This window comes from Podarcis cretensis (assembly GCF_951804945.1).
Source record: "Podarcis cretensis genome assembly, chromosome: 14".
In the NCBI taxonomy this organism is placed as follows: Eukaryota; Metazoa; Chordata; class Lepidosauria; order Squamata; family Lacertidae; genus Podarcis; species Podarcis cretensis.
In genome coordinates this window covers 43247562-43370716 of record NC_137183.1, presented here as the reverse complement: position 1 = coordinate 43370716, position 123155 = coordinate 43247562, and the positions used below count along the sequence as shown (strand labels likewise).

Here is a 123155-nt window from a genome sequence, read left to right as displayed (position 1 = left end):
CCTCTCCAAGCTTGTCTGCCTTAAACCAACCTCCACATGGCTTCCTTCTCACTTGCAGCCTATCCAGCGCATGGCACTGCCTGTCTGCTTCCTCTTCCGAAGAAGAAGAAGAAGAAGAAGAAGAAGAAGAAGAGGAGTTTGGATTTGATATCCTGCTTTATCACTACCCTAAGGAGTCTCAAAGGGGACGCAGGTGGCGCTGTGGGTTAAAGCCTCAGTGCCTAGGGCTTGCCGATCGAAAGGTCGGCGGTTCGAATCCCTGCGGCGGGGTGCGCTCCCGCTGCTCGGTCCCAGCGCCTGCCAACCTAGTAGTTCGAAAGCACCTCCGGGTGCAAGTAGATAAATAGGGACCGCTTACCAGCGGGAAGGTAAACGGCGTTTCCGTGTGCGGCTCTGGCTCGCCAGAGCAGTGATGTCACGCTGGCCACGTGACCCGGAAGTGTCTCCGGACAGCGCTGGCCCTAGGCCTCTTAAGTGAGATGGGCGCACAACCCCAGAGTCTGTCAAGACTGGCCCGTACGGGCAGGGGTACCTTTACCTTTAAGGAGTCTCAAAGCAGCTAACAATCTCCTTTCCCTTCCTCCCCCACAACAAACACTCTGTGAGGTGAGTGGGGCTGAGAGACTTCAGAGAAGTGTGACTATCCCAAGGTCACCCAGCAGCTGCATGTGGAGGAGCAGGGAATCGAACCCGGTTCACCAGATTACGAGTCCACTGCTCTTAACCACTATACCACGCTGGCTCTCTAAGTCTCGATGTTGCTCTTATCACAGCAGGGGCAGGGGCAAAAGCATTCAAGAAGCATTTGCGTTGGAATAAGAAGAAGAAGGGATATCAAATCCAAACTCTTCTTCTCTTCTTCTTCTCTTCAGAGAAGTGTGACTATCCCAAGGTCACCCAGCAGCTGCATGTGGAGGAGCGGGGAATCGAACCCAGTTCCCCAGATTACAAGACTACCGCTCTTAACCACTACACCACACTGGCTCTCACTACACCATACTGGCCGGAGGTGCTACATACATCCCCCCATGAATTTCCCTTTTTCTCCCCCAGGCTGGTGTAGAAGACCATTATATAGATTCACTGGTGGGAAAACAGTCCTGGGACATTTTGTTTTAAAAGCCCAGATGGGAGGGACCTCTTTTAGAGGTGGGAAGCCAGTGGGCCTACCCCCAGAGTGAACCTAAAAAGTCATTTCCAGCCCTTTGACTTTATGATAGAAACTCAAAATATGAGGAGAAACACCTCCTGGCATCCAGATAACCGCTGTGATTGATGGTAAGTTCCTTCTCAAAGAGTAAACCTAAGTACACATTTCACTTTGGCTAACAGGAACTGTCTGTTGAAGCTTTTCAAGTTCCAAAGAGTTACACTCTTTTACCTGTGCAAACACCCCACAACCTTCCATTTCAGTGGGGTGGGGTGGGTGTCCAAACATTAGTAAGTTTAAAATCAGGACCATCCCAAGAGGCTCCAGATGCAGAAAATGTGTCCCTACTATAGACAAAAGAATAGCAAACAAACCCATAGTCATTTGCTTTCTTTTTATGGTGTCCAGAATCATTTGCATGGCAGAAAGTGTAAGGAGCTCAACCTACACTCAAGTAGGACCCTGACAGAGACACATGCCCTCTCCCTCCTGGTCGATCGTTCAGGAGCTTCATAAACTTCCTTCAGCCCGAACATCACAGCGACCGATGCCAACCGACACCGGCACACTTAGGGATCCGCAGAGTTTGCGCATCATGCGTGACAGACCTCAGCAACTCAGCATTTTGGCTAATCTACTTAATATACATATAAACACACACGGAGCATTGCAACATGGCTCCCTCTCTCTCTAGCATCAGACAGCAAAGAGAAAAAGAACAAAGGACAATAGTCCCACTTCACGGAACACAGTAACACAAACATCCCGTCTCCATCACTTCCCACTCTGTGGAGTCAAAACATATATCGTCATGTGATAGGTAAAAATCCTATGACTGCAATCACAGAGCCAGGAATTCTAACAGAAAGATCTTCATCTTCCTCATGACAAGTTGAAGGGAGCACCCAGGCCCCATCTGAACTAGACATTTGAAGAAGCATCATGCTGCTTTAGACAGTCATGGTTGCGTGGCAATACCCTCCCCCTCCCACAGATGGACAAATAAAGACACGGACAACTGAATTTAGGTTAATGGGCGAAAATTGGCCACAACTTTATTGATTACAGGTAAGAGCGGTATTGGCCTTAGGCATTGGCCCTAACAGACTATCCGGTACTAACCGGGAAGGGTTAATCACCGACAGGGGGAGCCACCCAAGATGCACATCCCTAGGCGCTCCCCGAGGGGTTACTGCTCGGGAGCGCGCTTTAGGCCCTAGCCTCCGTAGGTTTCGGACGAGGCGACGCTCCTCGGAGTCCTTTAACGAACCACCCTTCAAGAATTGGGGGAGGTGATGGCGTTCCTCCCCCCCCGACCTCATTTGCATAACAGTACCCCGGCCAATGTCTAACCGCCAAAACCAAGGAGTTGTGACGATTTGCTACGAGGTAGGCGAAAAAACCAAGTGGCTTGAATATCAGCCAATTAGCCAAATGGAAAAACTCCTACCAGGCCCCTTGCGGCGACCAGCCGAAGCCCATAGCAAAGTCCAAAATGCGCGCCTAAAGGGAGGGTGGGTGGGAAACCGCGGCTGCTGCAAAGAGGGAAAAGGGGCAAGCCCAGGCTATCCTGGCCTTAAGTGCCCTCAAGAGGAACCGCCCCCTACGCCAGTGCATTGGCTGATGCAGCCGATGCTGAATAATAATGAGCTAATGGTCCCGCGGGGCTAGCCATAGCCCCGCGAGAATGTGGGCGGGGTCGTGAGCCCTGCAACTCCCCCCCCCCTGAGATCGGGAGTGGCTTTACCCCAAAGAATCTTGGGTACTGTAGTTTGCTGGGAGTTGCTTGGCTTTCAGAGATGGAATTGATGTTGGGGGGGGGAGGATTTCTGAAAGGCATCACTTTGTCCTAGATCTTAGGCAAGTCTAATTTTTTTAAATTGTGAGTTTTGGGCATTTTTGTAAAGAAAAGCTCAACAACGTTGAGGTTTTCCTTTAAAAAGCTCAACAATGTTGGGGTCCTCCTAAAAACAGCTGAACAGCTTTCGGGGTGTCCTGGTTTTTACTTTTTTAAAGATGGCAACCCTACGTTAGAATACCCCTACGTTAGAATACCCCTATTCCCCTCACAGAGTTACAATTCCAGAGCGGTTTAGCAATCTACCCTCTGGGAAACAACAACTGACGATTATAAGCAATGTGTTGGGAATGTAGAAAGAGCAGTGAGATCTTCTGACCACAGAGTCATAGATGGTGGGCGTTTGTCCTTCCAGACAAGTCTCTCAGCCACCATGAGTGCTCACAAGATCCACTTCTGTGGCCCATGTGTTAGTCTCCACATGACAAGAATATAATTTAAGTGTGCATGAACATCCACAACTATCAACAGTTTTCCCCAGAACAACGTTAATAACGTTAACATGGACAATAATTTCTAACCAGAAAGAAGACACCACAGTACATCCATCCCTCTGGAAAGTCCTCTTCTTGTGATGCCACAACTTCTCCCCTCAAATGCCTGTCCCCTATACAAACACATATACACACAATAGACACATTTCAAGTCACTTATCCCTTTGTGTCTTGTCTCCCTGGTATCTCCTAGTCACCCTGCCTTCTCCTATGACTTCTTCTCTTGCCGTAGGTGCCCAGAAGTAGGTACAGATATGTCTACAAACTACTTGGAGCTGGCCCCTAGCCAAGCCATTCCAACTGGGTCCTTGCTCAGTGAAAGAAGGCAGGGATTTCTTTTGCCAGGATGACTCAGAGTGCCACTGAACAGTACTTAATGGGAGCAGGGGAGGAAGGAAGTTCAAATGACTCACACTTCCTGTTCGAATGCTTCTTTGGGCCAATGTCAACTTGAAGAATCAGTGACTCACATATCCTTGCTGCTCTTTACACTTCCGGATCACACCTAGGTGACAATGTGTGACTTGGCTGTGAGTCTTGGAAGACCAGCTCCCTGCCTCACAGGCCTTTTCCCACCCGGCCTAGGATGGTGGGGCACGGACTGACTCCAACTACAAAAGCTGAGGCTGCTAAACAGATGCTTGGGTTGGGCTGTTGTTTGCAGGGCTTTGTTGAAAAAGAAAGCCAATAGACAAATCCCATTTCTGCAAAGGGATGAGAGAAAAAGAGGCAAAGAAGTGTGGCTTTGTTGCCAAGCGTGGCTTCTACTCACATGAATTGGACACCCCTGGGACACAGCTCCCTATATTTCCCCTGGCTTAATGGCTGGCGTGTGATTTGCTTGGTTCGTTTCTTTCCCCCACTCCTTCCAAGTTATCCCTAATCTTAATTTAATTTGTCATGAAAGTGTGGAACTTTTGGAAACTGAACATTAATCTCCAAAGATTAAGAAACTTTCTATGGGGAAAACTTTCAAGGGCCAAAGAAAAAGAGGGGAGGGGAATCCATCTAACCCCTGTAATTACACACTAGCGTGTTTTTCAAAGGCTTATTGGAAAGGAGGTTTAAAAGGAGATAAATTCAGACTTAAAAAATAAATACATGAAAAATGACTTTAGGAATATGTCAATGTGATTTAAAGAACGTTTTTAATGTGGGCTGCGGAGTTCCCAATCAGGGGGTGGGGGTGGGGTTCCTTTGCCATTTCCACTGAAGTTGCTGGAAACTGGGGGGGGGGGGGGGGAGGAGGTTAAGTAGAGAGATATCTGAGCCAATCCTTTATTCCTTATCCTAAGGGCACAAAATGCCTTTCATGTGGCTATTGGCCCAGTGAAGCTTCTATCTGCTCATATGAAACCACCAAGCTGGCAGTTCCACGAAAACCCCGAGCAAATAACACTTCTTCATGTTTTCGCTACTGATGTCCAAAAGTGACATATGAAAGGACTTCAGCGCATGGCTTGAGGGTCACGGAGGAAGAGATGAAGCGAGGAGCGGAGGAGCAGAAGCCACAGAGGCCAGGATAGTTATCCAAAGTTCAAATAGTTTCAGGCCGGGCTCTCTGAGGCCACATCCCCATGATACATTTAAAGAACTCATTGTACCACTTAAACAGTCATGGCTTCCCCCAAAGCATCATGGGAACCTGTAAGGTGCTGAGAGTGGTTAAGAGACTTCTATTCCCCTAACAGAGCTATGATTTCCAGTACCCTTAACAAACTACAGTTCCCAGGATTCTCAGGGGGAAGCAATGTGCTCTAAATGTATGGCGACATGTTTGTCTATGCACACATCACTCTCTGTCCTCCATCCAAGCAAGAAAGCAGCTTTGCCAGAGTTCAAGGACATACTCCTGCCAGACAAAAACATGCAAGGAGGACATATGGCAAGGTCAGTGAGGGGTGAACTCCACAGACAATCAGAGCATGTGCTGCCTCAGTAGATGATCATGCCACTCTACCTGGTTGCTAAGCAACACTTCTACCCACCCACCCTTTTGGCTGGTTGAGTTACTGATAACAGAATTAACCCTTGGAGTGCAAACTGAATGCTCCCTGCTGTTGCATTTCCAATGGCAACAAGAGAACACATTGGATGGTCACGGGATTGTCCTCTAGTTGCTTCCCCCAGGACAAAGTTAAGTACAACATTTTCCCCTGAAGATATGTGTCTTCAGCTATTAAATAATCACATCCTTGTTGTGTGCGGTTGCCTTAAATAAGTAGCTGTTGCAGGAGGAGGGTTTTATACATTTGGTCCCCTGGCTAAAATCCAGACTTATTTGCAACTATGCCAGAAAACGTTTCCATGGGCTTGATTCATCTCTGTTATATGTCACGCTTTAAAAACAAACAAAAAGCAAACTACAAAATTCAAATGCACCCATAGCTCAATCACACAAAAATCATGCATGCTTGAATATCTAATAATTTAAATACTTGCACAGTGTTAAAATGAATGCTTAACAAGTGGTCAGCTTTCACCATATGGCTGCTGTCAGCAAAGGGCTTCCCACATCCCTTTTCTCCTTATTGAAATGAAATGACAAGTGTAGTCTATTTTTACATCACATATATCTATATCTATATATACAACCATCTGCATCTCAAAATAGAAACATCAAGCCAGAGTGATCAATTTACATTTAGAACAAATATTTCTTTAACTTGCATTTGAGTGAGCAGCTATAAACATCGCAGCAGTCCTCTCTCACCTCTAGAAAAATCGGAGAATTGTAAGGCTGCAAGTCAGGGCTATGGGGACTAAAACCTCTGACATCCCTGGTCACTGGCTAGTCTGGCTGGGCTGATGTGGGTTTGGAAGCCCAGCAAGATCTAGATGAGGCATAGGCAACCTCGGCCCTCTAGATGTTTTTGGCCTGCAACTCCCATGATCCCTAGCTAACAGGACCAGTGGTCAGGGATGATGGGAATTGTAGTATCAAAACAGCTGGAGGGCCGAGGTTGCCTATGCCTGATCTAGAGGGTCACAAATACCCAAATACCCCTGCTTACTACGGTAAGCAGGGGAGGTGCTCCTAGTGAACACACACAACCCTGCAGGAATATTCCATACACAAGTAAAGCAAGCCTCCTGTTCCATTATGACTCCTCCTCCTCTATCTACTGTTACCTCCTTGGGCAGAAACATTTCTCGTTGAAAATGCTGCTCTGCAAAGCACCAGCTATTCAATAATAATAATAATAATAATAATAATAATAATAATAATAATAATTTATTATGTATACCCCGCCCATCTGACTAGGTTTCCCCAGCCACTCTGGGCGGCTTCCAACAAAAACCAAAAATACACTCAAATGTCACACATTAAAAACTTCCCTGAACAGGGCTGCCTTCAGATGTCTTCTGAATGTCAAGTAGTTGTTTATCTCTTTGACATCTGATGGGAGGGCGTTCCACAGGGTGGGCGCCACTACCGAGAAGGCCCTCTGCCTGGTTCCCTGTAGCTTTGCTTCTTGCAATGAGGGAACCTCCAGAAGACCCTCAGCGCTGGACCTCAGTGTCTGGGCAGAACGATGGGGGTGGAGATGCTCCTTCAGGTATACTGGGCCGAGGCTGTTTAGTGCTTTAAAATCAACACCAACACTTTGAATTGTGCTTGGAAACGTACTGGGAGCCAGTGTATACAATAGTTGTATACATTGGGCTGTAGCCTGTTATTATGATTATTATTTATTACATTTATATTCTGCCTTTCTTCCAAGGAGCTCAAGGGGGCATGCACACATCTCCTTCCCCCAAATTTTATCCTCACAACAACCCTGTGAGGTAGGTCAGGCCCAAAGTCACCCAGTGGACCTTCATGTGGTCCAAGGGAAAGCAGAGCAAGGTGTTTGGCTCCAGCTGGGCCGAAGAAGTTGCCAGAAGGAGGCATACAAGGCATCATCCAACCGTCTTAGAGACACCACTCTGGGTTTGTGAAGGGTTCACTCCTGAGCCTTTTCTTCTCCTGAAGATATCCCACAAGGCAGTGGAGATTTGGGATCAGATATTTCCTTTTCCTTGATGGGCTACCTCCCCAGGTGGACATGCCCCATCTGCCCCTCAGTTCCATCTACAACATATGCAGAAACTGCCTTCTTGATCATTGGACCCACTTTTGGCCCCGTTCACTCAATCCGCCAGGGCTTGTTTCTCCATGTAGGGGAACACCCTAACTCACTAAGCGTTTGAGACCCATCAGCTGACCTCACCTGGTTTAGCCGGCCACTCGAAGCCGTTCCCTGGGATGTGGCTGTTTCACATACTGGCAGCTTCCAGGAGCCACAAATGAGAGCTGAGTGCAGGATAGGGACCAAAGGTGGACAAACTACCCCAGAAGGGGCATGACATGTCCCCCAGCAGAGATACTACCCCTCCCCTAACAACCCATACACCCTGGTAGACTTAATAGACTTAGGCATTCAGATCTGTCTGCATTATAGCAGGGATATCCAGTTTACAAGAGACTGTGATCTACTCCCACTATAAAAAAAAACTGCCAGTGATCTACCCCCATTGGATTGACAAAAGAAGTTGTTGAGCTTTTTTTTAGGGACCCAAAGTTGTTGAGCTTTCTTGGGGGGGGGTATCGCAATTGACCGTGATCTACCACGGACCCACTGTGATCGACCAGTAGATCGTGATCCACCTGTTGGACATCCCTGCATTATAGCAATGATCAAGCAAAAAACCATCATAAATAGAGTTTTTGCTTCTCTCTCTTTTTTTGTCATTTGCAGCAGGGTACGTGGGGCTTCTGAGGAATTCCTGAAGGGATGAGTCATTGAGCAGACATATAAATTAAGCAGCAAAAATCACGACAGATTAGAATTAATAGCACCGTTAAAGGATTTAAACACTCAGGCAGGCTGATACAAAACTTTTCCAGAAAGCCCATCAGCCCTTAACAGGATCATACGCCGCAGAACACAGGGGGTGAGATGCCTGCTACTGTAAATTGTTTAATTGGGAAATCAGAAAGACTGCTTAGATGTCTTCTTTTGGTGTGGGGAGGGGGGTGTAACAAAGCAACCACTGTTTGGACTACTGACAACAAAGGCATGAAGATGAATGATAAGTAACGTCTATGTGATTTCTTTTATGGGGAGCTTTGCTTAAAAGGCAGCATTCTTGAAGCAATAGCTTTCCCGAAGTCTCTATAAACATAGAGAGAAAGAGGGAAGGCTTGGAACTTGGTGAAGCCATGGCTGTAATCCAGCCCTCCATGTAGATCAGGGATGAGGAACATCAAGCCTGAGAGCTAAATGCAGCCTCCCTTCAGGCTCTCTGTCTGGTCCACAGGGGCAACCCTAGGCCATAGCCCTCCCTGGTCCTGATCTGCATCCTTCTTGAGTGTTTTTTCCCAGGCTGGAATGCGTCCTTGAACTCTGATTGTGCTTCTTGTTTGTCTGGAATACTTTGTCCAATTCTGGGCACCACAATTTCAAAAGGATGTTGACAAGCTGAAAGGTGTGCAGAGGAAGGAGACCAAGATGATTAAGGGTCTGGAAACCAAGCCTGATGAAGAAGAAGAGAAGAAGAGTTTGGATTTGATATCCTGCTTTATCACTACCCGAAGGAGTCTCAAAGCGGCTAACAATCTCCTTTCCCTTCCTCCCCGACAACAAACACTCTGTGAGGTGAGTGAGGCTGAGAGACTTCAGAGAAGTGTGACTGGCCCAAGGTCACCCAGCAGCTGCATGTGGAGGAGCAGAGGCGCAAATCCGGTTCACCAGATTATGAGTCTACCGCTCTTAACCACTACACCACACAGGTTCTGGATGAGGAACGGTTGAAGGATCTGGGTATGCTTAGCCTGAAAAAGAGGATGCTGACAGGAGATACGATAGCCATCTTCAAATATCTAAAGGGCTGTCAAATGGAAAACAGAGCAAGCTTGTTTTCTCCTGCTCCAGAGGGTAGGACTCGAACCAATGGATTCAAGTTACAAGAGAAGAGATTCCGACTAAACATACAGAAAAGGCTTTCTGACAATAAGAGCTGTTTGACAGCGGTACACTCTCCCTCGGAAGGTTGGGGACTCTCCTTCCTTGGAGGTTTCTAAGCAAAGGCTGAAATGCCACCTGTCATGTATGATCAAGTTGAGATTCCTGTGTTGCAGGGGGTTGGACTAGATGACCCTTGGTGTACCTTCCAATTCTACAATTCTAGGATTCGTGGGTTCAGCCTCAAGTTGGGCAAAAGATTCTTCCATTGCAAATATCCCTGCATTGCAGAGAATTGGACAAGATGGCCCTCAGGGCCCCTTCCAACTCTACGATTCTAAGAGAGCTCAGTGTTATTATCTATAATCAAGTAAATGATCATAATTACATTTAAATCTGCATCTCTCTATATAAAGTAGCATATGCAGATTGCATGCAAATCTGCATCCTCTTCTGCCTTTGCTGTGTGTGCATGAGGGGTGCATTTCGCATACCGTCCAACCATCCCTATTTGAGTGGGACATCCTGAAATTACAAAAGCCGTCCCGGATTGAATCCCAGAATGTCCCAGTTTTTGGTCCAGTGCTTTGATGCAAGTTAGCTGGTTTTCGCCAAAGTGCCTGGTCAAAAGACACTCGTTTTTTAGTCTTGCTACCTCCCACAAGAGCTCGGGACCAAAAAAATAATAATAAATGAGCATTTTGATCAGCAAGATGTTACAAGGTTGGGTTTCCTCTCTTTTGGCAATACCTAAATGGCCCTCCTACACAGGACTGGACTCTTCCAGCTGCATTTGATAGGTGCTTCTAGGTAAATAAAAGAGCTAAACTTGTGCCAGGTAAGATGATATTGGTGGCTGAGCAGGAATTCCTGGCAACCCTATAGATGGAGCCTTGTTCTTTGTGGCTTCAGAAGGTTGGACAAGACCCCTCCTCCTCCTCCTCCTCATGCCCTAATACCCCTTTTGCCTGTCAGAGCAGCTGTGACGTGGAAGAAACACTGACCAGAGCCATGCTTAGTTAGGGAGCCTTGCAGAGATACAGGCCCCATCTGCACTTTGCACATTAAAGCAGTATCATACCATTTCAAACAGCCATGGTTTCCTGCAAAGAACCCTGGAAAGAAGGATTGGTTGCTAAACCACTCTGGGAATTGTAGTTCTGGGGACTGGGGACAGGGACAGGGAATCTCCCAACAACCCTCAGCACCCTTAAGAAACCACACGTCCCAGGATTGGGGCCTCAATGCGCAAACTTAAAGTTCTGCTTTGCGCTTGTCTCCCTCCTGTAGAATATGGACAGTCCGGAAGCACCTTTAGAAGCCTGCAAATTAGCACAGGTTGTTCCTCTTGAGGTACGCACTTAATTTGATTCCTGGAGCTGAACCAGACCCCTTTCCTCCATTTCCTTTAGCTCCCCTTACATCTGTCCGTGTTACAGTCTGTGGAACGCTGAAACGGCATGCCGTGAGCAGGGAGTGTCCAAGATGACTTAATAGGTCAGCCCTATCTTTAAGCTTTGCTCTTCAAAATAGAAACAAGCCTCTCGTCAAAGCCTTTTGAAGGTTGCAAAAAAAAAAAAAGAAGAAGATGGAGAGTTCGCTAACCTTTCCTATTCTTGTGGGGTTCCTCTTCTGCCACCATCAGAGTATTTCAAGAAATCCAATGTGACAGATCCAGGCACTTAAGTTGTCAGGAAAGGTCATAATCTCCCCAAAACGGAGAATATGGCACTTCCAAAAACTCTTATTGAATCCCTTGCAGCATATTTCGATTTTATAAAAAAACCTCTTTGCTCTCAAGGGCCACCAACCAAGCCAACAATATCTGTGGAGATCTTTTTTGAGGGGGGCATGGGAGAAAGAACCATTATTGCATGCAGATAAATGAGACCCTAGTAATATGTTAGACCCTCCAAGTGTCCCTATTTTCCAGGGACAGTCTCAGATTTACAGAAGCCGTCCTGGTTTCTGATTTGATTCCGGAATGTCCCACTTTTCCTTAGGATGCCCGTATTTTCTTCAGAGAAATGTTGGAGGGTATGGAATAGGCTGCCCCTATTTTCATGGAAGAAATGTTGGAGGGTATGATATGTTCGAAGCACAATTCCTATGCATGTCTACTCAGAACTAAGGTCCACTAAGTTTTATGGGGCTGATTCCCAGGAGAGTCTAGGATTGCAGCCTTACAATGATTAAGTGAGACAGTTTTCAGATCTGCTTCACATAAGACAGCAAGCCAAACGACGGCTCACTGAGACCACACAACTGTGAGAGCTCCCACAGAGGAGCTGGCACTCATTTGGGTCCTCCTCGGACCTTTGTAAGATCCTGCCATGCTGAGCTGAGCCAGATTTTGCCTTAGCGTGTCATCTGAACTAGAACTCTAGTTAGCTTCTCTGCTCACCAGCTTGCTTTGTTCTTAACTAGAACTGGAGAGCTTAACTACAGCTTAACCTTTGGCCTAGCTCAGCACATTACTGCTGAGAAGAGGAAGGAACAAAGCAGTCATGAGTCCACATATCGACACAGGCCACATTCATGCCATACACTGAAAGCATTATGATACGATTTTAAACATTATTATTATTATTATTATTATTATTATTATTATTAATAATAATTTTATACCTCCTTTCATCACAAGATATTGGGGAGGTTCACAGGATAAAAATACAATGTAAAAACACAAGTAAATAGTTAAAAGAAAAACAATAAAGCCATAATCTCCCCACCTTCAAACACATTTAAAAGGCTGTAGAATATTAATCAGTCAAAGGCCTGGTTAAAGAGGAGGAGGAGGAGGAGGAGGAGGAGGAGGAGGAGGAGGAGGAGGAGAAGAAGAAGAAGAAGAAGAAGAAGAAGAAGAAGAAGAAGAAGAAGAAGAAGAAGAAGAAGAAGCAGCAGCAGCAGCAGCAGCAGCAGCAGCGTTTGGATTTGATATCCCGCTTTATCACTACCCTAAGGAGTCTCAAAGCGGCTAACATTCTCCTTTCCCTTCCTCCCCCAATACAAACACTCTGTGAGGTGAGTGGGGCTGAGAGACTTCAGAGAAGTGTGACTTGCCCAAGATCACCCAGCAGCTGCATGTGGAGGAGTGGAGACGCGAACCCGGTTCCCCAGATTACGAGACTACCGCTCTTAACCACTATACCACACTGGCTCTCAGGAACGTTTTTGCCCAGTGTCTAAAGATATATACTGAATGTGCCAGGCGAACCTACCCAGTTTCACATTCCACAAACGAGGAGCCACTGCAGAAAAGGCCTGGTTTTTGGTGGCCATCCTTCAGACCTCACGTGAAGGGGCCACATGAAGAAGGGCCTCAGAGGATGGACGTAGAGTCCAGGTCAGTTTATATGGGGACAGATAGTCCATGAGGTACTGCAGTCCTGGCTTCCACCCAGATAACTAATGGTTTCCCCCAGGAGATGTAGTTAAAGGTGATAGAGAATTAATAGGAGGAGGCCCCTGTTCCCCTCCCAAAGCTACAATTCCCAGAGTTCCCTATAAAGAGGGATTTATGGTTAAAGCACTCTGAGAACTGAAGCTGTGTGAGGGGAATAGGGGTCTCCTAAGAACTCTTAGCATCTTTAACAAGCTATAGCCCCCAGATTTCTTTGGGGGAAGCTATGACTGTTTAAAGTGGTCCCATAGCAGTGTTTCTCAAACTTGGGTCCCCAGCTGTTGTAGAACTACAATGCTAATCATCCGTGACCACTGGTCCTGCTAGCTAGGGATGATGGGAGTTGTAGTCCAACAACAGCTTGGGACCCAAGTTTGAGAAACGCTGCAAAGTGCAAATGTGACCACAGTATTGATATGTCAAAGTTTGGCTTACCAGGTTGTCCTAACCAGGCCTAGGTCCAGCAACTATATCTCCAGCTGATCTCCATGGGCTCATTTCTGCCTTTGCTGGTGATGAAACTTGAGGTGAAGAAGAGAATTTAGGAGTCATAGGCCAGCCAACAGGCTCTCTTCCTTCCTCCTCTTCTGAGGGAGGCTCTCTCACCCCACCAACTGTCTCTGGCTTTCATTCCTCGCCTCTCCTTTTTTGGAGGAGAAGCCTCTTCAGGCTTCTAACCACAACCTGTTTGAGCAGTTTTCCACCTGACCTGTGTGCCGTGTTTTCCTTTTCCGTTTTTAGCACCTAAAGCCTATTCAGATACAAGTGAAGAGGGAAAGTCCATCCTAGACCTGGCAACTCTTGTGCCCATGTGAGGGAGACCTTGTCAATGGAAACCTTCAAGTGAGGTCTAGTGCAGGGTCCCCCTGGAGGATCACCTCAGGCTGGTTCTTCTACAACAGCCTCCTGAAAAACTGTAAACAAAGCAAATGTGCCAAATACACCAGTGGACTCCAGTGGACTCTCATCCAAAGCAAGCTAACCGCCCCATGACACTGTCCCTAGAATTTCTCACCACTTGGAAGAGGGGAACATGCATATAGTCCTGGGAAAAGCCTTGCTGGGTCAGCTAGTCTTGTCCAGCATCCTGTTCTCACAGTGGCCAGCTAAATAACAACAACAACAACAACAACAACAACAACAACAACAACAATTTATTTGTACCCCACCCATCTGGCTGGGTTTCCCCAGCCACTCTGGGTGGCTTCCAACAAAGATTAAAAATACATCAAAATGTCACACATTAAAAACTTCCCTGAACAGGGCTGCCTTCAGATGTTTTCTAAATGTCAGGTACAGTGGTACCTCGGGTTAAGAACTTAATTTGTTCTGGAGGTCCGTTCTTAACCTGAAACTGTTCTTAACCTGAAGCACCACTTTAGCTAATGGGGCTTCCCGCTGCCACCGCGCCACCGCTGCGCAATTTCTGTTCTCATCCTGAAGCAAAGTTCTTAACCCAAGGTACTATTTCTGGGTTAGCAGAGTCTGTAACCTAAAGTGTATGTAACCTGAAGTGGCTTTAACCCGAGGTACCACTGTAGTTGTTTATCTCTTTGACATCTGATGGGAGGGCGTTCCACAGGGCGGGTGCCACTACCGAGAAGGCCCTCTGCCTGGTTCCCTGTAGCTTTGCTTCTCGCAGTGAGGGAACCGCCAGAAAGCCTTCAGCACTGGACCTCAGCATCTGAGCAGAATGATGGGGGTGGAGGAAGCAGGATTCAGGCAAAAGAGCATGCTCCCTTCCAGTGGTTTCCAGCAACTGGTACCCAGAAGTATTACTGGCACCAACTGTGGTGGCCGAGTTTAGCCATCGGGGCAGATCCTCCAGGTGTCCCTATTTTCCAGTGACATTCCTGGAGCACCACCTCTGGCAGCAGAGAAAGAACACAGCCAACATAGCTAGTAGCCTTGGCCTCCATGGATTTGTTTACCCCCCTTTTAAATGCCACCCAAGTTGGTGGCCATCACAGCCTCCCGTGAAAGCAAATCCCATAGTTTAACTATAAAACGTTGTCTGTCCTGAATCTTCCAAGGTTTAGCTTTTCTGGATGCAACAATACTCAACATTACATTGGTCCCTCTACTGTAGCTCAGGGTTGTCTGCAACAGAGATGGGGAAATTGTGACCCTTCCGTTGTTGCTAGACTACAACACCCATCGATCCTAGTCAGCATGACCAATGATAAGGGGTTATAGGAGCTGTAGTTCAACAACACAGGCCCCTTAGTCTATGTTGAATTGCGGTAGTTCTATGGGGCTTCAGTCAAGGGTTTTTCCCATCCCTACATGGAGATGCCAGTAACTGAACTTATGACCTTCTGAATGCAAAGTATGTGCTCTACGACTAATCCCTAGCTTTTCCCTTAAGCATTTGATAGCATTTCTATATTATAGGTAATGTCTCAGTCGTGCTGGAGAAGTAAAACTCTGATTCTAAACCTCTGCTGCCTTGAGGCTATACTCATTTGCAAGAAAGGTTTTAGGAGTAAACCCTGATAAAAAACCTGTACCTGCTGCCTTGCGGGACACCTTTGGGAGAAGAAAAGGCTAAGGAGTAAACGCTACAGAAATCTAGACTGGAGTCACTAAGGTGGTTGGATAGCATCTTGTATAACTCCTTCCAGCCATTGCTGCAGTCAAGCTGGTGCCAAATGTTTATTAAAATGGTATAGAACTCCAGCACAAATGGCATATATAGTGAAAGGGTTTAGCCCCAAATGCTGGCATTGTGGTTAGGAAAAAGGACTATATTCACACATGTGATGGGAATGTAATTTGGTTAAGGAATATTGGCAAAAGATTATAAAGGTAATTTCTGGTTTATTTCAAATAAACATAGAAGTGAATAGGGATTTGTTATTTTCGGGAATACTGGGAAATAACAAAGTAAAAAGTAATAAGCAAGAGTTGTACAAGATTATGATTCTAGCTGGAATGGCAGTTATTGCTTTGGGATGGAAAGAAAAGGCCAAATGGAATATGGAAAAATGGAATGCTTATGTTTTTGAATACGTACAATCAGAAATATTCGCACAGATAGTGGCAGAGGATAGATGGGAAAATAAATGTCAAAGAATCACAAATACAGGAACTGGATAGAAAGAGGGGAAGCCAACCCTAACATACAAACTCGAATGAAAAGACTGTGTACATGGATAAAGATATGAAGAAGGAAGGCCTGACGGGGGGGGAGGGCTGGAGTGGAGGGGGGGATTATTTTTTTAAAAGCTGGTGCCAAATGTACAGGCAACAACCGATTTTTATGCACGTCCATTTGACATACGACCATGCAAACACGCATTGCGGCGACCCAGAAGTGGCCGGGAAAGAGGGCAGGGAAGGGATGTAATGGGGTGCAAAGGGACAGGCCAGGCTTATGTGCACTCTGCTGTCGCATATAATGACCCAAAATGCAACCTCCGCACAAATCGAGGGTTGCCTGTATTGCTCTCCTTTCCTTTGGGCCACATCAGTGAGGTCATAATGTGAACAGCCCAGGACCTCCATACACACTGCCTTGCCTTGCGTCCCAGAGAGGTTTCTTTGGTTTGCTAACACAGCAAAAACATGGGAGGCAGCAGTTACGAGTTACTGGTCTCTGCAGCCACAGCAGGCACTGTGATTCTCCAGTGGTTTGACTTCACACCATGAGACACACTCCAGTGTCTCTCAAGACAGACAGATGCCAACAACAGAATTTCAGTCATCCTTACAATGGCCTTGCCTAACAGCTGTAAAGGTAAAGGTAAAGGGACCTCTGACCATTAGGGCCAGTCGTGACCGACTTTGGGGTTGCGGCGCTCATCTCGCTTTATTGGCCAAGGGAGCTGGCGTACAGCTTCTGGGTCATGTGGCCAGCATGACTAAGCCACTTCTGGCAAACCAGAGCAGCGCACAGAAACACCGTTTACCTTCCCGCCGGAGCGGTACCTATTTATCTACTTGCACTTTGACGTGCTTTCAAACTGCTAGGTGGGCAGGAGCAGGGACCGAGCAACGGGAGCTCACCCCATCATGAGGATTCGAACCGCCGACCTTCTGATCAGCAAGCCCTAGGCTCTGTGGTTTAACCCACAGCGCCACCCACGTCCCTTCCTAACAGCTGTAAGGCAACTGAAAAAATTATTATCTAGGGAAGTTGTGGAATCTCCTTCCTGTGAGCTTTTCAGACATACACACACAAAATTTTGGACAGATATATGCTGGCGGTTGGTGGTGCTTTAAGGTTCCAGACACTTTGTTTCGTGATCGAATCCTTTCCAGTTTTATACAGCCAAAATCTAAGATGAAGGCAGAAGAACCAATTTGAAACCCGAACTGCATTATCCAGAGTGTTGGGGTTATCTTCCAGCCAGCTGAAGTAGCCCCACCAGAAGGTCCATAGTCAATCTATATTGTAGCTTGACAGACAACCACATCTTCCTCTGGACCAAGTCCAGACCCACAAAAGGGGCGGGGTGGGAAGATGAGTGTAGGGGTTTGCCAACTGGCACCCAGCTCATGTGAGCGGTGGGCAGAGAGATACGGCTGGCAAAGAAGAATATGTGCTGGCAGAGAGCCTTCCTTTCACATCTCAGACAACGAGTGAGGAGGCACATTTCCCACTGAGGTCGCCGTTCGGTCAGGGGGATACCAGTTTCTATAAACATGCTCACAAATAGCTACGCAGCGACTAAATTAGCCTGCTCATCAGTCAGCAGGCCCAACGGCAGCATATCTGCTTACTGAGGGAGAAGGGAGAGGGAGGGATTGCTTAAATTCTTCCAGGGAGGTTCCCTTGACAGAATTGCTGTTTTATAGGGTGGGAGGATTCCTCCCCCCCCCCAATCTTGAGGGTGCATTCCTTTGTTATGTACTAAGCTTGGATCCTAGAACAATAGGCAAGTAGGATCCTAGAATGCAACAACTGATTGGCTTGCAGGAAAAGACCAATCAGGCTCCAGGAGGGAAGCAGAATCAGCCAGTCAGACAACACTCATTGTGTAAATAATTTATATAAGAGCCTGAGATTTGGGGGGCAATTCAATCACTGTTTTACAAGCTGCAATAAAGAGCATGAAGTCACTACAGGACTCTGAGTATATTTTACATAATCTGTTTCAGAGTGCTTGGTGGCTGTGAGTGGGGCTGAAGTCAGTGGTGGGCAGAGCCAGAGCCAAAAGTAGGCGGGGCTACTCATTTTCTCTCCCTTTTTCTGCCTCCTCTCCTCTCTCTCTGAAATATACTCAGAGTTGAGAGTGGATTTCATGCGCTTTATTCAGCTCATAGTGGTGAGGAGGAATGGAAGTTCCCCCAGAATGTCTGCTTTATATACATTATTTACACAATGGGCCCCATGTGATTGGCTAATTCCGGGATTCTCCTGTAGGTCAATCAGGTCACGGATTCACTTTCACCTGGAGCTGGATTCGGTGGCTCCTGCAGACCAATCAGACTGCTGCATTCTGAATCCTATTGTTCTAGGACCAATCAGACTGCTGCATTCTAATCCTATTGTTCTAGGACCAATCAGACTGCTGCCTTTTGGATCCTATTCAACTCAATACATAACTCTCTCTCTCTCTCTCTCTCTCTCTCTCTCTCTCTCTCTCTCTCTCTCTCCAACATAACATTTCCATCTCCTTCTCTCTGACACCAACCACCTACTCTGTCTCCCTCTTTTCTCCCCACACATCAGGATGCCATAGGAAGGAATGCGGGTTTGTAAACAGACCCTAAACCGGGAGTGATCAGCAGCACCACACCTCGCTCCATCGCTCTCTCTTTTTGCTCCCTAATGTGGGAGAAGACCAGATTAAAATGCAAGAAGAGCACTGCTCTCCATCCTGTTTCCCACAGCATCCAATCAGATGCCTTTGGAGAGCCCACAGGCAGGGCTGGACCACCCTTTCCTGCTGCCACTGTTATTCTTCTTACATAAGAGCCCTTGGCCAGCCTGTTGGGTTGGGTCATTGGCCCGCATCCTGTTTTCATAGGGGCCAACCAGATGCCTGTGGAAAACCCACAAGACAGATGGGATTGCAGCAGTCCTCGCCACACATAACGTCTCTGACAGTGGAGACAGAACATAACCATAGTGGCTAGTAGCCACAGAGAGCCTTGCCCTCTCTGAATTTGTCCAATCCCCTTTCAAAGCCATCCAAGTTGGTGGCCATCACTGCCTCCTGTGAGAAACTATGGAACTTCTGCTCATGGTCCACAGTTTGACTATGTGTGGCTTGCCGAAGTATTTTCTTTTATCTTCCAACATTCAGCTTCATTGGAGGCCCACAAATTCTAGAGAGAGGACTTGTCACTATCCACTGTCTTGCCAACATGCATAATTTTACAAACCTATATGATGTCACCCCTTCCTCACTTTTTCTCTAAACCGAAAAGTCCCCAACGTTGTAACCTTTCCTCATACAGGAGTTGCTTCAGCCTCTTGATCATTTTGGCTGCTCTGCTCAATCTGGCCCTGGCATATAGTTGTCATGGGCAATACCCACAGTTAGATTTCTCCAATCCCATCTGAAGGCATCTAAGCCCAAAAACATCTTGTGGCAGCCAATTCCATCAATTGATTGCTTTGTTGTCATCATCAATAAGTGCTTTCTTTTGGTCCAGCCTGAATCTACCGCCTAGGAAACTGCCTTGTATCAGAAGAGACTATTTGTCCACCTGGCCCAGTATTGTCTACTCCGACTAACAGTGGCTCTCCAAGGTAGCAGGTGGAGAGGTCTTTCGTGTAAACCAGTGATGGGAAACTTAGGACCCTCCAGACATTGCTGGGCTCCAGTTCCCACGAGCCCCAATCAACATGGCCATTTATCAGGGATGATGGGAGTTGTAGTTCAACGATATCTGGAAGGATACAGTTTCTCCATCCCTGATATAGTCTGTCCCCTGATCATTACTGTTAGCTGGCAATTATCATTAACTATTGTATTTTAATAGGGACGTGGGTGGCACTGTGGGTTAAACCACAGAGCCTAGGACTTGCCAATCAGAAAGTCGGCGGTTTGAATCCCCGCAACGGAGTGAGCTCCCATTGCTCAGTCCCTGCTCCTGCCAACCTAGCAGTTCAAAAACACGTCAAAGTGCAAGTAGATAAATAGGTACCGCTCTGGCGGGAAGGTAAACGGCGTTTCCGTGCGCTGCTCTGGTTCTCCAGAAGTGGCTTAGTCATGCTGGCCACATGACCAAGAAGCTGTACGCCGGCTCCCTCGGCCAATAAAGCAAGATGAGCACCGCAACCCCAGAGTCGGCCACGACTGGACCTAATGGTCAGGGGTCCCTTTACCTATTATTGTATTTTAATATTTCGTTGGAAGCCGCCCAGAGTGGCTGGGAAAACCCAGCCAGATGGGTGTGGTATACGTAATAAATTATTATTATTATTATTATTATTATTATTATTATTATTATTATTATATAACTTTATTGTTTTAACTGGAGGTATCAGGGATTGAACCTGAGACCTTTTACATGCAAAGCATACAGTACTCTAATCACTGAGCTATTGCTCCTGCTGAGCCTAATTTGTTGGTTCTATATCAAGCTCAGCCCCATACCAGGAGGCCAATAAAGTTACTCTGGGACTGATGGTGACCCATCTATCTGAAGAACACAGGGAGTTCCTTATACTCACTCAGACTATTGGACCATCTAGCTCAGAATTGTCTACAATGACTGGCAGAGGCTCTCCAGGATTTCAGACAAGGTTCTCCCCCAGTCCTACCTGGGATTGAACCTGGGACCTTCTGTCTGCAAAGAACACTTACTTTATGAGTAACTGATGGTTTCTTCATAGAGTTGGAAGGGACAATAGGGGTCGTCTAGCCCAACCCCCTGCAATGCAGGAAACTTTTGCCCAACAGGACCTGAGATTAAGAGTTTCATTCTCTACCAACTGAGCTATCAAGGGTTGCTCTCAAGCCCAAGAGAATGGGGTCCAATATGCACAAGATCTAAGCCTCCATTTTCACCGTCTCCAAAAGTTAAACGCTATGGCACGAAAGTCAATCAGGTGGATTTAACTATTCTATAATTGGCAAATGTTTCAAGCACGCTGGAATGGATTCTGAGACGGAAGAAGATGTGCTGTTATGAAAAGAGCGAGAGGAATAAATTCAGCCATCTCCAACACTGATATTTCATTTAATAGCTTTTCCGCAAACTGGTCTTTCTTGCCTATAGGAGATAATTTCCACAAAGCCATCTCGATTTACCCCACACCCCGAAGAACCGAGCAAACGGGAGACGAATTGTTCAAGCTATCTTTTTCAAAATGTATTAGAAGTCATCTAGGTTGCTGAGCCGTGAGAGATGTGTGATAAAATTTAATAGTATGAAAATGGATCACATCTGTACCTCATTTTCCACTGCGGTAAATATTATATCTGCAGGTAGCAATTTAATGGCAATGGACATCTTATTTTTGTGCTCAAGGAAAGTGGGGGAAAGAACATCAAAAACTAGCTGGCACCTGCTGTGGTTAAGATAGCAGAAAGGGGGAGGGTGTGAAATTCTCCCATGAATATTATTTACCAGGGCTGCAGGCTTTTAAGTGCTAGCCAATGCATATTTATTCAGAAATGAGTCTTGCTGTGTTCAATTGGACTTGCTCCCAGGTATGTGAGCACAGAGCTGCAACCATGGTTAGTTAATAGTTAGATTAAAATTAAAAACCTTTTGGCTAGGGGGGAGGAAGTGCCCCCTGATTAAAATATTAGAATTACAGGGCTGGAAAAGGACTTCAGGGATCATCAGATCCTACTCCCTGCAAATGCAGAAATTCCTCTGCTACAACTTCCTTGATAAGTGGCCATCCAGCTTCCACTGATACACCTCTAACAAAGATAAATGTTTTGCTCACCTCATGAGAAGAGAAGACTCCCTGGAGGAGAAGAGAAGACTCCCTGGAGAAGACCCTGATGTTGGGAAAGATGGAGGGCACAAGGAGAAGGGGGCGACAGAGGACGAGATGGTTGGATAGTGTTTTCGAGGTTACCAGCATGAGTCTGACCAAGCTGCGGGGGGCAGTGGAGGACAGGAGTGCCTGGCGTTCTCTGGTCCATGGGGTCACGAAGAGTCGGACACGACTGAATGACTAAACAACAACAAACACAAAAGTAAGGCTCAAAGGCAAGGTGGGACTGGTTCCTGGGAAGGTGATCCAGTAAGAACAAGCTGGACAAGTGGGGAGTGCCCAGCTCTGCCTGGGTATTTTTTAGAAACCCTAAAATATTGTCATTTTTAAATAGATATTGTGATTCGCCCCACCCAGAGCACCCAGCCGAGGGGGCACAAAGTAATAATAAGAGCCATAATGAAGCCTATATTTAAAGGGGTACCTACTGTGAAGGATGGGACGTGGGTGGCGCTGTGGGTTAAACCACAGTGCCTAGGACTTGCCGATCAGAAGGTCGGCGGTTCGAATCCTCGTGACGGGGTGAGCCCCCGTTGCTCAGTCCCAGCTCCTGCCAACCTAGCAATTCGAAAGCACGTCAAAGTGCAAGTAGATAAATAGGTACCTCTCCAGCGGGAAGGTAAACGGCATTTTCATGTGCTGCTCTGGTTCGCCAGAAGCGGCTTAGTCATGCTGGCCACATGACCCAGAAGCTGTACGCCGGCTCCCTCGGCCAATAAAGCGAGATGAGCGCCACAACCCCAGAGTCAGTCACAACTAGACCTAATGGTCAGGGGTCCCTTTACCTTTTACCTTTACTGCGAAGGGTCAGATAGGACTTATCAACCTAGGAAGGTAGCCCATCTACGAGAAGGAAAATTCTGATCCTAAACCTCCGCTGGAAAAGGCTAAGGAGTAACCCACACACAAATCCCTTGTTGTCCCTAAGACGGTTGTATGGCACCTTCCTTCTGGCAACTCCTGCAGCCAAGCTGGTGCCAAACATATTGCTCTGCTTTCCATTGGACCACATCAGCGAAGCTGAGAGGGGGGTCTTGTTGTCTGGGCAGCTCAGGACCTTCATACACACTGCTCAAGCCCACATCCCAGAGAGGTCACTCTGGTGATACTAACACAGTAGTTTCACTTCACACCCAGAGAGCCTCTCAAGAGACACAGATGCCAACAACGCGTGTGATTTGTGAGTTTGGGCTCGTCACGCCAAAAATTGGGCGGTCACACCAATGTCATGTTTTGAACCACCATCTTGATTCAAAATGGTACCTGGTGTCCAAACCTCAACCGGAGTTTGGCTATGGTATCTCGATGGTGGCTGAACTGATGCCCCCCAAAATGGGTGTCATCCCACCAAAGTCACATCTTGGTCTTCCATCTTGATTCAAGTGCCCAGTGCATTCTGGGAATGTGCCAACACCCTCCCATGGGTTGTGCACAGATCTCACAGGTATATCTCAGAGCGCATGCCCTCCCCCTTCTGATTCAAAGTCCTCACACTCACCACCTGAAGATAAAGAATTCAACTCCAGGGTCATGTCAATGAGTCCACCATGTTCCAAAGCAATTTGTTCCACAGTTAATGTCATCACTGTTTTAAAAGGATATTGTCAAGTTAGAATGTGTGCAGAGGAGGGCAACCAAGATGATAAAGGGTCTGGAAACCAAGCCTTATGAGGAACAGTTGAGGGAGCTGGGTATATTTAGCTTGGAAAAGAGAAGACTTGAGTGATGATATGATAGTCATCTTCAAATATCTGAAGGGCTGTTACGTGGAAAATGGAGCAAGCCTGTTTTCTGCTGCTCCAGAGGGTAGAATCCATACCAACAGGTTCAAATTACAAGAAATGAGATTCTGAATAACGATTAGGAAGATTTTTCTGATGGTAAGAGCTGTTTGACAGAGGGATGGACTCCCTCAGAATGTGGTAGACTCTCCTTAACTGGAAGTTTTTAAATGGAGGTTCAGTGGCTATCTGTCAGGGATTCTTTACCTGCGAATCTTGCATTTCAGTAGATGTGGACTAGGTAACCCATGAAGGTCTATTCCAGGCATAGGCAAACTCAGCCTTCCAGATGTTTTGGGACTACAACTCCCATCATCCCTGACCACTGGTCCTGTTAGCTAGGGATGATGGGAGTTGTAGTCCCAAAACATCTGGAGGGCCGAGTTTGCCTACAGCTGGTCTATTCCAATCCTACAATTCTACGATCTTGGTTTTCAAATAGATCAAATCCGTCTTCTCACACACTGCACAGCATTCCATCAATTACACAACAGCGGCAACTTAAGAAAAATCAGGTTTCATTGTTTCTCAACTGAGGTGGAGGGAGGTCAGGCACACAGCAGCTGCAGAAAGTGTGGAGTGATTCGTTAAGCATTTGGTTGGTAGCAATAGCCATAGAAAAGGCCGTGAAATTAGTGGGGTTTCCATGGCTCCATAGCCAAGCATCAGAGAAGGTAAAGAGCTTGCCATGTGGCTCAGAACAGCATTTCTCGTGTTTACAGGAAGAATGAACCCTCATCTTGAATGGCATTAATGGTCGTAATCCTTGCAGGCTCTGTGGAACATATGAGAGCTGGTGTAGCATAGCAGCTAAGAGAGTGAGATGCAAATTCAGTGGTTAAGTTCAGCCATGTTTTACATGTAGAAGGTCTCCAGGTTCAATCCCTGGCATGTTCAGGTTTAGCTGAAAGAGACCCCGTCTGAAATCCTGAAGAGCTGCTGCCCCTCAATGTGGATTAGCTAGTTGCACCAATAATCTCATCCAATACAAGGTAGCTACCAAAAATCGCAATGTAAAAACAAAATGTCTTACAGCAGGGGTCAGCAAACTTTTTCAGCAGGGGGCCGGTCCACTTTACCTCAGACCTTGTGGGGGGACAGACTATGTTTGGGGGGGGGGGAATGAATGAATTCCTATGCCCCACAAATAACCCAGAGACACATTTTAAATAAAAGGACACAATCTACTCATGTAAAAACATGCTGATTCCCGGACCATCCGCGGGCCGGATTGAGAAGGCGATTGGGCTGGATACAGCCCCCCAGGCCTTAGTTTGCCTACCCATGTCTTACAGCTTCCTAGATTGCTATACTACCTACCTGCGCTTCTTGACAGGCTAATTAGCTGTCAATATTATAGCTAATTGGTCTGCCACATTTTCCATTATATAGTAGCTCAGCATCTGTGTGTGGTAATTAGCACATGTGGCTTTGATCGAACACACCCATTTCTTGGTCCTGAATGAAACTTACCTGTCCAGAGCAGCTAGATTAAAGCAGCATCCTCTGTCATTAAGTTCTGCCCATTGATTTTGAGATTACCAGCAAGTTGAATTGTCAAGGGACTCTGGTTCTGCAGCAGCATACGTATTTCTGCAGCCTGCAAATTTCCCCAGCCTTCTTTTCACAACTGCCTGGCAACAGCCCCCTCTGCCAGGGAAGTTAAAGGCTTGGATCTAACAATGAAGTAAAAATGGTGATTGTGTCATTTAAAAACTTAAGTCCTTTAATTCTTTGGGCCACTGAAAAAGTTCATGGAAAAGCTGCCTTTCTTCCAGACCACTAAGATGTGTTCCTTCTTATACGCATTTTTCACTGCATTATATATCCAGCTATGGATGGAGGAGAAATTTGATTCAGTTCGGGTTTTAACATGAGTCGTCCTAATTTGCACCATCTGAAACAGTACAAGAACTGAAATGCAGCCCTGCTTTGTGTGGGGTAACCAGCCTCGTATAGCCAGCATGCTTAAGTCTAATTAATGCATGAAGGGGTTAAGACCATAGAGTAAGCTGTCCAGCCAGGCTTAGCTCACCTTGGGAGCAACTAAGTAACCAAGCCTTTGTCCCCCACGCCAGTCTACCTGAGAAGCTCAGTGTGTGAAGAAACTAAGCTAGTTGGTCCAGCTTAGCCACTTGGCTCTCACAAGCCACTCTTGAGTTCCTATACCAATAATTTAGGAGTTTTCACCACTTTGCAATGAAGCCAAGTTTTACTGCCTGTGAAACTTTTCTGACTGATGTATGGAAGAGCACATGAAGCTGACCTTTGAAGGGTGTGTAAGTAAACCAATTTTAAACTTACCAAATGTGTGGTAAGTTTTCCTATGCTGGGGGAAGAGGATGGTTTGGGAACTCTGAAGGGCATATTTTAAAGGTCTAATAACCTATGTTTCTATACTTTGTTACATGTTTTGTGATTTTAGATCTCTGCTGGGGTTTTCTCACCAAAGACCATTTGTCCCAGCCTAGATCTTGGCATCCAGGGACTTCTCCTTTTCATACCTATTTTTTCCTTAAACCAATATTTTAAAATCATATTTCTACAAATGTTACAATGCAGTTCTCCAACCCAGTAATGTATAAAAAAATGCAAGTATTAGGGGAATGCATGAATATATTACTGAAAATAATGCAGAAAGATGCATTGCATTACAGAGCACTTCCTTGCAAAAAAATCTCCATGTTAAGCAAAATCACATTAAAAATGTGTATATTAGAAGGAATTTGCATAAAATGTTGCTTACAATCCCTACATATCACCCAGTAGTGGCTAGGAATGGAGGAGGCATTTTATTCTGTTCCCATTTAAGGGCAAACCTACCTAAATGGCAGGCAGAGCAGAGCCGTCCATTCAAATCTTCACTTTTCTGGATTTTGCAGTGAAGTTCTTCATCTAAGCAACGTGTATGAAAACACATTAGTGAAACATATTAGTGAAAAAAATGCATAGATGCATTGTCTTTGGGGTATTTGCTTTGCAAAAATGTGCGTACTGGGGGAAATTGCCTACAAAAATGTGCATGATCAGGGGAAAAAACATTAAAATGCTGTTTCCCATCTTTTCACCTGCCTCCCTCATTAGCAACTTTCAAAGAAATTAATAATAATTTCCTGTTTATTCAGGCATTTACTGCCCATGGCAACCATGAAATAAACACCTGTGGGGATGTGTGGTTTCTTTTAACTGTTTTTAGATGTTCTAAAAATGTTTTTAGACAGTTTAAAAAATGTTTTAAAATGTATTTTTTCAATGATTTTAAATTGCACTGTTTTAATAGTTTGCCGTTTGTCACCCTGCACTCCTGGGATGTGGGGAGGAAGAGTGGGATACAAATTTAACTAATAAAGGTTACCAAGCATTTGAAAACACAAAACTCAAAAGTGCAGCTCAGGAGCTACGTTTACCATCTTTGGCAGAAAAGGAAAACACAGAGGAGAACAATAGTGAGAGCTTTAAAGGCCAGTAAGTGTTGGTCAGATTTCCCACACACAAACACACACACAAACACCTTGGCCCATTGTGTTTAAACCAGAGTTTTGAAAGCAGGATGCTGAGTAAATTACACAGGCCTCCAGAAGGCAGGTCAGATTTGGAAATAAATGGCGCCTTTGGCTCCAGTGCCAGGTGACTCTGCTCATTTGGCAAATAGGAGCGGTTGCATAACACTTCCTAGAAGACTCCGCATTCAGATTTGGCCTGGGAATTATTATTATTTAAATCAGAAGCTAAAATGAGCTGGGAATAAACAATATCAGTACAATAGAGTTGGGCAAGCGGGAGATCGGGATCTACTGGCAGTTCATACGGTTTGCAGTAGATCAACAAGGGCCTCCTCTGACTCCCAATTGTTTAGCAAGAGCCGCAACAAGAGCAAAGTCACTTTCACCCCCAGCCGTCCTAGTTTGTCAGAATCTCTTCTCTGTAGTAGCTCCAGTGTATATTTCCGATTGTATATGGAAGTGGGCTCAGATAGGACTCCTGTAATGATAGTCCATTAGAAAGAGTGGGGTCAGGAAGAGGAAAGGGAGGGGGGCACTGCCTAGCCAACCACAGCCTGTCTGTCCTGCGCCAGTCCCCACCTGCCTGCCTTCCTCCTTCCAACCAGATCAAGGCATGCCACTGCCTGCCAGCTTCCTCCTCTGTTGCCTTAAAATCATAGAATTGTAGAGTTGGAAGGGACATTGAGGGTCATCTAGTCCAACTCCCTGCAGTGCAGGAATATGCAGGTGGTTCATGTGGGGATCAAACCTGTGACCTTGATGCTATCAACACCATGCTTTAAGGTCCATGAATAATCATAGTTTAGGGGTCCCGGGCCCTAAGGAAGTCAGATTATCCTCCACCAGGGCCAGGGCCTTCTCAGTGATGGCTCCGACCTGGTGGAATGCATTGTCCCGTGAGACCAGGGCCCTGCAGGATTTAATTTCCTTCTGCAGGGTCTGGAAGACAGAGCTATTCTGCCTGGCTTTCAATTTGAACTTAGCCTGATCTTTTATTCCCCTTCCTTCCCTCCCCCTCTCCTTTTTATGAAGATTACTCACTCTGGGATCCCATAGCTAATTCTCCCCTGGCCTCTTTGCTTGCCCAAATAGGACTAATTTAGCCAGCTAGCCCTGGTGATCATCTAATGTTTATTGGATGGATTTCCCCCTAAACTGATTTTTGAATTCTGAATTTATTGTTATTCATGTTTCATACTGTATTTTATGCTGTTTTTTTGTTGCATCAATTAAGTGTTTTAAATTTGTTGTTAGCCGCCCTGAGCCCAGTTTTCTGAACCGGGAAGGGTGGGGTATAAATAAAAAATTATTATTATTATTATTATTATTATTATTATTATTATTATTAACCAACTGAGCTAACGGAGTCCTTTGTAGAACTGAACAGGGAGCAGGAGGAGGACAAAACCATCCTGGCTCCCATCCCAACGTTTCCACAGAGGCTGTGTGTAAGTAAGCTGCATCCAGGTCAGACTACACATCTAGATTAATAAGGCATAACTGTAGAGTTCAAGAATGACATCAGGGGCCTGAGACAGGCCAAAAGCTTCCAAGATGTGATAACAACTAGTCACAACCACACCCGCCAGCTTTTAAAGGTGAGACTGGTGTACTCATTTGCAATACCCTCTCTTCCTTCAAGACCAGTGTGCTTGGAGACATGCGAGTTCCCAAGGGACTTGAGTCTGTTGCCAGCAGTGAAGTTTCCCAGTTTGTGGCTGTTTGCATGGGTTTTGCTTTCCACCTTGCTAGCATACTGCTGTTGCTGTTCTGTAGATGCCCATTATAATTCATATACAGCACCAGTCTTCCAGTCCACGGATACATTTGCCCTCAAGGGGAAATTGCACTTGAAACCATTGGCTGCAGATGCCATTGTACCGAGAATATTTTATCAATGGATAGAATGAAGCTCGGTGCTCATCTGATTTGAACTCCGGAGGCAAACAGAGCTTTTTTCCAATTCTCCCGATTCCTTATATGGCAAAATGTTAGAAAATGGGGAGTTATTTATATCACACTTTTTTGGGTTTTGGAGGGGAGGCTGGAATGTTTGCAGTTCAACCGAAGTATCACGAATGACATGGAAATCTTCAAACAACAGTCGCTTTAGTCCCATAACGTGGTGAATTGCCATCTCCGTGGTAATTAAAATGTTTGTGGTCATGGCTCTGAATACTTTAAAAGTACAAATCATAGGCTATATAGATAGGCAGGGAATATGATTTATTTGCATGCTTTTCGAATTTTATGCTTTCTTCTTTTCTCGTAAGAGACCCTAGAAGGAACATGTTTTGCAAAGGGTTCTTGGTTCCTTATGGACGTAATACTGGCTCCCTGTAAACCATGGTTTGCAAATCAGGAGGGGACTCTCAAACATGCTTTAGCAACACATCTGCTCTGGTGCAAACCATGGTTAGGGGAAGGACCATAGCTCAGCAGTAGAACATCTGCTTTGCATCCACAAAGTCCCAGTCCAAAATCCTGGAGAGCCACTAGCAGTCAGAGTAGACACTATTGAACGAAACGAACCATTGGTCTCATTCAGTATAAGGCAGCTTCTTATCTTCTTATGTTCCAAATGCCAACCAGGGTTTCCTGCCTAACCTGAATTTGGAAAAAGGGGTTTTTAATGTGTTTTCAGAGTCCCCAACCTCAGTTTCAAAGGAGCTTAAAATAATTCAGCTGTCTGCTAGTGCTGAACCCCTGCTCCTGTTTATTACAGCCTTTTTGTGAAATCAGTTTCAGAAACAAACTTTATTTTCAGGGGGTGGGGGAATCTTGTGGGGTTTATATTTTATATATTTTTTAAAAAAAACCTCATCATATTTACTTGAATAGAAACCAGTGACCTTTTCTTTAATAGCAAGAGATTTATCGAAGCCGACTTCGAGGGCATGGTCTCAGAAGGTTCCAGAAACCGCTGCCCAGTTACCCTTTCCAAATGTCAGCGACTTTCTGCTTCATGAGAAAATAGTTCTGTAGGGCGAGGGAAATGTATTCTCCATAGAGTTTCTACTCAGCCTAGATTTTTCATTGTTAGAAAGGGCAAGGTGGAACTACATCTATGCAATGTTAAGTTGCGCCCATTGTCTGTTGCGCACAATTCAAGGTGTTTGGGGCTTCCAGATGTTCTCGGGCTCCCAATTCCCACCAGCCCCAACTCCCATAGGCAATGATCAGGCATGATGGGACTTGGAGTTCGGCCACATCTGGAGGGCCACAAGGAATGCCAGCATGCTGGCCTCCAGATGTAGTTGACTCCCATCAGCCCTAATTGATATATAGCTTGTTTTGAGAGTCCAGAGTGCTTTGAATTCATTATCCCAGTAAGTAGGAAACTCTGAGATGTTTATACCACCTGGGTGCCAGCTGTATCCAGGTTCAGTCCCTGACATCTCTCAACAGAGCTGGGAAAGCAGTTCCCCTGAAAACAATGCATTTCTTGTATGTTATTTTCACCACTGTTTGCCCTTTAGAATCATAGAATCATAGAATCATAGAATCATAGAGTTGGAAGAGACCACAAGGGCCATCGAGTCCAACCCCCTGCCAAGCAGGAAACACCATCAGAGCACTCCTGACATATGGTTGTCAAGCCTCTGCTTAAAGACCTCCAAAGAAGGAGACTCCACCACACTCCTTGGCAGCAAATTCCACTGTCGAACAGCTCTCACTGTCAGGAAGTTCCTTCTAATGTTTAGGTGGAATCTTCTTTCTTGTAGTTTGGAACCATTGCTCCATGTCCGCTTCTCTGGAGCAGCAGAAAACAACCTTTCTCCCTCCTCTATGTGACATCCTTTTATATATTTGAACATGGCTATCATATCACCCCTTAACCTCCTCTTCTCCAGGCTAAACATGCCCAGCTCCCTTAGCCGTTCCTCATAAGGCATCGTTTCCAGGCCTTTGACCATTTTGGTTGCCCTCCTCTGGACACGTTCCAGTTTGTCAGTGTCCTTTTATGGGCACTACCCCCAATATAAACATTTTTGTACTGGGGAATTGTACTGCAAAGTTCAGAGAATTGATGGTTTTGAATGATGGCTGTGTTTTGGTTCATGCATTGTCTTGGGAAAGGTGGATTCTGTAGGTTCACTTTTAAATGTGGAATGAGTCAGGATATGCCCCCCACCCACACTAAACAGCTTTTATTGGAAGGGCTGTGAACAAGCAAGAAGCCAAGGTGCAGAGTCTCCCCAGTCCCAAAGTGAGCTCTGGGCACTGCAATATATGGCAACATCCTTGTCATTCCTGATTTACACTCAGTTCCTCTTGGCATTACGATTCCTGCATCCTGTTTTCCTTTCCCCACCGCAGCTGTGTGTTAAGGTGAGAGCCCAGTGATTATTTTTCAACCCAAGAATAACTCATGGAAGCATTTTTGGTGTCCGTGTGTTGCAGTCTCTCTCTCTCTCTCTTTCTCTCTCTCTATATAAAGCACATATTTCCAGCTGGATTAACAGACAGGAAAGGGGACATAGCCTCACCAATGACCCAGTAGACATAAAATTCACTGGACCTCTTCAAAACAGGCTAGGGCATTGGCCTTTTAACTGGTGGGTGGGAACACAACTGGCTCATGATCTGATCTAAGTTGGGTCATAATAGCAGCATCATACAAATGGATGGGGGGGCAATGGGTCCCCCAATGGATGTTTGTGTAAACAGTCCTGCTAGATCTGAAACAGTGGAACCCAGCGCATGGGAATCCAGGGGGCAAGGGGACAGGGGCTCCCCCACACCCAAATTAAGCATAACCCTCAGATTTCCAGCTTGCTTTTGGTTTAAGTACATTTCCAACATTTGTAAAAAAAAAAATGAGAAGGTAAAATGTGCAGGCATTTTTATTCTCATTTTTGGTGAGAAATTAGCCAAGGTGACATATGGGGGAATAATGTGGGATAAGAACATAAGCAGTCAAATACAACATTTCCTGTTTGCCTAGAGTGGACATGCAGGGGGGTGTTGGTCCAGCCAGTTGAACTTCCTGTTACACCTGGTCTGGAGCATCTTTCCTTTGCATGTGACCAGGTAGGTGGGCGTGACACTTGCAGACCCCATAAAATGGGCCAGTCACGCAGCCATATCCCTCTCTTGACTCATGCTTTAGCTTTGCCTTTCACCCTCCATGCCCCGCATCCTTCTGGTGCAAGTGCCTGCCCATTGGTGGCAAGGGCTGGAGGAGTGCAAAAGGTAAAGGGCACCCTCTGCACTCTCCCAGCCCTCGCCACCAATGGGCAGGCACTTGTGGGCACAGAGAGTGCTACACACACACACACACACACACACACTCACCCCAACCCTCACTGCCAGAGCCAAGCAAGGCACAATGAGGATCTCTGTGGGGAGCACCTGGTTCATGCCTCCCCCCAATTTTGCACCTGGGGACACGGCCCCCTGCCCCCCCCACTATACCCCTGATCTGACACGTTAATTAAGGTGTTTCTGTCATATGCTGAAGATGTAGCTTTTTACCCTGGCTTTTGATTTTTTTTTTTACAACTTTAATATTTTTGGACCCACCTGGTTCTTCTGAAGGTGATTTACTTTAAATCAGCTTTAAGGTTTTATTTTAAATTGTTGGGACCTACCCTGGGACCTCAGAGTTGCAGGACAGGTAAATCATCGTTTCATACAGGACTCGGCAAAGGCTGCGTTCCTCACACATTGCTACACACACAGAATCTTGCCATCCGTTGATCCATCTTTGAGATGGTGGGATCTTTTCATAAAACGGCACACACTGTTAGTGCATTAGGCATATTGACGTAGTTCCATGTTCAGAAGGCCCTGAACAAAACTTCTATATCTGATTCAAATCAAACTGAGAAATTCATGGGCCTTCCCTGCCCCTTGGAGCTCCCCTCAAACAACAGTAATAAATAAAGTATGTTGCCAGCTACTCCTCAGGGATGTCTCCGTTTTTCCATGAACATAACCTTTGCCATGTTGGGATATACACTGTTTGCCTTGGCAGCCTGAGAAGTCCGCAATTTCACCATGGTAACCATTATTTTATTTTATTTTTAGTTTGGGTCTGGAGATTTGGATTGTTTTGTTTTGGCTGTCTCGTGGCATTGGGACCAATCCAAGTGCACCTCTTCATCTGCATGGACCAATCGATTCGGAAGAATTGAACTCTGGCCTCAGTCTGTAACCTGAGCTGTGTACACCCCATGCAGTAGTACCTCTGGTTACAAACTTAATTCGTTCCAGAGGTCCGTTCTTAAGCTGAAACCGTTCTTATCCTGAGGCACACTTTCACTAATGGGGCCTCCTGCAGCGTGCGATTTCCATTTGCATCCTGGGGCAAAGTTCACAACCAGGAGCAACTGCTTCCGGGTTAGCGGAGTTCATAACCCAAAACGTTTGTAACCAGAAGCATTCGTAACCAGAGGTACCACTGTACATTTAAATGTTGTTACTCCCCCCCCCTAAAAAAATTATTTCCAGATTTTGGTGAAGGGCAACCTCCACAAAAAATGCTCAACAACTCAGGGCAATCTCCCCCCTCTTAATTTTGGGTTCAAAACAATAGGCGTTATACATGTGGGTGTCTTATACACAGAGAAATACATGTCTAGCACACACGCACACATCCATCTCTCCAGCCCACATGGTTGTGGAACTTCAAGAGTTATACCAATACATTTGATTGAACCAATAGCAAAGTGATTTCCACTCTAGTGCTATAAAGCAGGGGTTTCAAGCTTGGTGACCTCCAATGATTTTAACACAGCCCTTAAGATCCAACGACCATAGCCTGGGACAAAAGATACACATGTGTCAGAGCTGCCCCTAGGTCCCAGCTCACAGAGGACCAATGCCCGATTGTCGTTATGTACAAAAGTCTTTATTGAAGTTCAACTTCCATTCCAAAGCCGCAGTGCACAGCCCTACGTCTTAAACCCTAGACCGGCGAAGTCCCGTCTGAATCTCCTCCCCTCTGACACCAGTTTAAGATCCTAGCCCTGCTCCACCTTTTCCGTTGTTCTCTCCTCCTCTGGGTCCTCCTGCCCGCCGGGGCTTTCCCCTTTCTGGACTCTTCCGACGCTGAGTTGGCTGACTCCTCCCCCTGTCTCCGGCGGGCTTTAGGACCCGGTTCCCAATCCTCATTCTCTGCTGTCCCACGCTCCTGTACATTTGAACTTGCCTCTCGCGCCAACCCAGTGACCTTCCTCCTGACCGTCACACTGCTTCTGTCACTGCTTCCCTCTTCCGGGATACTGCCCGGATCTGACCTCCCCTCCGTTGTCTGGCTCTCCGACGGAGGCGTGGCCAGCCCTGACTTATCTTCACTCCCTGGTGTGGAATCCTCTGCCCTCGATACCTGGGACTCTTCCCCCCCACTATGCTCTGGTGGGGAAGCTGGTCCTGATTTCCAACTGCTACTCTGGGAGTCCCTGCTGGCCCCTTGCTCCTGGAGTGTCCCCCTTGGGAATCCCCTTGCCCTGGCCACTGGCGCCCCCTTCTGTGAATCTTCCGATTCGCTGGAGAGGCTCATGGAATCTCTCGGGCCACTGTCATCTTCTTCTACGCTGCCCTCAGATTCTTCCCCTTCGCTCTCCATCTCCCCTCTTCCCTGTGCTTCTGCTCCTGAGCCCCTGACAACATGTAAGATTAAAGCATCTAGGGATTTGTTCTGAGCACCAGAACTGATTGGAGCTCACAGTCTTTCCACAACACAAACGTAAGCACATACAAAACTCCTAGTAAACACCACCACCACCCCTTCCATTGGGGAGGGGGGACTATTTTGCTGGTCTTCTTAAACTATTGCAAATCAGAAATCTTTCCTGAGCAACTTCAGGTCACTCAGAGATCTATCAGTAGCTCTCAATCTCCTTCCTACTGCAGAGGATACCTTTGCCTTAAAGTGCACAGAACGGTTTTGATAAACAACATTCTACTCCATCGAAGTTGCCTGCTTTGCTGCTAATTAAGTGCACAGCAAAAAAAGCAATTTTGTGAAGTGGCATTGGGAGCACCATGAAATGAGCACATCTTTCCGCCGCATTGGGTGGACTTATTTAACCACTTGTATTTTTAGAACCACTGGCATGCTCGGTCAGGTTGTGCTTGTGTGTTTTAATTGCCTCGGATCTACCATCACGAGCACATGATTTCTCTGAGCTGATCTATCTTCCTTTCGTTTCAGATTTGCTGCTCGCCGATAAGCAAATAAATAAACACAGCTAATAAACGGCAAATGCTCCACGTTGCTGTCTATGCTCCCTTTTGTTTGAGGAACTGCAATCCCCAATCTGCAGGCTTCAAAACATGTTGCCATGGGAATGATGATTGTGCTGGTGTAACTTAAAAAAAAAAGTATTGCAGGATCATTGGGACTGAAGAGTAAACAAGGAGAGAGATTCGGTGTTGGCAGCAGGATGTGGGTATGATACATGGAAATCTTGGAACAGCCAGGATATGCTGAAAGATAAACCCAATGTGTGTTTGTGTATGTGTTTTTATAAGTTATCATCAAGGTCCACTGGAAATAAAGGGAGCATTGGTGCTGGGTGCAGAGCAAAAAACCCTCTTTTTTAAAAAATGCGAACACATTTCTAGAAAGTATTTCCTCTTAGCAACAATGAGATGGTTTACAAGAAATGATGCCCTGTCTGCGCTAACAACAATATCATTGTTTCAGATACTTAAGCCAGAGTAGTTGAATATAAGCCACTGTAGCCTACGGACAGGCAAATCTGTCGATTTCAGTTTCTCTCAGTTTCTGATTGTTCCAATCTTGAATTCAGTGTTCCACATTTCCAATCAGCTTTTTAAATTTTTTTTTAAAAAGTCTTCATGAAAATGAAGGAGGCCAGCACAATTTGCCCAGACAGCCTCCCAGAGGCTGGTTTGGACTAGTCGCTGCTTTGGACTTTAGCATCCCTGACGCACTTCCAGTGCCTGTCTGCTTTTGAGGTAAGGGCAGGTACATTCATGTTTCCCACCCTGCTGTCCGGAGTGTCAGTTGGTGTCAATCAATCAATCTCTTTAGTGATCAGTAGTTCAAAGAAACTTTGTACAAATACATAAAATAATACACAATAGATCAAAAGAGAGAACCTTACCAGTAAAAATTGCAGATAACTTTATTGTACCGTATAATGCCAGGCACAAAAAACAAAATGATAACTTTACTAAAATTAGACTGTGGAGAATTGACCCTCGTGGTCCCTTCCCACTCTACAATTCTATGATTCTAATTTTACATGCAGCTGCACGGTACTTTCCTTCCTTGGAAGATATGGGTGTTTTCTGATCTGAAAGGAGTAAAAAATTATAAAATGAACCTAATCATCTTGGGAACTCCTATATTTCACAATAAAAAGAGCAATACAAAAGAACACAAGTTATCAATTTTACCTTTCCAGATTCACATGGGCATTTCTGTTGAATGTGGAGGGTTTTTTGAAACCTCTTGTCCAGAACTGCTCATGGGATAATATTTAAATGTGCCAGAGTAAAGTCTCTGCAATGTTTTTGAACAGAGAGCATGTAAAGATAGTTTATAGTGCGGTTGGGTCAGTTGGTGCCATCACCTCGGTGCCTTGATTGTGCGCGAAAGGATGGAAAAACAAAGCTTCAAAGGTTATCCTAACCAAAATGATAGATGTTGTGGGACATTTCCTGACTTCCTTCCTGGGCCAGTGGCAGAGTTAGGCGGAGATGGACAAGGGAAGCCACAAGCTTACAGCCCGTTGCCAAAAATACTTAGTATATAAATCATCCCAATCAATACCAAACAAATGTTGTTTAGGAAGCTGCCTCTCCTGCAACCCATTAGCTGGTCGGATGCTGAAGCAACTGCCCTGACAAACGGGCATCTCACATCACCCTGATTCTGCTCCCCTTCAGACCTTCTCTAGCTGGTGCTATAAATGGACCCTTAACATTAGGAAGCTTCTCACTCCTGGTCTGTCATTGCAGCAGGTCAAAGTTCTCAAGAGCAGGGTTTTCGATTCTCATTCACGAGAAAGGTGTATGTGACTACAAGATGCCATTTGAGAAGCCGTGAATGAGAAATGAATCAGATGCTCAGATGTGTTTACAAAAGCACCCTCATGCATGAGAAGGGGGAGAAAGGGAAGGGAAGGGGGAAAGGGTGTTGTGCAACTATTGAGAAGAAGGAATTGCTGAGATTTGGTGCTTGGAAGGGCAAACAGACCTCTGTGGGTTTAAACAACCTATGCAAGGATTTTAGCCTGTTGCTAAGGAACCGAAGGCATCTTACATTTAGGTGAACACTCCCCTGCCTTTACCAAAGCTGACCAATACGAAAGAGGCAGAGAGAGAAGACAGCATCGCTGTGAACAGAGGAGCCCCTGCATTGATTTATGTTTGCATTTTTTAAATGGGAGGCATTTCTACTAAAGTTTCTTGATGTAGGTGACCCCCCAAAGCAGTGCTAATACTATAATGGCATGATAGCAATTACGAATAATGGTTTAAAATCAATTTAAAAGCATTTCTTTTGGGGGGTGTAGAAAAGCAGCAGCATGTAAAATAATAAGAGGGAAAGAGCCTAACTTTTCCACAGATCAAGAGGAAGACCTTGACAGAGCTGCAAGAAGCCATCAGTGAAGGAACAAGGTGGTCCTCTTTCAAGACAGAGATCCCAAACCTGGGTGCAGCCACACATAAGGCCCTGTCCTGTATTTTGGCTCAATTATCACCCAACGGTGGCAGGGCATGGTGAAGCTGGTTCATCTGGGAAGAGATGGTCCTTCAACTTTGTCTGGACAGGATCATCTGGGAAGAAATGGCTGCCAACCTGGATGGCTTTAAAAGAGGACTAGGCAAATTCATGGACAATCAGTGACTGCTAACACAAATGACTGTGGTCTCTCTCCACTGCCAAAGGCAATATGCTACTGAATACCACTTGCTGCAAAGAGTGCTATTGGGCAATCAGCCCTGAGTGCTCACTGGAAGGACAGATCCTGAAGCTGAGGCTCCAGTACTTTGGCCACCTCATGAGAAGAGAAGACTCCCTGGAAAAGACCCTGATGTTGGGAAAGATGGAGGGCACAAGGAGAAGGGGACGACAGAGGACGAGATGGTTGGACAGTGTTCTCGAAGCTACCAGCATGAGTTTGACCAAACTGTGGGAGGCAGTGGAAGACAGGAGTGCCTGGCGTGCTCTGGTCCATGGGGTCACAAAGAGTCGGACACGACTAAACAACAACAACAATTGGTAGAGTGCATGCTTTGTATTCAGAAGTTCCCCTGTTCTGGGGAGTGGGGAATCTGTGGCCTCTGGATATTGCTGGACTCCAGCTCCCATCAGCCCATGAAGAAAGCTGCTAATGGCTTCTAGCTACATGGCAGTCAGAGGCATTGTGCTTCTGAAACCCACTTGAAGAAAACTATAGGAGCGGGTCCTGCATGTGGGCATCCCATAGACATCTGGTTGGCCACTGTGAGAACAGACTGCTGGACTAGATGGAGCACTGGTCAGATCCAGCAGAATTCTCTTACATTCTTACGTTCCTAAGCCTTTTAGGGTTTTCATATCCAGCACTTTGAATCGGGATGAGAAGCAGATCAGAAGTCAATTACATGTGTATATTAGGAAGAACTGTATGTAAAATTGTGTGTACTGGAATGCTGATAAAGTCTTAAGAGGACTTTTATTTAAGGAAAAGAAATGGGAAGTGTAAAGAACTGACCTTTCGACAAAAAACCTGAAACGGATAGATTTGCTTGTCGCTTATTTGCACAGGGGACTGGAGCCAGTTTGGACCTTTGATCAGTTTGGACCTTTGATAAAAGGGACTTGTCTGTCCTCCTTCAGGGAAAAAGGGTGGGAGGGTGGGAGAGAGAAGAGGGGGAGAAGGAGGAAATTCCTTTGGCTCTGGCCTCACCAATCACTGACTTATTTCCCATCCTTTGATATCACATGGCCTATGACATCAAATCACCACACCCACTTCGGCTTCTCCCCATTCACAGAAAAAGGTGGGCTATCCCAGGATAAAAATTTTGAATTAATTTCTCAAAGCATCAAGGCACTGTATCGCCCCCCCCCCCCTTGCAGACTATTATACCTATGCTACAATTATCCAGCACTAAGCGTTTCCTGCCACGGTGCATTTGAAATGCTCTCCTTGTATGTATTAATAACTGCTCTCTGCTTCAACATCCTCTCCTGCCAACTCTGCTGCCATAAGATTCATGTTTGTTTGACAATCATGTAAATGAATCCCTTTCACTCAAATGAAGCAATTAATATCGTTTGGTACTTGAAAGGGAGGCCTTTTTTGCATTAAAAAGAAAAAAAAAGTCTGCAGATGAGTTCATTATTCTGACAAGATGAGGTGGCAGCTTTGTGAAAGCAATCTTTACTTAGCTCATAGTTCTTTCTCCCCCCCCCCCCGACAGCGAGCAAACATGAAAGATTAAAAACATTTCATGGATTATAATAATAGAACATTGGTTTGCAGCAGAACTGCTTTTGCCCTTCAAAACATTTAATAAACATTACAGAGCAAATTGAGAATCCGGATTATTGACCTCCTAAGAACTGCCCAGTTTTCTCCAGCTCGAGGAGCAGCTGGAGGAGGAGGAGGAGGAGAGGACTGAGGAGGAAGAAATAGCTGTGAGAGGAGAGGGGCCCTTTCCCCATCCTCTGGACCCTCCAGGAAACTCAACAAACATGCTGCACCTGCAACTGGGCCTGGAAAGTATACCTGAATGAGACATTGCTGTGGGCTACCTGAGGCAGTGGGGACGTGGGTGGCGCTGTGGTCTAAACCACAGAGCCTTGGGCTTGCCGATCAGAAGGTCGGCAGTTCAAATCCCCTCCCCACGACAGGATGAGCTCCCATTGCTCGGTCCCTGCTCCTGCCAACCTAGCAGTTCGAAAGCACAAAAGTGCAAGTAGATAAATAGGTACCACTCCGGCGGGAAGGTAATCAGCATTTCCGTGCGTTGCTCTGGTTCGCCAGAAGCGGCTTAGTCATGCTGGCCACATGACCCGGAAGCTGTCTGCAGACAAACGCCAGCTCCCTCGGCCTGTAAAGCAAAATGAGCGCCACAACCCCCCGAGTCGTTCACAACTGGACTTAAATGTCAGGGGTACCTTTACCTTTACCTGAGGAAGTACCAAACATCTTGCGCCTGCCCGTAAAATGCAAGTCAAGAGTGAGAGACTAGAGTGAGGTCCACTGTCTCCAGGAACACTTCTCATTGTGAAATATTTGTAGGTGAGCTGAGAATTCTTTTGAACCCTAGACATGTAGAAAGGTAAAAGAATATTGGGAAATGATTCATAATGAGTTGGAGGGGAAATGTTTAAATTTACCTTCCCAAAAAACCGGGGGGGGGGGGAGGGAATTTGTTTGAACTCTGGGTGAGAACCTAGAGACTGAGAGGGAGGGTGTGTCAGAAGAAAAATGAATTGAATAATTGATAAACTTTTTGTAATAGATAAAGATATAATGCAGTAGAAAACCCTGTGGGAAGTCCATTTATGAAACAATGTAACTATTTGATAGGAAGATTATTGTGAAATTGTTTGGAAAATTTAATAAAAAGTATTATACAGAGAAAGAAAACAAATTGGTCTTAGTAACTTTTGTACCCGTGTATCCACATTTTTATATGTAACTGTACTTTTGTTATATTTTGTTTAAGTTGTCTGTTGTTGCTTCAGTTTTTTGTACACTGCTTAGATACATTTTTAATATATTAAGCAGTATAGAAATTCAATAATCAATCAATACCTTGAGAATGTCCACCAATCTTGCAAGATGGTTCATATCAGCCCTAGTATTGAGAAGAAGAAAAGCTGAAAGCTTCTTAAAATGAGCTGCTTAAATTATTACTGCTGACTGTGATCAAGAAGAATATGAACTAAGTTTCTCCAGCTCAATTCCTAGGAGTTCTGCCAATTGGCAGCAAACTGTTTGATTTTTCCATCCATACATAAACATTTTTGCCATAAAAGGATATAATAAAGATAATGAGATGTGTTTAAAGCACGCTATTAGCTCTCTTTTCCCCCACCATGCTAATTGCAGTTCCTATCAATCCACTAGTAAAGAATTGTCTACCAGTATCACACACTCACAAAACAGTCGACTCTCATTTGAACTTGCCCAAATGTTAAGTGTGGCCTTTTTTGGTCCTTGTCCCGACCCCTCACCCTCTGAGACTAGACTAGTTCTCCCCAGCCTGGTGCGTTCCAACAGCCAGCCAAGTTATAGGAAGGGCCATGGGAGTACTTGCTTTGCATCCTGAAGATCCTAGGTTAAATCCTCAGCATCTCCAGATAGGGCTAAGACTATCCACAGTCCAAAACCCTCCAGAGCTGCTGCCAGTCTGTGTAGACAATACTGAGTCAGTTGGACTGGTCATGTTATGCGGATGCCTGATGATCATCTTCCAAAGCAACTACTCTATTCTGAACTTAAAAATGGAAAGCGTAATGCTGGTGGTCAACAAAAGAGGTTCAAAGACTGTCTCAAGGCAAATCTTTAAAAATGTAGTATAAACACTGGCAATTGGCAAACAATGGTCTGTGAGCGCTCCAGTTGGAGAACAGCCTTTACCAAAGGTGTCATGGGCTTTGAAAACACTCAAACTCAGAACGAAAGGGAGAAACGTGCTAAGAGGAAGGCACGTTTCGCAAATCCTCACTGTGATCAACTCCTGCCCGGAAACCAATGTCCCCACTGTGGAAGGACGTGTGGATCCAGAATTGGCCTCCACAGCCACTTACAGACTTATTGTTAAAATTGTGTTTATGGAAGACAATCTTACTTGGCTATGAGTGATAGAAGAAGACGAAGAAGAAGAAGAAGAAGAAGAAGAAGAAGAAGAAGAAGAAGAAGAAGAAGAAGAAGAAGAAGAAGAAGAGATGGACCAATGGTCTGACTTGATACATGGCAGTTTCCTATGTTCCTGACTGGGACTGAAGGGAGTTGTGGTCCAAAAAGATATAGATTGGGTTGAATGACTGGTGACTGGGAAGATAGATTTTTCACTGATGCCTCATTTCACTGAATCTTGTGTCATTCTGGCTTCAGTTGAATATATTTTTGTTTAACCAGTCTTTTTATAATAGGGGGGATATGGAGTCATGACAGCTAGATCTGCTCTCTGGTGACAACATGCCCATGAAATGTTACACTGCCTTTGGGACTTCCAAATCACATGGGGTTGTGGTGTGGATAAGAAATAGTTTGAAATCTGTGGAGAAAGAGGTTAAGAAAGACTCCGATGGAAATAGACATTTTTAAAAGGGGTGGTTGGAGAAAAAGTAATTGTGTTGGGGAATACATTTTGTCCACATGTAGATCTATTGCCATTTGTAGAAAAGACGTTAATGGTTTTTGGAAGACTTTCACGTTGGTGAAATAATTTTGGATGCCATCCTAAACCTAATAATAGATTCCAATCTTGACAGGACAGAGCCTGTACCAAAATGTATGCAATGACAAGGGAAGAGACTAAAAATTATGCCCCAGTGGTTTGGTTATAACTGATGTGTGGTATGCAGTTCTTCCTGGTCAGCGAGTAGGAGAAATCATGTATACACTAGAATTGATTTATGTCTTAACATTTGATTCTAAGGTTTCCCATCTTAAAACACTTAGAGATAGATTCCATAATAATTCCTTTTTTTCAAAAAAAACCAACCACTTTATTAAACTTTTTGAAAAATCAAAACAAGAGAAAACAAGTGCAGAAGGGTGAGTTCTTGTCGTTGCTACAGATGGGTGAAACTGTCATTTTTATTTCTTTCACTTTTTCATTTTCCCAGTCTTCAGTTCTCCACGTTAAGTTTGCAACTGAAAGGAGAAAAATCTCATGAGATTTCGCCAACATTTTAGTGTGAATTTATCCTAACATGCATATTTTGGCATGCAATTTTGCCTAAACATTGTGCAAAGCAATTTCCCCTCATATAATGCATTTTGGTAGGCTATTTTCACCAATATATGCATTCTTATGCTCACTTTACCTCGTTGTACATGTAGCTTGGCTGGAGAATGGCATTACAAAATTCAAATGATTGCGAATTTTAAAGGATAGCTGTGTTTTGGTTCATGCGTTGTTTAAGAAAGTGAGAACTGGGTAGGTTCACCTTTAAATAGAAACTGAATTGAAATTCACCACCACCACCACATCTGTATTTCCTTCCCCATCCCCTGCTTGCCTCGGTGTGTCCCAGTCCCAGCCACACCCCTCACCAGGATCCTCTTCTTACTCCCTGTCATCCTACCAGTTTATGACACCCATGTGGTATAAGGGTCAAAGTGCTGGACTATGACCTGGGAGACTGGGGTTCGAATCCCCACATAGTGACAAAGCTTACTGGGTGACCTTGAGCCAGTCAATGCATCTCAGCTGAATCAATCTCAGAGGGTTGTTGGGAAGATAAAATAGGGAGAGGTGAACCACGCACACCAGCTTGAGCTGCTTTGGCAAAAAGGGTGGTATATAAATCTCATTAATAAACAAACAAAATAATTGCCATTCTACTGTGTGATCTGGATTGGGTGGTGGTGCAAGGCGAACAAAACTCCATTCCACCTGCCCCCGTACTGTGGGTGTTGTGGGTGGCGCTGTGGTCTAAACCACTGAGCCTCTTGGGCTTGCCGATCAGAAGGTCGGCGGTTCGAATTCCTGCGACGGGGTGAGTTCCCATTGCTCTGTCCCAGCTCCTGCCAACCTAGCAGTTCAAAAGCACGCCAGTGCAAGTAGATAAATAGGTACCACTGTGGCACGAAGGTAAACGGTGTTTCCATGCGCTCTGGCTGTCTGGGGACAAACGCCGGCTCCCTTGGCCTGAAAGCAAGATGAGCGCCGCAACCCCTTAGTCGTCTTTGACTGGACTAAACCATCCAGGGGTCCCTTACCTATACTGTGGCCCAGATATGCCCCAATCAGGACTGTCCAAAGCTGCTTTTACAGAAATAAAAGATTACTCTGGGCTGCTCTGAACACGGAGGTCCGATGGAACAAATCATTTGGCTCTTTTGTTGAGACCTCTGGCTTCTGTGTGCATTCAGAATGGTGGCTGAGGGGAAAAGGAGGCAACGCACACTTTTATTTCCCAAGTGATTTTTTGTTTTGTTTCCAGAGACAAAACCATAGCATACTAATGGAACATAGTCAACACCAAAGGCATGAAATTCTGATTACATAAAGAGCAGACAGCTGCATGTTCTGATAAAACAGGCCTTTATGGGGATTTCCTCCTCCCCATTTGCTTTCATGTTGCCTCTGTGCGCAAAAGAATATAATTTCTTTTATTGGCAGCAAGCACAACAATAATTTGGCAAGTCACATTAGACAAAAGAAAAACTGTCACAGAAGAATAACTTGGAGTAAATTAACTCAGTTTTCATAAGTGCTGGATTCCGTGCCATAGGCTAGCTTTGGAACACAGGAACCTGCCTTATACTAAGTCAGACCTTTGATTCCTCTGGCTCAGTGTTGTCTGCACTGATTGGCAGCTGCTGTCTAGGATTTCAGGCAAGGAACATTCCTGGTCCTACCCAGCTTTAGCTTGCTCACTTGCCTGACAGTCTCTTGTTATGCTGGAGTTGGTGTGGCCACCTATAGGTGGTTGTGGGAACTGCAAGCTGACAGCCTTACATTTTTATGTATATAGGAAGAAAGAGCAAATCATTTGCTGTCCATTCATAAAATCTGGGGAGGGGAGGGAATGTTCCTGTGGCAGCTGCCTCTCTTTGCCTAATAGTATTTATTTGTTTACTTGTCTATCCAGTCACATAGCTTCTCCTCAAGTCACACTTCTCCAGAATGTTTTTTGCCTAGCTGAAATATGTCCTTGAACTCTGATAATGCATCTTGCTTGCCTGTATGAACGCTAGAGAAGGCTGTGTGAATGTGTGTAGAAACTACAATTTACTTATCTATTCAGAAATGGGTGGGGAAGAAATGAAATACAATTGTTGCCTGAAGTAAGGGTGAACACAACCCCTTTCACAAAACACCTTCAATGCCCATTCTTTCCCTCAAAGTATATTGACCCTGTAGTTTACCCTTAAGGCCCCAACAACTCTTAACTAACTACAACGCCCAGAATTCTCTGAGGGGGGGGGGATAAACTGTGAATGTGCTTTAAGTGTGCTATAATCCCAAAACTATTAATTTGAGGAAAGGATGAAAAGGCCATTCTGTCTGTGGCTGTCAAAGGTCTCAGGCGGCCAATTCACTCAGCCGTTTCTCTCTGTTTTCCACAAGGGAGTTTTGGCAATCAGCTTGAGGAGAGTTTCTCATTTGTCATGTGGACAAATAAAGACATGAGTAACGAGGGTAGAGAAAAGCCTGACAGCTTGGAAATTGGAAATGCTCTTCTCGGTGGAAGGGGCAACCCAGCGATCCCTCCTTGCTCCGCAAATGTCACATCAGTTCCACAATTCTTGATCCCTCCCCTCCACCACCCACATCATCTAAGGCAGCGGTTCTCAACCTGTGGGTCCCCAGATGTTGTTGGACTACAACTCCCATCATCTCTGAGCTCTGGCCTTGCTAGCTAGGGGTGATGGGAGTTGTAGTTCAACAACATCTGGGGACCCACAGGTTGAGAAGGGCTGATTTAAGGGATCGTATTCTGTCACTGGAAGGACAGATCCTGAAGCTGAGACTCCAATACTTTGGCCAGCTCATGAGAAGAAAAGACTCCCTGGAAAAGACCCTGATGTTGGGAAAGATGGAGGGCACAAGGAGAAGGAGTCGACAGAGAACGAGATGGTTGAACAGTGTTCTCAAAGTGACCAACATGAGTTTGACCAAACTGTGGAAGACAGGAGTGCCTGGCGTGCTCTGGTCCAGGGGGTCACGAAGAGTCAGACACGACTAAACAACATTATCACAAAGTATCCACCTTATATTTAAAGCATACTACAAAGAATCCTGGGGTAAATTGGAAATGGCTCTGGATTAGTTAGCATCTCAGGATCCTTTAAGGTAAAGGAAAAGGACCCCCGACAGTTAAGTCCAGCCGCGAATGACTCTGGGGCTGTGGCACTCATCTCGCTTTACTGGCCGAGGGAGCTGGCGTTTGTCCGTAGAGTTTTTCTGTGTCATAACTAAGCCGCTTCTGGCGAAACCAGAACAGCGCACCGAAACGCCGTTTACCTTCCCACCGGAGCGGTACCTATTTATCTACTTGCACTGGTGTGCTTTTGAACTGCTAGGTTGGCAGGGGCTGGGACCGAGCAACGGGAGCTCACCCCGTCATGGGGATTCAAACCACCGACCTTCCTATCGGCAAGCCCAAGAGGCTCAGTGGTTTAGACCACAGCGCCACCTGCGTCCCCCAGGGTCCCTTTAACACGGCATAAAAACCAAGATATGAGCTCACTGGCGATGCCAATACTGTGCAATGCTGCTGCTCAATTAAGCGAGCTCCACCTTGCAAAGTTTGCAAGTGTCTGCTATGACCCTGTGAATTTTGCCCGTAGCATCAGCAAATGCTTAACGCCACATTTAAATAGATCGTTCCATGAAAGGCAAACAAATACTGGAGGAAACAGGAATCAGAGGTATTCCCCCCCCCCCCCCCCAGTTATTAGGCAAAGGTCAGGAAAAGTTCACAAGTGTAAAATGCTTCTATGAGATATGAAATTACACCAAGTGGGTAGTCTTCACGTTGTAGCCCTGAAAGCAGATGGCGATTGCAGCGGCAGTGACACGGCAACAAGTTTTTGTTTGTTTTTTTAATAATATTTATTAAAAATTTTCCAGAATAAAAAGGAAAGATAGCAAGAAAGAAAGAAAAAACAAATATGATTTACACTTGGTTTCAGTGGCATCTTTCCCGGACTTCCCCCCCCTCCCCCTCTTGTATTCCATTTCCCTTAAATTGATTCCACAGATTCTTACCCCAAATTTTAAAACCTTATTTGTAATTTTAAATAACCCATTTATTCCAAATTAATTTATCTTATTTATCTTAATGAACCATTTCTCCTTATATTTTATATAATTCCCTAAGAGCGACCCCATTTCCCTTCCACGAATTCCCCTATTTTCAAGCAACAAACATGAAAAAAGAAAAGAAAGAAATAATATATAATTTTACAGCCTTTGGATTCCAAATCTCCCCCCCCCCCATTCCCCGGTTCCAATCCCCAAAGTTCATCCATTGTCTACTGCCAGCCTGGTGTATCCATGTCTATATCTCAACTCCACTTTGCCGTCTTTTGATAGCTTTTAATTTCAGAAAGTCCAATCTCGAAAAAACTCTCAGAAAAAGTCATTGTTCTTCCATCCAGACCTCTATGTTTAAGAGTCTAACTTAAATTCTATTTCTTGGTCCTTTTAAAGTCTGGATGTTCCAAATACTCCGGCTTCAAATTTGGTCCAGCTCTTATTCCTCAGGTTGCTTTTTCCTGTTCTGCTGCAGAAACCTTCTAATTCAGAAACTTCTTGTTCTCCACAGAGGCTTTTGTTATTCAGGAACATAACTTGCGTCAAGTCCCTTCCTTTCTTCAATAGATAAATCCATTGTCTCCTTTAGTATAGAAACCTCTGTAGACAAAATAATGCTTCGTTTTTGCAGCTTTCCCAAGAGATAACAGATCCTGCTCAAATTCATAGTATTTTTCCACTTGCTGCTACTGTTGCAATGTCCCAGCCTCCCTCTAGAGGGAATATGGTAACTTAATTTCTTTCAAAATCAGACCCAAAAGTCAAATAACTTGTTGCCTTTATTTCCAATAATTTATGTCCAAATTGTAACAAATCTAACCAGCAAAGCCATCGTAACAAAGTTCTCTTTTATTTTCCTGCTTTGACAGCTACTTTGACAGCTGTCAAAGTTTCTGTGTCTCTTCACCAGTCTCTCATAGCGGATCGTTCCCGGTTCCCGGGGGGGTTGCATTTTAGTTCCCACAAATCAGTCTTCTCCTCCAGCACAATTATTGTAATTTCCCTTCGTGAAGTTAAAATTTTTTTTCAGGTAAACAAGTTCATCTCTCGATCTTAGTTGTCAAATCCTTGCGTTGAGCCATCTACAACAGGGGGGGCAGACTTCCTTTTTGCACTCCCCCCGCTCGCTCCAAATTCAAAGATCAAATTTCCCTTTTAAGTCCAATCAATTTACTCACGGGTTGTTCCTTTTAGTCCAAATCCGAAATTTTCAAAGAAGAAGTCGTTGCTCTCCGCCGAATGGCATGCGGCTTCGCTGGGCAGGGGAAGCATTGAACTCACAGCACCACACCCCCCCGTCACCCGCTCTGCAGCCTTTAAAAAGGCTCCTTCGTGGGTCGGGGGGCGCAAACGGTGCCCGCCAAGTCACCAAGTCCATGGGCATCTCCGCCCATGGTTTTTGAGGGTCCCTGCGTCGCCGGCACGGCAGGACCCGACCCCTACCCAGCCGACTCCCTCCAGAGCTCGGAGGGAGTCCGCCATTCGGCGATGGCGCCGACCCGGAAGTCTTGACACGGCAACAAGTTACGGCAAGCCTCTCCCTCTCTGGGACCTTCAGATTTTTCGCTCTACAAGAAGTCGATGATCATTGCAATCCTCTGGGGGCGGCTTCACACACTATTCTTTTCCTACACTGGAAGAAGTAGGAAGTAATGTGAAACTAATTAGTAGACTGACTCATCTGACAATCCCTGGTGGATTTCTCTGGTTTCCCAGATATTGTTGGACTACAACTCCCATTATCCCTGGACAGTGACTATGCAGCCCGAGTCCAACAACGCTGACAAGGAGCTATGTCTTGCCCACCTCTGTGCTTCCCTTATGCTACCCCAATTGGCCACAGTTTCCCTGTGTTTAGGGAAGGCAGAAAAATTCAATTCAGTTCATATCTGAAGCCGAATCTTTCAAATTCTCACTTTCCAATACGAGAGCCGAAAAAACACAGTCATTCTTTGAAATTTGCACTTTTACGAATTTTGCAGTGTGGTTATCCCACCCCACTGTGTCTACTAAAATTTATACATTAGCCACAATTTTCAGAGTGGTTTAACAATCAATCCCTCTTCACAGGGAACTCTGAGAACTGAAGCGGTAAGGGCTTTTGGAGGACTCTGAGCACCCTTAATGAACTACAGTTCCCATAATTATTTTGGAGGTGGTTGAGTGATATTTGGCAGCCCCCCCAAAAAAAGCTCAAATACTGTGGGCAATCCCCTCCAAAAAAGCTCAAGAACTCTGGGCCATCTTCCCCATTTTATTAAATCAGAGTTCCCAAAAATAGGGGGCGTCTTATACATGGGGGTGTCTTATAGACAAAAAAATACAGTATTTACACTGCTGAATTTATCTTAATGCTACCAGCGTTTTTCAAACTTACACAATTTTCACTGATATATTCAGTAAACATTTTCCAGTCTTCTTTAAACGTGCATTCTTCTTGTTCTCTTATTCTATAAGTCTGCAAGCTGTGTGTATTCCATCAGTTGCCGTTCTTTGGTTGCGACCTCACTTATTTTCCATTTTTGGGCTAACAAAACATGGGCTGTGGTACTAGCGTACATAAATAGCCTTTTTTGACACCTGGGAATTTCCCTCTGAATTATCCTCAACAAAAAGGACTCTGTTTTTTTGGAAATGTACTTTTAAACATTTTCCCCCAATTCATTATATATCACATCCCAATACTCTTTTACCCTTTTACAAGTCCACCACATATGATAAAACGTACCCTCAACCTCTCTACATCTCCAACATATATCTGATTCAGACTTACACATTTTAGCAAGTCTAGGTAAAGGTAAAGGTACCCCTGACTGTTAGGTCCAGTCGCGGACGACTCTGGGGTTGTGGCGCTCATCTCGCTTTACTGGCCAAGGGAGCCAGCATACAGCTTTCGGGTCATGTGGCCAGCATGACTAAGCCACTTCTGGCGAACCAGAGCAGTGCACGGAAACGCTGTTTACCTTCCTGCTGGAGCAGTACCTATTTATCTACTTGCACTTTGTTGTGCTTTTGAACTGCTAGATTGGCAGGAGCAGGGACCAAGCAACGGGAGCTCACCCCGTCGCGGGGATTCGAACCACCGACCTTCTGATCGGCAAGCCCTAGGCTCTGTGGTTTAAACCACAGCGCCACCCATGTCTACTTGGAGTTAAATACCATCTGCAAATCATTTTCAGGTAGTTCTCCTTCAAAGAAGAGCATGCTGTGAACTTCAAATCACTCTTCCAGTTTTTCCCAGAGGTTCAAATCTATATTATGTCCTATATCTATTGCACTCTTGTGGGTTTTCTGGTTTGCTTTTTTTATTTTAGGCTGACAGTGGTGGTTAACTAGCATTGCTCGAAAGGCATGCCTCTTTGCACATGGAAGGTGCACAAGGTGAAGCTTTCTGAGCTGCAGGCGAGCTCCTTGCTACCTCATTAACATCTGCTGATACTTCAGGGGAACCAATGTCACACAGAGAAACTGCTCACTGGTGGCTGGTGTTAATGAGCCCTGCTGAAGGCAACTGGCCAGGATCTGAACAAACTTCCCTTAAACTGCTGCTTGCAACCATCTGCCTTTTAGACAGCTATACATCCATCTGAGCTGTGAGCTGCATGGATATTCAATTGGTAAAGGTAAAGGGACCCCTGGCCGTTAAGTCCAGTCACAGACGAGCACTGAAGGGGGGAGCTTCAGTGCTCTATAGGGTAGACTCTTTCTCATCAGTAGGGATGGACAGATCTGTCAATTTTGCAACTCTGTGTCTCAATGTTCCAGTCTTAAATTCTCCGCATTCCTGCAGAAACTTGTGATTTAAAAATAAAATAAATCCATCATAAAAATTCTTCAGCATTTTACTGCGAATTTCTTCTAATAAACACATTTATGTGCAGTTTTGGCTAACATACACATTTTTGCAAGCAACTTCTCGTAAAGTAATACTCTTTTCTATTATTTTCACCGATATATTCATTTTTATGCACAATTTATGCATTTAGGCAAACCTGGGCTGGAGAACTGCCAAATGTGAAGTAAATGCAGATTTCAAAGGGTGACTATGTTTCGGTTTTCATATTGTTGTGGAAAGTGTGCGTTTCATAGTTTCGGCCTTAAATGTGAACTGAATCAGAACTCTTCCCCCATCCTTACCCATCACCCAAAAAGAGGACAGAAAAATCACCTGTGCAAATTTAGAAAGAATTAAGGTAATTTCAGTAGAGATGCATCTCACCATAGTAGGGTGACCTGCTGTGCTGTGTGCCTTGATCGCTCTACTGTCCTCGTCCTAATGGCTGGTAGACAACTTCAAAGTGCCTGCTTTCTTCTCCTGAGGCTTCTTTATCTTTAAACTGTACATGGGTTGGAGAGCCCTTTGGACAGAGGACTCCTTCAAACAGAGGACATGAGAAGGGCCTGTTGGATCAGGCCAATGGCCCATCAAGCCCATCATCCTGTCCTCACATTGGCCAACCAGTTGTCTGTGGGAAACCCACAAGCAGGACCAGAGAGTAAGAGACCTCTCCTCTTCTGTTTTTTCATTCCAAGCAACTAGTTTTCAGAAGCGTGGCTGGCTCCAACTTTGAAGCAGAGCAGAGACATCATGGCCAGCAGCCATCGACAACCCTCTCCTCCATGAATTTGTCCCATCATCCTTTAAAGCCATATAGTAAAGGTAAAGGGACCCCTGACCATTAGGTCCAGTCGTGACCAACTCTGGGGTTGCAGCACTAATCTCACTTTATTGGCCGAGGGAGCCGGCGTACAGCTTCCAGGTCATGTGGCCAGCATGACTAAGCCGCTTCTGGTGAAACAGAGCAGTGCACGGAAACACCGTTTACCTTCCTGCTGGAGCGGTCCCTATTTATCTACTTGCACTTTGACGTGCTTTTGAACTGCTAGGTTGGCAGGAGCAGGGACCGAGCAATGGGAGCTCACCCCGTCGCGGGGATTCAAACCACCAACCTTCTGATCGGCAAGTCCTCGGCTCTGTGGTTTAACCCACAGCGCCACCCGTGCCCCTCTAAAGCCATATAGGTTGGTGGAAATCACTGCCTCCTGTGGGTGACAGTTCCACACGGGTGCCAAGGCACCACGCCACTGAAGGCAGCAAACAGAGGGACACTGGAAGCTGTCTTATACTGATTCAGTTGGTCCACCATTAATCTACACCGTTTGGCTCACCGGGGTCTCGGACAGGGAAGGTCTCCCAGCCCTGCTGGGAGATTCCTGGGATTGAACCTGGAGCCTTCTGCATGTGAGGCAGTGTGTATTTTGTTCTGTTGACAGCAGACTGCAGCACAGTTACACAGTTGTTGTTTTTCCAAACATTAAGGTAAAGGGACCCCTGACCATTAGGTCCAGTCGTGGCTGGCTCTGGGGTTGTGGCGCTCATCTCACTCTATATGCCAAGGGAGCCGGTGTACAGCTTCCGGGTCATGTGGCCAGCATGACTAAGCCGCTTCTGGAGAACCAGAGCAGCACACGGAAACGCTGTTTACCTTCCCACTGGAGCAGTACCTATTTATCCACTTGCACTTTGACGTGCTTTCAAACTGCTAGGTTGGCAGGAGCTGGGACCGAGCAACGGGAGCTCACCCCGTCACGGGGATTTGAACCTTCTGATCGGCAAGTCCTAGGCTCTGTGGCTTAACCCACAGTGCCACCCGCGTCCCTTTTTCCAAACGTTATCTTTAACCAAATTAAGTTGGCTTTTAAATCCACAGAGGAGAGGGCAGATCAATGCACCATATAGCAGTCAACGTAGATCCTGGGGAGAGATCCTTGGTGTGGGAATTGTGAGTGTTAAAAGCACATTCCTGCTTTCATCTGTGAAACGTGGGAGGTTGTGCGTGAATCTGTAGCTCCTCAGTGGATGATTTGGGGCTGTGAAGGAGAATTCAGCTGACCAGCCTGAATATTGAGGGGACGTAACAGGGAGCCCTGTAACTTGAGCTCCACAGGCCCGGCCTGTCTCTGTGGAAATAAATGCTTATTTCACACGGGATACGCGGGATGTATTTATATTCATTCCGCCCTTGGAAGCAAAACAAACCCATTTTCACAAGTTATTCTACTCGCTAATTGGGACAAATGTCTGATAAGAAATACTTAACATATTTTACAAAGCAAAATACGTCCTGACCCAAAGTAGATGAGCTTTTCATGTTTTGTTTAATTTGTTGAGTAAAAAAGCCACAATTTCCCCCTCCATGTTGGTCTCATGCCATTATATTTACCAGGGCAATTCAGCTTCAAGAAAGCCTTTGTGGGAAGCTGTCTTTCTGGAAGAATTACGCATTGCTGTTTGAACAAGTCCAGGAAATAAATCTATTTTTATAGCACTAATAATATCACAATAATAAAAAGAGGGGGTTGTTTTTAAGCAGATGCCGAAAAAGAATTAAAGGCTTGAGGTTTTATGGTCCAGACTGCATTCCTAAAGAAATGTGATATTTGCGTTCTATCCTTCCTGTAAAAGGATTAAGGAGGTATATATAGGGGGATATCCCATTTTCTTCTCACAACAACCCTGTGAGGCTGGTTAGGGTGAATGATAATAAATGGCCCAAGGCCAGCAAGTAGACTACGTGGGAAAGCAGGGACCTGAACAATGTTCTCCACATCTGGGGGAGTCAACCTGGAGTTTTCCAGATGTTGTTGAACTCCATCAGCCCTGGTCAGCATGGCCAATGGGAGATGCAGTTCAGCAAATGTCCAGAGAGCCACAGCTTCCTCATTCTTGCACTACATAAAAAAGCAAAGTTGTGTTTTTTTAAGCCATTTCCCACACTGACTTCAAATGGTACAGATCAGGTCAGCTTTGGAACCTAAAAAATAATTAAATTAGTTGTGAGAAGAGAGTTGTTAGGAGACCCCCTTAATCCCCTCACAGACCTACAATTTACAGAATTGTTCAACAATCAATTTCTCTTCAAGGGGAATTCTGAAAACAGTAGCTCTGGGAAGGGAATGGGGGTCTCCTAACAACTTCTCAGTGCCCTTAACAAACTACAGCTCCCAGAATTCTTTGGGGGTTTTTTTGCACAATCATCTGGGTGGCCACTGTGAGAATGGGATGCGGCACAAGATGGGCCATGGGCCTGATCTAGCAGGCTTTTTCTTATGTCTTTAAATCCCTTCTAACAGGCAACACCTTCAGAGAGAAGGCAGTCTATATACAGTGGTATCATAGTATTTTCATTTATATATATATATATATAAAATATTTATTAAAGTTTTTCATAACAAATCAAAATCAGAAAAAAATACACCAAAAACAACAATCAAAACAGGAATCAAAAAAGAAAAACAGAGTCAAAGAACAACAGAACATAAAAGAAGAAAAAATTATTACTTGCATTTACTATCTCTATTACCCTCTTTCCTGACTTCCTCACATCTCCCTTTTCTGTGTTCTCCTTTACACAATCGATTTTAGCAATTTCCTACCCTCTTTCCAATCTTATTCAATATTGTACATTTCAATCTATTATGCATTTACTTTCCTTCTCTTTTAAGCACTATTGTCACATGTTCATTATAACTCAAGGTATCATAGTATTTTCAATGTGTGTTGTGACTGTGGCCTATGAGACTCTGTTTTAGAGGCGTTCAGTAGTTTATTGCTGGAGTTGTATTATGTATAATTTGACATTGCTGCTTCATATGTCTTAATTGGGCCCACGATGGATTGACAACACAGAACATAATAAACAGTGCATGTCAATACATCACATCTCCCTACAATACAAAGAATCAAAACAGTTATGTAGAAAAGATTCATAGTACCACTATGCCACCCTGCTCCTTGTGGCTACGCTGACTGGGGCTCATGGGAATTATAGTTCAAAAGACCAAGGTACACATCAGTTTGAGGAAGGTTGGCATAAAGTGCCCAGTGATGGGCTCTTTGCAAGGGAAACCCGTTTGGATGAACCACGCAAAGATTAATTTCTTGCCAATCCAAATATCACCGCTTTCTTTGCGTTCCGTTTCTCAAGCATGAAGTTGACAGGAGGCAATGAAGAATTGCTCAGGGGGCGTGTGTGTCTCTCTCTCTCTGTGTGTGTGTGTGTTCAGTACTGTCTCTGATGAATTGCTGGCAATTCCCATGAGAAGCGTGAGACTGAATCTGCTGAATCGGTGCTGCCTCTGCATACTCCACTGCCATGGGAGTCACGGGAGACTGGATATTTTGATGTGCAGGAAATGACTATCTGATGATAGCATAACAGACTTGTTTCTCCCCGGCGCTATTTATTTGTTATGAGAAATGGGGCAAACTCTGGATTTTCACCAAGACCATCAGGATGATTCGTAGGAATGTTGAGATACCAGTTGGTTTCTGTGGTGGATATGTGCTGGTTTTATGCATGTTCTTGTGGCTGCTTAGAACAGTTTATTGTTTCAATCTATGCAAAATTGTTTTTAATATCTGTTAAGATACCTGTTTTTATATCTGCTAAGTCCATTGCACATATTTCTACATTTAGGCACCAGGCAAAAATGTTTATTTTTAACAGGTTTCGGAGTGTTTCAATATTTGTGGCCTCTTTGCAGAAGAGGGATGTGTTAGACCTGCTTTTCATAGGTATGGAGGGGTTACTTTTCTGTTTTAGCTTTAAACAGGTTTCAAACTTTGTACTGCTTCATAAGTCTATTTGAGTTACGATTGGTAAAAAGGGAGGCCGGGAGCAACTAATAAATCCAATACAGTGGTACCTTGGTTCTCAAATGCCTTGGAACTCAAACATTGCAAACCCAGAAGTGTTCCGGTTTGCAAACTTTTTTCAGAAGCTGAACATGCTCCTTTTTGAGTGTTACGCTTCCGTTTTGAGTGTTACGCTTCCGATTTGAGTGCCACAGTTCCAACTTGAGTGTTTCGCTGAGGTCTGTCTGTTTTTGCTATTTATTTTGCATTTGTTTTTGCGGCTCTTTTTTGTTTTGTTTTTTGTGACTGTGTGGAACCCAGTTCAGCTACAAATTGACTGTGTGACTGCAGTACATTGTTTATTACTTTCATTTAATGGATCAATGGTCTCGTTAGATAGTAAAATTCATGTTAAATTGCTGTTTTAGGGGTTGTTTTTTAAAATCTGGAACGGATCAATCCATTTTGCATTACTTTCTATGGGAAAGCGCACCTTGGTTTTGGAACCGACTTCCGGAATGGATTAAGTTTGAGAACCAAGGTACCACTGTAAATACATCACTTCTAGAAGCCCTGCAGGAAGTGATTCATAAAGAAAATAATAATAATCAGTGGCAGGTGATTTGCAGAATCAGAGGAAAAGAGGAGAGCTTGCAGGATCAGGGGAGGTGGAAGAGATGAAGTCTAGCATGCTAGGCCCTGCAATGGCCCAACCAGTTGCCTCCAGGAAGCTTGCAAGTTTGAGGCATGAAGGCAATATCCCTTCTCTGTTGACTTCCCCCAAATAGCTGGGATTCACTGACATTCTGCCCACAAATCTGAGCAGTCCCCATCTCCAAGCCAGCCTCTCTTCACAGAGGCACCCAAAGGTTTTCAGTTTTTGAAGAGGTGCATCAAAGTTGTGCTTTTTCCAGCTCGTGCTGCAGGGTTAGAAGCCACAGCTGTTGCTAAGGTTCCTTCCAATATAAAGCACTCTGGAGTACAACCATTGATGCACACACCTAAGCCCCTGGACTTTGGTTGGCTCCACGCAGGCAGTGGGATGTTGCGGTATAATGGACTAGGTCACTTCAAACTACAGCGGGGGGTGCCGCTGCTGAATGGTCCCAAATATCTAAAACACAAAACAAAACCTAACAGAACAACAGATTTAATGCAATTCTGTATACAAACCATAGTATGCAACTAGACAGCAATGCCAAAAGGCTTCAACTTCTCCTTTTCTTTGGATGGTGGCCTCAAAAGGACAAATTAGGCCATTCTGGGATGTTGCCCAGGCACAACAATTGCCCTCAAGGTCAAGGGGCCACATTAGGGGCCGCCACACAGCGATGGTTTGAGTAAGCTCCATGGATGACCAGCCTGCAATATTTCTGGGTTGAGACAGTTGCTTTGCTTATCGGCAAACCAGCGATTGACTTGAAAGGAACCTGCTGGAAGCTTTGCTGTGGACTTCCAAGCGCTCCAGAGGGCTTTAGGCTTCTCTTTAAGATATGGTGGTACTGAAATTGCCTTCAGGCTGCAAGTCTCAGACGCATAATTACTGAAAAGCTCTTCATCCAGTCTTCAATTTCCCATCCTTTGAAGGCAAAAAATTTGGGCTAGTGCTGATAAAATGCATGTCTCCACTTGCTTGTGTGTGCTTGGAAGGAAGGGGGATCTTCTTCTGCTTAAGGCTGCAGTCCTACATCCACTTTCCTAGGGGTAAGTCCTACTGAACTCAATGGGATTTACTTTTGAGTAGACATGTATGGGATTGTGCTGCAAATCCGCTAGCATCCACAGCTCTCAGTGGCTGAGGACACATTTTGGGAACTTCTTCAACTGGAATATATCCTACTGAACTCCGACAGGAATTCCAGATACTTCTGCTATCTGCTGTTGAGTACTGTTACCACACAGTTTATCTCCCCCAAATCAAGGTGTGTGGGTTGGTCCAGTTAACACTGGTTTTCCCAGAGATCAACAGTGCTGACAAACACCAGCAATATTCACTCTGACTGGTTAAAAGGAAGGTGTCTTCCTTTCCGGTTCGGTTTCTATCTTGCCCACATAATGCAACGGAATCATGGACAATCTCAGAAATCTGCAAGTCCACAAGCGGCAACGGAATCTTTTCATACCAGTGAAATCTACAATTGTCACCAGTATATGAAATCTATTAAAATATAGTGGCACCTCAGTTTTCGAATGTAATCCGTTCCGGAAGACTGTTTGACTTCTGAAACATTTGAACACTGAGGTGCAAATTTAATGGAGAAACACTCAGCGGAAGCTGTTTGACTTCTGAGGCACGTTCGAAAACAGAAGCATTTACTTCCAGGTTTTCGGCGTTTGAAAACTGAAATGTTTGACTTTGTTTGAAAACCGAGGTACCACTGTATTTTCTTTTTTAGATGGGAGGGGTGAAAGGGAATCAAAATTGAAGCAATATTACTGCCACATCTCACTCAGACATAAATATATAAATTACACTTTATACATTTCTTTTTTCAGTACACACATACATTCATGTGCATAACACTGTGAGACTGTTATACTCAGTGGTAGACAAGCACAGACACTTTAAAGTACAATTCTTCCTATCCACACCACTGGGGTAGATGCTTTTCAGCCAACAGGACTGTGGCTTTAAAGTCTGAACTCACCAAAGCCAGGAATACCTCTCCCAATTTTTTTCATTCAAATGCTTTGGCTTAGGTCAAGTTGCACAAGAGGGATGGAGCAAAAGGAGGAAAAACAAATAAGTGCCGGAAAGCATAAGCAGGAACCGTAAGCAGATTCTGGCTACAATGAAATCAAGAGCAAATCACCCTTATTGACATCAATGAGAAATGTCCTTCCTTTCCCTTTTCTTAGATGTAGTTTTTACTTCTGAAAATGAGACAGATCAGTCAACACTGCACACACAAAAGCATATCCACATTTGAACGCACAGATTAAAGACAGTGACATTATCTTCGCTGTACCTCGTGGTCCGTACCTATGAGATGTGAGGAAAAGGCTATTTCTTTGGAAACTTGTTTTGTAAATAATTCCAGTTTTATTTTACACGATCGGTATAACAAAAAAAAAAAGTGGGGCGCAGGAGGGAGGGAAATAATCATTTTGGGGAGAACTGTACTTCTCCCAGGCTCCTTGTTATCCAGATTCATTGTGGACCACTTACCACATCGTCAATTTATGTAGTCCACTTGCCACACTTTATGTACTCCCAAGTGCTCCTACGTAAGGCCATGAGTATTCTGCAAGTGTGAAGCTGCAGAACTTGGGAGTCTTGACACACATGCTGCCAAAATGAAAAAACCTCAACTCTTCTTCTTTGAAGCAAGTTTGCAATTCTTACGAGAAGGGAGACAACCAGAAAAACAGACAAGTTAAGCAAGAGCTTCTTGTGTTCAGGGTATAGCTCTAAGTGCTTGACATAGCAAATGCTGTTCCTCCACATTCAGCAGGAACAGACTAAAAATGATGTCAAACAAGAATATGTTTTCTAAAAGAAGCAAGGTTTTATTCCCATTTCAGAATGTGGTCTGTCCTGATGTAGGGTTTGGGTAATCCTAGTCCAGAATTGGCATTTTGGGTTGAATGTGCACGAAACCCTAGTTGCCTGGAAACGTAACAGGGGAAGTATGAATACAATGTGCTTTCAGTTTAAATTCCAACACACCTCACAGTGCCCAAATCCATAACTAGGAGTCCCTTATGTATTGAGGGTCCCCATGACCAGTGCTTGGAAAGAATGATCTACATGGACATTGAGCTGTTTGCTCTTCCACAGCAAACAGTCTGATCCAAACTGATGGTTCACAGCCTAGGAAGACAAGGTGAGGAGCAGTGTGTAGTATTTCTCCTTTGATATAAATTCATAATGTGTGAAAGGAACCTCTGGGTCCTCATAGAGTCAGTGTAAGCAGCACTTAGTTTGACCTGACAACAAACACTTGAACTTGAACGGCCTGGGGAAGAGAAGGTGCCACACCATAAGCTAAGGCATGAAAGGGAACTTAGTAAGGCAAGTTGGCCAACTGGGCTACCATAAAACAGCTTGCATAGTCCTATATTCTCAAAGGGTCAAATCAGGTGGTCTGAGGCACCATTGAAGGTGGTCCTTAGACATGGGCCAATCCTGTTCCCATCAAGGCAGGAAGGAACTCTGTGCATTTCACAGAAATGAGTACATGGGCATAAGCCCTAGAATGGCAGCAGTTACTGCCTGTGTCCTACGGCAAGGGTGGGTAGAGAGTAGATCAGATTACCGGTGGATCTCTGGGGGATTTGGAGTAGATTTCTGACCGAGTTGTTTTCGTTTTTCCCAGAAGCAGGATGATGGAAAGAAGAAACCTCGTGGGGGAGCAGGGGGAGACCAGGAATTGATTTTTTTATTCTTAGACTAAAAGCTCAGATCTGGTACCAAAAGCAAAATCCTGGGTGTACACTTAACCACGCCTTGATTGTAAGTGTATGCTCACTCTTCTAAAACAGTTTTTCACTTGGTGGACTTTGGGGTTCAGAGGGGGGAGATAAATTAGATTTTACAAGCTTGAAGTGCCCTCAGGAATTGCACTGTGCCTATGGAATTATTTAGAGAAGGCTGGAACATAAAATGTTGTCCTTTGAGCATACAGGACAGCACCACCACCCAGAGTCTGGTGCCCTCCAGATGTTGTTGGACTACAACTCCCATCATCCTTGACTATAGGCAATGCTGGTTGTGGCTGATGGGAGTTGAAGTCCCACAAGGTCCAGAGGAGATCCCAGGTTGCGAGTGGATGCTGCAAGGGGCGAGGCCTACGTCTTTTCCTTTACCCTGCTACAATGAAAAGAGTATTTAAAATTATATGGACTATATGGACTATTAATGGCAGCTAGAAAAACACACCCATTCCCTGACCCCCGCCCCTGTGCTCTTTTTTCCTTCTTCAAGAAAACATAGCAGGCTTTCTCGGGTATATAAATCCATTAATTTTAGATTTTAAAAAATACAAACTTCACCTTTACAAAATAAACCACTTATTTTGTTGAATACACTTAAAGCATAACTTTTTTTTAATACCAAAAATAAAGAAATTTAGGCTTTTCGGCAGGGTCACCCCCGTGCCACAGTGACATCATACAATACGGATAACAAGAAGAGTTTGTACATCTCACATAGATTAAACATGTGAAATAGTAAAAGGGATTTGTCTACGGAGAGGCATGGCAATTGCTACAACATCACTGATCAGCAACTGGTGTCTTCCCCCCACCCCAAACACACACACACACACACACACACACACAAACAAACAAACAAACTGCTCGCATATAGCCAAAGGTTGCTTATGCACATCAGGGAGTTGTGGCGCTGGGTTTTTTGTCTCTAAAAAAAAGCACAACAGTGACTTTCAAACTTCTTCCCCTCAGGAAGGTCTGTTGACCTGTCTTGTAGAGGGAACTCTGGGCATCAGCCACAAAATTCTTGCATGTTGCTGAGGATTCTGGGTACAGCGGATGCTTGGGTTGCAAACGTGATCCATGTGGGAAGCACGTCCGCAACCCGCAGCGTCCGCATCCCGCAGCGCCACATCTGCGCACGCGTGGGTCGCGATTTGGTGCTTCTGAGCATGCGCCGAAACCCGGAAGTAACCCTTTCTGGTACTTCCGGGTTGGGCACTGTGCCCAACCTGAAATCGCGTAACCCGAAGAATCTGTAACCTGAGGTATAACTGTATATTCTCGGGCATCCTTTGACACACACAAGGGCCAATACTATTGGGCCTTGCCGTTGCCTCATGTTAACGAAAATGCATCAAGAATCCACCCCACCTCCACCTGATCGCTGCTCTGTGGCTGTACATGGCAGAGGAAGATCAGCAGAACCAAACCTTCCATCATTACAATCCTTTTCGCCGACAAAAAGCAAACAAACCCTGGCAACACTTTTGAAAAGCCACTGTTTTAAATAACGTGTGCGGGAATGGAGGAGGTTGGGGGGTGGGGGCGGGGGCGGGGAGGAGAGAGGAAACGGGACATAAACCAAGAAACATTTAGAAAATTATGCATAGGTATACCATTTTTATTTTAATACATCTCATTAGTTTGCATCCCACTAGGAGAAATTCCATACTTGTCTGTGTGTCCCGTTTCGCCATCGCTACAGCAGTCTTCTATATGGGTTATTGGTAAATGTAGTCCAAAAAAGGATAATAAAAAGCTAGGCAAAGAGTAAAAAGAAAGCTTAATAATAACTTTATGGTGTAAAAAACAAAAAAACAAAATAAACCAAAACATCCACTTAAGGCGCCCCAGAAGGATTTTTTTTTTTTTTTTTGTATAGACGTTAAAATACCGTCAAGCAAAATCGCACTGCTTCTATTAAGTGTCTGCTGTGGCATTTGATACATTCCTGCTCTTTTTTTTTCTCTTTTTTTTGTATGTGTGCCTAAACTCCATCAGTGTCCATCCATCTTCATCAAGAATGCAGGCACATTTCTTGACAGAAACAAACAGAAAAGAAAGCACCATTGACTGCTCTTCTCAGAGGAAATCTGTTCTTCACTTAATTTAGCATTGTCTTTTGTTGTGTTGCCAGGGTACTTTTGGTATTCCTCTACCAATGCCATTTTGTTTTTCTTGAGTTGTCTTCTTGGGTTGTTGTTGTTGTTTTGGACAGGGAAACTTCGTATTGTTTCATAGAGTGCTACAATACTTGCTTTGATGTCGTATTAAACAAATGTACATTGTCTCTTTCTTCTTGTGAAGTCTCTCTCTCTCTTTCTCTCTCTTTCTTTAAGACAATTTCCCCCCCAACGTAGGAGAATGAATGAAGTATACAGTCATTAAAGCACCATACACAGTAGGTTCAGGAATGTAACAAACAATGTACATCCATGTCCCAGAGAGAAATGTTTTCTAGCTTATTTTCACCTTACATCTGCAAAAGAGAAAAGGGATGGGGAGCACAAGGCAATTGTACGGTTAGAAGATTGAACTTCCTTCTTAAGATCATTGGGGGGGGGCCCTCCTCATTCCTGACTAAAAAGTTACTTACGTGGCCTTTATATGACATAACAGGGGTATTGGGAGTGGCTTTCTCACACTTTAATTCAGGGGTTGCTAACTTGCGGCCTTACGGAGATGGTCAGCCTCCAATCGCAAGCCAGAATGGCCAACGGTCAGGGATGGTGCGAGATGGAGGCAAAATGGGGGGAGCAAGGGGCAGGAGGAGGCAGCTTACCACCCTTGCTTTTAAAAAAATTAGGCATTAAAATGCTAGCACCACAGGAGTTTTCCACACTCCATTCCCTGAATGGATATGGGAAGGACCATGGGATTGGCTCCATCAGAAATGGAGCTGAACCTTTCAACATCTTGGCAGTGCCATGAGATGAATCATATTTATGTAGAATCACAGAGTCCCGTAACCTTGACACTATCAGCACCACACTCTAACCAACTGAGCTGTCCAATGGTCACAGAAAAGTGGTCCCATGCCCCTTCTGGATGATGATGATGATCATCATCATCATCATCATCATCAAGTTTATATACTGCCCTTCATCTGAGGATCTCAGGGCTATTCACAACATAAAAATACAGGATAAAAACACAAAATGTGCAGGGTTCCTAAATCCAGCCAAGAAACTACTCACTGCTGTTCTCTTTTGACTGTGTTGCATGCTTAGATTTATCCTGCCCAAACCTTTGCTTATATAATACAGTTCCCACAAGTTCTGGGCTCACCTGGAAGACAGGACTTGCAGCAGACCAGAGTACTATCCTTAGCAATCCCCCCCCCCCCAGTAGTTCATAAAGACTATCCAGTTGACATAGAATACATTCGGTTCCTTTACACATATCATTTGCGCAGTGCGTTAAATAATTCAGCTTTTTCAGTGCAACACCCAGGAACTTTTGCCTTCATCTTGACTACGCTAAGGGAGATTTCTTGTATGGGGCATGCCTGGTGTTGTAGATCTTCTTAGAGCAAAACTCTACACCCTCGGTTCCTAATATATCCCTGAAGACTAGGGCCGCATTCAAATCTGGTGCAAGCCTGTTGGAAATAGGAATAGAAGTGGCAGGCCGAATTTTACTGATGGTGTGTGTTTGAGGGCCAGAATGTTTGAGGGCCAGTGTGGTGTAGTGATTAGAGTACCAGACTTAAACCTGGGAGATGAGGGTTCAAATCCCCTCTTGGCCACGAAGGGTGACCTTGGGCCATTTGTTGCCTCTCAGCCTAACCTACCTCACAGGGTTGTTGTGGGGTTTAAGTGAGGAGAGAGAGAACTGTGTCCCCACCCCCTCGAGCTCCTTGGAGAGACGGGTGTTATATAAATGCAACAAATATCAAGCAAATAAGGATCCTTGTTCAATAGCATTTCAGTATTGTCACAGAACACCTGAACCACCCTTGGAAATCAACGGCAATTCAAAAATAGCAGGGAGCTGCAGATTGCAAGAGTTTAATATTAATCCCTCCGAAATTAAATTATGGAAAGGAAAGGAAAGAAAGGATGTGAGGTGCTTGCAGCAACAAGCATAGCTGTCAAGGGGAAAGAAACTCGTGAAAAGAATTATCTGAGCCAATCATTTCTGATTCCTTGGCTGCTCCACGTGTAAAGATTTTTGAACAGTGATTAGGTGGGAGAGTGAGAATAGCTGATTATATTTTCAGTTGCTTGTGGTATTAAGGGTAGTTTCAGCAGACAGGTCCTACCTGGTCAGCAGCAGTATTTTTTTATGAGGGTTTTAACTTTTTTCTTTTCCGTTTTTTACCTTTCCCCCCAGGCCTTCCTGTTGACACAAGGGCAGGGATGGCGTAAAAAGAAGAAGAAGCAAACACCCAAAGGAAATGCATTTATTGATTTTTAAAAAATCAATCGTTTCCATTATTCCTTCTCCCAAAAAATAAAAGAACAGTCATTTGTTCCACCTGGTTAAGGTGTTTAGTTTTACCTCTCCAAGGCATTACCTGCCGGGTGCAGAAAATGCATAGCATTTGGGACAGGACCATTCAGATATCACATGAAACTGATGTAAAAAGAAGAGTGGGATCAAGACCACTCGTAGCTCTTGCCCCCATACCATTTATGTACGAACCTGTACACTCCCAACTCCAGCAGCCCCAATCAGCATGTCTGGTGGGGGGGAAAGGCACCATAACTGAACACAGCATTGGTTAACCCTGGGGTACAGGCTCTGTAACCGCAACTAGGTATCTTGGGGTACAGGTTTTTTCAAGCTCTATGCATATATTGCACGTGAGAGTAGGGCAAGTACCACAGCCCCACTCCCTCCTCTCTAAGTGTGTTCAGAATGATAACTGAACAGCCAAAGGAACACTGGAAGCTGTCTTAAATTGTATGAGTCAGGCCACTGGGTCTGTTTAGTTCAATAGTTGTCTACATTGACAGGTAGATGCTCTTCATGTTATCTGGCAGGGGGTGATTCTCAAAACTGCCTGGAGATGCCGGGAATGGAATGAAAAGACTCCATGACTGAACAAATGGCCCTTTCCCATTAATCCTTACCATTACTCAAATTTGCCAGCAAAACAGCAGCAACAAGTGTGAGCCAAATCTAAAACAGTACTTGATTTTTAGAGATTTCTTTCGTAATCTGTCTGTTGCCCTTTCACCTCTGCTTATCCTATATAGTCATACCTCAGAAGTCGAACGGACTCCGTTCCGAAAGTCCATTCGACTTCCAAAATGTTCGGAAACCAAGGTGCGGCTCCTGCAGCCAATCAGAAGCCCTGTCAGACGTTCGGGTTCCAAAGAACGTTCACAAACCGGAACAACCACTTCCGGGTTTGTGGCGTTTGGTAGCCAAAACGTTTGTCTCTCAAGGTGTACGACTTCCGAGGTATGACAGTACTCTGCTTTGCCCTTTATACATCTCGCCTAGTGATCGATCCCTTCCCTTAAAAAATAAATATTAAAAATTCTACAAGGGAGCTATTTAAAAATTAGATGGTCGTTGGCCGATGTCAACAACTTTGTTACCTGTAATAGGGTAGCTTTGCATGCGCTGGCAGGGAGAAATCACACTGGCTGCCAAGGGAATTTTTAATTTGTTTAATTGATAAGAGGATCCTGACAAGGTAAAAAAGCAAAAACAAAAAAACCCCAACAACCCACATTTCTGAACATTTGCGTGTTACCTTCCTCTGCGTGTTTTGTGAATTATATTGTAGCGGCCATTAGCTATAAACAATGCAAATCTGACTGACTGCACCCTCCTGATATAAAGCCAGCACAAGGCATGGATTCCTGGCCACTACACCTGGCTGTGTTGCCTAGAGGAAGGGGAGGACATCAAAGTTAACTAAGGAGACTCGCCACACTCCCTCTCTGAAGGCCTTTCATCACTTTACGAAGAGCTTAGGCATTTGGTCTGCCCAGATGATAATTTTAGCTCTCCTAGCATGTGAATCCTCGGTTTTAAGTTACAGCGTTGTAGCCAGCTAAGTAACACACACACAGTGGCCAATTGAGATGAATTTAAATCCACTGAATTCAGTGGGTCTACTCTAAGTAAGATTTAATTGGCCACAACCCAAAATCTGCCACCTATTGCTGCTTTTCATCGCCAAATTTGTGTTTTATTGTACTGTTTTCCAATACTGCGCTGCAAGTCGCCTTGAACGTTTTATCAGAAAGGAGTGATATAAGAATATTCAAGTAAACGAGTAAAGCACAGCTCCAAATGCTGTGATTGGAACTTCTCGCCACCACCTGTTCTCCTCTCCAGGTTTTAAGTGCTTGAGTCCCCTCCCCGCTCCCCAGAGAACCTCAAGAACCACATTGTACCCAGACGTTCCAGCTTAAATTAAAGCCCATCCCCACCCGAATGTCAACATACCCGTTTCTTCTTCTCGAAAATCTGAATTAGAATTTGACGACGTACAGGTGCATTCCATATGCTCTTCTAGCTTCACCAGGACTTCTTTTAATTTTGGCTTTTTTCTAACATATTCCACTTTTGCCACCTGCATTAGAAACATACGGGCGTTAAAGGCTTGTTAATGCATTAGGTCAGCAAAGAACAAAGTTTCAAGTGTCCAGTTACGCAAGACCATCCCAATCCTGCTAGGAGAGGGGGTCATTTGCATGCACACACAGAGAGAAGCAAGTGTCCTAGATAGGCATCCTTTTAGCTGGATGAGGAATAGCACAAACATCACCGGAAGTGACTCCTCTGCTCGAGTTGAGAGCTACTGCAGAGCTTCCAGGGTATGGTTTTAAAAAGCAGAGACAAGCCAAATGCGAATCAGGGTATATTGGTTTGCTAGAGGGTTTGCATAAGACCACTAAGGATTTCCGGCTGCTAATTTTTAAACAATTATCGGCAACGAAAAGACCTCTCCACACACACACCAAAAAAAATATTGGGCTGTTAGAATCTCTGTTCTGCAGCATCTCAGATGTAGATTTGCACTGCCAAGCAAGTTCTGTGCCCGACACCCGGGGTTGGGAGACGCAACTGGCTCTGTCCCATAAGCCAGCGTGTTGGGTCTGGCTCCTTGAACCACTGTTTTGCCGCTGGCTCCTGCTAGTGAGCCTTGGGTGTTCTAGCGCAAACCCATGAAGATCTTGCAAGTCTGACATCTGCCCACACCTGGCTTCAAGGCACATGGCTCAGCAACCTTCCTGAAGCGAAGGAAATCCGGATGCTGTCGTTGCCTGCTAATGCGACCACCTGCGAGCCATACAGATACTGCCTTGGGCTCAAATTATAGAAGGCAGGCCGGATGTAAATTTAATAAATAAAATTGGCAACGGTACAGGGGAGCTGTTCAGGAACCGGATTTGGGCCTCATCGTCACTCGGCTCTCCCTGCCAAATTGGCACTGCGGCCGATTTTCTGACAGGGTGTGTACGCAGCTGGACTGAGGTTTGTGGGTGTTTTTTATGCATCCCGTTCTGCAGCAGAAAAGCATTGTTACTTCCAAGCGGGGAGAAGTTTGAGGTGTAGTGCTGCCGAATGGGTTTTGCTTCCTTTGAAAAGGGGTCAAAAGCTTACGGGGTCTTTATAATAGCTGCTTTCTTTACAAATATATACAAGCCAAGCATGAGTACAGACAGACAGACTTCTCTACCGCAAGGAGTATAAGGGCCCCAAGAGGTTACTGAGCACCTCTGGCCAGCAACTCCAGCTGGAAACCTTCTGACTTTTGTCTCCTAAAACCTGCTGTTCCTCAAATCTAAATCTGTCTGCCTGTGCCATTCCTACAGGTGAACTGTCCATTCAAACAGGTCCAGCATCATCTCAGGAAGACTGGGGGGTGGCTACAGAGTTTGGGGCAGCAAAGAGAGGTGATGGGTTGGGATGCTGCATTTTGTGCCATGTGGGACCTATCCTGCACCCTGTGCCCTAGTTTAGTGTCCTCAGGTACAGTGGAGGCTCCTGCCCTATAGCCAGGCATAAAGTAAGGTTTGACTTCCAGGCCAGTTAACTTCTGTACAGTGATACCTTGGTTCTCCAGCACCTTGGTACTCAAACAACTTGGAACCCAAACACTGCAAACCCAGAAGTAAGTGTTCCAGTTTGCAAACCCTTTTCGGAAGCCGAACGTGCTCCGTTTTGAGTGTTACGCTTCTGATTTGAGTGCCACACTTCCGTTTTGAGTGTTATGCTGGGGTCTGTTTTTGCTATTTATTTTGTGTTTATGTTTTTGCGACTCTTTTTGTTTTTGTGACTGTGTAGAACCCAGTTCAGCTACTGATTGATTGAATGATTGTGTGACTGCAGTACATTGTTTATTGCTTTCATTTTATGGATCAATAGTCTCGTTAGGTAGTAAAATTCATGTTAAATTGCTGTTTTAGGGTTTGTTTTTAAAAGTCTGCACCAGATTAATCCATTTTGCATTACTTTCTATGGGAAAGTGCGCCTTGGTTTTGGAACGGACTTCTGGAACGGATTAAGTTTGAGAACCAAGGTACCACTGTATATGGAATTGGGGGTGCCCATCTCTGGCCCCATCTACACTATCAAAACACTATGATACCACTTTTAGCAGACACGGCTTCCCACGAAGAATCTTGGGAAATGGAGTTTGTTAAGGGTGCTGAGAGTTGCTAAGAGACCCCCTGTTTCCCTCACAGAGGTACAGTTCCCAGAATTCCATGGGAAGAGTTGACTGTTACACAGCTCTGAAATTTTTGAGGGGAATAGGGGTATCCTAGCAACTCTCAGCATCCTTAACAAACTCCATTTCCCAGGATTCTTTGGGGAAGCCATTGCTCTTTAAAGTGGTACCACAGTACTTTTAATGCATAGTGCAGATGGGGCCTTTCTCTCAGGCAGCAAAAGGCCTTGAAGATGGCTCCGCAGTCAGGAAACATCCACAAATATTGAATAATATTTAAGGAGTGGGTGTCCCCTCCCCAACATCCCACACTTTAGTGTATTCATTCATTGATTTATTTTGCACGTTTAGACCATCTTTCATCCTGAAGGGTCTCAGAGCATTGAACGGTTCAGATGAAACCATGGCAATAGTCTCATTCACAGTAATCAGATCGTAAACACCCAACGGTATTTACATTCCTATTTTATTGCTTAAGGTAAAAAGAAAGAAAGAAAGAAAGAAAGAAAGAAAGAAAGAAAGAAAGAATTGCTAAAGGTCTTATTCTCTGGGCCTCAGTGGTTTAGATTTCTGCTGTCTTTCCAAGAGGTAAGAATAAAATATTGTTGGCTTCCCATCTACCAAGTTTCAAGCGAGTCTACATTTCGGGACCTTCCGTTATAAGGACCAGTGGTGCCTTCTTCGTTTGTTTCCAAAAAAACAGGCACGCCTGCCAAAATACCCCAGATGCAAAAGCAGGACATTTTAAAACAAGCAAGCCCACAAGGGAAGTCATGCTATGCTGGGAACCCAGGTCTGAGTAGTATTTGGCCAGGAGCCACTCATATTATAAATGTTTGTCCAACTATCTTGGATAACTTCCGGCTGATGAAAGATGCTGCCTTTCTTTTCGAGAAGAATTTCACCTACTCCCTTGGCAGGAGGGAAGCCGGAGTCTATTGCTCTCACGCAGGCAAGGGCTCCTCCTCTTGCTATTAGAGCTCGAGAGCCCTTCCCCTCTGGCTTGTTCCTCTTCCTTTGCCAACAAAAGCCCTGCTGGTATGCAAACCCCCTTTGATCATTTCTGCCAGCCCATATTACAAAGCAGCAAAACGTCAACAAAAGTCTCCCAAACCCCTGTTTCGGTTTGAAAGATCTCTGTCTCGGGCAGCTATTATTATTACATTGTCATCATCGACTGCAGCTACTACCACAACTATTAATATTTAACACTGATAAAGCACCTGATTTATTTTTATTTTTTAAGTACTGTGGTATTAAAAGACAAGACAGCCCACAGGATCACTAAACAGAGGCAATGAAAAAGGAATGAGGGTAGGGGGAGAGGAGAGCCAACATTAGCACAGCTGCTCCTTCATGGCCAAGTTGGTCTCCCCTTTCCCATGATATTTTGCTCTGGGGTGCAGTCTTGGCACCCTGGCTGATGGCAGAGGCCAGTGTGTGTCTCCCTGTAGTCCTGCCACCCTTTGATAACTGGCAGAGAGGGGGTTAATTTAAAAAATGTTGCCTCTACACCTCTGGATTCAAATTCTCTCCACTTAGCAGCAGCAGAAGAAGAATAGTTTGGATTTGATATCCCACTTTATCACTACCCGAAGGAGTCTCAAAGCAGCTAACATTCTCCTTTTCCCTTCCTCCCCCACAACAAACACTCTGTCAGGTGAGTGGGGCTGAGAGACTTCAGAGAAGTGTGACTAGCCCAAGGTCACTCAGCAGCTGCATGTGGAGGAGTGGAGACGCGAACCCGGTTCACCAGATTACTAATCTACCGCTCCTAACCACTATACCACACTGGCACCAGCACTGAACTATCTAATCCTAGGCTTGCTGTGACATCAGAGCAGGCAAGCCAATGGCACAGAGAGGCATTGCTTTTGCCTGCAAAGCCTCACTGTGGCCTCAGAGTATCCAGCAGCACCCAAAGAAGTGGGGCGAAGAGAAACCAGCGAAGAACATTTTATGAAAGGACAAAAATACAGCCCGTCATGTTAACAGGGCTTCCCCACAAGAGCTGGAAGGATCTTAAAGGCCATCTCGCCCGAACCTCCTACCCAAAAGACAAGACTCACAGATCAACCAATCTGGCATATCCAGGAAGTCCATTTCCAACTGAACTTGGAGAAGGGGTGTATGTGGAGAATGAAAGACAACAAAGTCCCAGGGTGAGTTATGAGCCTATCAAGCTAATTCCTGGCATCTGTGGACTACAAGGGACTGAAAATAAGAACAAGAGTCCTGCTAGATCAGACCAAAGGTTTGTCTAGTCCAACATCCTGTTTCCCACAGTGGATAATCAGATACCTCTGGGAAGCCCAAGGGCTGGACTCCTCTGTTGTTGTTCCCCAGAGACTGCTACTCAGAGGCACGCTGCCATCCATCGTAGCCATCAAGATTTGCAATCAGACAAAGTCACAAGACAATTCGTAGGTCTTTCAGGCACTCTCATTTTGCCCCAGGGACTGAGGGGACTGAGGACAATGTCAACCCAAATCTAGTCCTTTGGCTGTCAAGAGACTTCGGTAACATGGATTGACTTTGCAACCTTACAATCAGCAGTTTTTTGAAGTTCATTTGTTCCATATTTTAAAGCGAACAACAGGTAAATAAGCAGGTTGTGGAAGTGATTTATGTCCTGCATATTCTAGATTTTCTGTTTATATTTTTTGCACTGACACGGCAAAAAACTCTTCCAAGGAACAAAAAACAGGACTGTCCTGTAAGAGGAGAGTTGTCAGAGCACCCAGGGGAGCAGGGTCTGACGAAGTATACAGCTGCACACATGCTCAACAGCTAGAACATGCTATTCATTCGAGTTGAGAAGCACATTGCATTATTGCTTTGAGAGCACATGATGAGTCCAGCTTCCTATAGCCCAGTTTTCCATCTAGCCACCACCCCTCGGTATTGTCTGCATTGCCTCGCACCAGATGTCCAAGATCTCAGGTGAAGTCTTTTCCAGCCTGGCTACCAGAAATCATTTGGTGCTCTCCAACTATTGGTAATGGTGGCTGAGTCTAATTGTTGTTGAAGCCCAACAGCATCTGGAAAGCCATAAATCCCATATCCCGGTTCTACATGCAAGGCATGAGCCCTGCTGAGCCCTTCTACTTCCTGTACCAAAGCATGATATTTCCACTAATCCAAAATCTCTGTGGAATTAATTCATAGTACCCAAAATATTTTTTTTCATTAGTACGTAAGAGTTACCATGTCAAGGCATCTGAAGGACAGGGGGGAAAGCTCCCTAAATTTATTTCTTAGAGGTTCAAGCAAGTTGAAATACTTTATTGTCACTTGTACAACTTGTATACAGTGAGATGACACAATTTATCACAGATAAATAAGATAAATAATTAGAAGTTATCGCAGATGCTTTGGGAGGCGAAGATCTTTCTAGGGTTAGCACTGGCCACCGTTTTTTTGTCCACAGACGTCATGTCTGAAACGTTCGCATTTGCAACATTTTCCAAGGCTGACAGTTTTCCACCAAGATAGATTTACAGCAGGCTACGACTCGTAAGAATGCTTTGCTCAAAAGGTCACCCATGGGTTGAAGCAATATGCTCCGAGCCTCCTCTGGCATGGTCTAAATTCTAACTAAGTGCAAAGTTTGAAGGAAAACGTATGGCAAATCTGAGTCACCCGGCATCAAAGGATGACTAAGCCGGTCGCATTCACAACAACAAAACACAGATTAAGACCTTTGTAATCAAAGATACAGACAAGAACGGCAGCAATAATGGAACAACTTTCATATTGGCTGCACTTATTTCAGACATTGGAATGAATCAGCAATGGGGAAAATTACATGTGTCAGAAATAAACTGTAATCAAAAAAAAAATTCCCCAGCGCAGATAAACTATAAACCAAGAGCACACATACTCCTCAAGCTAAGCATACTATACACGTATGATAACAAAGTGTTTGGGGATTCCGTAATGATAGTACTGAGTCAATTAGCAGGTACAGTCAACTCTATAAATGTTTGACCCAAGTAACGTCTCACAACAAATGTAACTGATCTGTAGAAAACACAACCTGAAAAAAGAGACAATGAACGTGCTTTTGTAAACTAAGAAAACCTTTAATAAAAATTATTTTAAAAGCAAACAAACAAGGGGCACAGGAACACAGCTGTCTTACATGTAGTCAGTGCATTGTTCCACCTAGCTCAGTACTGTCTACACTGGCTGGCAGCAGCCTTCCAGGATTTCATGCACAGTATCTCTCCCAGCCCCACCTGGAGAAGACAGGGGTTGAACCCGGGGAACTTCTGCATGCAAAGCAAATACTCTGACATTGAGCTACACAGACATGCTCGGCTTTCAGGTATTCCACTTCAGGTGGCTGATCGATGGTCACCTCGGCGTCAAATGATTGCCCTGTCCTCCAAAAAAATCAGCATAGTAAACCACCCAACATTGTGCCAATATGGTGGCATCTAGTGTTGATCTCAATTCTTTCATGCTCCAAGACACCAAAAGCCAAAACTTGTCCTCTCTTTGCTCAGCCACTGCCCATCCTAGTTCTTGCCATTGGCTTCTCACAAAGCTTGCGTTTTTGTTCTCAAGAATTTTCTTGTATGCTGCTCTGCTCCTTCCCATGTTTTCCTTGTTGATTTCAGAAGGTTTTCCCCGATAGATTCTAATAGCCCTTAGCAGATCTCTCTCTGCATCCTTGCATTGCCCATCAAACCAGCCTCTTTGATTTCTCTGTGTGCTGTTTGTAGCATTGGGCTTGGCTAAATAAGGTCTGGAGAGCGTGCTGATTTGTAGGAAATCCGAAACTGGGTTTGCTGAGATGTTTATGAGGCGATATGTAGGTGTATATATAAGTATATATAAGTCAGATATATAGGCTAGGTGGCCAAATGGCTCCTTCAACTGGCGTTACAGTCGCCAAAACAAAACACCCAGTAGCCATTTGGGGGCCAAGCAGCTTGAAAGTTGTTTTTCAGTATGACTTTTTGGTTCCTGAAATTCGTTTTGGTTGCGGAGATTAAAAAAAATCATGGATACATTTCTACAGGGTTCGTTGCTAATGCATAAAAACAGTCAAGGTCCACAGATCCCCAGGCACACACCTCCAGATGGTGGAGACATCAGACGCCATCCTGGCACCTGGGCATATTCCTTTGGTCACAAGCGACCAATAAAAGGTAAAGGGACCCCTGACCATTAGGTCCAGTCGTGACCACCTCTGGGGTTGCGGCACTCATCTTGCTTTACTGGCTGAGGGAGCCGGCGTACAGCTTCTGGGTCATGTGGCCAGCATGACTAAGCCACTTCTGGCGAACCAGAGCAGCACACGAAAACGCCGTTTACCTTCCCGCCGGAGCGGTACCTATTTATCTACTTGCACTTTGACGTGCTTTCGAACTGCTAGGTTGGCAGGAGCAGGGACTGAGCAATGGGAGCTCACCCCGTTGTGGGGATTCGAACCGCTAACCTTCTGATCAGCGCCACCCGCGACCAATAGCCAGGTTCAAAATGCACCTGGCAAATTTCAAATGCTGCTGATCCCCTATTTTTATTTTCTGCACAAAAACTTTTCTCTTTATCTCTAGATAGATTTTTAAAAATATTTCAAATCCGTCAAAAAGAATCCATGTTATATATTGGCAGATCTTGTTTAACAATGTAAAAATTAATTGCGGGGAGAACTTTCTGCATAAACTTTTCACTAGTCATTAAAAAGAAAAAAGAAAAGAAAAAAATTCTTGAAGAGCTCCCACATGATGGAATGCCTTTTGGAACGGGAGTCACGTTTCTCAAAGGACATTTATTTGCCGCAGCTCTCAAGTGGATTAGCAACAGTGCGATGGAATGACGGCCGATGGAAGTGGTCCATATCCCCAAAGGGCCGCAAGGGTCAGGCTAGAGCGCTGGGATACAGGTCTGGCATTCTGTTGGGGTTTAAATAGACAACACAAAAGCCAGCAGGACAGAAAAGTGACAGCTGAGAGACCAAGAATGTTTGCACAAAGTGGCTCAAGAAGCGATAGCTGGATTATGCTTCAGGGGGAAAGGAATTAATGGATGGGGCTTTTTGGAAGGCAAAGTGGATTTACAACATTCATCCATCCTACTGGAAACGCCAAACAGAAGACAGCATCTTCTTAACTACATGACAAGGGAGAAAGGCTGTCCGGGTGGACAGAGAAGATATGTGGAGATCAAATTACAAAAGGGCAATTTGGTAAATGGAAGGCATTCATCTGTTTAGTCACCAGCAGCCTAATGCCAAGATGGGTTCAATACTACTGCACTTGACACAAGACACAGCAACGACTACACCATGCACTTAATTCAGTAGAAGTTAACATTTAAAGGCTACTGGACTCCATACGAATACGGGAGGGAAGGGGAAGATTGCCGGAATGTATGAGTAAAGTGCAGATTGATAGTACATGATTTAGTTGTTTCAGTTTGGCGATTCTTTGGTGTGGCAGAAGTCCAGGAAGCAAACTGAATGTTGCTGGTGTGTAACCAAATCTCTTTTTTTGTTCAGAGACATGCTCAAACTTACTTATTATAAGTTTAAGTTAAGTCTGCTGCAACTGGATTTTTTATGGACAGTGCCAATCCTGACTGTATGGGATTTGTGACCATTTGCCTTCAGTAGCAGTAAGGCTCTGCTGGATGAAACACAATTGCCTCTGGTCCATTTTGGGGGAATCCTGCAACGTGTTTAAGTTTTTATTCTGCTAACTATACACAGGAGTTCTCCTCTGGATCAATGTTGAGTAGAATTCCATGACATTGGAATTATTCTGAAATATGGGAAGTCAAGGTGGGAATCAACACGACTGACTTTTTAGGATTAGGCTAAAATCCTTTAAAATATTTCTTTTTAAAAAATGCAACGGCATGAAACCAGATTAATACTCCAGAAAAGGTAACACTCCAGAACAGGCAGCCAACCAGGCAGACTATATAAGGAACCAGGAAATCAAGATACGATTTGGCTAAAGCTAATCCGCTTCCTGATGTGGTGTGATGAACCTTAAGAATAGTTGATTAAAAAAGAAATGTTTAATTATTACCACTCACTCTATCGGCTGTGCTGTGAGAGCATCAGACTGCCTCAGTGGGAGAGACAGGAAGCAGGGCTCATTTTACCAGCTTTGCTGGGAGCCCAGCTCCATCAGGCCCCATCTGCCCCTGAATGTGTGCCAGCTGGTCTTTATAGAAGCAACTGTTTAGAAAGCAGCGCCTGAGCTTGATTTTCATCTTCCTCTTCCCTCCCTGTCCCTCTTCCCTTGCGTGCCATGCTTTCCTTTTTCTTCTTCTGAAGACTGTAAGCCTGTAGGCAGCGGGTGTCTTGTGAAAAGTAGGGTACAGTTGCTCTTAAAAAAATAATTTTGTTGGATGCTAACATTGGGAAAGGACTGGAACAGAGCAAGGTATGGAATGGACAACTGCGATTTTGACTGCTACACAGAAAAGGCCAATCAGAACATCACCACCAGCGGAACGGCGTGACATCAACATGGAGCCACCATGACAGCAATAATAATAATAATAATAATAATAATAATAATAATTATTATTATTATTATTATTATTATTTTAAAGCATTCACAAATGGGGCATTAAATAAGGAATGCAAAGAACTATTCTTCCCGCTCCACTGGTTCCAGCTGCATGACCTGGCCCATTCACCATGCATGTACCATCTGAGATGAATATTATGATACTGGAGCAATACAATCCAGCTTTCTAGGGCAGTTGATCCTGCTCATTTGGCAGCATTCTCCAGCAACCAGCCTAGGGAGGAGAGGCTAGCACCATGGCACCATGTCCCTGGCTCAAGACAGGCAGTGCATTTGACTTCCCGATGCTCTCGTCAGTCTCTTGGCCTCTGCTGTCCTTGCATCCTACACAGTGACCTCTCCACTAACTGGATAAACTTGCAGTCAGAGGGGGCTTATTAGGGAAGGCGCGATGATCTCACCATCTTGTCAGTAAAGCATGGGTGAGAAATGGAGGTCTTTTTCAGTGTCAACCCCAAAACAGGGCCTTTTACATAAGCTTGACATCATGGAAGCAGAACAAGGGAGCCTCTCAACTCCGTTCTGGGAATAAGCAAAACAGATCCCATCCTCCAGCCCTCGCCACCTTCTGTGTGACCCCCAAAGAGGATCTTCTGGATTATGATACACTCAAGCCATTCATCTCCGCAACATGGGAATTCCCAAGAGCTTGAGAAACAATTAATTATATCAAAGAGAGAAAGAGAGTACATCTGACGCAGGAGGAAATAAATATGGGTTTTCTTGTTTGGAGACTACGGGTGTGGTGTGGTGGGGGTCAGGCAGCCCTCCTCTACAAAGAACACACTGCTCCAAAGTGACTCCTCGTTTTTAATTAACGTTTTGAAGGGGGAGGATTTTCTCAAGACCTCTGGAGCACAACGTTTAAAAAACAGTGGGCATGGGTCACAACGTGATGTCACTTGTTAATCTAAGCGGCTAACACCAGCAGATAAGAATTATCCAGTTTCTCAAGAGCAGCGATGATTCAAATCCAAAGAACTATACAAACAAAAGGGGGCTTTAAAAGATTTTACAGGCAACTCCCCGTGCGGTGTGTTCGAGTCATGGGCAACCATGCACATACGCACTGCCACAAAATAAATCAAACCCCAAAGTGGCCCTCAAACAGTGTGAAAACAGCTTCAAGCAATCCCATGAGCCTTTTCCATTGCAATCCCACGAGCCTTTGCACCAACCTTTGAGGTCTGTGGAGGGTTGGAGTTTGGAGGAAGTCTAGTAAGTGCTGATGGTTTTTGAAAGGGTTTTTACCAAGGTGTGTTTCCAGAACTGGACATCAGTGTCCAGACTGAACGATGTCGGTTCCAGACACTCCTTCAGGTACAAAGGGCTGAAGCCATTTAGGGTTTTAAAGGACAGCACCAGCACTTTGAATTGTGCTCGGAAACATACAAAGAGCCAATGTAGACCTTTTAGGACCAGCTTTTTGTATGTTTCCCTTTTTCTACTGTTGGGGAAATTCATGCTCTGCCATCATGAGCCAGAGCAAGTTGTGTATTAATGCTGACCCATGCGTCAGGTAACAAATGCTCACCTATGACTAACCGGGAAGATGCTTTGAAGCAAAGCTGCTATTGCTTCCCAGAACCACATGATTTCCCAGGACCCAGGAAATTCTTGGCTATAGCACTCGAGTGATCTGGTTCTAAATGCCTGCGTTTCCGTTCTCAAGCCCAGGGGTCACCAAGCTTTTTGGCCCAATGGGCACATTTCAATTTTTGAGAGCGTGCTGCGGGTGCCAGTCAAAAATTAGCTGCAAAATAATTGATGGGTGTGGCAGAACACAAACCTTACCATGGGAAGTGAGCTTTGCCCTGCTGGTCCTGATCGTGGAGACCACACTTTATTGACTACACACACACACACCAGGGCCGGATTTAGGTTTGATGAAGCCCTAAGCTACTGAAGGTAATGGGGCCCTTTATATGTCCAGCTGTCCTTTGTCAACAACAGATTGTCACTGTTTTTTGTGTTGAATATATGCTATGTGGTAATTTATGGATCTAATTACATTATAGGAGCCAACACAACACAAAATACTGTTGCTGTATGTAGGTTTTACCTTATATTTTAGAAATGTACATCCAGGTTTTTTTCTTTAAATGTTTTTGCAGCCCCCAAGAGAGTGGGGCCCTAAGCTACAGCTTGTTTAGCTTACACACACACACACACAGAGAGAGAGAGAGAGAGAGAGAGAGAGAGAGAGAGGGAGAGAGAGATGGATGCTGTCTAATACTAACAGGGAGCATTCCTCAGTACCTGGAAAAATATACAAGGTGGCTGCAATACACTCTCCTTTCACAGAAGTTGCTTTGAAGGCACCGGCACAATTCACCCCATAACTTTCTTTCTAGGACAGCTAGAGACTTACTTTTTAAGAAAAGAAAGAAACTTTCCCAAGCATCATGGCACCCGCTGACTCCTAGCTGGCGCCCCCTGCTCTAAACATTTTCATGGCACACTGCAACTTCAGCAAGAACCTCCAGCCTCCCCCACCCCGAGCAACTGCCCCCAAAATGCCTCAAGGAGGCCCAAGTTAAATGATGCTCAGAGCTAACCAGTCAACTCTGGCAAGTCAAAACCGCTTACAGGCTTATCTGCAGTGCAGAGTTACCTTTGAGGACCCCAATCATCTCTCCGCATCAGAAGGAGCAACGCAATCTCCATCCACCATAAATACTGCTGCAGCAGGCAGCTCATGTTTGCTAAACAGCTGTGTTTGTTCTTGAGGCTGCAGGTTAATTAGATTTGTCTCTGATCCTCCTTTGCTTTTAAAATTAATGTTTGCCAAGCGTGTTGAGGAGCTATATATATGTATTTAAGGACTCACTTGAAAATAGAATTGGTTCCGGGAAGCCTGATGAAGGTTGAGTGCAGCAGCAACATCTGAATATCAAGACTGCACTGCGCCCTTTCCCAAAGTGGTTTGTTTTCAATTTAAGATTAACACAAGTGGGTGAGAGAGAATCGCAGAATTGCTGAGTTGGAAGATGCATTTGGATCGATGTGGTGCTGTGCTACCTTAGTTGCAAAGTAGCATTGCTTTCTCCCAGACACACCTGCCCAGGTATTTTGAATCTTCTCCAGAAGCCCTTCTATAGGTTCTTCCATTTATTTAACTGCCAATGCTACTTATCAACACAAGTTATAGGACAGGACAGGATAGGGTATCCTGAGTACAACCCCACCCCCCACCCCAGCCTATGGAATTTTGTCCTGCAGGAGATGCATATGGCCTCTTCAGCAAAGGTGAGTAAATACATATCTTTTCACCTAGACTTTCAGAAAGAAATGAAGATTTAGGACAGGGTTACTAAGAGGACCACTGAAGTATTTATATGACGAATGAACAACAACAAATTTGGATTGTTACTTTTTAATGTTTAACTGATTGCTTGCTTCATCTGGAATTTTAATTATAATAATGTTTTATTTATATCCCGCCCTCCCCAGCCAGGCTCAGAGCGGCTAACAACAGTAAAAGTAACACAGTTTACATATAATCACAATCAATTAATTAAAATACATATTAATTTGAATGTTGTGGTTTTAATAGATTGATTTGCTTTGTTTTGGTGGTTTTATCACAAATTGTTTTTGGGTGGGGGTTTCTTTTAATGGAAATTGCCCAAAGAACTTATACAAATGTAATAAAGCAAGTAGAAGATTAAAGAAAGTAATCAGATGATAGCAATCTCCAGGCTATTAGGAAAGGAAACACAAGTATGTGTGGGCAGGTGAGATAGCTATATTTTATAAGCTATTAACCAGGGAAGTTCAATTACAAATGTCTCCAGCTAAAAAAAAATGATCTTGGGGAGCAAGTGCCCAGGACCATGGACAGCTGCTGCTGCTGCTGCTGCTAGCCAGAGGTTTAGATGCTCCTGTAGATGGGCCAGTGGTGTGACTCCGTATAAGGCAGTCCACACTTCTATTGAGAAAACACAGCAACCTGGTCTCCTTCCTGACATAATGGCTTTCTATGTACAGGGAACATTATTGTGCAAAGGTGAATTCTATCATATTGAAATCTTGGCACCAATTTTAAATAAAGGAGTTATCAGCGCCAGCTGAAAAGCCTACCTATTTGCACAGCAAAAAAGGAAAACAACCCAGGCAGGCAATATCTTATCAATTACTACAATAACATTTGCTCCAACAAAATTTTATCTTGATATTTTTACTGGAGCTTTTCATGTTAAAAAACTTCCTTCCCCACTGATAAAGCTCTTTCACAGGAACTTACTATTGTATGAAATTTGCTTCTCTGTTATATAATACAGATTACCGGTACTTATCTATTTCGCATTATTCACTTCTTCAGCTATACGTCTGCACAAAACATATACATAATAGCTCCCATCAATGACCAGTTTTCCTCATTCATAAACCCAAAGATCCTAGACTTGTTGCTGACCCGATGAGGAGCACTAAGTATACATGTGCTGACACTTAAAATGTGCAGATTAAATTAATAAAGTTGATACAAACCTCTTCCTATTCTCTTTCATACAAAACAACACCGGTATTCAAAATATATTTGAATGAATACTTTCTTTTCATAGCTTTTATCTATTTGCCCAGGTCTTGGGAGAAGTTTCCTGAATTTGTTGTTTATGTGTTTTACTTTTCATGGAATCATAGAATTGTGAAGATGGAAGGGATGTGTGTGTGTGTGTGTGTGTGTGTGTGTGTGTGTCGCAGATGCATTGGCAAATGGGTGCTGCTGATTTGAACCAGCATAGAGTTAACAGGGAGACCAAGCCCAACCTAACAAACAAATACCACTCATTTCCCAAAATGTCTGTTTGATAGATTGTGGCAAGCAGAAAAAATGGATTTCGCCTAATGAGTAAATGTGGAATCAAACCATAAGGAATCTCAAATCCCAGGAGATGAGAATATATGAAACACATTTCTCTCCCACCAGCAGATCAAAAGCACTGTATTTCCACAAATAAAAGCCCAATTTAGCCTACATAATATTTAATTAAGGAAACATGACTGTACAAGGATTTTTACATTCAAAATGTCCCCTGAGTTATTTTATCATTTAAAATCAAGAACAAGGCTGTGGGAGTTTGTGGGAAAGGCATAATCAGGCCTGTTTGCTTGTTAATGCTATTTAGCATTCCTACACATTTGGGGTCATAACTGACCCTAGAGGGGGATAAAACAAAACAAAAAAATATTTTATTTTTTAAACAAAACACCACCCCTAATCTGTGCCACTTCATTCTTTACATACTTCCCTGCAAAAAGGCAAAGGATTGTTTAGTGTGTTCCAGGCCACACTCGCAGTGTGAGCATGGATGTTTTAATTTTCAGGGTTTCTCTAAAAGGTAGTAACTTCGGGTAGAACACAATGTTTGAATGCAAAATGTCTTCAGGAAGAGCTGAGAGAGCCTTGTCTGAAAACCTGGAGAACCACTAAGCCAGAAAGACAAATGGCCTGATGACTAAGGGCTTGTTTACACTGACACTTGTCCTGTGTCTAGAAAACTGGGTCCAAAAGGTTTTTTTTGTTTCTCCCACTGCTTTCTCTAGGAAAACCCGCTGTTGGCCACTGAATTGGAACCAATGTCCATCAGACAGAAAAACCAATTGATGTTTGCTCCGATTCAGTGGTAAGCAGTGTATTTTCCTGGGGGGAAATGGCAGGACAAACCGAACCACAGAATTGTTGGAAGGGACCACAAGGGCCATCCAGATTAAGATTCTGATGCTCTACTGACTGAGCTATCCCAACTCAAATGTGGATGAGCCCTCAGCATAAAGCAGCATCCTAGGTTGTAAACAGCTAAATGGGCCAGTTTGCTCTTGCTTATAATGAGAGAGAAACAAAAGCACTGCACACCGAAAGTCACTACACTCAGAGCTCATCCACACTTTATTTGGAAGCATGGGTTTGAGTGGTTTTCTGCTCGTTCCGTACTTTCTAGGCATGTTTCTAAGTGGTTTTCCATTTGCTCCACCACTTTACCCTGGAAATCCCACTCTTTTAACACTGAATCGGAGCAAATCTCTAGTGGAAGTGTGCAAGAGCCCTCATTTATCACTACAACAGCTAACTCGCTTAGCTATTCTTTAAAGTGTTTACCATCAGCACTGCTTGCAGCGCACTTCCAGAAAAAAAAGTTTAACTAAAAGGCAGCTTTCCCCAATTTAGGTGTCATCCAGTCATTTAGTACCACTACTGGCCATACCAACAAAGGGTGATGAGACTTGCAGTATGAAATCAGCTGCAAGTACAGTCACACCTTGGTTCTCGAACGCCTTGGTACTCAAACGTCTTGGCTCCCGAACACCACAAACCCGGAAGTGAGTGTTTCAGTTTGCAAATGTTTTTTGGAAGCTGAACGTCCAACGCGGCTTCCGATTGGGTGCAGAAAGCTCCTTCAGCCAATCGGAAGCCACACCTTGGTTTTCCAACGTTTTCTTCCGGAAGATATTACATTCAAGAACCAAGGTATGACTGTACCCAGGATAAGAAAGGCTGAGCAAAGTTGTAACCAAATGAGAACCAGTAGGAATTCACACTGAGGGATGATGATGATGATTTTAAAAAAAATATTATTCAATTTGTATACTGCCCTATACAGGCAGATTCCGGGGGGGGGGGGGGCGTGTTCACGGGATAAAATCACAGAATACATAACCAAAATCAAAACAGAAACAACTGAATAACCTCCCATGGCTGCCAAGGCGAGAAAAATGAAAACGACAGAATCCGAACAAAATGCTGAACCACCTCTTCCCTCAAAACACCCACCCACCCGCCCTCCCCGCTGCACCTGAGTTCCATTTCTCCTCACCTTGACGCTTCTGTGGTGTATCCGTGACGGCTGGCATTTCACACTGCTGGTGTTGCAACAGCCCGTGCAACGCTTCACCTCCACGCACGGCGGCCATATCAGAAAGTTAGCAGACGTCGGGTCGATCTGACTCCGAGGTATCTCGTATATAACGGTTCGCGTTTTGCAGACGGCAGGAATGGCTTCCTCTGCAGAGGGGGAAATGGTGCACCCAGATAAGCGACGGCCTCTGCTTTGAAACAAGCCTGCCAGCTGTGTACCGGATCCCTGGTCTGCATGTGGCAATGCTAGGGGGAACCCATCTCCCTGCTCTTGCAATATATAATAAACAAGAACCGTTGCAAGCATACTGGGATGTCCTTACATTCTTCACCCATAACAGCATTCAGGACATCATGAACAAAAGGCTATATTGGCGCACTGTACGGATAGCATGCAAGGATATCCTCTATCCAAGGAGATCTCTCCAAAATCCACCATGGGACTGTAGGGGAGTCTATTCTTCCTGTCCTGTGTGAGGTATAAATGATTGTCGCCGTATTTGTGCCTTCTGATCACACCTGAAATAACATACCAGCCTAGCTGTGATGAAGCTCTGCGTTTTGGCTTAAAAGGGGGGGGGGATAATTTCAAATAAATAAATAAATAAGCCAGCAGCACACAGTCCACAATGACTCAGGAACAATAAATGCAAAAATAAAGAGCAAAAGCAGTGCAGCTTTCAGTGGGCAGTCCTGGGTAGCAATCTAGGTCTACCTGATAGCGAAACAGGCTCCAGACGATAGCAATTCTGCTCTGTTTTAAAAGCAGCCTTCTGTTCTGATAGTTCAGATATTATATTTGATCTGGCAGAGGGTATCTTCAGAGCAAGCAGGTTGCTGAACCAGTTGTAACAATGCACGTTCATAAAACACCGCTGTTTAAGGTCAATTAGTACCCATTTAATTCTAACACCCTTGCTTCTGCCAGAACATTACTATTAACAGCACTGTTTATTAGGGTGAAGATTGATGTAATATTTTAAAATAAATTGCAGCGACGTCCTCCCAGCTCCGCAGTTTGTATGATACATTTTGTTAAGTTAAAGGCTGTGTATGATACATTTTGTTAAGTTGAAGGCTGCGTTGGGCATCAGCTTAGCCATTAGGCTTTCCATTATTTAATTAACTCTTCCCAACGTGTTCTCAGGGTTGCACCAGTCTGTGGCTGGCGCCTAATCTGAAAACAACTGAAAGGCACAGACACTGCACTGCATTTCCTAACTCACATTTCCACATGAGCATCCTGCAGAAAAAGAAATAATTTTCTGGATGAGCTACCCCACTAGAAGTAGACTGACTTGTGCAAAAGAGCAGAAAATAAGAATAAAAAAGTGTATGGGGGGTGTCCTCCTTGGGTTTATAACAGGCATAGGCAAACTCGGCCCTCCAGATGTTTTGGGACTACAACTCCCATCATCCCTAGCTAACAGGACAAGTGGTCAGGGATGATGGGAATTGCAGTCTCAAAACATCTGGAGGGATGAGTTTGCCTATGCCTGGTTTATAAGGTCATTTTTCTTTCTGCCCTTAAAAAAAGACTCATTTTTCAGGACCAATCCTTCTATCCCAACCTCGTGGCATTTTTTTTTTAATATATGTTTGGTTTTCCCATTCCTTACCAACACTTCTTTTCCTGCGAATAGGTCTGGGACGATTTTCTTGCCCGTGTTTGACAGAGTGAATGCTATGCGGTATCAAGTTTGTCTCTGACGGATCATCATATCCTAAAAACGAGACAACAAAACAGTCAGCCCTGTTTGTTATTATTTATTTGGTTATTATTTATTTATTTAAAAGAACCTACTTCATTTGAATATACATTTTTCCAATTACAAAGGAGCAATACATTAACCAACATTAGATTAAGCCTTCATTAAGTCTTTTACACACATGCACTTTAAAAGAGTCATTCTATGCCAGAAACAAGAACCACTTTCCTAGGAAATCATCCTTGAAATTATTTGTTTTATATACATCGTTTATACCTCTTCCTTCCAGCTCTACCATTCGGGAAGTGGCTTAGCAGCAATAAACTCCATTACATTAAAAAAAAAAAAATCTAACACATACCTTTCCAAGAAATAATAGGAAACCTATTTTATGTCTACAGGCAAGAAACAGATTATTTGCAAAGTACTTGGGAGTCAAATTCCAAACTAAGGGAAGCAAAATTAACTGCTCTAACCACAAAACTTCAGGATGCAATTCAGGCCTGGAGGCCAGAGATTATTTCCATAATGAATAAACTCTCAAGCTCCAATCAGAATCATCTTTTTTTTCTTTCTAGAATGGTTGAATATTGGGCACTGTATCTGTTTTGCTATGAGAAGGATTCATACTCACCTGTAGTATGCCAAGTTTCATTAAAAACAATAAACATTAAAACATAAAAGTCAAAAATGACAACATGAAAACATAAACAAGACCACAGGGCAAGCAATTTTGTGCGGGCTCAAGTACCCTCTGAAACAGTCATATCTTAACCGGCTAGCTGGGATGCTACCACTGAAAACGTGCTACAATGGAAAGAAGCACTTATTATTATTAATAATCATTTTTACTATTATTTATTAAATTTGCATACCATCCTTCACCCACAGATCTCAGGGAGGTACACGGCATAAAAACACAATATAAAAACACAAAATGCAGAATAAAAACAAAACAATAACCCTCTTTCTCACAACCACATTTTGAATAAAATAGGATATTAATCAGCCAAAGGCCTGGTTGAAGAGGAACCTTTTCACCTGCCATCGAAAGGTTTATTAAAAAATAAATAAACAAAAATAAAAATAAAGGTATATAAGGAAGGCACCAGGCAGGCCTCCCTGGGGCAAGCATTCCACTAGCAACGGAAGAAAAGGCCTGGGCCATATGTCACACTAAGACATGCCTTGGCTTAGTGCAAATGCGCCCGCTCCCAGAAATGTGCTTGCAGCTGCTTTGATCCTCCCCAGGTCTTCCGTGCCTATCTATTTCCTGTTTTTCAGCTTGCGGTTAGTCTGGAGAGACCTGAACCACAAGCCTGGATTCCTACAGCATGCAATGCCAAACCTTAGTCCTAGCAGACCAGCGAGCAGAAAAGCATTTGCAAAGGGCTCTCCAGGAACCTACGCACTGGCTCACTGTAGCATTGCATCACTCCTTTGCTTTCCTTGTCCCATGAGACTAGGGGCCTTCAGGATTTAACCTCCTTCCGTCGGGCCTGTAAGACAGAGCTATTCCGCCTGGCCTTTCATTTGAATTCAGCCTGATCTTTTATTTCCCTTCTCTTCCTTTCCCCCTCCCCTTTTATGAAGATCACCCGCTCTGAGACCCCACAGCTAATTCTCCCCTGGCCTCCTCGCTGGCCCAAGTAGGACCAATTCAGCCAGCTAGCCCTGGGGATTATCTAATTGATTTTTGAATTTTATTGTTATTCATGTTTTTATACTGTATTTTATGCTGCTTTTATAATTAAATGTTATAAGTGTTTTAAATTTGTTGTTAGCCACCCTGAGTCCGGTTTTTGAACCGGGAAGGGCGGGGTATAAATAAAAAATGGTTGCTGTTGCTGTTGTTGTTGTCAATTACCCCAGCAGCTTTGCACTCATGGGACAAAGCCCTGGAAGGTGGGAATAGGTTTGCTTCTTCCTAATGGCTAATTGTGAAGAAGATGCTCTAAACCAGGGGTTGGCAAACTTTTCCGCCAGCAGGCCGGATCACCTGCGCGCGTGAGCATGCACATGCCCCCCCCCCCAATCTTTCCTCGCTGGCTTTCGGAGCCATGGTGGGGGGAGGAGGTGGTGTCTGTGGCTTCCTATTGGCTGCAGGAGCTTCCTGCAGCCAATAGGAAGCTGTGGCTGCATCCCGGAAGTCAGTCCCTGCGCAGAGCTAAACTGGTGCACCGCGTTGGTTTAGCTCCACACGGGGACTGACTGAGTGGACGCCAAGGGACGGTTTAACGACCCCCTCAGGCCGTATCCGGCTCGCAGACCGTAGTTTGCCGACCCCTGCTCTAAACATTTTCCTTTCATCTTGTGGGATGTAACATCACAGAAAGCAGTCAAAAAGTGGACACACAGGGAGATGTTACTCCAGCCAGGTGGACTTCCTGTGACACTGGTCTGGTCCTCCCCCGTGTGACCAGGCAGATAAGTGTGACCCTGTGAAACCCCATAAAAGGGCTGGTCACACAGCCATCTTCCTCTCCTGATACTTTTGCTGTCTGCTGGCTCTCAGCCAGCAGCACATGGGCTCAATCCCCACGTGGGATTAACCCACACTTTCTTCTGTAGCTACAAGCTAAAGCCTGCCTTCAGGGAACCTACTGTGAACTGAACGTAAGTAAACTTCTCGTTACTTTCAAGAGAAGACTGTTGTGTCTTTATTCTTTTTAAGAGGGAATTAAAGGGGAATTGACCAGGAACAAATCCAATCTGGACAAGCTAGACTGGATGCCTTAACTCGAGAGATTCAAATGATCTACCAACTAGCTTCCTGCAATATACAGGGGAATGTACTCTGCTACAAGCTCACTAGGCGTGAGTGAGGAAGAATAATATTTAATCAATATATCCTCTCCTGGTATCCACAACATTCCAACTTATCTCATTATTTAAAAGGCCCAAAGACTTTCTTTTTCATCCTGCAGCTATTGTCCAGTAACCCTGACTCCTCCACCCCATTAAAAAGATGTCATCACAGAGAAATACACAACAGAGAGAACATTCTATCCCCTGCCCATGTTTTTGCATGGAGGTTGGGAGCGGGATATGAGATTGTAGCTGTTTGGGGATATTCTGTGCACCGCTATGCAACTGCATAGTGGATAGGGTGCATCTAAACCTTCTGGCTCTGTCAGTGCTCTCATATGCTCTCACAGCCACCACCCCACCCCTGGGGGAAAAAGAGAAAATAATGGAGTGAGCCTATGAACATGCAACACTTCCCCGAATATAAGGACAAAGAAGGTGAGGCCAGGAAGCACAACTTCTTCTCCCTCTCCACACAGTCATAATCATACGAATAAGAATAATTTATTATTTAGACCCCACCCATCTGGCTGGGTTTCCCCAGCCACCCTGGGCGGTTCCCAACAAAATATTAAAAACACAGTCAAACATCAAACATTAAAAACTTCCCTAAACAGGGTTGCCTTCAGATGTCTTCTAAAAGTCAGATAGTTGTTTATTTCCTTGACATCTGATGGGAGGCCATTCTACAGGGTGGGCGCCACCACCGAAAAGGCCCTCTGAACGGAAATGTGTGAAAAAGCTTGGCTGTTATTGTATGGCCTTTTGCCTGCACAATTTACTCTCCCACCCATACACACACTCGTGATCATTGATACTAGTCAACTGATCAGAATACTTTACACTCCTGAGAATACCCCATTTATTTATGTCAAAATAAATTTAGGTTTAAGGCAACAACTAATGCCCTGCAATTCAGAAATCCCAGATAAAGCATCAGCCAAAGATCATTCAACCTCTGCTTAAAAACCTATGAAGGAAATGTTTTGGACTACTAAGTCACTGATGTGCCACAGATATGCTAAGACAGGCTGGCTAGTAAACATTTCTATGGGCAACTAACTTTTGCAGGCTTCTTTGCAAGGCTCTTATGCAACCTGTCCATAATGTAGGAAATGCCAGCTTCCATATGAAAGCACACAGAGACCATGAAAACCTACGGATTAGGCCTTGTTCCTGCTTCCATCAGCAGCTTAAGGTAAACTTCACAGAAGAACAGGGTGTTCGTGGGAATCCCTCCCAAGAGATGCCAACCTGCAAATTTACTTGTTTAAAAATGTACTTGTTTAGACAGGTATTTGCATACAACTCTCCATAAAAGCTGGGTTTTATGGAACTTAGTGGCACGATTACAGCATGTTACGCTGTTTTACATGAGATTCATATTTTTTATTGTTCTGAGAGTGGCACAAACCACTTTGGTCTTCCTTTTGGAAGTGCAAGTCAGAAATACTGCTTTAAACACAAGAGTGTGTGTCTTTTTCTTGTCTCTTTAATGTAGATTAGATGAGTAAGACTGTCTTTCTTATAGGGAAGGCTCATCTACATCTAGCCTGACATTCTGTTCTCACAGAGGCTAACCAGATGCCCGTGAGAAGCCCATAAAGTGAACATGACTGCAGCAGCACTCTTCTACTGTTGCCCCCCAGCGACTGATACCCTGGGGAAATAATACACAAGCCATCGTGTTTAGTAACCATAATGACTAATGGCCTTGGGTAAAGGTAAAAAAGGTAAAGGACCCCTGGATGGTTAAGTCCAGTCAAAGGCGACTATGGGGTTGCAGCTCTCATCTTGCTTTCAGGCCGAGGGAGCCGGCGTTTGTCCACAGACAGCTTTCCGGGTCATGTGGCCAGCAGGACTAAACTGCTTCCAGCACAACAGAGCACCATGATGGAAACCAGAGCACAAGGAAATGCTGTTTAACTTCCTGCTGCAGAGGTACCTATTTATCTACTTTCACTGGCGTGCTTTCATGACTTACCCACTTTTAAAGTCATCCAAGGCAGTGACAAGCGGGAGCAAATTCCATAGTTTAACTATGTGTTCCGCACAGAAATGCTTCCTTTCATCTGCCCTACATCTGTCCCCAAGGCCGTTTTTAAGTACTGAGGGTTTCCTCTCATCCAAAAGACAACTTAAACCCACAATGCTACTCCTGGAACTGAGGAAGTGCATAAATATATGAAGATGGGACACTATACCTTTAAAGCATCCCCCCCCCCCAAGAATTCTGGGCAATGTAGTTTGTTAAGGATATGGTGCGTATGCATTTGAAAGTTCCTGCTTTTCCAGCCAATGAGATTTTAAACTATAGTCCTTCTACATGCACAGCATGTGGTTCTACCTCTGAGTTATGGGCCCTCTCCAAAACAAACAGTTAATAGCAGTGCGGAAGTGTACATTTATCCAATGTACAGTTATCAAGGAGAGTGTTGAACAAACAAACTCTTATCAACACACATCCGGGGTCACTTGAGGCAGATTTCAGAGGCAGCAACACCCTTTTAGGAATGAGTGGGGCCACCCTTCTTGTTTCAGGAGCTTCAATATTTGTGGCCAACTCACTCTCTCTACACATCCAGGACTTTTTATATACAATTAAATGGGCTCTGAGGTTTGAAACCTAACAACGTTTTTATGATGCATGAAACACAATCACCAAAATCCACTGGTGTGTTTCCTTGCAATATAGCCTTGAAAGTGGGCTATATATTTGATCCTCACAAGATGATTACTTTCTCCACTCCCATGAATGAGATCGCACCCACATTTGTCCTACCACCCTCATGAGTGGTCTTCATTAGTTCCAAGATGCACAGAAGTATATTCAGCAATCATAGAGGGCAATTTGGATCCCAGCCAAAGCTTATCGAACCCAGTTCAAACAGATAAAATTCTCAGTAGCCATGCATTTTTCCACTGGTCCATATCACTCAACTGAAATCCAGGCACGCCTCAGTGTTTGATACTGCAATGCTGGTCTTTGACAGGCTGTGCTTAAAATAAATTGGTTCTGTAGAACCATCCAGGTTGTTCCACATTTCAGCCTCCAATATTGAGCAAATTGTTAAGCCTTCTAGGCTCAGAAGAATACAATGAAGGACTGGAGGACAGCAGATACTTTTAGCACAATTCAGTTAAGCACAGAAGAGGATATCTGCAATCAATTTGGAATCAACACTGGCTGCCTCTTAGCCATCCATCCCAGTTTTAAGATTCTGCTACTTGCATAAAAAGCCTTAAGTAACTCTGGAGTAGGGTACCTGAAAAACAGTCTTCCTCTATTCCAGGGGTCAGCAACCTTTTTCCAGCCGTGGGACGGTCCACCGTCCCTCAGACCGTGTGGTGGGCCGGACTATATGCCCCACAATTCCTATGCCCCACAAATAACCATAGATGCAATTTAAATAAAAGCACACATTCTACTCATGTAAAAACACCAGACAGGCCCCACAAATTACCCAGAGATGCATTTTAAATAAAAGGACACATTCTTCTCATGTAAAAACACATTGATTCCTGGACTGTCCGCGGGCCGGATTGAGAAGGCAATTGGGCTGCATCCGCCCCCGGGCCTTAGGTTGCCTACGCCTGCTCTACACTGCCTGCTAAGGGCAATATGGCTGGCTAATGCAACCCAGGTCATTTTGCCACAGCCTTATTATTATCTGCTTGTGGTTAACACAGAAGCAGGGCTTTCTCACCAGTGGCCCCAGTGTTGTGTAATGCCCTCTCTGCTGAAACAACAGCATCTCTATCAGCGTTGGCATTCCACCAGCTGCTGAAGAAAACTCCTGCTTACGCAAGCATCCTATGCCCTCGAACACCCTGAAGCCCAAATCCGGGGCTCCATCTTCCCATTTTTCTTATCACAAGAGCACAGCGGCCATTTTGGTTGCCGTGATCTCGCACTGCAGTTCCCCCCACAAGTACTTTTTCAGGCAGAGCGCCCAAAAATACGCATTTTGGGGCACTGTGCAAGATCACAGCCCTGAAAAGCACTTTTTTGGAGGGGGGAAGAAATTGTGTACGATCGTGGGTGGAGTGGAGAAGACAGGACCTCAGTTGTCAAACAGGAGGTGGGCACACACTAGAAAGCAAGTATGGTATAACAGTTACAGCATGAACAGGTGAGACCCAGATTCAAATCCTCATAAAGCTCATTGGAGTACCACAGTCCCACTATGATCTCTCAGCCTAATCCACCTCAGAGAATTCTTGGGAGGATGAAGAACTATTTACATGGCCTTCAGATCCTTGGAAGAAGAAAAAATAGGATATAAATGTGAGAAATATATAAGAAGGTGGACTTTAATTCTGGCAGATTTTCAGAATGAAAGCCTGGAGGGCAGTGCCTTGTGATGTTTAATTATCACTGCACAGCACCTAGCATAAATTTGATGATTGCAGCTCCCCCTCTGCACAGTAACAATGCTGCCTCTATAAACTAAACTCTTCTGACTATTTTTAATAATAAAAAACTCAAATAATTTGAGAACAAGAAGCAACTCATTGGGTTTTCCTTTTCAGCCTCTCTGTTGCAGAACCAATCTTTTACAGAGAGCCTTAACCTTTCAGAGTGGCATCTGAAACAACTGCAGACTCTGGGACTGCATCCAGACATGTCCTGTTCCTTAAATAATCCATCCACGTGGTTCAAGGGCCATGAGAAAAAGCAAAGATAGAAAACTTGGCATTTTGCTTATCGGAAGACAATGAAGCAGTTGGGGAGAATGGCCAGGCAACCGAAAGCTAGAATGCGGGGAAAGAGATGGGAGTGAAATTAGCAAGATGCCAGCACATTAAGAGCTCTTATTATCAATGTTGTGGTTTGCAAAAATGCCATTTGCAGCAAAATGGGGAATTTCAACATGACGATGCTTAGGGAATGCAACTGGCTGAGACTGGCTGTGGGCTCAAAGCCGATTATCTTGATGCACAGAAGTTTCATAGGGAAAGTTGGGACAACTTGGTAACAGTTTATAAGTAAAACGAGAAACTAACAAGAAGCCTGAATGTACGTATCTTGTGGGGGAAACCAAACCCTTGTGATTTCTCAAACGTATCTTGTGATTTTGGGGAGTTGATTCATCATGTTGAACATTTTCAACACCTGATCACCCTCAAGTGGGTGGAAGGCTGACTCATCATGCGATATGTTTATAACATGATAATGGGATCATTTATATCTGGAGCAATAAAGCAGCCAGAATAAAAAGCATGCATGATGCAGCAAAAAAAAAAATATTAAGAAGTGAAGCAGGAGCCAATGGAGAGAACAAAAAAATTACTATTGTCATTTTATACACTGGCCATTAACCACACATATCCTCTGGGCAGTTCACCAAAAAAAGGGAAGAACAATCTATTATGAAACAGAATAAGGCAATATGAATAAGGCTGATACAAATATCCACATAAAACAGCATCAACAGCAAAAAAAAAAGCCTTCTAAAAATCATTAAAACGCAGCTAAAAATAGTATGGATTAAAGCACAGTTGCACTGAAGCATAATTTAAAAGGATCAAAGGGTGTGAATCTGGATGGACTATTGAACAATTGAGAAAGCTGGTATGTGGTTAGAGAGAAAGATTAGGGCTGGAATAAGCTTCTGTTCAAATCCCTGCTCAACCATGAAGCTACTAGCTGCATAATTTACTTATATGGTTGTTGGTTTTTTTTGGGTTTTTGTTTTTTTTGCCACGGCACCTCAACGCAGCCTGCCATTATTTTAAACAAATAAACACAGACGGACATTAAAACCAGCATTCAAACAAAAAAATAATAATCGACCTGATCCTGTGGGATCTGCTAATGTTCTTAAGAGCCTCTGCCGGCCAGTATAGTCGATACTGAGGAAGATGGACCAGTGTTGTGACTCAGCGCAAGGCAGTTGCCTAAGGTGACTGTGAGAACAGGACGCTAAGACTAGATGGGGCCATTGGTCTGATCCAGGAGGGCTGTTCTTATTATCTTTCTGTTCATTCATTCCCCCACCTTTTTCTCCAAGGAACTCAATGTGGCATGCATCGTTTTCCCTCCCTCCTAATTTAATCTCAATAACAACCCTGTGAGGTAGGTTAGCTCTCAACAAATTAAAGGTAAAGGGACCCCTGACCATTAGGTCCAGTTGTGACCGACTCTGGGGTTGCGGCACTCATCTTTCTTTATTGGCCGAGGGAGCCGGCGTACAGCTTCCAGGTCATGTGGCCAGCATGACTATGCCGCTTCTGGTGAACCAGAGCAGCGCATGGAAATGCCGTTTACCTTCCCGCCAGAGTGGTACCTATTTATCTACTTGCACTCTGATGTGTTTTCGAACTGCTAGGTTGGCAGGAGCAGGGACCGAGCAACGGGAGCTCACCCCATCGTGGGGATTCGAACCGCCGACCTTCTGATCGGCAAGTCCTAGGCTCTGTGGTTTAACCCACAGTGCCAAATTACTTGCACGTAATTAGAATTGCAGAGGGCAGAATTGCTTCCTGATACAGTTGGTTGAGGTTTAGTTTATTCTCTGGCTGACAGCAGTTCTCCACGGTCTTTCCCCAAACCTGCTACCTGAACTTTTCCCCATCTGGAGACAGCAGAATTGGGAGTTTTCTGCATGAAAAGCAATATTAAAAGGGTCCCCTTCCAGCTCTACAAAAAGAGACACAATACTCAAGCAAAAAGACAAAAGAAGCCATGCTGGATCAAGGATGGGGGTGGGCACGTGTGTGGAGGGGCATCCAAAAATCTACGGGCAGCCAACACCTTTTAGGAGCAACCCAAATGCCACAACAGGTAGTGGGCTTGAAATTTCTCCAGAACTCTTCATCAGGCCGTACGTTGAACAAAGTTGAACGGAAGGGGAGGAAAAGACAGGCTGGGCGCTGCAGCCACAGAGTCACAGTCTTACATTAAGATGGGAACAGGGTGGGGAGACAGATTTCTTTCTATTAGGTGCTGCTAAGCAGGTTTTGGAGGAGACTCTTGAGAGTCCCATGGACTGCAAGAAGATCAAACCTACCCATTCTGAAGGAAATCAGCCCTGAGTGCTCACTGGAAGGACAGATCCTGAAGCTGAGGCTCCAATACTTTGGCCACCTCATGAGAAGAGAAGACTCCCTGGAAAAGACCCTGATGTTGGGAAAGATGGAGGGCACAAGGAGAAGGGGACGACAGAGGACGAGATGGTTGGACAGTGTTCTCGAAGCCACCAGCATGAATTTGACCAAACTGCGGGAAGCAGTGGAAGACAGGAGTGCCTGGCGTGCTCTGGTCCATGGGGTCACGAAGAGTCGGACACGACTAAACAACAACAAAGCAGGTTTCAGACTGCACCTAAGCCTGTCCCAGGACTGCTGGGACTAATGCAGATAAAGGGGGCAGATCCCCCACTTCTGAAATATAAATCCACCCATTAGTAACACATATAAGGGACGCAGGTGGCGCTGTGGGTTAAACCACAGAGCCTAGGATTTGCCAATCAGAAGGTCGGCAGTTCGAATCCCCATGACTGGGTGAGCTCCCGTTGCTCGGTCCCTGCTCCTGCCAACCTAGCAGTTTGAAAGCACATCAAAGTGCAAGTAGATAAATAGGTACCACTCCGGCGGGAAGGTAAACGGCCTTTCCGTGCGCTGCTCTGGTTCGCCAGAAGCGGCTTAGTCATGCTGGCCACATGACCTGGAAGCTGTACGCCGGCTCCCTCGGCCAATAAAGCTAGATGAGCGGCCGAAACCCCAGAGTCGGCCATGACTGGACCTAATGGTCAGGGGTCCCTTTACCCTTTACCTTTAGTAACACATATAGGCTAGGACGGTGCCTTACACCAAGTAATACCCTTAGGCCCATCTCACTACTGTCTACTCTACACTAACAGGCAGGAGCTCTCCAAAATTTCAGCCAGCAGGTTTCCCCCAGTTTGGAGAAGCTGGGGACTGAGACTCATGGAATGAAAAAGTTTATCTACCACAGAGCTATGACCTCTGACTCAACAGGGGAGATAAGCTTCTCTGAAAGACCCATGACTACTGATCTTTACCTGCGAACCACAGCTGTAGGCCAGCATGCAAAATGCTCTAGGGTATTATGTTCAAGTTGGATCTCTATGTGCAGCAGAATTTGATGGGAACCAGGTAGCAGAATGTGCTGTGATACTTCAGAATCATATTATTTGGAACACCAGTTGATATTTGAGATTAAAATTGAAAATCTCTCCTTAGCTGGCTTCTTGAAGTGTGGTTTTGTTTTCTGTTTTTTTGGATAATGTGAAGTAGCATTTTTTTAAAAAATGTATTCAGTGTGAATTCCTCAGGATTCTAGTACCTGATTTCATGGCATTTGAAGCTCAGGTTTCAGTTAAAGCAGGGCAACTGTGATGCCCAAAGGGTATTACCGTTATTAGTCATTTAATTTATTGCCCACCCTCAGGCCCCAGGGCAGGTGACAACAATGTAAAACTCAACACTGAAAACAGATTAAAAGGAACGGGTCAAAAGTAGGGTGGGTCCTAAAAATATACAATTCAGTTATCAGAGGCCAAGATAAACAACATTCGCCGAAAACTGTACTTTGAAGGTGCCAGACCCACCTCTGTACTGAGGGAATTTCATAACTGAGAGGATGCCAGAGAATGGCCTCTTCTGGGCCGCCAACACACAAATTTCTGAGGGCAGTGGAAATACCAAGAGTCCCCTCTGCTGATCTTAACATCCAAGGGGGCCTGTAGGGAAGGAGGTGTTATTTCCAATATCTGGGGCCTAAGTCACTTGGGGTTTTAAACACTAATGTGAGCATTTGAACTGGGCCTTGAACTGGACCTGGAACAACCAATGCAGCTCTTTTAAAAGAGGGGTAGACTTGGACCACACCTCCTAATGCAGCATCTTTCATTGTTGAACTGCTCTTACAACCACCAGTTCCTCCCAGTGTTTAGCCTCCATCCATCTCCCGGTAGACAAAAACCCACGTCTTCCTGTCCTCCCCCTCTGAGTAGGTGGATGGACGTTTGCTTGCCTTATTTTTATTCATGATGAACAGATAGGAGAGTTGGCTGCAGCTACACTACATTCCCACGGCCTGTTTTAATTTCAGAGCTTCTGCAAACACATTAAAGGAGAATGGGTAACATGCATTAAAAATTGCCAAGTGGGTGGCCGTCAAGAAAATGAAGAGAAAAAAAGGAAAACAAAATCAATTACACTCTGCTGGTTAAGAGAGCATGTAATGATCTCCCTGTTTCTGCGCCTTTTTGCTGTCCTAAAACTTTGCACCTCCAAGCCCTTCTTATTTTTAACCCATCCGCATGCAGATTTCACAAGGCCTTTGTATTAGGTCATGCCCTGTTTGGCGTCTGACTTATGTTAACAGCAGAGCTCACACCCAACAGCTCGGTAAACAAACCAACCCCTTTCCTTTTACTTTCTCGAGGAATCACACCCAACCAGAGCCTGCGGTCATGAAATCATTTCATGCCTCAGGTGTACAGTAAGATGAATAGACGCAAGCCAGGTGCCTGCAGTACCTTTAAAACGAACCACATGACTCTCCTGGGGTGGAATGCATCATTGTGTTGTCGTTCTCGTTTCAAAACAAGTTGTGGTTTGGTTGTCAACATGCAGGCAAAATTAACTGCCCCTCCAAGTCCTTAGTAAGCCATGACTTATACACCTTTTCTGAGCAAGTCTTATTATTTTAAGACTTTACCTAATTGAATGTTTGCTTTTTAGTTGACTGCTCATCTGCTTTTAAACATTTTTTTTATATAAAAAAAGCAGTGTGGTAGTACTGATCTCATGTAGTTCCCATAAACCTGATGTGTTTACAAATGCATGGTCTCAATTTCTCACATTTATAAATTCCTCACCTGTAGCCATCCAGGTAGATTTCTGGAGCAATTCAATAAACGAATGTGATGCCATCTTTGTTTCTTTAACTCATTTCTGTAGCAAGAGACCTGTATTTGTTTTGTTGTTATTGTTACTCTATTGTAAGATTTAGACTGTACAAAACTTGATAAACACATTTTTTTATATTAAAAAAATACAGATCTTTTGGACAGTGTCTCTTATCATTGCTAACTGGGGCTGAGGGAGCTGGACTCTGAACTGGACTCCAACGTAGGATTTGAAAGATGGAAGGGGGCAAAATATGTGCCATCACACCTGTGGTTTGGAGTGCACTTCACCAGGAAAGGAGCAAAAAACCCTTGAATTGGTGGTGGTGGTGGTTGCAAGCAATATCAAAACAATGGAAGTTAAAACACTTCAAAAGCTAGCACCATGTGGATTTGAAGTTACAACGTCTTACAGGAGCAACTTAAAACAACAGTTAGATTTATAAAAAGGGTTACTGGTTTTAAACTAAGTCAACATAAATAAATGCCTTTTTTGAGATGCTAAAGGAAACATGACAAACATACAGCTTAATAATAAACCCCTTTCTCAGAGGGTCATTTTTAACATTTCACAGAATCATAAAATTGTAGATCATCTAGTCCAACTCCATGCAATGAAAGAATCTCAACTAGATTGTACATGACAGATGTCCACCCAACCTCTGCTTTAAAAACCTCCAAGGAAGGAGAGTCTACCACCTTCTGAGGGAGACCGTTCCACGGTCAATCAGCTCTTACTGGGACACAAGCTCCTGTGTTTTAACTTGAATCCACTGGTTCAGGTCCTATTCTCTAGAGCAGGTGAAAACAAGCTTGTTCCCTCTTCCATGCGACAGCCCTTGAGATATTTGAAGATAGCTATCTCATATCCTCTCCATCCTCTCTTCTTCAGGCTAAACATCCCCAATTCCCTCAACCGTTTGGTTTCCAGACTCTTGATCATCTTGGTCGCCCTCCTCTGCAAACGTTCCTGCTTGCCAATCTCTTTCTTAAATTGTGGTGCCCAGAACTGTACGCAGTATTCCAGCAGTGGTATTACTACATAGTAACTTCAATAGGCATGGCACAATGGAGAAGAACAGCCAAAACAAAACCAAAAACCCAGGCGATGCCCCAATGAGTTTATAATCCGTATCAAGCCAGCCTCAAAAATAATCAAATGCCCTTATCTTCAGCCCCACCAATTACAATTGGGTCCTATCAGTTAACTAACTAGAGCGTCCATGAACTTGTCTAGTGATTAACGCTCACAGCCCTTATTAATAGTTATCCACACACTGTTAATTATATCATCTGCATGTGTTTCATATGCAGAATTAAATTTTTGAGTTTCTAAAGTAATACATGATGCAATCCTCACTTGGCCTTCACTCTTACTTTCTCCCCAAACCCCAGAACTCAGAGCAAGATGGGCCTTTGGGCCTGATCCAGCAACTAATGTTCAGTTGGGAATCTAGCCCAGTGGTTTTTAAATTACAGTTCTGGAGTCTCCTTTGAAGTAAATGGGACTAGAAAGTGGTTTTGATCTTAAATAGCCTTTAATGATCCACTGTAACATGGGGTTTTTTCTCTCCTCCGGACTTGCGGCTACTTTCTTTGCCTCAGCATACTCAATCATTCTCCAAAGAAAGATGCATTGATTTTTCTCACATAAGATCCTAGCTCAGCATATGAACCTTTCTTACTTAGGGTTTTAAAAATAAACTTTAAAACAATCTGTTAAAAAAAACAAAACCCACATGAACAACCTGATTATTGAATCTCATTGTATTTTAACAACCTCCGTATTTTAAAATGGAACAAATAAAGGTCAAAATGTGTATCATCCATAGGTTCTAAATGTTTCCTACATACAATATCTCAATCCTAAAATCCTAACTCAATCCCCAAGATTTTGCAGATTGAGTCCTACTAGTTGTCCCCCATGATACAGGAGGTCCAGCCAACCTCCACCGGAAGACAGGCATCTAGCGTCACTAACTCCATGCTGTCAAATGCTTTTCCTGCAGAGATGTGGCAGGCATCCTCACTTTCCAAGAATCTCTTGGAAGAACGTTTTTGCTAACTAGCCAGCAATCTTAATGACGATCTTGTGCTGTTTTTAATGGTGCTTTATGTTTAAATGCATACATATTGTGGTACATCGCCAAGATATTTTATGAGATGGAGGCTTTGGACTGGACTGGTTTTGCTTTACATCTTATGCAAATAAGGCAGAATGTTCCAACAGCAGCACCATCAACCCACACTTCTTCATGACAAGACTTTGCTGGGTTAAAAACTGTAGACTCCATGCTGCACATATCTAAAATTGGAAGGTACCACTGCTAACACCTGCTTTGTTTGTTATCTGTATTTTGCTTTATTCTTTATTTGCGGTTTATGAACATCTGAATTAAGGTATTTGGAGAGAGGGAAACTCTTATTCAGGTTGGATAGTAAACAAAGAACGGGGCAGGATTGGATTCAAATCTGGTCTTACTTAAAGTCCCATTTATGTCAATGGGTGTACTCTTTAAGATATTAATATCGGGAGATATTAACATAGACTTGTGGTGTAATAAAGGTAAAATGTAAAGGACCCCTGGATGGTTAAGTCCAGTCAAAGGCGACTATGGGGTTGTGGCGCTCATCTGGCTTTCAGGCTGAGGGAGCCGGCGTTTGTCCACAGACAGCTTTCCGGGTCATGCGGCCAGCAGGACTAAACCGCTTCTGGTGCAATGGAACACCGTGATGAAAACAAGAGCACATGGAAACACTGTTTACCTTCCCACCACAGTAGTACCTATTTATCTACTTGCACTAGCGTGCTTTTGAACTGCTAGGTTGGCAGGAGCTGGGACAGAGCAACGGGAGCTCACATGTTCGTGGGGATTCGAACCGCTGACCTTATGATCAGCAAGCCCAAGAAGCTCAGTGGTTTAGACCACAGCATTTGGGTTACTCCAATGTAAGTCACGCTGTCTTCAATGGGCTTACACTCTAAGAAGTGTATATAGTACTTTATCACTCCAACATCAACTGATGACATGAACAAAATGGGCCATCGCAGACTTAACACCGAAGACCAGAGGTCCACCTAGTTCAGCATCGTGTTCCCCCACAATGGCCCGTCAGATGCCTCCAAGGAAGCCCATGGGCAAGGCACCGTTGCTACTTCACAGCAAGCTATGCCCTGCAGATGTTGTTGCACAGCAAATCCCATCATCACCTTGACTACCATATTGGCTGCAGCTAATGAAGTACAACACTGGAGGGGAGGTCACAGAGACGCCTGCTCATTGCACTAGAGAAAGATCCCAACTACTGCCGCCTTGACAAAAGAAACATTTGACTCGGCAGTAGACCATGGTGTCTCCAACTTTGCCGTAGCAAATGGAATTCCACCAAAACTCCAATATGCTCTCAATCTTTTGTTGATGCTGTTCGTAAGAAAAATGAAAACAGAGATGTCATCTATATGAGCAGAAACGCATGGATGCAGACAGCAAGCGCCTTTGACAGTCGTTTTATTCCTTTCAGCAGCTGAAGCCTGGAGTGAGCCTGGCTAAAATCAATAAAGGTTTATAGTGTGCTCCTGAGATTACAACCATAAAATCATGAATAATTGTTTCGGAGTCAGGTCTGCAAACACAAGAGCTGTGTTGTGCCACCCAGTTTGCAACCAACTTTACACTCCGGAATAAACACTAAAAGATTTTCATTTTTGCCCTTTTACAGTACAAACAAATATGGCATTTGAAGGGCTCTCACAGATTCAGCAGATTTACTTTCTGTGGGACCCAAACAAATGAGTTCAAACTACAATAGGGAGGATTTTGATCTAATATTAGGAAGACCTTCTCAACAGCAACAGCTGTCCAACAGTAGGAAAGACTGCGCTGGAAGCTGGTGGATTCTCCCACAATAGAGGATTTAACCTAAGGCTGAGCTGCTACTTCTCCAGGATGCTATAGTACAGGATTTCCTACACCGTCAGAAGGTTGACAAAATGAGCTTTTAAGAGTTCAACACTGGCCCCATCAGCATCACACATTTAAAGCAGTATCATGCAACTTTCAACAGCCAAGGCTTCACCCAAGGAATCCTGGCAACTGTCGTTTGTCAAGGGTGTTGAGAGTTGTTAAGAGACCCTCTCAGAGCTATAATTTCCAGAGTGGTTTGACAGTCATTCCCTCATAGGGGAAAAAACCCAAGAAAAATTGAAGTGAGGTGGAGTGGAGTTTTTTTCCTAGGCCTTCACATCACTAAGCAGGGCATCCAAATCCAGAAAGTCAGAATCCAAACTCCAGTAACAAATCTTGATTTAAGTCTGGGTAGCAATCCTGGAATGTCAGGGGAACAAACTATCAATCTCACGTCATTCCTGTTTGGATGTCAAATTAAACTAGTTTACCTGCTTGAACCACGGCTTACTGTTACGTCTAAACACAGGTCATGATCCCTAGTATTAAGAACGTAAGAACTGCCTTGCTAAATCAGACAAGGGTTCATTCCCACCTGCATTCTAGTCTCCAAAGCAGCTGCCCAATTGTCCCCAGACATTCACAAAAATACGGCACCTCTGCTGTTTATGCCCAGCACCTGGAACTGAAAGATGCTGCCTCTGTATGGGGAAGTTCCATTCAAATGTCATGATTAACAACCCTTGACAGACCGATCCATGAACATCCTCCATGAATTAAAAAGCCAAATAATCCCTTTTTAACGCCATCGTTCCAACCCTTGCAAGCCGGTTCCACAACTTAATTCAGGCGCAATTGAAAAAGTGCTGACTTTTGTCCGTCCTCAGCACACAGCCACGGTTTCTAAACATGGCACCAATCGAATGTGGTCTCTGGACAAACAACTAGCCTCCTCAACATATGATTCCCTGGGGTGACCAGCAACTGCCTCAAGGGGAGCAAACACACAAGAGGCAAAACTGACCCAGCCTCTTATCACAGCCTCAGTATCACCTGTACGTTTTTCATTTTTTTGAGTGCTGGTTTATTTCCCCCCTGAAATCCTCATCATGTTATTGAGCTCTGTGTAAAATTTCAAAGAAATCTGATCATTGGTTATGGTGGGGGGGAAATAAAATGTACACAAGGCTGAGGATCTCAAAAGGGACAGAAACGCAGAGTTCACGAAACTATGAATTTCTATAAAATTAAAACTGTTTGAGATAGAGGGAAAAAAATTAAGGGGGTTTCTTTCAACCATAAGGGAAGGGTGTATACCAAGATTCATTAAAATCCAAGATGGTGGGTGACGAAACCCTTGTTTTTTGCGTTGATTTGATGGAATGACCACTTTATAGTAGGTAACATTCCAACCATGCAAAAATTGGATAACTCAGTTGGGTAGAATATGGTGCTGATAACAAGGTTGCAGCTTCGATCGCTGCATGGGACAGCTGCACATTCCTGCATTGCAGGGGTTTGGACGAAATGATCCTCGGGGTCATTGCCAACTCTACAATTCTATCATTGCAGTCAGGGAAAAGCAAAACAACAACCACCAGGGGTGACCCTGGAGAAGGCCATTGAAGGGTGGATGATTTAGTGAGAGTCCCAGATAGAAACACTTTGGAGTGGCACATTTGTCCCCTGGGTCAGAGGTTCTTCGCCCCATCTCCTTTGTAACAGGGGGATCTGAGCAAGTACAGTGGCACCTTGGTTCTCAAACTTAATCCGTTCCTGAAGTCTGTTCCAAAACCAAAGTGTTCCAAAACCAAGGCGTGCTTTCCCATAGAGAGTAATGCAAAATGGTTGTTCCAGACTTTTAAAAACAACCCCTAAAACAGCAAGTTAACATGAATTTTACTATCTAATGAGACCATTGATCCATAAAATTAAAGCAATCAACCAATCAGTAGCTGAATTGGGTCCCATACAGTCACAAAAACAAAAACACAAAATAAATAGCAAAAACAGACAGAACTCAACATAACACTCAAAACAGAGCACGTTCGGCTTCTGAAAAATGTTCGCAAACCGGAACACTTACTTCCAGGTTTGCAGTGTTTGGGTTCCAAGTTGTTTGAGAACCAGGGCATTTGAGAACCAAGGTACCACTGTATCTCTTTCTTCCTCCCTTTCAAAACAACATGGTGCTGCTTCCTCCTTTCTGGGATTGCTGTGACACTTCAGAAGGGGGGAAATCACATTACCTCCCCCTCACTTGAAAAAATAGGAAGCTGGCAACAAAGCAGGGAGAAGTCAAGGCTACCGCCATTCTTCCCCATATGCATTAACTTTCCCAGGGCAAGAAATCTTTAATGTGCGGTTTAAGTGTTCCCCACATTTGGAGAAGGGTAGCATATCTTGTACCCAGAAGGCCTGCATTCATTCCCAGGCTCCTCTAGGTATGACTGAGAGACCTGTCTAAATTCCTGGAGAGCCACTGCCCATCAAGATAATGGAGAGCAGTATTAGAAACAGATATGAAAGCTAGGAGCTAATACGGCACCTTAAACCTAGGTTACGGGCGCAACAACAGAATGTCTAAGTGCGCTTTTTTAATAACAAGAATACAAAGCTGAAAATGAACGAACTGCAGATAAAATATTATGTTCGTTTTTCACAAGGTCTACCCTACAAGGTCTGCCCACCCCCTCCCCCCAATATTCTGAAGAGGGTCTCCCCTCCAGTCTTCAAAGAGTAGCTGGAAATGAGGAAGCAGATAAAAGGTCCTCCTTCCTTCCACTCTGCAGTTTTAATCTGAAATATTCAGCGCAGTATTGTGCCCAGAGCTCAGAAACTGCTTGCCCTAGTGAAATGGGAGTTTTGAACACTGGCTGAGAGCTAGAGGGACTAAGGGTCTGTATCATTATAAAGTGACTTTCTATGTTCCTATGATCATTTTACTCTCCCCCTGCATTAAATAAGCATGTTTTTGGATCAGCGACGTGTCAACTTATTTGCTGGGCTGCTGAACCTCTTCATTCCCACATTAAAACAAAATCTCTCTCACACACAGGTCAGACTTGTGGGGAGGGTTTAGGCTCACACTCCTCATAACTTCAGATCCCTGCCCCCAGTAGAGTCGCTCAGCTTCTGAACCCATTTTTTTTAAGTTACTCACACAGCAATCCTTTCTGATGCAGAATACCCCTTGCAGCATCTAAGCTAAGTCATCTCCGCATCATTGCGCCCAAACAACCAACAAATAGCCCATGCATGCACTGTTCTTATCAAGGCTTTGAAAGGGACAGGTGGTGGGGTGGAGAATTTCAGTTTTGGGAGGAATAAGCAGGAAAGATGTCTAGCGAGTCAGCTTTCAGTCAGGCGAGTCCAAGAAGGGAACGTTAATATAGTAGGAACTGGGTTTAGAATGAGAGAAATACTTCAAATTCTTGCAAGCGGGAATCCGGGTTCTTAGAAGCGTGTATCAAATACAGGTAACTCCTCATTTACACACATTCTGGCATGTGCAACTGTACATGGACCTGTCGCCGCAAACCCGGAAGTGGCATAAGAAGGGGCAAAAACAGCCCTAAAAGAACTTGAAAACAGCAAAAATAGCACAGAAACAGCATCTAGCAATTTCACGAACCTTTGCAAGTGCAATCCCAGGAGCCTTTGCATCAACCTTTGAGGCTTGTAGAGAGTTGGAGTTTGAGTGAGGAAGTTTGGAGGGAGTTATTGAGGCGTTTGAAGGCTTTTTTCAATGGTGTTCCCAATATACGCGATTTCACTTAAATGTGCAGTGCCTCAGAACATACTTGAAGGCTAGCCCTCTGCAGATGAGTAGCAAACGCCTTAAAGGAGAAATTCTGTCTTAAAAGTAAATGGATCTTCCGATATGATGCTTCCCATCTGCCATTTTTTATAAATATTTGCATTTTTAAAAATTATGAGTCTTTTATAATCCGCTGCTACCTGATGAAGCATGTGACTTTACCTTCTTTACTATTTTTTCTAAAGTAAATCAACCATTTTTTAACGGCTACAATCCTAAACACACTTATCAGCGAGGTAAATCCTATTGAACTTACTTGTGAGGAGAAAACTTATAGGAGAGCTGCTGCCAGTCAGTGTAGACAATACTATGCCAGAATCTTCCTAGAGTGGACCTCCTGGTATATCTTGGGAGGAAGCAGAGAAGTGGGACCTCCTGGCTATGGGATGCTTTTCTTAGAGAAGCCCACCTGGTACCCAAGCTGCTGCATTTTGGGCACCAGGTTGAGGCTTTTAAGTTCTCCATGGCCTTTTAAGATCTGGTTTTAAGTTCCTGTGGTTTTAAAGTTTATATTTTATAGCTGTTTTAGTTCTGGGCTGCAAAGAATATTTTCAATGTGATGGTTTTGTATTCGGAGTTTTATGCTGGTAGCCTGTTAATCTTATTGTGGCTTCATTATAATGTGGTTTTATACTATATACAGTGGTACCTCAGGTTACATACGCTTCAGGTTACAGACTCCGCTAACACAGAAATAGTGCTTCAGGTTAAGAACTTTGCTTCAGGATGAGAACAGAAATCGGGCTCCAGCGGCACGGCAGCAGCAGGAGGCCCCGTTAGCTAAAGTGGTGCTTCAGGTTAAGAACAGTTTCAGGTTAAGTACGGACCTCTGGAACAAATTAAGTACTTAACCTGAGGTACCACTGTACACACACACACAAATATATATTGTACAATATATATATATATATATATATATATATATATGTATGTATACACACACACACACACACACATACAATAAATATATATTGTACAACGCCTAGAGAATTTATTTTACGAGGTGGCTCACAGATATATAAATAATCAATTGCCTTTCTTTTCTTTTTTTAATGGATTTTCCCCAGCAGCTAGCTAACAAAACAAGTTTTCTTTTTCATCTCTCAGGCTTTGCTTTACTGACATTTTTGTTATGAAAGATCTCACATCTCAAGCAATTTGTCCTACTTTGTCCATTAATGTAGCTAAATTTGTTTTTCGTTTTGCTTTCTTCTTCTGCCAGGCTGGGGTTGTTGTTGTTTTTGTTGCTCCTCCATCATGTCATTGACTCGCTAATACATAAATAGATGAAGAGGTTTTCTCGGATACAGTGCCAATGAGAAATTGCTCCTCAGTCTAATGGAAAGGGCCCAGGGAGCAGGCCTCCCGTTGAATAAACAGGTCAATTTGCGAAGTGCGCCATCATTACCTCTCTATTTCTCTCTGCGGCAATTTGACACAGGAAAATGAGACAGACTGGCTGTATGACAAGTCAACAAGAGGCATTCAAATTATGACAATGCACAGAGCTAAGGGCCACAAAAGGCAGACAAAAGACCCACTGTTAACTCTAACCAGGAAAAACAGAGCTCGTTGTTTTGTACCAACCTTCTCCTTCTCTCTCTAGGGTGGCCAGATAGCAAGGAGGACAGGGGCCATCTAACAAATGCAAGGATGGGGAACCTGTGGCTCTACAAACACTGTCGGACTACAATTCCCATTGCCCTTGACTGCTGGCCTTGCTATCTAGGGCTAATAGGAGTTTGAGAGTCAAATAATCTACGGAGGGCCACAGTTCCCTCACTTATGGCTTCCATCATCTGCCAGGTTCAGACACAACACAGCGAAACCACAGTTCCACAAACGGGGAGCAACTGCAGAAAAGGTTATTTTTCTATTGATCCCCAAAATCTTTCACTAGCAGCTGCACGGACAGATTCTATTCAATGAGTTTTGTATTATAAACTCCTGCAGGATCTCCTATAAACAGGAGAGCTAAGGGGGGAAATCTCTGCCTGCAATTTTTCTTTTTACAGAACAAGTCAAACGCATCATCTTGGACTTTTGCAGCTTCGGAGTGAACTGTATTGGACCACAGAGACCAATGGCTTGGCTCAGGGAGGGCAAGAGAAGGTGGAAAATCTCAGGTTTGAGCCCCAGCATCTCTAGGTATTGCTGGGAAAGGCAGCTGCCCAAAATCCTGGCCAGCTTGTGCGACCCCTGAGCCAAGGAGATAAGTAATTATACAACCTTTAGAAGACAAAAAATAATAATGTTTTATTATGAAACTGCTCAGAGTGACTTGGGCAATCGTCAGATGGGTGGGGTATTATTATTATTATTATTATTATTATTATTATTATTATTGAATAGGGCGTCCCTACTTTCATTGGAGAAATGTTGGAGGGTATGCTACTGCCAGTTTTACTGAGCTGGGCAGATCAACGGCTTTCAATATACCCCAGATTCCTACATCTCACTACAAGACTGCTTCTTCATATTCTCCAAAGCTAACCAGGTCATCCACTTCCATGAAGGTTGATGACTAATCCAAAAAACGTTTTAAGTGCAGCGTTCAAAACAGACACTAAATAAACGTTTACACTCAATATGTCACGAGTGTGTATATTTTCATGGGCAACGAAACTGTATCTTCACTCCTCAGATACAAAAGTGGAAGCTCCCATTAGGAAGATGCCATAATGAAGTGCTGCTGTGGGAAATTATAATGGCAGCTAGACCTAGTCTCCTGTCATTGATTTTAAAAAAAAGTTTAGGAGGGGCTGTAGGGCAGGCATTAGTGGTGGGCCTGCCAGGCAGCTAGGGTCTTAACATGCACCTAATTCTCTTGATTCTGCATCTGGCATCTTCACCATACAAATTTTGGCAAATACTGAAAACACACCTCTTTACCCTGGTTCTCTGACAGATGACATGTGTGTTTTGAGAACCCAGCCTATTCCTGCACCTGTAATCTGTTTTAACTTTTTGAATACAGTGGTACCTCGGGTTACATACGCTTCAGGTTACAGACTCTGCTAACCCAGAAATATTACCTCGGGTTAAGAACTTTACTTCAGGATGAGAACAGAAATCGTGCTCTGGTAGCGCAGCAGCAGCAGGAGGCCCCATTAGCTAAAGTGGTATCTCAGGTTAAGAACAGTTTCAGGTTAAGAACGGACCTCAGGAACGAATTAAGTACTTAACCTGAGGTACCACTGTACTGGACTTTAAATTGTTGTAACCCACCCCGGGACCTGCTGGTGAAAGGCAGGCAATAAATTTATTACTAAGAGTAATAACAATACTTGAGGCCTGTATTTAGGCCTAGCCTTTATAACTAGGCCTCTAGGCTTACAACAGGGGCAGTGGGAATAGCCCCAAACACAAAGGCCAGTGGTCAGAAACAATCCAACTAGTTCAGTCCCTCATCATTTTCTTGGTCAACAAATGCATGCGCGATACCACTTTCAGCTTCCCCCAAAGGATTCTGGGAGCTGTTGTTTTAGAGAGCTGAGGGTTGTTAGCAGACCCCTATTCCCCGCCCAGAACTATAGTTTCCAAACAATCCCTCTTCACAGGAACTCTGGGAACTGTAGTTCTGTGGAATCGGGGTCTCATAACAAACTTAACACTTAACAAACTACAGCTCCCAGTATCCTTTGGTGGAAGCCATGTCGTATGTATTTAAAGCAGTATCATGATGCTTTAAAGATGTGGGACAAATGCAGCCTGTGTATCCCATTAATAAATCCATTAGGCAGACATATCTCGCTGCTTGCTTTGGACTCAACGAATATTCAGAGATACCAGAATCCCCCTTGAAGCTGAGCATGGTTCATAACAGAAACCTTGGTCCAAAAAAAAAAAACCTGTGTCTGGGAAAAGGGGGCTCTCATACAGTGTCATTTGGATTCCAGAGCTCTGCAAACAGTTGTCATGCTGCTTGAAGCCGAACAGCAATACTGTAAGGAGCCTTTCTCAACCTGTGGGTCCCCAGATGTTGTTGGACTACAACTCCCATCATCCCTAGCTAGCAAGGCCAGAGCTCAGGGATGATGGGAGTTGTAGTCCAACAACATCTGGGGACCCACAGGTTGAGAACCGCTGCAGTGTAAGGGGTACTGCTAACATCTGGAAGCAACCCAGCTGCCAAGGAAGCTTCATTATTTAGGCAGAAATTCAGCAGACAAGAGACAATAGCTGCTGTACCTACTCAAAGCAAACAATTGGAAGGCTTGCAAGGTGGAGGGCTTGTGTGCAAAAACAAAGCCTCGAGGGTCCTTTGATGCCATGCTCATGTTATGAAATTCTTGACTTTTGCCTTCAAAGAATTCAGCCAAACGGAGCCCAGTGGATTTCCCACAAATACCCTCAACAAAGCCTTGGGTAAGAGTAGTCTGTTTTATCCGAACGTCACTCTGAGTTGGCGTTGTAGATTTTTAAAGAAATGCACCCAACTCGCCCCTAACTCAGTGATCCATTACACTGAACCTATAATCTAAGAAGAAGAAGAAGAAGAAGAATATCACAATAGCAAAAGTACGCTGCATCTATCTAGTGATATTCAGTCAATGACTTAACCAGAAAGAATACCATGATAGCATGTAAGCATTCCTAACTATGCCTGAAGGCAGGGAGTAAAAATACAGAGGTTTGCTCTAAAAACTGACAGTTTCCAGGTGGCTCACGAGAAGATGCTATCATACCATTCTTACACATTACCTCTTTGAGGAATTACCTGATCTACTACCCCTCTAACCATGTTTAAATCCGCAAAGGACTGCAATGGATTAGATTTCCAAAATACTAGGCACACTCTCTGATTTTTGTGGGTGAGCAAGATGCCCAAGAGTGGCAATGAAGAATGAACAAGCTTAAGTCAGAGGGCAGAACAGAAAATGTTCAAACCTCTCCGGGTGGGAGGGGGGCTCCCTCTATCAACACGCATACATGCTGCACATGAAAATCTCTTGTGAGAGCAATAATCATACAGCTGGGGTCCAAGAAAGCCAGGTTCCAAATTAGAATTGCAAACTTTGTTTCCAAAAACCTATTATTATTATTTCCACAAGCCATGTACAGAGTGCCCCCTAGGAAAGCAGCCAATATTGGGTTGGGTTTCTGTTTTCGTTGGAGAGGGTTAAGCCATCGGAGCACAATCAAGTTGCCATTATTTTTAAAACAACTGTTTCTTTTTCCAGAAAATAGTGAACTACTGAGAATGCCAAGCAAACCAATTAATTGTGTTTTTACATCTCCTGTGGCGGCAAACAGCCAGGAGGATGGAATTCTGGACTGCCTCCATAAGTCACCTTGACGAATCTTTTTTCTTCCCTTTCTTTTAATTAAATAAATAAACAACATTAGCAGAAACAGCAGCAACTGCTCTACCAAAGAAGAGGGTGCTGCTGTAGCTTCAGGGTCAGATCAGGATTGTGCCCGGCTGAGGGAAGCTTGAGAATACTGTCCTCTATCCTCTGAACAGTACGCACACTGTTTTTGAAGATTAAAAGAGCTCATAGTAATAGCATGCGATCTTCGTTTTGGTGGGCAAGAGGTGTGTTTGTTACTAACAGCCCACATGAAAAGTAGACCATACAGAACCACCACACATGGCTGCAAGTACCCATGGAACATTTGCAGTGCAATAGCTCAGCCTTTATCTTGCAAATATCCCTTCACACAAGGCTGGTGGCCCTCAGGTGACAACAGAGAAATATCTGAGGGAAGGAACCCTGACAAGCCATCTAGTCCAACTCTTTGCAATGCAGGAAATGCAAAAGGAGCTAGTGAAAAACAAGGAGGCGGCAAGCAAGACGGTCCAATTCATGGCATTTTCATATTCCTCTTTGGAAGTCATTCTCAATGATTTCTTTGATGAATTGGCCCACACAATGGACGTAAACAAGTCCATAATCTGTACATCACTTTGTGCACCACATTGATCAATAAAGTAGGTCCATGAGCTGCTGTCTGGCAACAAGAGTCCCAGATGTGTACAAGAAGAAGAAGAGATTGGATTTGATATCCCGCTTTATCACTACCCGAAGGAGTCTCAAAGCGGCTAACAATCTCCTTTCCCTTCCTCCCCCACAACAAACACTCTGTGAGGTGAGTGAGGCTGAGAGACTTCAGAGAAGTGTGACTAGCCCAAGGTCACCCAGCAGCTGCATGTGGAGGAGCGGAGACGCGAACCCGGTTCCCCAGATTACGAGTCCACCGCTCTGAACCACTACACCACACAGGTAGAGCCATTACATTAATTTCTTGCTACTTATTTGATTCTACTTGCTATCCTGCAAGGAAGCTGTAATGTAATTTCTGTACGCAGACTTGCAACGGTCACACACGAAAGGCAGTATAGTTTGAATGAGTAATGAGAGTTAGCAAGGATTCACAGTGGCCATCAGAGCTGAAGAGTTTGCCCGCTCCTGAAATGCAGATGAATCCTGTGCAACAAGTTGTTCTTATCTGTAATGGGGTTTGGGGTTGCTTGTGTGTAAGGCGCAAACTGCTCCAAGCTGAGTAGTTTGGTTAAAACTTTCCCCTGACTGGACAGTCAGTACTCCATGACTGTCTCAATCACTGGCAGAATCCGTCAGTGGGCGTTTCCTGAATTTCCTCCAACATAAAAGTTCTTTGACACCAAGTCGCCGCCTAGCTTCCCTGCGCGGAAGCTTTCTGCGCAGAGTGGGCGTCCCAAGGGGAGGTCCTGTGCTCTCCCCGCTGGTCTCGCTGGAACAGTCCCGGAGCCTTCCCTCCGAAGCTCCCTCAGCCTCCCCTTTCTCCCTGGCGTCACATCTATTTCCTTCCCAAGCAGAAGCCCTCTCTCTCTCCTTGCTGGTCCCCTCTCCAGCGTCATTGGGGAGCCTTACCACCACCCTTGGCTCCGATGGCAGTTCCCTGACATTATCAATCATCACTCTGGAAAGCTATAACTCATCAAGCCGTGATTCTGTAATGCTACTTTCTGCACAACTTTCTTGCCTTCTCTTCCTCTGTCCATTGCTAGTGTGAATGCCCAGGTTGCAGTCACCATATGAGACAGCTTGCTGTAAATAGATATATTTACTTTCTCCAGCTGCCCCTTCCCCACCTCCACTTCTCACCTCTTCACTCTGACAAACTCCTCCTTGACCTCTTAGTTCTCTCATCGCCCTGCCTCTCTTGATGATGATTGGCTAATCAGCTCTTATGTCACAGTGAGCCTGGGCAGCTGCCATTGGCTTAGCTGCTCTGTTGTCACAGAAAGGAGGTGGTGAAGAGCAACCCAGCATTAGGCAGTGACGTGCTCGGAAGTTGAGAGAAACACTTGTTGAATTTGAACTCTAGACATGATGGGATTTCAGATGGTAAGAAAAAAACTCTGCTGAATCAGACTAAATGCCCAAGAAATCCAGCATCCTGTTTCACACAGTGGTTAACCAGAAGCTACAGTGAGGAACAGAACCCTGAAAAAATGGTATACAATAATCATTCTAAGCAAACAGAACACTACCCACATAATTCTCTGCTGGATCAGACAGTAGCTAACTCACCACCCAGGTCTGCCCAAAACCCAAATCTTCCTGTTAAAACTCCAACAAGAGCTTCCATTGTTTTACAAGACCAGACCGTAAAAGAACAATCTGGCCTTTTTGCAATAAAAAAAGTCAGAAAGATTGATTAAAGCGCTGTGTTGCCGAATGCTGATTATTCTTTACATGATGGCAGATGCTCTGGGGGTGTGGTTTCTAATTTTATGAGAAGGCATTATCAGTCGTTCATCCTCTAAAATGCAGCATCAGAATCTGTTGCAAAGCAAGAGAAAACTCTTTCACCCAACAAAACGCAAAAGAGTAAGGGGCTGTTTTTAATCACAATTCTCCTTCCTGAATTCCATAAAGCGAGACAGTTTGAAGAACAGGAGACTCCTTGGGACAGTCAGGGAAAGAGAGGGCACCAACAAATCAATAATAATAATAATAATAATAATAATAATAATAATAATAATAATAATTTAATTATTTATATCCCACCCATCTGGCTGGGTTTCCCAGCCACTCTGGGCGGCTCCCAACAAAAGGACTAAAAACAGAATAAAATTTCAAACATTAAAAACTTCCCTGTACAGGGCTGCCTTCAGATGTCTTCTAAAAGTCAGATAGTTGTTTATTTCCTTGACATCTGATGGGAGGGCGTTCCACAGGGTGGGCACCACTACTGAGAAGGCCCTCTGCCTGGTTCCCTGTAGCTTAGCTTCTCGCAGGGAGGGAACCACCAGAAGGCCCTCGGAGCTGGACCTCAGTGTCTGGGCTGATGTGGGTGGAGACGCTTCTTCAGGTATACTGGGCCAAGGCCGTTTAGGGCTTTAAAGGTCAGCACTAACACTTTGAATTGTGTTTGGAAACGTACCGGGAGCCAATGTAGGTCTTTCAGGACCGATGTTATGTGGTCTTGGCAGCCACTCCCAGTCACCAATCTAGCTGCTGCATTCTGGATTAGTTGCAGTATCCAGGTCACCTTCAAAGGTAGCCCCACGTAGAACACATTGCAGTAGTCCAAGCAGGCAATAACTAGAGCATGCAGCACTTTGGCGATACAGTGTGCAGGCAGGTAGGGTCTCAGCCTGCGTACCAGATGGTGCTGGTAGACAGCTGCCCTGGACACAGAACTGACCTGCATTTTGGACAGCAGTGAGTCCAAAATGACTACCAGGCTGCGCACCTGGTCTTTCAGGGGCACAATTACCCCATTCAGGACCACCACCACCACCATTTATTATCCATCCTTCATGCAATGTTCCCAGGGGAAGGTAACAACAATATTAAATCCTTCCTTAAGAAACCAGTGTTTACTCGCATGAGTACCTCAAATAAATGAAAGGGACCATTCAGTTGACAAGAGTCTAGTCGTACTGGAAATTTAATGAAGAAATTTGTGGTGGGGATGGGCATTCATCCCAACCTGGCTGGCACATCAAGGTCTATAGAATCTGAGACTATCACTAGGTTCAGAAGCCCAAACCCAACAGAACACAACGTAATTGACAGACTAGGTTCTTTGCCATTTAGGTGGGGTTTTTTAATTTTTTTAAAAATTGTACACACACTTGAATCTGCATGGATAATTTCTGATACGCAGTTTTAAAAGGGAGATGTAAAAAACCGAAACTCTCTGGACATTCCCAAGCTTTTGAGTTTGCTCCTCAAATCACAAGCAAAAGCTACAGAAAAGTCACAGGGGGCAGAAACAGATCTTGGCAACTCAAGACGACACCGGGGCCTTCTCATGCTCATCTACAGCTGCACAATAAAATACTCCTGGCTTCTCACAAATTATGAATCAAAGTTGTCCGCTTGCAAAGCATCCTTTGTTCCAAAATAACATGCCAGTCCAAGGAATGCCTTATGCCTTCCATAAACATGCAGAACCTACACAAGAATTCCTTCAAAGCAGCCCACACAGTATTTTCAGCGCCAATTCCTACCAACCCTGACAGTGGGATGGTGCCACAGGATAGCACTGTCAGGCTAAGGCCCCACAAGCATGATGATATCACAGCCCTGTCAGATCAGGAAGGCTTGACAAAGACATGAACAACTCGACTTGAGTACGTATGGAAACAGGTACAGTGGTGCCCCGCAAGACGAATGCCTCGCAAGACGGAAAACCCGCTAGACGAAAGGGTTTTCCGTTTTGGAGGTGCTTCGCAAAACGAATTTCCTATGGGCTTGCTTCGCAAGACGAAAATGTCTTGCGAGTTCCTGCGGGGTTTTTTTCCTTTCCCCCCCCCTTTTTCTAAGCCGCTAAGCCGCTTAACAGCTGATCCGCTAAGCCGCTTATCAGCTGATCCACTAAGCCGCTTATCAGCTGATCCGCTAATCCGCTAAGCCGCTTATCAGCTGATCCGCTAAGCCTCTAAGCCGCTAATAGCGCTAATCCGCTAATGGGCTTGCTTCACAAGACGAAAAAACCACTAGACGAAGAGACTCACGGAACGGATTCTTTTCGTCTTGCGAGGCACCACTGTAAAAGAAAATACAGTGGTACCTTGGGTTAAGAACTTAATTCATTCCGGAGGTCCGTTCTTAACCTGAAGCAAAGTTCTTAACCTGAGGTACTATTTCTGGGTTAGCGGAGTCTGTAACCTGAAGCGTCTGTAACCCGAGGTACCACTGTACTTCCTTCGCACAGAGCAAGGTTAACTATGGAACTTGCTCCCATGGGAAACAGTGATGGCCATCAACTTGGATGGCTTAAAATAGATTGGGCAAATTCATGGAGAAGAATATCAGTGGCTACTAGTCACAAAGGCTATGTTCTGCTTCCTGGTGCAGGCAGCAATGCTCCTAAATGCCGTTGCCGAAAACTACAGGAGGGGAGACCCATCCAGACACTGACCAGACCCAGACCTGCTTAGCTTCAGCAAGGTGGTGGCTTCATGTTCCTTCAGACAATACCTTCAGTATCAGGGACAGTAAGTCCCTAATATCTGATGCTGGGGAACATGAGCAGGAAAGGGCAAGGACATTGTGCTCATGTCCTGCTTTTGGGCTTCCCACATGCCTCTGACTGATCATTGGGAGAACTGGGTACTGGACTGAACGGCCCTTTGGTCCTGTTCCAGCTGGGTTCTTCTTAGGCGCTTCAGGAGACCCTGCTAAGGACACTCAGTGAGTTCAAGGACAAGGTGAGATGTGCAATCTAAGCGCACTTTCCATTATGAGACTTACTTCCACATCAACATACATAACACTGTAGTGTTAAAGCAGAGATGCTCTCGGTTTAGTTCCTTCAGCCACTATGTTACACGGGCTCCTTAATCATAACTGAAGTGAGGAGTTACTTAGGGGTGTGGGGAGGGAACTTTGCATATTGGCTTAGCGGCAGCTTCACTTGCTCCAGGTCACAACTCCTTGGATTAAAAGAAGATTGCACTACCATCACTACTGGGTAGAATATGTCTCTCAAAACCATAGAATCATCAGGAACCTGAGTGGGAACGGTGTTCATGCCTTGCTTATAGACTGCCCATCAACATCTGACTGGTCACTTTAAGAACAGGATCACTGGACAAGATGACCTCTGGACTGAGTGAGCAAGACTCTTCTTGCATTCTTATGACAATTCTAATAAGCAGCTTGGTGGGCTAGACAGATCTCTGAGGGTCTTGACATAGGATTCTAAAGGCCCACCTAATCCTGCTTCCTAACCAGACAAGTATAGGAAATCCAGAGGAGGCTATGAAGGCAATGAAGACTGTTGCCCATCTCTTACCTCCTGGTGGTATACTGCCCTTGAACATGGAGGTTCTATGTAGCTATTAGGGTTCCTTGGATTCGATCCAACATTAATCATGCTCCAAGCAGACCCATTAAAATTAATGACCTTAACTTGCTTGGGCCCATTCATTTCAATGGGTCTACTCTTGAGTATGACTAACACTGGAAAACAACCCTATATATAGTAAGTCTGGGGGACTTTTAGCCCTTCCAAGTGCCGTGGAATTACAACTCCCATCTTCCTCAGCCAACAAAACCATGCTTGCCAAGGTTGATGGGAATTGTAGTTCAGCAACATCGAGAGACCCCAAAGTTCCCTACATCTGCTATGCAGTTATCATGGCTAGCAGCCAGTCACAGACCTCTTTCCCCCCAAATTTGTCTGATCTCCTGTTAAAGACCTGAAGACGGTGGTTTTGATACATTCATTAGAAGTTGGGTGAAGACTTGCTTTGTTTTACCCAAACTTTCTAACATTCAGATTCATTAAGTTTTCCATTTCACAACCGGCGTGGAGCAGGTGTTACACAGAAAGGAAGGAAGCCGCCCTTATGTTGCCGGGACTACATCTCCCATCATCCTTGACAACTGGCCATGCTGACTTTGGCTGATGGGAGCTGCAATCCAACAATATCCTGAGGACCACAGGTGGGCCACTCCTGCTCTATCATACTCTTCGATGGGCTTCACACTTAGCTGGGAACAACTCCCATTGAACCCAGCAGGGCTGACCTCACAGCAGATATTGCAACAGGACTGTGCTGTTACCGGTCTTCCTCCTGCCCCACTCCCCCAAATGCCCTGACCTGCCCTTGCAGGGAAAGACACAGTCATTTTGGTTGCAACTTCTGCAGCTCTATGGAAGTAAGACTTGCCAAGGGAAACTGTTCCCAGTGGATCCTGCCTTTTGGATGCAAACTTGACGCTATGTCCCCTAGAGTAGGCCCACTGAAATTAGAGCGCTCCTCCTGAGGCAGGGAGGAATGTATCTGTGAAGTAACTCAGGAGGAACTTTCAAAGGGCCCCTGCAATTTTATTTTTTTTGGAAGGAAAAAAAAAGCATAGCAACTATGCAGTCTTTGTTTAAATGGAGCAGCTCCACTATTAACATCACAAGCAGTGACATGCCAGATTCCTGACTCAGGATACAAGACTGGTAGAGACTTCCCTTGCCTTTAAAAGAATAAATAAATAAATATGCATTTTTCCCCCTCCCTTTTCATATTTTTTTTGCAAAATAAACAAAGCAATCACTCCCGGCATAGTACATAATCGTGAAATCTGCTTGGACTCAACAATGACAACTGTGAGAGATCAGATTTAATAGCAGGATGGGTCTGTTGCAGTTCAGAAATATTAGCAAATTGCACGTTTGCCCTTCGAAGCATTTGTAGATCTAATGATGCAGAAAATAACCTTGGGCTATTTAATAAAAAATAAAAAATGTGAATGCTGATTGTTTGGAAGCTCAATGGAGCAGGCTTTCTGTTTAAAGTCAAAAGGAAGGAGTTTATTTTTCCTTTCACTGGAGAAGAAGAAGAAAGCAGTCACCACCATCTTGTAGAGACATGACTTCATTCATAAACACGACTTGGAATATGTGGTGGGAGTTCTTCCTGGCTAGGGAAATTATCCTGAACATATAAAAGTCACAGCCACCTATAACACTGCTGGATTGTGGGGAGGTTTAAATTATGAGGCTATATTGAAGCTGCATTGCTGATCATGCAAAGCGTAGAGTTCTGACACACAGGTATAATATCTTGCAAGAGAAGGCCAGTTGGGAACTCTACACACAAATAAATATCCCATTTTTACATTAGAACCACCACGTCCACAGGATCCCCTATCGAAGTTTGCCTGTGGCACCTGAAATTCCATGGTTCACCCAGACCCATTCATCACTTGATGACTGCAACATCAGCTAACACTGCAGACAGAACTTCCGTATTGACTCAATCCAAACACAATACTTTTGGGTGGAACTTCACACATTAAGCCAGCAGCCCTCAGGTAATCTTCTGCATGCCTACTCACAGGTAGGCCTCCCCGAGTACAATGGGGCTTACTCCCAGGAAAGGATTGCCTGCTGAATGGAGGAAAATCACGTGATGGTAAAAGCATGGGTGAACCAACATTAAATCTGTCCAATCAAAAGTAGGGGAACATTTTGATTTTATAGATGGGCAGAATGCTTGCATCCAACTAAGTCCTACTCTGAGTTGCACCACTGAAATCAGTGGGCCAACGAGAACTGTGTTGATTAATTTTAACAGGTCTATTCTGAGTGGGACAAACATTGGGTGCAACCCTGTGAGTTCAAAGTCCAACTTAGTTAGGCCTTAGCTGTCATCCTCAGTTCCCTGCTGCAAAAATGGAATATTAACAAAACAAAACAAAAAAAACCGCACAACACAAACTAAGATTACTGCACATGTGAACCCAATGAAGAGTATAAAGTACATTTTCCCCATTTTGTGCCATATAAATGAAAAGTCATAGTAGAATTTCACAATTCTTGCTTTGAAGAAAGGCAAGGCACAAATGCCAAAAAATAAAAACAACTACAGCAGCAGAAGTTCTCTGCTCATGTAGACCACCGAAAGCAGGAGGAGTTCCGTCACTGGATGTCAAACACAATCACAGCCACACAACCAACAATTCAAAAGCATGAGCACAGCTGATCTGGTCAGACACACAAGTGCTGCTAGCCATAATGGCAAAGGCTCTGGACTGCAGAATTCAGGCTGCCCGGGGAGCAACCTTCTGGGGAAGGCGACTGCTTCAAACCCTGTTTGTAGAAGCACCCAGGAAAAGGCCAATAAACCAAGCCAGACCACTCCTTCCTTCAATCCAGCAAGGTTACCATGTTTTTTAAGATGCATCCCCTATACACACAGACGTGCAGGAACTCAAAATACAACACTGGGCCAGGCTGGAAGCAGTGACTCTCTGTCCTGAGGTCGAAATGTTCCCGCGGTTCGGGAAAAATGCCTGACTCAGCCTGCATCTCTGAAAGCTGACCTTTGGGTTCCATCTGCCTGCCCAAAGCAGGAGCGAATTTAAGAGTGGACAGAAGACGTTTGGAAAGCATCGGTCCCATGTGCAGAGCCGCCGGTGACTCCCCACAGAGGTTTTTAAGGAAAACGCATCACTCCCCAAAGCAGTATCTCTCTCTTTTTCTCTTTGACCGTTTCGTAAGATGACATGGATTTAACTGGCAATTCGTTTATCATCTCAAAAAAGCAGAAAGTAAGGGGGGAAAGCATGGAAATAATTTACCTACGGAGTCAATCTCCAGGAGGCGCTGCAGGTCACGGATGCTGTGGATCTCGCTGTGAGCCAGCCTTTCAATCACCTCTTGAGGGATCTCAGCTTCCTTAAAAAAAGAAAACAGACAGACAGACACAGGCTGATCGCTCTCTCTTCTCACTCCAAAAACACTTTCTGAGTACAGCCTGTAGGGTTGCATCTTGTGGCCACTGAAGCCTCTTCGCCTGCTCTCTAATCTACTTTCCCCCCTTCCTCCAACTGCTAAAGGGCAATTTAAATCATCATCATCATCATCATCATTTTGAAGCCGCATCCAGCATTGCACCAAGCAACACAAATCCTTGCCATGAAACTCTGCTGCTATCTGGCAGGTGCCTACATTTTGCCCGCGTTCGCCAGGAGGTTGGAAACTGTTTGGGGCCCCACCTGATTGTGAGGAGGGGGTCAGAAAGACTGTGTTTCTCACCCAGGGAATTTCGCTTCCTTGATTTCGGAGGAAGTCCAGCAAGTTTGAAAGGCAAAAAAAAGGGGGGGAACACTGGTTGGTTGGTTTTTGACTCACATCCCAAGCACACTTCATTGGAAGTAAATCCTATTGAATTCTGCAGGAATTAGTAACCGTATACAGGTACAGACTCCTTAGCTGCCATTTCACGCACACTTACTGGGGAGTAAGTCCTGCGCAAAATGAACAGAACTGATTCCTGAGTAACCCTGTTTAGGATTGGGCTGTTGGGGCAGGGAGAAGGGTGTCCCTGGGCACCATCGTTAAAAAAAAACCCACGGCATGAGATAGATCAAGTTTAAAGGCAGCACAGCTCAGTAACCCAGCCAACTCCTGGGAGCCTTTCCAAGAAGGCAATCCTATGAGTTCTCCCTGGGAAGTAAGTCCTCTTGAACTCAGACAGGGCTTTGCAAACATGCATTGGATCAGACCAGGAAGGACTTTCCTCCTCCTCCTCCTCCTACGTATGTATTTGAAAATCGCCTCTCTTTCTTAATTACACACACTCTGTTTGCAGCGTAAGAGATATTTATCCATGCATTTCTTTTCAGCAGCAGGAAAGTTAGCACAGTAATAAAGTTTTAAGTTGGCATTGGTGTCAGCTTAGTACTTAACTCCCCCTCACTTAAAAAAAAAAATCTGTCTGGTTGGGAATGCGAAGGAAGGGGGAGACAGAGAGAGACAGAGGGAGGGGGAGATTATAGATCCAGAACTAATACGATCCTACAGGTTTCCCACGTCGGAAGACTGCAAAAAAGCTGCTTTGGGAGCTATAATTTTACACATCACAGTGTTTACAAGCAAGGTCAATCCAGTGTACCTTTTAAAAGAGATGTCCTTCCTTATAAGTCATTTAATTCCCACATCTCTTTCCCCCAGAAATGGCCACCTGTAATAATCCTCAAAATTGGAAGAGAAGGAGAGGGAGAGATTTTATCAAATCCAAAATTATGCCTGTGAAAATCCAAAATATGCCCATAAAGAGCAATAAGCAGACTTAGAGGGAACTCGTCCTTTTCCCCCAAATAAAGCCGGAATCCTAAACAATGCACCTACTTTGGTCAGGGCAGGTGGATCCAGTGAACTCAGTGAGATACGCTTCCAAGTAAACACGCTATGATTTTATCTCTTCTGACCTTATAAAGTGAATTCCTAAGGTGGATGGAGGTAACGCGCCGCTCCCTCTGGAATGCCAAAGCAAGGCTCTGCTACATCAATTAGAAACCCACTAGCCTAATTGCTTCATTATTATTCTATTTTAGCAGATTCATGCTAGCTTCTCATTAACAGGAAACCGCGCTATTAAAATCCCTCTTCCCAACTCGCCTCCCCACCCCGCTCGCCAGGCGGCACTCGCGCCGACCCAGGGCGCAGTTTGCAAACCGTTCCAGGGGACTTGCAACGCGCGTTCGAACGCTCGCACGTTTTACACGCGTGTAAGAGCACACACAGCAAGCAGTGCAACCCCCCGCCTCCATGCCAGCCCCGGGGAAACCAGCGTGCTGCACGATCTTAATTCGGATCGCAGCCATGCATCTTAACGTGACAAGCGGCTCTCCACCACCACTACCACCACTCCCTCACTACTTGATCTTTTGCAAGATTTTAGAAGCGAGTCTCCCTCTCTCTCTCTCTCTCCTTTTCCCCTCCCTCCTTCATCCAGGTCGAAGCTAAAGCCATCCATGGTATTGCAAACATAGTAGGTCTTCGACTTGGGCTTGGGGGGGGGCGGTTTGGAGAGATCAGCCTCTCTCATGCAAAACATTAAGAAGCAAAGGGGAAGAAGGAAGAATTACACTTGTCATGCAAAACTATAGAAATAGTTCAGGCTTAAGAAAAATAAAATAAAGACAGGGATGTTGAGCCTGCTACTGCCGCCGCCGCCCGGATCTCTCCCCCCCCCCACACACACCTCCAAACCCCCGATTTCCAACGGCGAAGCACCTACCTCCGCCAGCACGAGGGCCAGGTAGCACAAGCCTATGAGCCAAAATCCTGCCCAGGTCCTCATCGCGGTCTCATGCACTGTAGCCAGGAATACAATTCAACGGGGCTGCGAAGGAGGAGCACCAGCCCGCCTCCCTGGGCTGGGAAAATAACAACCATCCCTCAGAGGGATCGCCACACCGGTGTGGAGTTCTCTCCGGCTTGGGCGCTGATCGGGGTGGCGGCGGGGAGGATGGGGGGGGGCGGCTCTCTTTGGATTTATTGATTTCACAGAGGATCGATCGGGGTCTCCTTTTGCGCGCGGGTGTTTCTCTCCTCGGGTAGAGGCGCCACGGGGAGAAGGAAGGAAGAAGAGGCTTACAAGGGGGTGGCGGTTCTTGGTTTCCCCACCACCACCCCACCCCGCTTCGCTCTCCAAAAAATAAAAAATAAAAAAACGCGGGTGGTGGTGGGGGAAAGGGGGCTTTGCAGCTGATCGCTGTCGCTCCTCTCGCTCGCTCGCTTCTCCTGCGCGTTGCCTCCCTTGGCTTTCGCAGGACTAAACCAGCCGGTACTTCTGCATATTTGCTTAGATCGCAGCGAAGTGAAACCCTAGCAGGCCGCCGAAACGCCCATCACCTGTGTCTGGAGACAGCTCGCCCCCTTCCAGACATGCGGAGAGTTACCAGTCCCTCCTTCTCAATCGCTCTTCCTCTCTCTCCACCCCCCCCCGCTCCCCCCAACCCGCTTTCTAAATACCCACCCACCCCGCAGCGAGATGGGAAAAGGAGCGAGGGGAAAGATCGCTAGCTGATCTTTTGCGAATGCACCCTTCTCTGCAAGGCGCATCCACGCCCCTTTGATAATATTAGATTCGCATGTATATACTGTACTTCTGTTGGGAGCGGGAGGAGGGGTGGGTGGAAAGAAATAATAAAGGATCAACGTCCTTTCTGCAAGTGTGCACCCTTCTTCCGCGAGGG

At 44.6% G+C, this 123155-nt stretch overlaps 1 protein-coding gene across 2 annotated transcripts; it reads right to left on the bottom strand.

The window, feature by feature from the left end:
• Positions 1–61646: 61646 nt before the first annotated feature.
• PDGFA (platelet derived growth factor subunit A) lies at positions 61647–122910 on the bottom strand. 2 transcript variants are annotated; one of them, XM_079954049.1, is made up of 7 exons: positions 122195–122910; positions 119751–119847; positions 84719–84823; positions 83059–83246; positions 66458–66584; positions 64311–64387; positions 61647–62525 (listed from the first exon to the last, which is right to left on the bottom strand). In XM_079954049.1, the coding sequence occupies exons 1-6, from the start codon at positions 122255–122257 to the stop codon at positions 64332–64334; spliced, it is 636 nt and encodes a 211-aa protein (XP_079810175.1). In that variant the 5' UTR covers positions 122258–122910; the 3' UTR covers positions 61647–62525; positions 64311–64331. The 2 variants fall into 2 exon arrangements, with proteins under 2 accessions (XP_079810175.1, XP_079810176.1); XM_079954050.1 differs by lacking the exon at positions 64311–64387 and having other exon boundaries at positions 122195–122904.
• Positions 122911–123155: the final 245 nt, after the last annotated feature.

What these genes read in the sequence shown, in the direction of transcription:
- PDGFA (XM_079954049.1), bottom strand. Translation starts at nt 122,257, where the DNA reads ATGAGGACCTGGGCAGGATTTTGGCTCATAGGCTTGTGCTACCTGGCC. An exon ending in CCTGGAGATTGACTCCGTAG is followed by an intron (nt 84,824 to 119,750) that starts GTAAATTATTTC and finishes TCTCGTTTTTAG; the next exon opens with GATATGATGATCCGTCAGAG. An exon ending in TCGCAGGAAAAGAAGTGTTG is followed by an intron (nt 83,247 to 84,718) that starts GTAAGGAATGGG and finishes CCCCCTCTGCAG; the next exon opens with AGGAAGCCATTCCTGCCGTC.